The 144179-nt window shown below is 38.1% G+C and overlaps 1 protein-coding gene and 1 long non-coding RNA gene across 2 annotated transcripts; one reads left to right on the top strand and one right to left on the bottom strand.

The window, feature by feature from the left end:
- The first annotated feature begins 55783 nt into the window (after positions 1 to 55783).
- LOC124976581 (ribosomal protein 63, mitochondrial-like) lies at positions 55784 to 57815 on the top strand. The gene is made up of 2 exons (XM_047539388.1): positions 55784 to 55837; positions 57453 to 57815. The coding sequence occupies exons 1-2, from the start codon at positions 55784 to 55786 to the stop codon at positions 57813 to 57815; spliced, it is 417 nt and encodes a 138-aa protein (XP_047395344.1).
- Positions 57816 to 67587: 9772 nt separating this feature from the next.
- LOC124971811 (uncharacterized) lies at positions 67588 to 109175 on the bottom strand. The gene is made up of 3 exons (XR_007106372.1): positions 109090 to 109175; positions 80372 to 80450; positions 67588 to 68235 (listed from the first exon to the last, which is right to left on the bottom strand). It is a non-coding gene; the product is annotated as an uncharacterized LOC124971811 (long non-coding RNA).
- Positions 109176 to 144179: the final 35004 nt, after the last annotated feature.

Genomic DNA, 144179 nt, shown 5'->3' with positions numbered 1-144179 from the left:
CTTTGAGTCCAAACAACTCACCACTTGCCTCCTCCTCTGAGTTGCTGCCTGGAGCCCTGATGTAGTCAATCCGAGTCCAAGCGACCCACCACTCTCCTCCTCCTCCTCCGGGCAGCCCCCTGGTGTTCAGGAGTGGTCGCTCCGAGTCCAAACAACTTGCAGCACAGCTCCTCCTCTGGGCAGCCGCCCAGAACCCCAGTGGTTGCTCCGAGTCCAAGTGCTGTGCTGAGCGGCCTCCTCTACGATGCCCCCAGTTGTCCAAGTTCACTGCTCCAGTGGGGGGAGGGGTGTCTCATTGGGCAACTCTACTTCACAAAGTTCCCTACATTCCGGGACTATCGCCCCATCCGGGATGCCTCCCCAACGGGAGAGACTCACCCGGCGGCTTTGAGTTGGTCCCAAGTCTCTCAATATCTCTTCTTTTGAATCCTGAGTCCTGGAGCAACATGAAATGCAGCTACCCTCTAGTCCTCCATCTTGAAACCCCTGGGTTAACTTTTAACTGGCTTATGTCCACAGCCCCAAGATCAGAGGGCACAGGTATGAGCCTATTCACTATTGTGTCATCAGCACCCATGGCACTAGTCATTATACAGTAGGGAAAAACTTATCACTAATAAACTAATAAACACATACTGACTGCATGAATAGATAAAACTACCAAAATTTTGCTCCAAAAAAATAAAATCACTTTGTTAATATCTTTATAAACCCATAGGGACAAATTATAATATTTTTACCAAGTTTCTATGAAATTATTAGCCAAATCAAGTCCATTAGCTTGATGTGAAAAAATGCCATGCCCAGTCTCTCTAACAATAATATCGAAGTGAATATCCTTATATGTATCAAAATAACTTACCAGAGATCTGATACAGTCAAAAGAAACTGAAATTTTCATTCTTCTATTATTCATTCAACAATTAATGTTCTCCTAAGCCTGCTCTCATGAAGTCCCTTGAATCCTGGACAAAATCTGAGCCATCTCCAGCTTTCTAAATGTTATTATTTTAACTACCCAGGAGCAGTTGCTCTTATCCAGGCAAGAATATTGTGTAAATAGCATTTTCCTTGTATGTCAGAAAACCCCAGTTGAAAATAATATTATATTTCTTAAGACTTCTATGCTCCTGATCTTCTACTTTTCAGTTGTGCCAGAGGCATGAACTTTCATACCCCCAGTTCCAGTTAAGAAGATGATTTATTAAACAGACTTAAATGAAAGATAGCTTGATGTTGGATACACTTGGATTCATAGTCCTGCCATAGGGCAGCTTTAGTACTGACTTTCTAACTAATTCAGAATGGAAAAACTTCTCTCATTATTTCAAGATAAAGTCTTGGCCTACCAGCTCTTGCCTGCATGTGATAGAAGTATCAAAAACTAAAAATGAAGATTCTGCTGTTCACATTCCATCTAGTTCCTCAACCCTAAAATGTTTGAACAATAAACCAGTTACAAATTACCAACTCATAGTATCTTTTTGATATTTACAGGCAAAGCCTCCAGCATCTATTACATCAAACTTCTTCCTTTCTGTATGATGATCTTTATACAATATTATCACTCAAAAGTTATATTGGTCAAACTATTTTCAATTTTTCATTAATTTTATAAAAATCAAATCAAAACAAGCTAAAAAACCCATGAAACAATGTAAATATTTCTATTTGATTTATGTAAAATCCCAAACCTCTGTTATGCACAGAGAACAAAGAAATGTCCTGACTCATTTCTCAATGAGTCTCAATTTATTCTTGGAGGATGCATATCTGCATTCCATTTCTCTGATATGACCTTCATTTGAAAGGCCAGCCCAAAGAGTCAGCAATGCTAATATGCCAGATCTTAAAGGGAATGTATTCATATAACTGAAAAAAGAGGGATGTCATTTTCTATCATTGCTGTGACTATAAAAGCTATTTCTCAATGATAGGAGCCCTTATAATGGGGAAAATACTTAATTTGCACTGAACTTAGAATCTGTAGTATTCTGCTTGGCTTCATTGATTATAGAAAGGACTTCTTTTTCCTGAGCAGGTAGAGCGCAATGAATTGAAATAGTCCAGAAATACATGAATATCTTTCCTCTAGGAGAAAGTAAATTTAAATTTTAAGAAAATTACTTTCTTCCCTCAAATTCCCAAGATTTTTCCTACTGATCATGGTTCAAAATTCTGTGGAGGTTTGGCCTTGAGTTATTTCAGAGAAGCCAGGAAATGTACTCTTCTCCTTACTTAAGAATAAACCTCTCAAATATCAAAATATGTGTGTGATTAGGCCTGTGACAGTGTGTTGAGAGAAGTCAGGTAAACATTAATAATAGAACATAAGTAACAAGCTTTTTACCTACAGATATGCTGTAAATACTGGAAATGAGATCAAGACCTTGGCAGCTATACAGTTTTAATTAAGAAAAACCACCTGTATGCTTTAACATGAAAAGTTCCTCTCTCAAAAATATGTTGCTAGGATTAAATGCATAGTTAGTAAGTAATAGGAAGGAAAAAAAAGGGGGGGGGGCAACATAGTTTAAAACCTTTATTTTAAAACACATATGTTAAGCCTTTAGCACAACTATATAGATTCATACCAAACCTAAAATGATAAGGAAGTAGGTCTGAATCATTTGTTAAACCCATAGCAAATCAAAAAATGGTATAAAACAAACCCATTAGTAACTAGCGTTTTTTCTTATAGTGGTTTTGGTTTTTCTATTGCTCTTTATTTTCCAGTGGCATAAAACAGTTATACACTGAAAAAAGGAAGAAAACAGATCCAATATAAATAATTTAAATAAAAGGAGAAAGTGGCCAGTAATCTGTACCTATTTTTCCTAAATTACTTCGACATCAAATCAATTTAATGGTTTTAAATACACCTTAAATGAAAAAGGCAAAGGCACTTATATTTTATATATACTATTCAGAGTCAGCAGAAACTAGGCAGATGGAAAAGAATATGGAAGTAGCAAGAGTGGCCCAAGTAGAATGGGAGAGTCACCTGCTATTGAGTGTTTGCAAGAGAGATTGCAAACATCAACCACAGCGAGGTAGGTTTTAATGGTAAGCCAAACAATGGTCTCCGAAAGACATCTGCATCCTAACCCCCAGAACCTGTGAACACACTGCCCATTGTTTGACCAAGGATAATTAAAATTGTAGATGGAATTAAGGTAACCAATCAGATGATTTCAAAATAGGGAGATCAGCCAGGTGTGGTGGCACACATCTGTAATCTCAGCGGCTTTAGAGGCTGAGGCAGAGGGAGCATTGAATTCAAAGCCAGCATTAGCTACTTAGTGAGACTCTCAGCAACTTAGCGAAACTCTGTCTCTAAATAAAATATAAAAAGGGTTGAAGATGTGGCTCAGGGTTGCATGCTCCTGTTTTAATCCCCCGTACCCTCCCCTGCAATATAGGGATGTCATCTTGGAATTTCCAAGTGAGCTCAATGTTATCTCAAGACTTCTTAAATGTGCAGGAAGGAGGAATAAACTATTCAGTTTGGAGTGATATGAGAAAAACTCAACCCACAGTTGCTAGTTTTAAAAGGGGCCAGAGGCCAAAGAACATGGCAGGTCTATAGAAGCTAGAAAAGGCAAGAAAATGAGTCTTACTCAAACCCTTAGAAAGAAACACAGCCCTGACGACACTTTGATTTTAGTTCAGTGATACACACTGAGACTACTGACCTCCAAAACTGAAAGATAACACACTTGGGGGTTGCCACTACATTAAGGTAGTTTCTTACAGAAGCAACAGGAAATAGATAATCCACTACTTCACAGTAGAAACTGTGAATGAGAAGGGTCCCCAAGAAACAATAAGGTAAAAATTCAAAATGCCATGATAGGAAATAAGAAATAGATAAGAAGTTTAGGAAATTATGTGAAGAAGGCAAAAACAAAGGAATTTGTGAACAACAAATGAATCTCCATCTGCAAGAGAAATAATAACACTAAAAGGGAGTTCAGGCTACACACTGCTGTGGTTTGGATGAACATCTCCCAAAGGTCCATGTGGTTAAGGTTTGGCCCCCAAGATGGCAGTGTTGGAAGGTGGTAAGAACTTTAGAAGGTAGGACCTTGTAAAAGGCCCTTGGGTCCTTGGGGCATGCCTCCAAAACAGATTGTGGAACCTCTGCCTGTCCCTCTTCTCTGCTTCCTGGTTCATGAAGTAAGTGGTGTGCTCAGCTACCTGCTCCTGCCATGATGCGCCACCTACACCAGAGGCCCAAAGACATGGAGACACTCAGACTTAGACTGACGCCTTTAATACAGTGAACCAAAATAAGTACTCTCACTTTATAAGTTAATTGCCTCAGGTATTTTGTTATATTAACAGAGAGCTGACAAACACACGCACTATCGTCAAATTCTACAGTGTATGAAGTAAAGTGGGAGATAAGGTACAATATCCTCCGATGGAAAACATCAGCAAATGTTTCTTGGACTACTAGTAAAGCTAAGAGTAGGTAAAAAAAGCAAGAGTGGAATTGAATAACATTTTAAAAAATGGAAAGTGGAATAAAAAGAGATCATCTGGGACCGTGGTAAAAAAAAGAAAAAAAAATGGCCAGAATCAAAAACTGGCTGAAAAGTATGAATAAGTTACCCAATAAAAGCTAAATTAGCATGAAAGTCTGTGTTATTTAAAAGAAGATACATTAAATATTATATACTTTCTGAAAATGTCCTCAACAAGAAACCAGTTTTCAAATGTCAGATGATTAAATGTATGTTTTCTTGTACTTTGAAGAGTCACGTAAGACATAATGAAAAATTTTGTGAGTCATTATTGATGAGAAAATATAAACAATCTGGGAAGGTGACTTTTCTTCAGTTGAATATGGACTTCAAACTTTTCTTAATGCAGTGACCAATGAAAAATCCTTGCCTGGATGTTTTATGATCTCTGAAAGTTAGTCAATTAATGTTTGGAGAGTTTGGGGCATTATTTCTCTTTATATCTCACATCAAATGCATTAGTTGATAGCTGAAGAAAAATAAGAAATTCCAGAGGAAATATTAAGGCTATGATGGCAGTTTTATGTTGCTATTAAAAAATAAAGTTTAAAATGTAATATGTGAAGTTTTAGAACTGACCTCTCTAGTGCCAGTCATGAAGGTAACTTTAAGGACATGGAATAAATGAAGGTGTGCTCTTATCAACTCCATTTTGAATAAGTTTGTGATTTGTTTAAACACACACACACATTTGCTGAAAGATGGAGACATCAAAAAGATATTATCTATGCAATTCTTCTTTATTAATATTTTTTCCTCCTAAAATAGCATCTTTAGTTTCTGCATTATTACTGACAAATGGTTTTAAAAGGATATCCAATCAGGTGTGACTTAATGAACAATTCATAGAATGGCAATAAAAGATTAATGCTGGGAGATACAGATAAGAACTCTTTTTTTTTTTTTTTTTTTTTTTTTTTTTTAGAACTCTTTTTAAACCTTGAAATTTCAGCATCTCAAAGAGGGAAAGGGTCTTAGATGTTTCTGGACCAAGAGCCAATATAAATCAGAAAATCCCACTGCCATTTTCTGGCAGGTTGTCATCCAGATTCTAGTGGAACATCCTCACTGAGGCAGAGATCACCATCTCTCAAGCATCTACACTTCCATAGTTTTGTTCTAAATTTAATTTTCACCTAAACTCTCCCTGTTTTATAGATACCAAACCCATGACTCACATTATTTTCCACATTAATTCTCAAATACTCCAATTCTAATATCCGCCTATTTAGTCACCTCCTCCTCTATAAATGAAAGAAGTGCAGGGCAAGTATGTGTGCTTGCTATTATCCTAAACCCTCCTACATATGCTGACAATTATTTACTACAGTCATTTATTGATGTATTCATTAAATGTGTGCTGAGTGCCTACCAGCTTCCAGGGAAGGAAGACAGACCAGTTCCATCATCATGAAGCCTACATTCTAGTAGTCAGACAATAAATAAATGAACAAGTACATAAGTAAGATGAAAATCGTAAGCAGTGAGTAATGGTGGATTATGGGGCTTTTAATCTAATACCTGAAAAATACAAAGGAACTAGGTATGCAAAATGCGAGGGAGGAAAGTTCCAGAGTAGCAAGTGAAAGTCTCCTTTGTGGTGAAAAAAAAAAAAAAAAAAAAAAAAAAACTGAGCCTCTCCTAAATGCCCCAAGTCAATACTAGAAAGCATTAATGAGAAATTGAAGTGGCAAAAACATAAAAGAGAATCAGAAGGATCCAAGACCATGGTATGGAATTTGCATTTTATTCTGAATGCAATAATATCGCGTGTAAGAATTACAAGGAAAGATAATATAATCAATTTGATATTTAAAAACCACCCTGGTAGCCTGGGGATAAAGCTCAATGGTAGAGCACTTGCCAGGCACAGGTAAGGTCCTGGGTTCTATTCCCAGAACCACAAAACACACGTGCACACACACACACAGAGACACACACAGAGCCTGTGGAGAATGGATGAGGGTAAAACAAGAGTTGAAACAGAAAGATGATGTAGGAGGCTCTCAAAGGGAGAAATGATGGCGACCTCCCTTAACAAGGTCACAGTAGACAATGAGATGTGTGGAAGTATTTGAAGCATAACCTGGGAGAAAGTGCAGGCAGGAGTTTCTGATGGTAGATGTGGATGGTGAAGGTAAGGTGAAAAGTGAAGGATGACTCCTGGGTTTCTCATCAGAGCAACTCTCTGGATGGCAGTGCCAATCACAGAGAAGAAGAGCAGAGATCCAGGAGATGTCTCAAGAAGACAACGAAGCATGCAGATCTGGAACTTAAAAGAACAGGTCTGAAGATATAAATTATGGTAGTTATCACCTAGTGGGTGGTATTTAAAGTAGTGAAAAGAAACAAGACAACCTGAGGAGGAGAGAACTTAGAAGAACCGGAAAGCTTAAGTCCCGGAGAATTCCAACACTTAAAGAGGAAAGACAAGAAGAAGCCAGTGAGGAAAAGAGAGAACCAGGAGAATATTTTAAGAAGGAAGAGGGCGGCTTCATCAATGGTTTTTGAGAAGTAGAGAAAGATGAGAGTTAAGTGACCATCAGTTATACTACCAGTGACATGGTGCTATAACTTCACAAAAACAGTGTCCATGGAATAGTACAACTAGGAGCAAGGTAAATTGTTTGAGGAATGGATATCAAAAATGAGAAAGTGGAAACCAGGAACATAGAACATATGTCAAGAATTTGACACACTTCTTGGAGCAAAGAAAGGGGATTTTTGTTAGAATTTGGGGTCAACAGAGGGTTTCAGTATTTTATTTTTTTGTTTGTTTTTGTTTGTTTTTTTGATTTTTTGGGTTTTTTTGTTTTGTTTTGTTTTGTTTTGTTTTGTTTTTTGTATCAGGGATTGAACTCAGGGGCATTTGACCCACTGAGCCACATCCCAAGCTATATTCTGTGTTTTTATTTAGAGACAGGGTCTCTCTGAGTTGCTTTAGGGTCTCACTGAGTTGCTTTAGTGCCTCACTCTTGCTAAGGCTAACTTTGAACTTGTGATCCTCCTGCTTCTGCCTCCCAAGCTGCTGGGATTATAGGCCTACACCACCATGTCAGGTGGTTTTCAAAATATTTTTAATGAAAGACCAAGTTCCTGCAATGGTACCTTAGGCCTATGCAAAAAAGCAAAGTAGTTTCCCTCCTTTCAACAAAAATAACTAGAGTTTAATACATTTAATGTATGGAGATTTAAAATAAAATGTCACCAGGCATGGTGGTATAAACCTGTAATAACCAGCTACTTGGGGGGTTGAGACAGTAGGATTGTAAACCCGAGGCCCATCTCAGCAATTTAGTGAGAACTTGTCTCAAAATAAAAATTAAAAATGACTGGTAATGTAGTTCAGTGGTAAAACATCCCTGGGTTCAATTCCCAGTAATGCCAAAAAAATAATTATTAATTAAGGTATTGATTGAAAAATCACTGATCTAAAAAGAGCATAAGGTAGCCAAAACATCTCACTACAGCAGCTTATTAGATAACAGAAGACCTGATGAATCCATATATAGTGTGTATTCTTAATTATGTCACACGTAGATCTTCAGGCAGAACATGATGATAAATTGTACCTGTGGCACAGTTTCAGGATACTAAATAAGTTTGTCATTGTTTCACAGCTTCTTGGCAATGATAAATTAAGTGGCTTCTTTTACACTAAATTCTTCAGGAACTTCAATATACTCAAACCTTGATTTTCAATAATTTTAATTAATATATTCCATAGTCAATAGGATTGATAAACTTGAGACATCTCAAACCTGTTTTAATAAAATTGACTTACAAAATAGGAAAGAAAATTGCCTATAGATCTTGACAGCTGTGCAGACTAAATCTATGTACTCAGTAAACAGAGTTTTTTCATAAAGAGATTTCCTGGGTTTTTAGATATGCAAAATAAGTCTTGAAGAATGTTCTTAATTAAGAAAATAAAACTCAAGGATACAACTTATTTTTTAACCGCTTGAGAAAAATGAGTAGAGCCATAGGAAAGGAATCATTGTATAACATATTAAAGGATGTTTAGGACCTTCAGGAACCCACCCTTATATGAGTTCATTTTATTGATTATTAAAGCTTCACACTGATTTTAATATTCTATCACTATGTCTCTGTTCCATTGTGACAGGATTTTTCACCCTCAGCACTATTAACATTTTGGCTGGATCCTCCTTATTGTGGGGGATTTTCCTCTGCACAGCAGGCCTTTCACAGCATCCTGGCTTCTACCTACTAGGTGCTGGTCATTGCACTTCTCTGCCCCTAGTTTCAACATCAAAAATGTCTCCAGACATTGCAGAATATTCTCAGTCAGAGAATATTGCTCTGTGCTCTTGGTCAAGATTTTGCTATAAAAGATAGTGTGGTTTCTTGTTCTGGGGTTAAGCTACTAATTTCATAATTCTCAGGAAGGCACTTGGACTCTCACTGAACAGAATGAGGATATGTGACATTCGGACCCAGCTGTTCATGTAACTATAATAGAGAGAAGGAAGTAAACACATCTCAGATGAGACTAAATAGCATGACAATTGCCTCAAAACATGCAGAAAGAGTACAAATACTAGAACAGTGTTGGTGCCTTGTAGCTGAAGCTTAATCACAAAAGAGAGAAACATTGACCTTCACACGTTGAGAAGGGTGCATACGAGCACTTTTTGGAGTGCTGCTATGTGGAAGTCCCTCCATTAAAATCAGCAGCCTGGCAAAGCTACATGAAAAACCTTGTCAAGACATTAAAGACAAGCAGATCATGTTTGGCTGTATTCATTTTACATGTTGTTGTGCATTATGTTCCAGTTTTTAAATGAAATGCCACTGAGAAAAATGCCAAAAAAAGGGGGGAGATTTTAAAGGTAGAGCTAAGCTGCCACCTAGAGAATAGAGAAATGACAGCATCTTAGCCATCTACATTTACTACATGAAAAATAGTATCCTATTAACTAAAAACAGATCAAATTTAAAATCTCAAAAGCAATACTTTTTTTGAGATTTAGCATATTTTTTTATATTAGCTAATCATTCATGAAGTTCTAATTTTCTTAGTTGCACTTTTAAAAATTTTGGAAAGAAGGACTGCCGTTGTACGTGGTTCAGTGATGGAGTGCTTGCCTAGCATTCATGAGGCACTGGGTTCAATCCTCAGTATCACATGAAAATCAATAAGTAAAATAAAGGTAAAAATATACGATAACATTATTAAACTTTTTTTTTTTTGGAAAGAGTGAGCCAATAGGGTATCTATTAATAGTTCAAAACTATTCTGAAGTGGGTATCACTGAACAAAAAGAAGGTACCCATACAGAAAACACTGTACTATTAATACTGCAATTAAGTCATGGCTAAATTCTTAAAAATTTTTATATTTCCAAGTAGAAATTTTGTTATTAAAAATGTATTGGAAGAGTAATGAATGTGACTAAATGGCAGGATTTCAAATATTTATCATCTTTCCTAACAATCATTCTTTCAATGAAACTAAATTAAAAAAAATTTATAGTAACTGAGACCTAATAGAATAATTAACTGGAGGGAGGGGAATGCTTCTTAGGCAACCCAGTAAACACAAAATATAAGCTATAAGAAAAGAAAAAATCTGGTGGGACTAAAAAATAGCCAAACCTTGAGCTAAAGCATAGAGCAGACTCACATTTTCTGGAAAAATATAAGTCTCCTTTTCTAAATGTAATAGTATAATTGAACACTCATTAGGTTCTCCAGACCATAAACCATTGCCTGGTTAAGGTAGACACTTGGGAAACCGCATGAACTCTTTTGGGCCATGAGGGTCCCATTTAGTAAATTACTACTTCAATGCACTGAATGACACCCTTGTGGCCTGGTAGTGGATTCCAAAAGAGCTTAATTTACGCATTGGGAGAATCTGGTGCTCATTAAGAGAAAAGAAGTATGCCTGCTCACATATCCACATAGAATAGAAAGTACCACACTTATCCAAAAGGAAAGTATTAAAAGGTGGTCCAGCAATTCAAGTGTCAAATCATCTTGCAATAGTTAGACCCACATGACCTGGTCTATAGTTGCTCTAGACGTAATTTTGAGTTTTTCCTTCTTTATTCTTCTTTATCTTACATAAGCTTCCCATGTCATTGTTTTGGCAGTTTGCAAAAATCATAGGTCCTTGTATGCAGAGGTTTTAAAATGTGATAAGTAATTTTCAAAGATGCTTATATGACCATCCACTATGCCTTCATTCACTTATACTAGTCAGTTAAGAAAATTTAATTGTTTAGAGGGAACTTAACTCATTTTTGTCCCATAACAGAAACCAACAGAAACCAAGTTTTACTGATATTTTTGTTTTTAAACTTGCTGATTTATCACAGTCTAGAGAAAACCTCAAGGATTTTTTGTCCTGAGAATTCATGTAAGCACCTACGGAATTTATATCATGTAGGTGGATGACATTCCACTACTTTTCACCTAAAACTAAGCATTTACAAGCAAGTAATTTTTATGACTGAAGTCTTGCCTGTACCCATGTGAGACCAGTAATGTTTTACCTGTCTCTCTTAAAATGCAGACTTCTAATGATGATTCATACATGCATATAAATCTCAAATTATAGCTATTTATATCACACAATTTTATCTTCAGCCTTAAAGCTTTGCATTTGCCTAATTTTAGGAGATGTGAAACAGAACTATTTTTTATGTGTTGAGTTTCCCCCAAGTACCTTTTGACTGAGAAAATACAACATTTTAATGGCCCAAGGAAAGGCTTTACTCAGTGAGAATGGGTTTTCCATGCATTACAGAAATCTAGGTCAATAATGTACAAGAAATTCTTAGTTCAAAAAAATTCTGAGGATCATTCCAGAAATGACAACACTTTAAATTACCTTTATATTAATATCCTATTTTAAAAGTCACCATTACAACTACCATGTTTAAAAGCATCATGCAAGAACTCATGGAGAAATTAAAGGCTTTGAAGGACTCCCAAACTAAAGAAGAGGTTGACATCAAAAAGAAGTGTTGCAGAGGAGTTAGAGAAAATATCTTGTTTCTAGCAGGTGTTTTATGTGCCAGGCACTACACAGGATTTTTTAATACATTTTTATTCATTTAATACCCAAACAATCCCCTTGTCAGAGATAAATGATGTATTCCTATTTGATAAGTGAATCTCATAAACAGTAACTCCCAAAATCTTAGTGGTAACAAAGGTGGGTCTGGAGGAGAGAGGGCTGGAGGAGTCTTAAGTAAGAGAAATAGCATGTTACAGCAGAGAGGAGCAAGTTCAAAGGCCTAGAGCAGAAAGAGGGTATTTTGTGGGGTGAATGAAGCCCAATATTGTTGGAATAGAGAGAACAAAGGAAAAGACAGCATCTTTCTTTGCCAGAGAGCTAAGCAGATGTCAAAGGACTTGAAGGTCCTCTTAAAACCTCATGATAGTTTAAGGTCATCTTAAAGGCAAATGGAAGTTACTGAAGAGTTTTGATCATGAAAGGAAAGTGATCAAATGTGATGTCTAAAGGATCATTCTGGTTTTTCAGCGGGAATGAACTGGAGAGTAGTGAGAAATTGAGGCAGAGAATTGAGCCCTAAAGGTGATTTTAGAAGGTGATTGCTTTAAGCCAGGAAAAACAGTAATGATGGCCTAAATCAGGCTGGTAGCAGTGGCAATGAAGAGAAATGAAGACATTTAGGAGATATTTAGAAGTTATCATGCATGAAATTTTTGTTTTAGATTGGATATAGAAAATTAGGAAGAGAGAAGTGTGATAGATAACTCCCAACACTTTAACTTGAGAGACCAGATGTTCCTAATGACCCAGGGAAGAGAGCAGTGGGGGGAAATCTATAGGAAGTGGAAAAGATGGGAAAGATGATGAGTTCAGTTATGAACTTGCTAATGTTGAGGTTCCTGATAAAAGCATTCAAGTACAGATGTCAAGGAAGATTTGAATATATGGGTTTGAAGCTCAGGCAAGATATACACTTGAGGGTAAATCAGCATATAAATGGTTATCGAAGCAGTGAAAATAAATGAGATTTCCTAAAATCCTATGTAGTTGAAGAACACTGAAGAGCCTCAGAGACAGCCCAATGAAACACTGAAACTTTAGTGCCACAAAGTGAAGAAAGATCTGATTAAAAACAATGAAGGATGAGGAGGAAAATCAGTACATTGTTGTATCCGAAGCTAAAGGAATAGAATGCTTCAGCGATCCAAGATGGCGGCCTAGAGGGTGACTGCACCCCCAGTCGCTCCAGAACCCAGGAGTTAAGAAGGGGAGGCATTGAGAGACTCGGACTGAAATAGAGCCACAGGTGAGTCTGCCCACTGGGTAAAGCTCGGCCCGGGTGGCAGGCCCAGATAGAGGTGGCTTATCGGAGCCGGGCAGGGCAGCTAGAGACCTCCCCAAGTAGCCTGGACCCCTGCGGTGGGAGGTGCCTTTCAAGGCTAGCTTCTCAGACCAGACCGCCCAGTGAGAGGTTTTCTACATAGAACCAGCCACAAGCCCCCGAACCAACGGAGAGCTTCGATCCGCAAGCAGCCTCTGGGATCAGGGCAGGGCAGCCAGAGACCTCTTCAGGTGGCTCTGCCCACTCCGGCTGCAGGCTCTCTTCACGGGGCGATCCAAGATGGCGGCCTAGAGGGAGACTGCACCCCCAGTCGCTCCAGAACCCAGGAGTTAAGAAGGGGAGGCATTGAGAGACTCGAACTGAAATAGAGCCACAGGTGAGTCTGCCCACTGGGTAAAGCTCGGCCCGGGTGGCAGGCCCAGATAGAGGTGGCTTATCGGAGTCAGGCAGGGCAGCTAGAGTCTTCCACAGGCAGTCCTGCGCACTCCCGAGGTGGGCTCCGCCCACACAGCCAGCTTCTCCAGGTTCCCGGAACGGAACTGGCCCACTAGTGAGAGCCTTTCTGACCAGAACAAGCTCCAAGTCCTGGAGCCAGCGCAGCACAGCGTACTCTGGCATGCAAGCAGCTTCAGGGACCAGGATAGGGCAGCCAGAGACCTCCCCAAGTAGCCTGGACCACTGCGGTGGGAGGTGCCTTTCAAGGCTAGCTTCTCAGACCAGACCGCCCAGTGAGAGGTTTTCTACATAGAACCAGCCACAAGCCCCCGAACCAACGGAGAGCTTCGATCCGCAAGCAGCCTCTGGGATCAGGGCAGGGCAGCCAGAGACCTCTTCAGGCGGCTCTGCCCACTCCGGCCGCAGGCTCCCTTCACGGGGAGATCCAAGATGGCGGCCTAGAGGGTGACTGCACCCCAGTCACTCCAGAACCCAGGAGTTAAGAAGGGGAGGCATTGAGAGACTCGAACTGAAATAGAGCCACAGGTGAGTCTGCCCACTGGGTAAAGCTCGGCCCGGGTGGCAGGCCCAGATAGAGGTGGCTTATCGGAGTCAGGCAGGGCAGCTAGAGTCTTCCACAGGCAGTCCTGCGCACTCCCGAGGTGGGCTCCGCCCACACAGCCAGCTTCTCCAGGTTCCCGGAACGGAACTGGCCCACTAGTGAGAGCCTTTCTGACCAGAACAAGCTCCAAGTCCTGGAGCCAGCGCAGCACAGCGTACTCTGGCATGCAAGCAGCTTCAGGGACCAGGATAGGGCAGCCAGAGACCTCCCCAAGTAGCCTGGACCACTGCGGTGGGAGGTGCCTTTCAAGGCTAGCTTCTCAGACCAGACCGCCCAGTGAGAGGTTTTCTACATAGAACCAGCCACAAGCCCCCGAACCAACGGAGAGCTTCGATCCGCAAGCAGCCTCTGGGATCAGGGCAGGGCAGCCAGAGACCTCTTCAGGCGGCTCTGCCCACTCCGGCCGCAGGCTCCCTTCACGGGGAGATCCAAGATGGCGGCCTAGAGGGTGACTGCACCCCAGTCACTCCAGAACCCAGGAGTTAAGAAGGGGAGGCATTGAGAGACTCGGACTAAAATAGAGCCACAGGTGAGTCTGCCCACTGGGTAAAGCTCGGCCCGGGTGGCAGGCCCAGATAGAGGTGGCTTATCGGAGCCGGGCAGGGCAGCTAGAATCTTCCCAAGGTAGCCTTCCACACTCCGGCAGTGGGCTCCTCCCACACGGCCAGCTGCACGGTGCAGGCCCACAGTGAGAGCCTTTCCGCACAGAGCCAGTTCCAAACCGTGGAACCAGTAGGGGGCTAGGGGCAGTTTTCTTCGGATGAGCTGCTTTATCAGATTCCTCCAAGACATCAGGCTACTGAAGGCTGGGAGGTGATACACTGGAAATCTACCGGGACACTATAAGCCAATAGCGGAAAACTGCAATATCTCAGGGTCCCACTGACAGCTGACCAATATGAGAAAACAAGGGAAGAAAATGTCCCAAACAAACCTAGATACTACATCAATAAAACCCAATGACAGCACAGCAGAAGAAATGTCAGAAAGGGAGTTCAGAATGTACATAATTAAAACGATCAGGGAAGCTAATGAGGAGATGAAAGAGCAAATGCAGGCATTGAAGGAGGAGATGAAAGAGCAAATGCAGGCATTAAATGATCGCACCAATCAACAGTTAAAAGACCAAATACGGGAAGCAAGAGATCATTTCAATAAAGAGTTAGAGATACTGACAAAAAAACAAACTGAAATACTTGAAATGAAGGAAACAATAAACCAAGTTAAAAACTCCATAGAAAGCATAACCAATAGGATAGAACACCTGGAAGACAGAACCTCAGACATTGAAGACAAATTATTTAATCTTGAAAGCAAAGTTGGCCAAACAGAAAAGATGGTAAGAAATCATGAACAGAATCTACAAGAATTATGGGATATCATGAAAAGGCCAAATTTAAGAATTATTGGGATTGAGGAAGGCTTAGAGAAACAAACCAAAGGAATGAACAATCTATTCAATGAAATAATAACAGAAAATTTCCCAAATCTGAAGAATGAAATGGAAAATCAAGTTCAAGAGGCTTATAGAACTCGAAACATACAAAATTACAACAGACCCACGCCAAGGCACATTATTATGAAAATACCTAACATACAAAATAAAGACAGAATTTTAAAGGCCACGAGAGAAAAGAATCAAATTACATTCAGAGGGAAACCAATAAGAATATCAGCAGATTTTTCAATCCAGACCCTAAAAGCTAGAAGGGCCTGGAACAACATATACCAAGCCCTGAAAGAAAACGGATGCCAACCAAGAATCTTATACCCAGCAAAACTTACCTTCAAATTTGACGATGAAATAAGATCCTTCCATGATAAACAAAAGCTAAAGGAATTTACAAAAAGAAAGCCAGCATTACAGAACATTCTCAGCAAAATATTCCATGAGGAAGAGATGAAAAACAATGATGCAAATCAGCAACAGGAGATGCTAGCCTAAAGGAATAGCCAGATAAAGGAGAAACCAAATCATGTCAAAAACAAATATGAGTCAATTGACTGGGAATACAAATCATATCACAATAATAACCCTGAATGTTAATGGCCTGAATTCATCAATCAAAAGACACAGACTGGCAGATTGGATTAAAAAGAAAAATCCAACAATATGCTGCCTGCAAGAGACTCATCTCATAGAAAGAGACACCCATAGACTAAAGGTGAAAGGATGGGGAAAAACATACCATGCACACGGACACAGCAAAAAAGCTGGAGTATCCATCCTCATTTCAGATAATGTGGACTTCAAGCCAAAACTAGTCAGAAGGGATAAAGAAGGACATTACATGCTGCTTAAGGGAAGCATAAATCAGCAAGACATAACAATCATAAATATCTATGCCCCGAACATTGGCTCATCCACGTACATCAAACAAATCCTTCTCAATTCCAGAAATCAAATAGACCACAACACAATAATACTAGGCGATTTTAACACACCTCTCTCACCACTGGATAGATCGTCCAAACAAAAATTGAACAAAGAAACTATAGATCTCAACAACACAATCAACAATTTAGACTTAACTGACATATATAGAATATACCATCCAACAAAGAACGAATACACTTTCTTCTCAGCAGCACATGGATCCTTCTCTAAAATAGACCATATTTTATGCCACAAAGCTACTGTTAGCAAATACAAGAAGATAGAGATACTACCTTGTACTCTATCAGATCATAATGGATTGAAATTAGAAATAAATGACAGAATAAAAAACAGAAACTTCTCCAATACCTGGAGATTAAATAATACTCTATTATATGATGAATGGATAACAGAAGACATCAGGAGGGAAATAAAAAAATTCTTAAGAAGTAAACGAGAACAAAGACACATCATATCAAAATCTCTGGGACACTATGAAAGCAGTACTTAGAGGAAGATTTATTTCATGGGGCGCATTCAAAAAAAGAAGTAGAAATCAACAAATAAACGACTTAACACTACAGCTCAAAGTGCTAGAAAAAGAAGAGCAGACCAATACCAAAAGTAGTAGAAGACAGGAAATAGTTAAAATCAGAGCCGAAATCAACGAAATCGAAACAAAAGAAACAATTGGAAAAATTAACAAAATAAATAGTTGGTTCTTTGAAAAAATAAACAAAATTGATAAACCCTTAGCCACACTAACAAAGAGAAAGAGGGAGAAAACTCAAATTACTAAAATTCGGAATGAACAAGGAAACATCACAACAGACACCACTGAAATACAAAACATAATTAGAAGCTATTTCGAAAATCTATACTCCAACAAAACAGAAAACCTCGAAGACATCAACAAATTTCTAGTGACATATGAATTACCTAAACTGAACGAGGAGGACATATACAACTTAAATAAACCAATTTCAAGCAATGAAATAGAAGAGGTCATCAAAAGCCTACCAACAAAGAAAAGTCCAGGACCAGATGGGTTCTCAGCTGAGTTCTACAAAACCTTTAAAGAAGAGCTCATTCCAATACTCCTCAAACTATTCCATGAAATAGAAGAGGAGGGAACCCTCCCAAACTCGTTCTATGAAGCCAATATCACCCTCATACCTAAACCAGACAGAGACACATCGAGGAAAGAAAATTTCAGACCAATATCCTTAATGAACATCGACGCAAAAATTCTCAACAAAATTTTAGCAAATCGCATACAAAAATTTGTTAAAAAGATAGTGCACCACGATCAAGTGGGTTTTATCCCAGGGATGCAAGGTTGGTTCAACATTCGGAAATCAATAAATGTCATTCACCATATCAACAGACTTAAAGTTAAGAATCACATGATTATTTCAATAGATGCAGAAAAAGCATTCGATAAAATATAGCATCCCTTCATGCTCAAAACACTAGAAAAAATTGGGGTAGTGGGAACATTCCTTAACATTATAAAGGCAATCTACACTAAGCCCATGGCTAATATCATTCTAAATGGTGAAAAACTGAAAGCGTTCCCCCTAAAAACTGGAACAAGGCAGGGATGCCCTCTTTCACCACTTCTATTCAACATCGTCCATGAGACTCTAGCCAGAGCAATCAGACAAACCAAAGAAATTAAAGGGATACGAATAGGAAAAGAAGAACTCAAACTATCCCTGTTCGCTGATGACATGATTATATATTTAGAGGAACCTGGAAATTCCACCAGAAAACTTTTAGAACTCATAAGTGAATTCAGTAAAGTAGCAGGTTACAAGATCAATGCTCATAAATCCAATGCATTTTTATACATAAGTGATGAATCTTCAGAAAGAGAAATTAGGAAAACTACCCCATTCACAATAGCCTCGAAAAAAATAAAATACGTGGGAATCAATCTCACAAAAGAGGTGAAAGACCTCTACAATGAGAACTACAGAACACTAAAGAAAGAAATTAAAGAAAACCTTAGAAGATGGAAAGATCTCCTCATGTTCCTGGATAGGCAGAATTAATATTGTCAAAATGGCTATACTACCTAAAGTGCTATACAGATTCAATGCAATTCCAATTAAAATCCCAATGATGTACCTTGCAGAAATAGAGCAAGCAATTATGAAATTCATCTGGAAGAATAAAAAACCTAGAATAGCTAAAGCAATCCTCAGTAGCAAGAGCGAAGCAGGGGGTATTGCAATACCAGATCTTCAACTCTACTACAAAGCAATAGTAACAAAAACCGCATGGTATTGGTTCCAAAATAGACAGGTAGATCAATGGTACAGAATCGAGGACATGGACACAAACCCAAATAAATACAATTTTCTCATACTAGACAAAGGTTCCAACAATATGCAATGGAGAAAAGATAGCCTCTTCAACAAATGGTGCTGGGAAAACTGGAAAACCATATGCAATAGAATGAAATTAAACCCATATCTCTCACCCTACACAAAACTCAACTCAAAATGGATCAAGGACCTCGGAATCAGACCAGAGACCCTGCATCTTATAGAAGAAAAAGTAGGTCCAAATCTTCAACTTGTTGGCTTAGGATCAGACTTCCTTAACAGGACTCCCATAGCACAAGAAATAAAAGCAAGAATCAACAACTGGGATAGATTCAAACTAAAAAGCTTTCTCTCAGCAAAGAAAACTATCAGAAATGTGAAGAGAGAGCCTACAGAGTGGGAGAATATCTTTGCCAACCATACCTCAGATAGAGCACTAATTTGCAGAATCTATAAAGAACTCAAAAAACTCTACACCAAGAATGCAAATAATCCAATCAACAAATGGGCTAAGGAAATGAACAGACACTTCACAGAAGAAGATGTACAAGTAATCAACAGATATATGAAAAAATGTTCAACATCCCTAGTAATAAGGGAAATGCAAATCAAAACCACCCTAAGATTTCATCTCACCCCAATTAGAATGGCGATTATCAAGAATATAAGCAACAATAGGTGTTGGCGAGGATGTGGTGAAAAAGGAACACTCATACATTGCTGGTGGGGCTGCAAATTAGTGCAGCCACTCTGGAAAGCAGTGTGGAGATTCCTCAGAAAGCTTGGAATGGAACCACCATTTGACCCAGCTATCCCACTCCTTGGTCTATATCCAAAGGACTTAAAATCAGCATACTATAGAGATACAGCCACATCAATGTTCATTGCTGCTCAATTCACCATAGCCAGATTGTGGAACCAACCTAGATGCCCTTCAGTTGATGAATGGATAAAGAAACTGTGGCATATATATACAATGGAATATTACTCTGCAATGAAGAATGATAAAATTATGGCATTTGTAGGCAAATGGACGAAATTGGAGAATATCATGCTAAGTGAGATAAGCCAATCTCAAAGAACTAAAGGACGAATGATCTCGCTGATAAGTGAATGAGGACATATAATGGGGGGTGGGAGGGGTTAGCATTAGGTTTAGGGTTAGGTTTAGGGTTAGGGATAAGGAGAGCGGTAAGAATGAAGGAAAGAAGGACTGTATAGAGGGAAAAGAGGGGTGGGAGGGGTGGGAGGGGTGTGAGGGGTGGGGGGGAGGGAAAAAATAAACATCATTGCCCTATGTAAACGTATGATTACACAAATGGTATGCCTTGACTCTATGTACAAATAGAGAAACAACATGTATCCCATTTGTATACAATAAAAAAAAAAAAGGAATAGAATGCTTCAAAAAAGAGGATTTAACCAACAAACTGTTATCCAAGATTAACAAAAAGCATTTGATAACATAAATACATGTTAAACCAGTTTGGGTATGGTTGGGGATCCAAATTGGAGTGCATTATTGTGAATTTAGCAATGAAAAGAGGAAAGAAATTGGGAACCACAACTATAGATAAACTCTTCCAAGGATTTTTGGTATGAAGGGAAGAAGAGATGTATAATAATAACTAAAAGGTAACAGAGGTTTAACGTAAGGAGTTTGGACTTGGTTGGTAGTGTTTTAAATGGTAAGGGGGAAAGTTTGAGCATCTTTATTGAATGCAAATATCTGATAAAAAAAAAAAAGGACAAACAATATAGTAGAAGAGGGGATTATCTATTGTGCAATATAATAGTTTTACGTGCCATTTTTACTGGGCCACAGACGCCCAGGTTTGTTTGTTTGTTTGTTTGGCAGTTCTGGGGATTGAACTCAAGTTCTCACACATGCTAGCCAAGTGGCCGATCACTTAGAATATCTTCTCCCTGACTGCCTTCCAGACTGATACATCAGTTTTTTTCTTGCCTATGGACTCAAACTCAAACTTTGGCTCTTCTTATTCCTCAGGCCTGCCAGCCTTCCAACTGGAACTATGCCATTGACTCTCCTGGAATCCAGCTTGCAAACTCACACAGAAGATCTTGGGACTAGGTCGCCTGCATAATCCCATAAGCCAATTCCTTATCTATCTTTCTATCTAGCTATCATCTGTCTATCTATAATGTACATATGTACATTCATGCTATTGGTCCTGTTTCTCTATACAACCCTAATACAAGCAATAAATCTCAAAGTTTGGTCACTAAACCAAAAGCATCAGCATCACCTGAGAACTTGCTAGAAATGCAAATTCTCTGACTCACCAGGTCTGGACCCACTGAATCAAACTCTAGGAATGGGTTCAGCTATCTGAGTTTTAGCAAGCCACCTGCCTCTGTCATGTACACTTAAACCTGAGAACCACTAGGCAAGGTCCTCTGCAGGAAGGAGGAGGTAAAGATAGGTGCAGGATGAGTAGGAAAGTATAGGTCAAAGGCTGGCCCACAAGAGGAAGTATATTTTTCACTCTAAAGGAAGGAATGGGGCCAGTAGATGAAGGTCAGTTTGAGACTTGATAAAATTTTGAGGCAGTTTTTGCCCTGGCTTCCATTTTTACTTAGGACAGAAAAACAACATGATTTTTCAAAGAGAAAGTAGGGAGGTAATGGGGAGAAAGACTTGAGAAAAAGTAGGAAAGTGCAAGGGCTCATTCAGTTTGGGGGTAGCCATACACACCAGCCAGTTTTAAGATTTCCCCAGGTGCAGTCAATTGTACACATGTAAGGATGATAGATTCATCCAGAATTGTGATTTTGCCAAACAAATAGAAAAGCAATAGAAAAGAAGAATGGATGTGTTCAGGAGAATAGAATCATTGTCCGTTGAATCCAAAGAGGATAGGGAGAAGGGTGAAGAACAGAGGGAGTGGGGAAAACAGACAGGAAAGTCAAGGGTTTCAAATGAACTTTTTGCCAGTCCTCCACTGTTCAGGGACACTATTGCTGTCCCCCAGTGCAAAGGATTCTAATAGATTTACCAAGGACAGAGAGAGACTACTTCTGGTTAGAGGAAATCCAGGAAAGCTTAGACGAGGAGGTAGAATGTAAGCAAATTTAAAGAATGTCTTCATGCAAGCTTGAAATAGATTTAATGGCACAGAGTCTTTATGGAGCAAGTTGAAGAGTAGAAAATGTTCTTTCCAGTAAGAAAAGGGTTCAATGCAGGTAGGGGAGTCCAGGAAGGAGTGAAGGATACTGACAGACAGGAAAATAGTGAATTAAGAGAAAAGATGAAAATACATTCTAAATTTATATTTTGGAGAACTTTGGATTTTACTGTGTGTGATAGAGAGTTATTAAAATTTTTGACAAGCAGGATAACAAAATCGTTGCAACCTTTACTTTTCAGTCATAATATTTATAAATATGGTAAAAGTGTCGAATCTATATAATTGGCCTACAGACTAGATGTATTCCTGGAAGTTGTTCTCTAAAACTAAATTTAGTACAACAGTTAGTACTTTATCCTTAAAAATTAATATTCCTAATATGAAAAACATTGAAGTTTTTATATGAAAATGGACCCCAAAAGAGGAACAGAAGTAAACAATTTGGGAGACAAATGTAAACAGTTGATAAACAGAAAAAAAATTAAAACACAATACTTTTCAGCTAATTGGTGATGGCTTTTGGCAATGATGTGATGAGATGAATCTCATTAATATTGGCTAATGCAAACTGATATAATCTTCACAGGAAGTAATTTGACAACATAGCAAAAACAATGTTGGAAGTGGTTACTCCTTTTAACTAGTATTTCCATTTCTAAAAGTAAATTCTAAGAAAATTATCAAAATGTATATAAATATTTATGCACAGAATTATTATAACTTCTTTTAAAAATTTAATATAATACCCAGTAATAAGATAGTACTGTTTTAAAAATCATATGATGAAATATCATTCAGCCTTTATAAATGGTACTTACAGCAAGTATAAATATGTCAATATAAAGTGGGTGGAGTTTCAAGATGGCGGCCTAGAGGGCGGCTGCATTTCACGTTGCTCCAGGACACAAGATTCAAAAGAGGAGATAGTGAGAGACTTGGGACCAACTCAAAGCCGTCGGGTGAGTCTCTCCCGTTGGGGAGGCGTCCCGGATGGGGCGGTAGCCCCGGAATGCAGGGAATTTGTGAAGTGGAGTTGCTTGGGGAGACAACACCCCCCCGCCCCGCTGGAGCGGTAAACTCGGACAACTGGGATCATCGTAGAGGAGGTGGCTCAGCACAGCGCTTGGACTTGGAGCAACCACTGGGGCTCCGGGTGGCTGCCTGAGGAGGAGCTGCGTGGTGAGCTGTTTAGACTCAGAGTAATCGCTTCTGAACACCGGGGGGTTGCCCGGAGGAAGAGGAGGAGCACGGCGGGTCGCTTGGTCTAGGAGTGACTGCATCAGAGCCACAGGCGGTTGCCAGAGGAGGAGGCGAGTGGTGAGTTGATTGCACTCAAAGCGACCGCTCCTGAACACTGGTGGCCTGCCTGGAGGAGGAGCGCGGTGGGTCAATTGGTCTCGGAGCCACCGCCCCTGAACACCCGGGGGGCTACCCCGAGGGGGAGGAGGAGGAACAGGGCGGGTCACTTGGGCTTGGAGTGACTGCCTAGGGCTACGGGAGGTTGGCGGGAGGAGGAGACGCGAAGTGAGTTGCTTGGACTCCTAGTGACTGTGTCGGAAACCGGGTTGCTGTCTGGTGGAGGAGGTGTGTGGTGGGTCTCTGGGTATCGGAGCTATTGTACAGGGCTCCAGGTGGCGGTTCAGAGGAGGGGCCGCATAGCCAGGCGATTAGGTGCAGAGTAGGGTCCCAGGAGCTAGGTGGTTTCTTGCTGGAAGAGCCGCACAGAGACACGCCTAGGGGCGGAGCAAAGTTTCCAGGACTGCGGGCAGATTATCTGGGAGAGGCAGCCTAAGGAGACTCGCCTGCGAAGGGTGAGGCTCCCAGGCCCAGGACGTAGGTCCGGGCCCCTGGGAACGTTGCAGAGGAAGACAGCCCAGCCCAGGTGGTAGTTGTAGATTGAGGGGAACCTCTAGGAGGGGAACTGACCAGCGAGACGTTCCCACCGAGTGAGTCTTCCCTACTGGGAGAGGTTTTCCCACAGGGATGGTTAAACCAGAGACACAGGCACAAATAGGCCTTGCCTCAGCCCGCAGTCTAGTTCCCTGTGAGATGACCATTGGTCAACAAGTGGAGACACCTCTGACCACTAGCAGGGAATATACGCCACCTGAGGGTCACCACCCTAGAGAGGCAGCTTCTTCGTGGAGCTCCGCATTATCAACTTCCTCCAAGACTTCAGGCCACTGAAGGATAAGAGGGGATATACTAGCAATCTTCAGGGACATTATAAGTCGATAGAGGAAATCTGCAATGTCTTAATGACACACTGATTCCTGAACAATATGAGAAAACAAGGGAAGAAAATGCCCCAAACAAATCTAGATGTTACATCAATAGAATCCAACGACAGTATGGCAGAAGAAATGACAGAAAGGGAGTTCAGAATGTACATAATTAAAATGATTAGGGAAGCAAACGATGAGATGAAAGAGCAAATGCAGGCATTGAATGATGAGATGAAAGAGCAAATGCAGGCATTGAATGATCGCACCAATTGAGAGTTAACAGAGCAAATTCAGAAAGCAAAAGATCATTTCAATAAAGAGTTAGAGATATTGAAAAAAAAAACCAAACAGAAATCCTTGAAATGAAGGAAACAATAAACCAAATTAAGAAATCCATAGAAAGCATAACCAATAGGATAGAACACCTGGAAGACAGAACCTCAGATATTGAAGACAAAATATTTAACCTTGAAAACAAAGTTGAACAAACAGAGAAGATGGTAAGAAATCATGAACAGAATCTCCAAGAACTATGGGATATCATGAAAAGGCCAAATTTGAGAATTATTGGGATTGAGGAAGGCTTAGAGAAGCAAACCAAAGGAATGAACAATCTATTCAATGAAATAATATCAGAAAATTTCCCAAATCTGAAGAATGAAATGGAAAATCAAGTTCAAGAGGCTTATAGGACTCCAAACACAAAATTACAACAGACCCACACCAAGGCACATTATAATGAAAATACCTAACATACAAAATAAAGACAGAATTTTAAAGGCTGTGAGAGAAAAAAACCAAATTACATTCAGGGGATATCAGCAGATTTTTCAATCCAGACCCTAAAAGCTAGAAGGGCCTGGAACAACATTTTTCAAGCTCTGAAAGAAAATGGATGCCAACCAAGAATCTTATACCCAGCAAAGCTTACCTTCGAATTTGACGATGAAATAAAATCTTTCCATGATAAACAAAAGCTAAAAGAATTTACAAAAAGAAAGCCAGCATTACAGAACATTCTCGGCAAAATATTTCATGAGGAAGAAATAAAAAATAAAGAAGCAAATCAGCAAAGGGAGGAATTATCCTAAAGGAACTGTCAAATAAAGGAGGAACCAAGATGTGTCAAAAAATAAATAAATAAATAAATAAAATTTTAAATATGAACCAAATGACCGGGAATACAAATCATATCTCAATAATAACCCTGAATGTTAATGGCCTGAATTCATCAATCAAAAGACATAGACTGGCGGATTGGATTAAAAAGAAAGATCCAACAATATGTTGCCTGCAAGAGACTCACCTCATAGAAAGAGATACCCATAGACTAAAGGTGAAAGGATGGGGAAAAACATACCATGCACATGGACTCAGCAAAAAAGATGGAGTATCCATCCTCATTTCAGATAATGTGGACTTCAAGCCAAAGTTAGTCAGAAGGGATAAGGAAGGATATTTCATACTGCTTAAGGGAAGCATAAATCAGCAAGATATAACAATCATAAACATCTATGCCCCGAACAGTGGCTCATCCATGTATGTTAAACAAATCCTTCTCAATTTTAGAAACCAAATAGACCATAACACAATAATACTTGGTGATTTTAACACGCCTCTCTCACCACTGGACAGATCTTCCAAACAAAAATTGAACAAAGAAACCATAGATCTCAATAACACAATCAATAATTTAGACTTAACAGACATTTATAGAATATACCATCCAACCAAGAGCGAATACACTTTCTTCTCAGCAGCACATGGATCCTTCTCTAAAATAGACCATATATTATGCCACAAAGCTAATGTCAGCAAATACAAGAAGATAGAGACACTACCTTGTATTCTATCAGATCATAATGGATTGAAGTTACAAATAAATGAAAGAGTAAAAAACAGAAACTACTCCAACACCTGGAGATTAAACAATATGCTATTATATGATGAATGGATAACAGAAGATATTAGGAAGGAAATTAAAAAATTCTTAGAGGTAAACGAGAACAAAGAAACATCATATCAAAATCTCTGGGACACTATGAAAGCAGTACTTAGAGGAAGATTTATTTCATGGAGCGCATTTAATAAAAGAAGTAAAACTCAAAAAATAAACGACCTAACACTACAGCTCAAAGTCCTAGAAAAAGAAGAACAGACCAACACCAAAAGTAGTAGAAGACAGGAAATAGTCAAACTCAGAGCTGAAATCAACGAAATTGAAACAAAAGAAACAATACAAAAAATTGACAAAATAAATAGTTGGTTCTTCGAAAAAATAAACAAAATTGATAAACCTTTAGCCACACTAACAAAGAGAAGACGAGAGAAAACCCAAATCACTAAAATTCGGAATGAACAAGGAAATATCACAACAGACACGACTGAAATACAAAACATAATTAGAAGCTATTTTGAAAATCTATACTCCAACAAAATAGAAAATTTCGAAGACATCAACAGGTTTCTAGAGACATATGAATTGCCTAAACTAAACGAGGAGGACATACACAATTTAAATAGACCAATTTCAAGTAATGAAATAGATGAAGTCATCAAAAGCCTACCAACAAAGAAAAGTCCAGGACCAGATGGGTTCTCAGCCGAGTTCTACAAAACTTTTAAAGAAGAGCTCATTCCAATACTTCTCAAAGTATTCCATGAAATAGAAGAGGAGGGAACCCTCCCAAACTCATTCTATGAAGCCAATATTACCCTGATACCTAAACCAGACAGAGACACATCGAGGAAAGAAAATTTCAGACCAATATCCTTAATGAACATCGACGCAAAAATTCTCAACAAAATTTTAGCAAATCGCATACAAAAACATATTAAAAAGATAGTGCACCATGATCAAGTGGGTTTCATCCCAGGGATGCAAGGTTGGTTCAACATCAGGAAATCAATAAATGTCATTCACCATATCAATAGACTTAAAGTCAAGAATCACATGATTATTTCGATAGATGTAGAAAAAGCATTTGATAAAATACAGCATCCCTTCATGTTCAAAACACTAGAAAAAATAGGGATAGTGGGAACATTCCTTAACATTGTAAAGGCCATCTACACTAAGCCCATGGCTAATATTATTCTAAATGGTGAAAAACTGAAAGCATTCCCCCTAAAAACTGGAACAAGGCAGGGATGCCCTCTTTCACCACTTCTATTCAATATCGTCCTTGAAACTCTAGCCAGAGCAATTAGACAGACCAAAGAAATTAAAGGGATACGAATAGGAAAAGAAGAGCTCAAACTATCCCTATTTGCTGATGATATGATTGTATACTTAGAGGAACCAGGAAATTCCATCAGAAAACTGTTAGATCTCATAAGTGAATTCAGTAAAATAGCGGGATATAAGATCAATGCACATAAATCTAAGGCATTTCTATACATAAGCGATGAATCTTCAGAAAGAGAAATTAGGAAAACTACCCCATTCACAATAGCTTCGAAAAAAATAAAATACTTGGGAATCAGTCTCACAAAAGAGGTGAAAGACCTCCACAATGAGAACTACAGAACACTAAAGAAAGAAATTAAAGAAAACCTTAGAAGATGGAAAGATCTCCCATGTTCTTGGATAGGAAGAATTAATATTGTCAAAATGGCCATACTACCAAAGTGCTATACAGATTTAATGCAATTCCAATTAAAATCCCAATGATGTACCTTACAGAAATAGAGCAAGAAATTGTGAAATTCATCTGGAAGAATAAAAAACCCAGAATAGCTAAAGCAATCCTTGGCAGAAAGAGTGAAGCAGGGGGTATCACAATACCAGATCTTCAACTCTACTACAAAGCAATAGCAACAAAAACGGCATGGTATTGGTACCAAAATAGAAAGGTGGATCAATGGTACAGAATAGAGGACATGGACACAAACCCAAATAAATACAATTTTCTCATACTAGACAAAGGGGCCAAAAATATGCAATGGAGAAAAGATAGCCTCTTCAACAAGTGGTGCTGGGAGAATTGGAAATCCATATGCAACAGAATGAAACTAAACCCATATCTCTCACCATGCACGAAACTAAACTCAAAATGGATTAAGGATCTCGGAATCAGACCAGAGACCTTGCATCTTATAGAAGAAAAAATAGGTCCAGAACTTCAACATGTCGGCTTAGGACCAGACTTCCTCAACAGGATTCCAATAGCACAAGAAATAAAAGCAAGAATTAATAACTGGGATAGATTCAAACTAAAAAGCTTTCTCTCAGCAAAGGAAACTATCAGCAATGCGAAGAAAGAGCCTACAGAGTGGGAGAAAATCTTTGCCAATCATACTTCAGATAGAGCGCTAATCTCCAGAATCTATAAAGAACTCAAAAAACTCTACACCAAGAATGCAAGTAATCCAGTCGACAAATGGGCTAAGGAAATGAATAGACACTTCACAGAAGAAGATCTACAAGCAATCAACAAACATATGGAAAAATGTTCAACATCTCTAGTAATAAGAGAAATGCAAATCAAAACCACCCTAAGATTCCATCTCACCCCAATTAGAATGGCGATTATCAAGAATACAAGCAACAACAGGTGTTGGCGAGGATGTGGGGAGAAAGGTACACTCATACATTGCTGGTGGGGCTGCAAATTAGTGCAGCCACTCTGAAAGCAGTATGGAGACTCCTTAGAAAACTTGAAATGGAACCACCATTTGACCCAGCTATCCCACTCCTTGGCCTATACCCAAAGGATTTAAAATCAGCCTACTACAGAGATACAGCCACATCAATGTTCATAGCTGCTTGGTTCACAATAGCCAGATTGTGGAACCAACCTAGATGTCCTTCAATTGATGAATGGATAAAGAAACTGTGGTATATATATACAATGGAATATTACTCTGCCATAAAGAATGATAAAATTATGGCATTTGTAGGCAAATGGATGAAACTGGAGAATATCATGCTAAGTGAGATAAGCCAATCTCAAAAAACCAAAGGAAGAATGATATCGCTAATAAGTGGATGAGGACACATAATGTGGGGTGGGAAGAGTTAGTATTAGGTTTAGAGTTAGGTTTAGGGAGGGGGGCAAGAATTGAGGAAGGAAGGACTGCATAGAGGGAAAAGAGGGGTGGGAGGGGTGGGGGTAAGGGAAAAAAATAACAGAATGAATCAAACATTACCCTATGTAAATTTATGATTACACAAATGGTATGCCTTTACGCAATGTACAAATAGAGAAACAACATGTATCCCATTTGTGTACAATAATAAAAAAATAAATAAATAAATAAATAAAAAAAATAAAGTGGGTAAAAACAATGCAAGATGTAGAATTATGTGTAGAATTAGCTCAGCTATGCAAAATATTTATATGTATTTGAAGTATTCAAAATTATTGAAAGAAAATAGACTAAAATCTCAACAACCATTATCTCTAGATTTAAGGTTTTTTTACTATATATATATATATAAAATGTATGAAAATTGTAAATATATATATATATATTTTAGTTTTGATGGACCTTTTAATTTTATTTATTTATGTGTGGTGCTGAGAATCAAACCCAGTGCCTCACACATGCTAGGCAAGTGCTCTACCACTGAACCACAACCCTAGCCCTAGATTTAAGGTTTAAAGGTGATTTCCTTCTTTAGGTTTTCCATGTTTTTCAAAGTGTTAATGATAAGAATTCAGTCTATTCATAATTAATCTTTAATCATAATAATTCATAATAAATCTTTATGTTAAATTAACATTTCTATGACAAGATTGAATCAGTCCTACAATGAATAAAGCTTCATTCTTTGTTGCCAACAAATGATTCACTTCTACAAAATCCATTTCAGACTATTTTTCTCTGAAAAATGGTATAGTCCATCCCTGGTTATTTTCCAGTTTGTGGGGCTGGGGGGAGTAGCTCTTCATAGTGCCTCAAGCATGCTATATACATACGTGCTTGACGATCACAAATGACTGTAGAAAATGATGCCATTCTCTTCCAAATTCCCCCATGCCTGCTGAGACCATTTCCTCACAACAAGCTCCCTTTTCTCCTCATTTTCCTGTATCTGGGATCACTCTGTCATAACCAAAACATACTCAAATTGTAACTATGCCCAGAGAGGACCTAGATCTGAGCCTCAAATTTTAGCAAATTTTTGAGTTGTGTCTAGGCTAAAAAAAAAAAAAAACAAACACAGCCAGCATAACACAGGGCCTTTCACCACTGAAAAATAAGAGAAGAAGTACTCGTTCTAAAGACTGGAAAGCCCTTAAAATTACATAAACTTGCACTTGTGGTAAAGTAAATTAAATGTCTTCCTTGTTTTATTATTCCCATTTTGATCACTCCCCTCTTGGGCATGTTAGTTTTCAACACACAGAGTGTAAGAGAGTTAAAAATAAACCCAGCCTTCTTGTTGCATGCTTGGATGCCTTAAATCACCAGTTGGTGATGAGAAGGAACAACGTTTGCAATTGCCCTGATGAAGGCTATGTTGTGATTCCTCTTGCTTCAACTTGTGAGCAAGATTTTCCATTATTCTTCCATAAATAAATTGGCAGAGGTATGAACTTATTTAGCAAGGAAATTGTGATTAAATACTATAATCTACTGGATTGCCCACTTATGCTAATTTTATTTCAGAAAAGCAATCTCTTTATGATCATATTGTCTCCACCTCCTATGGAAGCTCATCGATGCTCTTGGTTTATACATTTTTATCTCTAACAGAAAGGAATGATAATATTATGGTTTGATTTTTAATAATTCATAAGGTCTCATGATATGTTTTAGGATACTTCCAACTTTCTCAGCATGTACTTTGAATATACTATTTAAATATTTCTCTTTAAATGTTTCACCTTCCTCCTTATATTTATTTAAAGTTCACCCAGGAAATCCTGCCAGCAATTATCCCAGGGCTGTGGTATTTCACTTGCTTAAACAGAAACCATATAAGCAAATAATAGCTATTTTCTTTCCACATAACCAATCGTGCAGCAGTCACTGGCTTCATCTGCAATTTTCAGCTACAGACACTAGATGAAGCCATCCATTAATGTGATTTTCATACATTGTACTGATGTCTTTCATTTACAACATGAGGTATAACTGTTAAAAATAAATCAGGCTGATTTGTATGTGTGGTTTCTGGAATCATGGCTTTATGATATGAACATATCATATGGCTGATTCTACCTCTAACAATATCATATAAGAGCAAGAAGTAATTTCCTCCCGTAAAGATTTTATCAGGAAGTTTTAGGACAAATAAAATCAGGATTAAAACGGTCATATACTATCAAATCAGCTATCACTGGAGAGTTGATACTTAGAGGTAAAAACTGTGAGTTCCAAATAGAAAATTTGGTAAATTGGAGGAAAGACATGAAAAGTGGGGGGATGGCAGGGGGCAGAGTCTGAGGAAATTACACCAAAATTGAGTAAAGAGAGAAAATCACAGATCATTAAAATAGTTTCATATCAGTCATTAGTTTTCTAACACCCTAAAAACACTTTCAAAAGTAAAATACCTCTTTCATAGGTATTAAATCCCAGAGTTCTTCAGAAGCCCAGAGTGTGGGATATTTTCATACTTCATTATAAGGTTAAAGTAATATGTTTTTTACTCCTATTTCTTTCTGTATCTTAAATATATATGTGTGTATGTAATATATGTACATATATGTATTTCATCAATACATAACAGAAAAATATACTGTATACCAACTCTATAGGAAGATCAGTCTTTGTAGTGGGCATCCAGGAATACATAAAGACAGAGAACAGGCAGTGTGAGAGGGCCCAGGGCCACGTAGCCAAGTTGCCACCAAATTCTACATTATCATTCTGTATTGAAAGACTCAGATTAGGTGAAGAATCCAGTGATGCCAAAGTTAACTTCCAAAGACACAAACAAAGCAAGTGAGTTCAGACATGATGGAAGCCAAACACATAAACATATGTTACCACTGTGCTTTCAAATCAGCCACAAGGGGCCTTTTAGATGATAAACACGCAAGTGGAGAGAGAAGCATCCCAGAAGCTAGTGGCTAAAAATTCATTCCAAACATCCCAGAAGCTAGTGGCTAAAAATTCATTCCAAACATGTGAGCACCTATTTTGTGGCTGACAGTATTCTGTAGTATACAGTATTAAATAAAAGGGAGCAAAGTCCCTGATTTTACATTACAGAGTGTACATGCAGTGTGAGAGACAAATAGTAATTAGGGCTTAGGAGAAAATACACAAGGAATAAGGGATGTTGTAGATAGTCCACCAATATTCCACCTCTCCCTTCACACACCTCTTGCTCCTCCCTTAAAAAGAAGCAGTTTATTTCTCTCTCCTTAGCCCAGTCTGCTCTTCTGATTTGCTTTGACTAATAGTATAGGTGGAATCATCAGCTCCAGGTCTGGTCCTCCCTCATGAGAACTGGTCACTTCTGCTTTGACCCCTGGGAACCCAGATGTCCATGCCCTAAAGGAGCCCAGATCATCATTCTGTAGAGAATGACCACTAGGAAAAGCTCTGGGTCATGAGACCAAGGTAGAAAGGAGAGCAAGATGGGGGGCCACTGGTCACTCTCAAGGCTTCCACTGGCATGCAGACACATGAGAGAGTCCACCACTTGGACAAAATAAAAACCCAGTTAACCCAAAAAATATTGAGAAATAAGATGTCACTGTCATTTTCAACCATTAAATTTGAGGGTTTTAAAAATAATGTAATAATAAAAATAGATAAATAAACTAAAAATTTTTTAAAGAAAAAATAATAGTATTACAGATAACTGAAATATTAAGAGAAAAAAGTAGGGAACATTAGAAATGATAAAAGTAAAGAACTACAGCATAGAAATGAGATATTCTATGCAATTATTGAGGACAGAAAAAGAATATGTTTAAATAGCATAAGGACAGAAATATTTGCATTAAGAGAGAAACAATTAAATAAACAGAATAAATCCTTTGGTCACTCAAAAGGAATATGCTACATTTCTAAGCAAGACATCAAGAGACAATTATCCTGCTATTCAGTTATAGGCTCCTAAACCTGAAGAACCACATCTAAGGAGCTGCACATAAGTAATTGCCCCTCTCACCTCAGCCACACATGGACCTGAACTAAATGGTTAGAACATGGACATGAAGCCTAAACTGGAGAACTTAATAGAATGAGATGTTGAGGGTATTGGCAAGGGGTGGTAAGTATGTTATGCAGGAGAAATATATGAATGACTTGGGGCCAGAGGGCAAACTGGGGTAGGCTATTATATTTGTAGACTACAGTTAACCATATATCCAGGTGTTGATATCCTTGCGTAATCTCTCCCATGTTAATGCTGGTGTTGGTTGTGTAATTGGCTTTCTTCAGTGGGACTTTAGCAAGTGAATGTAAGAGGAGTCTTGGTAAGTCCAACACCTTGGGGTGGTCATTTTGAAACACTCTCACTTGGAAGCCAGCCTCTCTGATTTAAGCAGTCTATCTATTCCACTAGAGAGAAAGCCATGTGGAGAGGCCCTGGAGGATGAGCCACCAGGTAGGGAGGGAGAGACCATGTGGAGGAAAATCCAAGATGTACCAGCACAGCACCCAGCTGAATGTCATCACCCTCAGGTGAGGAAGAAACACCCATTCCACCTACCAAATTGTCATAAATAGCAAGGCATTGTTACTTAAACCACTAACTTTTAGGGTGGTGTGTCATGAAACAAGAGACATCAGAATCAGGATGAGTAGGAAGACTTCACTGAGGAGACTTCAGGAGGTCGAGAAAGAATCCCTGTGGATAGGTATCTAGAGAAAGAGCATTGCAGGCAGAGAGAAGAGCAAGTTCAAAGACCCCGAGGTGGGACAAGCTCTGGCTATTTTAAGAACTTCAAGGAGGTCAGTGTAGCTGGAGCAGAATGACTGAAGGAGAGGCGATGTCAGAGCAGTGACCCTGATGCCTGGGTTTGCAAATCCTTGTAAAGACTGGAATTTTTATCCAGAGGCTGATGGAAAGACAGCATAGATTTTTAAGCATCCATCAAGACATTTGATAAATATCTATTCATCCTGCGTGTGTGCCAGATGCATGATGTTGGGCTTTCAGTAATGACCAAGACTTCATGTGTGAGAGGGAAGGACAGAGGTAGGGAGTAGGGGAGTGAGATCACCAGAGAAGTGGTCCAAGGGATAATGCAAGAAGACTGATTTCAGTTATCTCAGGCCCACTAGAAGGACGAAGACCCCCTCAGTCAGGACATTTCTTTGCTTAAAGCCTCTCTTCTAGACCATTGGCTATGCCTTTACATTAGGGTACCTTATATCTGCCAAAAAAGGCTCACTTACCTTCATGCAGTTTAATTTCCAAAAAGCATTTTCCATATAAATCAGGGCATTTCATCAGCTATGAACACATATTCTCAAAAGATTTTGCCAGGATTCAGCATTCTGTGCTCTAAGCGTGTGTCAATATATTTACAGCAAAACACTGCTAAATTTTAAAAGAATCTCTTTGAAAAGACACTATGTACTTCCCAAAGGGTACTTTACGAATATAGTGCTTTACAGATTGCAGTGAGGTTTCAGAGCAATTGACTCACCACCTGCATCATATTCTTACAACCAGACTAAATGACAAAGTAGCAAGCAAAGAAGGCATAGAGCTAACATTATTATCACTTTAAATAAACGTTCATGAAGCAATCTTCCTTAAGTGTGGTGCCACACACATCAAAGTATTTTCAGTGCATGAATGATGACAAAGTATCAAGAGGACTCTGTCAGGTCTCCACAAGAGTAGTTCCTGAAGGAAAATGTGGAGATCTGGTGAGGAGGGAGGGATAAATTGTATTCCTGCAGCTGGTCAACCTATTCAGTCATACTGAATCAGGAAGGTCTCCAGTTCAGGTATGACTATAAATAAAATAATGGTTTCACATAACTTCCTGTCAAACATACTGTCTTAGTAGGAGGGAAACAAATGCTCCCTTCCATCAAAATAAATCCCTCTACATGTGTGATTCTTCCATAGGTTTGTAAAAACAGAAAATTCAAAATGTGCTCAGAGCAGTGGTACATACCTGCAATCCCAGCAACTGAGAAGGCTGAGGTAGGAGGATCACAAGTTCAAGACTTAGCCTCATCAATTTAGCAACATCCTCAGCAACTTAACGAGACCCTGTCTCAAAACAAAAAAATAAAATAAAAATAAAAAGCATTAGGGGTGTAGGTCAGAGGTAAAGCACCCCTAGGTTCAATCCTTCATAACACACAACAACAACAACAACCAGGACACAAACAACAACAACCAGGAACTAGCTGCAAAAGATCATGATGCACTGTAATGTTCTGGTCAAAGGAAAAGAGAGAGAGAGGGAGAGAGGGAGACTTCCTGGATATCAAAGTCCCACTCAGCACATAACCTTCCAGCTCTGCTCCTCCTTTCCCTCCCAGTAAAAGCCCTTTGCATTCCTGATAACCAACTTTATGAAGCTGAGATTGAGCCCTTCCATCTTCCAAGATGCCAGTCCTTGAATAAACCTGTGTTTTCCTACTAATTCCTATCTTCTAAGTATTGGTCTTCAAGTGGTGAGAAGCCAGCACTTATTCCAGTAACAAATACTTTGCTACTTTGAACACAAACCTGGGTTCAGCTAATTCATTTCTCCCAACAATGAACCTTATATTATCTTCATATTATTTCCTAAATTCTAAGTAATCACAGGATTTTAATTTCTAGCTACCTGATATTTAATGGCTTGACTAACCCTTTGTTACCTACCAGCAGCTCCTGTTTTTCTGCTATATGGACCATATGAAACAGATTTTGTAAAGTCTAAAAATAGTATTTACTGTATCTACTAATGCCTGCCCTGTGCCTTTTAAATCATTCTTGTATTAGATGTTTTATTTTCCATTTCAAATCATTCGCTCTAAAGACCTATAACCTAGCATCTCTTGAAATATTATTCTGGTTTAAGACACATAAAAGTCTCTCACATTCTATGCCACTATTACAGTCTCTGCACCTTCTCTCTGGCTCGGCACTTCAGCTTCTCTTCCCCAACCTGAAATGATAATTTATAAAGATTCCAGTCAGTCACTTCTTTATGTGTTCTTCCTCCTCAAGGTGCTAAAGCCAATGGTTCTCTAACTCTGTCTCTTGGTTCACCAGAATCAGAATCACTTGGTGTCAAAATTCAGATCCAGAGGGCCTGCCCCAAATTTATTAACCTCAAATTTTCAAATGTATGTCCAGGAATTTTTTATAAACATCCCAATTTGATTTGTTTTATTTTGTTTTTGCAATACTCTGTCACTCAGTTACACCCCCAGTTCTTTTTACTTTCTGAGACAAGATCTCCCTAAATTACCCAGATTGGCCTCAAACTTGGCAATCCTCTGCCTCAGTCTTCAGAGTCATTGGAATTAAAGGTGTGCACCAACGTGCAGAGCCACCCCAATTTGATGAGGATATACAGGAGGTTTAAGGAGCACTGATCCAGGGAGTGGTTCTTATGACCTGTGAGAATCTGATACACACTAGAAACCTCAGTCCAGGAAAATGTACAGGAAGACCATGTTTTGTACATTTCTTCTCAGGGAGTTCACAGAAGCTCTAAAGCCTATCAGTGAATACTTGCCCCAGGGTGTCTGGACCCATCTCAGATCCCCCTTTTTAATAATCTTCCCTTTGAAGCTTCCAAGGGAATTCGTATATGAAAACTCTGAGCACTCGCCACGCTCTGCTCTGCTCTGTTCTATTGAGGAGAGTCAATGACAATTTATGTCTTTTATCTCAGCCTCAAAATGAAGTATGTTTCTTCTTATCCAATTCACACAAGTACTATGAAGCTGAAATTGCTTTAAGAGACTTAGAAGAAAGGCACCATATAAATGCAAATAACCAGAGATTTAATAAAAAGAATAGCCATATCCAGGTACGCAATGGCGGCCCTATCCAAATGAACCGCGTGAGGTCTCCCTGCTATTGTCATTCACTATACATCAGAGAATACAGACTACAGAGTGAATCTTCTGGAATTCTTTCTACTTGAATTGCAGGCACATTTTTCTCATACTGTCATGTAATATACCGCCTGGAGAACTGAAAGAAGATACTGGAGATTATAAGCCCCACAGGCTTGCTACTGCTATGCCAAAAAGATACAGGGATGATTATCACTGATGGGGAAATGTTCTCCAACTTTCCATTCAACCCTAGCAAGGATTCTCAGGAAACTCTTGAATATTCATGTTGCCTTTTTCTCCCTTTAGCAAGATGCCTTTTTTTACACTTAGTACAATTACCAATTCATACCTTATAAAGTCTGACATTTATCATTTTAATTGCTCAGGGTAGCATACCTACCATGCCCCCTACCCCAAGTACTTGTTTTTAGTGAACAGGGCAACTGTACTGGTCAGCTTAAGAAGACATTGGAGAGCTAATTCTATATAAAATAATAATAATAATAATAATAATAATAAATAATTAACAGCATATATAATAAATAATTAATAGCTTTTTTTTTTTTTTTTGTACTCAAGAGACATTCTACCACCCAACCCTGTTTATTTTTTGTTTTGAGACAGGGTCCCACTAGGTCACTGAAGCTGGTCTGGAACTTGCAGTCCTCCTGGATCAGACTCCTAAGTAGCTAGCTGGGATTATAGGCATGTACCATCACACCCAGCTATTCTTTCTAATTCTTTATAAGACAAAAGCAAAGCCTGGGTAGAATAATAAAGGACAGGAAAGTCACTTCTTCTTTAGAACAGCAACCTTTTCATAACTTTTTGCCTGACCAGAGTCCATATTTTAGATACTCAACAACTGTGCAAGTTAGAAAAAGAGAAACTGACAAATCTATCACACCTGGGGCAGCTGAGAACTTATCTTGCTTGATATGCATATTATTATTCTTTTTGTAATTAATGTCTTTTTTAGGCCATAGTATTAATTTTCCTTGTGTTTGAAGAGACAGGCAGTTGGGATTGCTCATTTTACTTTCAGCAAATCCATAAAGAGAAACAATCAATCCTCATGAACTTAAATAGGGGAAATTGATCAAATACAAAAGTCACAACTTAATCCCAAAACTACCCAAGGGGAGATGGGAGAGAAAGCCCATGCTTGAACAGAGACTTTGGATACCATAAAACCAAAATAAACAGAACAGCAAAAAGGGTCCAACACCAAGCCCCATTTTACATACTTCTGTGCATAGTTAGTGGGCCTTTGACCTTTTCTGCCATCTCTTCTATCATTTTGGGAAAACCTTCCAAATATTCTAGCATTTATCAAAACAAAAAAATCTCATAACCACAGCAGGACAAGCTGTCAAAAATAGAAAGCTAAAGATTCCTACTTGAATAACTTTTCTTACACTTTAAATCACAAAACTTTGAACCCATAGACCTTTCATGATATATCACTAAGTGGAAGGATTCACAGAGCTAAAGTTCCAATTTTTTTAGTCATAGAATATAGTTAATATAGATAAGAACAGAAACTGTATAAAAAATCTACATTCTATTGGTTATATCAATAGAATTTTTCATCAAAATACCAATAAAAGTAATACATCTGCATAGACATTTGAAATGAATGTTAAAAACTTTTTCTGAAATTGCTTATTATCTTACTTTTTAAAACTTAACACAGTCTTTCAAGGTCAGCCTCAACAACTTAGGAAGACCAGTCTCAAAATAAAAAATAAAAAGGGCTGGGGGTATAGCTCAGTGATAAAGCAACCCTGGGTTCAATCCCTAATACATTAAAAAAAAAAAAAAAGAAAGAAAAGAAAAGAAAAACCCTAACCTATTTTTGTCTCTAGCACCAAGCAGCATACTATTTCATGATGAGGTCAGAAAAGTCTTACTCAAGCTAAAACTATTGTATCTCTCTCTTTCACGTTCAGAAATGTTTCTAGTGTTGTCCATGCATGAAAATGAGGCTAAAAAATTGAGCAGCAGTTCCTTCTCCACTTGATACATGTAAAGTCCATTTTTCATCAACAGCTCTTCAAAGAACCTGCCACTGATTGCAGCTCTACTTTTCTCATCACAGTCTGATGGATGTTTTTGCTCAAAATAAGCCGCCCTTTGCTGATTGCTACAGGCTGCTTGGTCTGTCAATTGTGAAAATACAGCATTCCCCAGCTAGGCCACATTGCTTATTGTAATCAGAATCAGATGCAAACATTCATCCCAGTGATACCCTAGCTCTGATCTCTATTTGCTGTACTGCAGTGTTCATTTTGGTTGTGAGGTGTCCTCAGAACAAAAACGCCATGGGTTAGAGATCAAATCACTCACCCTAGCTGAGTTAAAATCTTTCTCTCAGGAATAAGCCTCTCAATTTTCCTGAAAGATGTGCAAAGGAAGGGTGAGTTTCCTTTTAAAACACTACTGGGTGGAATCTGCCATTTTCTCTAAGTGCAGGAAACCCGAGACTAAATATTTAATCCCTGGCAGTAACTCTGAATGTCATGGGTTTAATATTTGTCAATCCAAGGATGTCAGTTAAAAGCATGCTTATGTATGCCATGCAATACTGGGAATGAAGAGGTTAAACAAAGGCTCTGCGCTATTTTCTAAGTATAGCTGTTAGAAGGAGGATGTGGAGTTTAATGATGTTATTAAAAAGTAACTTACATTATATTCATATGTATGTGCAAGGGAGATCCATTTTAAACTCCTGTTCCAAGCATGAAATGATCTTTTCTGACAAAAGGGGTTAGCATTTATATCAGTTAGGACTAGGTTCAGCTGCATATAAAAGAAAAAATCCAACAAGGGAATAGCTTAAATTCTTGGAAAGGAGAAAGAATTTATGTCTCTTACACATAAGAAACGTGTAGTAAAGCAATTCAGGGCTAGAGTGATGGATCACAGCATCATCTCATAACCAAGCTCTCGTCTTTCTTCCTCATTCTATTCTATGAGCTCATTCTCAAAAATCACCTTATGGTCTCCATGGCTGCTGGAGTGCCAACAATTACATCCACATTCCAGACAACAAGACAGAAGAAACAAGCAAGAAAACCTCATAACCTTTTTAAAGAGACCTCCATGCGATCCCACACACCACTTCCCTTATGTCCTATGTGTGAGAACTTTCATATGGTTATACCTGTTGCACTGGAAACAAAAAACATCTGAAGCCACAACTTGAGTTTCCCTTAATAAGAAAGAAGGAAGAATGTGTATTTATTTTAAAAACTATCACTAGTTTGTTACTTCTATAGCACTAATTTCCTACCACCATCTCTGCCTAGAAATATTCTCAAATGACCTTGGACAAGTCACTTAAATCTCTCCAGGTTTCCTCAACTCATGTAATGCGTATAATAATTAGCTTGATTTATTCATTCTACAATGTACATGTGTTTGGAAACATTGTGTATATGTTAAATACATTCAATTTTGCAAATTTAAGTAAAATAAAAATGTTTTTAAATTCCTCACCTCTAAAATATCTACTTTGTGTGATTGAAACTTAAATAAGATGGCACAAGTATAGGGCCTACATCATATAATTTCTCAGTGAAAAACACCTCCTTCTATGTATTCACAGGAGCCAGACTGCACTCTTTGGAGCTTGTAGTTGGGACCATTTTCCCCCTCCCTCAGTGAACTGTCCTGGAATCCAATCCAAATGCTGACTTCCCTTCTTTCCCTTGCCATACCCATATTCCTGAACCCCAAAAGTCTCTTTAGGCCTGGTAACTGGGCCCAGTAAGGATGTAGCTGATTGTACAGGAAGAATTGGAGAAAAGTGAAAGAAGCTGAACATAAAGAAGCACTCAGAAAAAAAAAAAAATGGGACAATTAAAAATTTCCTTTAGTTTGTTCCAAAAGGATTAAATAACATTCGTATTTTTTTTTAAGACAGCAAACATTTCAGGTTTCTAGAAGTCTCTACTGTCTGCATATCAGCAGGTCTTTTTAGACTACACACTTGTTTTATTCCTCAAGCCATTCCTCTTGGAGGACCCAGTGAGAGAGTGTGAATAACTCAGGATTACCAGTCACCACTATGGACCAAACACCGCAAAGCTCAAGTCCTCCTGGTAGCTTCATCTCATGGGTTTGCTGACTGATTATCTGCTGCCACAGCTCAGGTTCTCTGGAATTAGATGCTGAAGTGGAGTTTTGGATGCAAGACATTTGTGGGGGATAAATGCCTATGAACAGAAGGAGCAAAGGAAGGTTGGGCTACGAAGTTAAATTGCAATTCAGGCTTCACAGAGCCAGCAGAGTGTTCCAAAGCTTGTGTCTCCTAACAGAATATCCCTCTTGGGGCTAAAATGGCCCATCTTTATAGCTTCTCATCTCATAACCAGCAGCTGGGAGCTGATGACCCAGCAGAGGCCGACCCTGAAGGAGCTGACAGCCTCGGGCTGTGTGCTCACTGCACTCCCACAGCCAGGCCGCAAGAGCCCTGCAGGGAGATCAAGCTGCTCAGGCCCACACCCCTGCCATGGAAAGTAACATCAAACCATGATAGGATTTCAGTGTTTTCGGGGCTTTTTCTGTTCATACATTGATTTCTTATCACAAATGGAGTTGACACAAAAATCACTGTACTTCACTCCTCAACTCACACATCACAGAATTGCTGCTTAATTGATAGCAGACTTGAAATGTTATATAAGCAACTCAATTAAGATCAGGACGATTGGAAAGTCAGGCTTACTCTATCAGTCCTCTTGGTGAAAAGATCGATGTATATAAATAAGGATTTTTCAATTTAAAAAAAGATTTGAATGTACTTCATAATCAATAGCTAGAACGCCAAAGATAAGGACAGTAGAGGAAAATGATGCTTTAGCAGAGTTCCAATATTTTCTAAATCTGGCTTTACCAGAGCTGCTTTAGTTCTTATTTTCCAGTTTTCAGTTCTACTGAGATGCAATGGATGCTTTCATTTTCTACTTAAAATGTTCAGTGATACGCTGAATTTCCCCAATTCTCAGGGTAATCTTGCAGTCACCATGTATGTCCTTCCATGGGGATCCCATCTAAGAAACACCAGGCACCCTTCTATATTTCTCAAGAATTGCCAAATTCCCCAAGAAGCAAAACATACCAAAAGAGTTTTTCTGCATAGGAATCAAAATTCCTTATCTCATAAACAAAATCTAATTTGTCATATTATTAAGTGCAACTCCACCACAATCTGAAAGCACATATCAAGCTCACTTTATAATAAATTAGTCTGAATTTTTTGAGGGAGAAGAATTTAAGAAGCTAGAATAGGTCATATCATCAAATACTATGGGTTATAGTGACATATAATACTATATATAATACACAAATACTATAGTGACGTATTTCAGTCAAGTGTCAGCTTCCATTTCAGTCTGCCTATGGAGCTGCTCTTAAAATAACTATTTTAAAGTTTCCTTAAACAAAGAATTTTACTGGGGAATGCGCCAAAGAACATGCCAGAAGGAAAAGAATAAAGAGGGAATAAGGAAGATGTATAAGACTATTCAACTATCACGAGCTATGTTTAATGAAGAAAGGATCAGGGCAGAGAAAAATTTTTAGAAGGACACCAAATGAAGAGGCATGATCAACAAATCACAGCCCATGAGCCAAAAGCAACCCATTGGCAAATGCAAACTCGGCTTTTCTTGAGTGGGTTTTTGATTGCTGCTTCCATCATCTGAGGATATCAGGCTCTCGCTTCTTCACTCTTCCAAAGCAGACTCTGCCAATGATTCTCCAGGTAGTTTCCAGAATCCTTGGTTGTGGACTAGGGTAGTACTGTTGATCTTTCTTGTTCTAGGGCTTCTGCGTCTTGTACTGCACAGCTGCCAGTTCTTCCAGTTCTGTGGACTATCCAGCATCTGGTTATGTCACACTGTCAACACAGCAGGCACCAGGAGAAGTCTCTGTGGACATGCCAGGCAATGGTCACTCCCTAAAAACAAAGACTTTAAGGTGAAACCCCCCGGACCCCTCCCCAAACCTCCATGGACATCAAACCACCTGAATGTACAAAGTCCACAGCATCCTGCAAGCAAAGGAATTTAGGAAGGCTATGCCTTGGAATCCTCAGCCTTCCTCCATTGTCTCATTGTGTCAGTGAGGAAACTGAGGTCCCAACTGAACAGATTCTGAGGTTACATTTCAGACCAGGCAAGTCCAAGGTCCTTGCTTCCCTGCTGGGCCCCTAGCAACATCTAACAGGATTTCCAGAGCAAATACTCCTCTAGGGGCTCCCTTCACCTCCTGTGGAGAAACTCGCCAAGGCCTCCACTCACCCACTGTGCTCCTGATTCCTTCACTCAGCTCACCTGAGGAGCCCTGGCTGGGGCACGCCTCCCATGTACTTCCACTAGCCCCGCCAACCCACTGCTCCTACTCATTGGGATCCTTGGGTCAGCTCGTCTCTGCCTCACCAGCTTTGCCCATTCGCCTGACTCCACTGGCAACAGTTGGGCTCCACTCCATGAATCAGTAGCACAATGCCCACACCACATGCCCACTCCACAATATAGCTCCCCTGCATTCTGCCCCCTTGGCTCTTCCTTCCACTTCTGGCCTATTTTAACATACTGGGATCACACGTTTTCTCCTCTAGTCTGGCAGCCTTCTGTGGTCTGATCTGGCCCAATTCCAGCAACATTCAGTAGCATCCAAAATGGTTCATCTCTTCTTGATCAGCCTGGTTCCTCAGTCAAGCTCACTCATACACCTGCCACTCCTTCCCCAACTGGCTGCTCCACTGCTCTTTGAGATCTCCATTCAAAATGAATGGAAAGGATCTTGTAGAGAAGCCCATGGTTGAGGACATTGCTCAGGCTGAGGAACAACTGGACTTGGGGTCTGGTCACATTGGGAACTCACATGTCCAAAAGGATGACCTTGGACCATTCTGCTCACCGCTGAGTCAGTCTCTCCTTTACACAGTGCAGCTGATGATAATACTTGATTACCAAGTGGGCGAGCACATTTTGGGTGCCATCTGTGTGTCAGGCAGAGTATGGAAGCAAAGAGACACTGGTAAGCAAGACGGCAGTGTCCCTGCCCTGCGTGCAAGGAGCCCAGCCAGGATTAAAATAGTGCGTATTTGCACAGGAACTGTCCCTCTGCTTTTCTCTAGTTCTGTGGCCTTCAGCACCTTTTCTAAGCCTTTGAGCACAGGTTGGGTACAGCTCCTTGGAAAACAATTGCCACCTATTTTCTCCCTGCCAGCCAGACCCAGGCATATCAGGATGAGGTAGCACAGGTATCTGACTATGGCCATCTTTCTCAAGGTTGGGTCTCAGGAGGAGAGCCTCTATATAACAACCCCTGTGTAACTATCATTCATTCTGATGGCCTGATTCAATTCTGGGGAGACAGGGCAGCAGTTTGGGACATGGGCTGCAAGCTGCATGAACTGATCTGGGTGCTTTACATAAAAACAGTGTGTTACAGGATGGTAGAGGGAGTCAAGGCAATCTGATAGCAAAAGTTCAAAAAAGTAGGAACTGTTCTGTGCCAGGTGCTCTCAGTGCTCAAAGACCTCTGCATAGTCCTCCCTCACTGCTTTCGCTATGTGAGGACACTCTAAGCCTTTCTGCTCTTCCTTTAGCACTGCTCAGATCCTAACTCTCCAGAGAAAGAGTCTTATTGGATGGGCAGGTATCAATAAATTCTTCACATTCAACTAAATATTAAAAGATGAGTAGAAGTTTGCTGAAGGGCAAAGAGAAAGACATTTCAGAGGCCCTGAAGGACAGCACAAAAGTAGAAGTTGTGGATGAGAAAATGAGGGAAAACACAGAACCAGAAAAGTGGTCAATCCCAGGTCTTCCTGCCACAGACAGACTTCTCCCGGCTGATGGATGGTCCTGAGTTTGTGTCAGGTCAAGACTTTTGCTCACATACAGTCAGGGTGATGATCTCCTGAGCCCTGGAGGTCATCTGATGGGAATGTGCAGTGCAACAGGTGACTCACTGAGATGCACTGTGCACACTGGAACAAACTGTGCTGCAGAGAGGGACACTGCCAGACTACCCTCTGTGTGAGAGTGTCTATTGCCCACCCCTGGGCAGCACAGCAGTGGAGGCAGTCACCTCAGCAATGACGCGAGAGAGAGCCAGGGACTGCTGCTGGCCTTCCAGGAGCTGCCCACCCTTTTCTGTGTGACTGGACTTTGGCTGCCCGGTTACTTTTATTTGCAGGGGAAGCTAATTCTTATCATTATGGATGCAGTGCAGGTTCTGTCTTCTGTTTCCAGGCGTAAGTACTTGTGTCCAGGTCAATAAAGCAGAGAAAAAGAGGACTGTGTGGCACTTCCCAGCTTGCCAGGCCCTTGGCTCTTGATCTGCCCTTTGCCATGGTGAACATTGCATAACTCACATGTTACGGTGTTTCACATGGACTGTAAGATTCCTTAATGTGGACATTTAAGGGGTAAGAAATAAACAAGGATATTTTTTTTTCATTATTCTTCAAAATGTATTCTTGATACATCAGTGTAAGTTCTGCCCATCAGAAAAGCATTAATGATGGACAGTTTCACAGAAATTTTTATCTCATTTCTTTGTCAGCCCTGTGCTTCTACTCCCATCAAGCAGCTTGGGAAACTGCTTTAAAAGCTGAAGAAATGTGACATTGTTTGTTTGCTTGCTTTTTAAAGATATAATGGCTGATTATAAAAGTTAGATTTATTTATTGTGTAAACTTGGGTCCAAGATGACATTTTTAACCAGCTTATGAACAATCATTGGTAAGTTGGGTAATATAGAAAATAGTTTTTCCCCAGGATAGTTAATTTAGGTCACTCAAGTTGGTGATGCCTATCCATTAACCATTTGTGCATTATTAATAAAATTACAAGAATACAATTTTAAGAAAAGAAAAGAAAATGTTCCTGGGTAAGAAATACATGAGGGTCTAAGTAAGTGCTAAGAAAGTCTGTGTGTAAGTAAAGGACACATTTTCAACAAATGTGTAGATAACTAAGTTGGTTATATGTTTGTGAGACAATCAGTTAAAGCTACTTGAGGTTTTTCCCTAAGGTCAAGTACTAATGTACTGATATAAAACAAAATTTAATCTATATATTAAATTGACAAGGCTTTCTTAAAAATACTAATTTACTCTTAAAAAAAAAAAGCCACCGTCACTTGTTTTTGTAAACAAAGCTATGTCCATTTGTTTGTATTTTGTTTATAGCTGCTTTCCCAGTATAATAGACAATAGAATTGAGGAGTTACAACAGAGGTTTATGATCTACAAAGCTAAAAATATTTGTTATCTATGTTTTTTTTTGTTGTTGTTATAACATAATACCTGAGACTGGATAATTTATAATGAACAGATATGGTTTGGAGGCTGGAAAATCCAAGAGCCCATGCATCTGGAGGTCTTTGTGCTCTGTCAATCCATGGCAAAGGTGGAAGGGCAACAGCAAGAGAGCAAGAGAGGCTGAACTCAATTTTATAACAACGTGCTCTTGAGATAAATAAGCCTCTCCCTCATCCATTCATAAGGGCTGAGATTTGATGAACTAACCACCTCCCATTAGTCCTCACCTCCCCACACTTTTGCATTGAGGATTAAGATTCCAACACATGAACTTTGGGGAATATATTTACACCAGAGCATTGGCTCTCTACAGAAAAAGTTTGCTAACCCCTACTCTAGGTAGTGACAGAAGCTGAGTCACAAAGGGCACCAAGTTAGTAGCTGTGATATAGATTTGACTGAAGGAGTAAGTCTCTTTAGGCAAAGAGAGAGCTAAGTCAGGACAATCACTGTCTCTTTAAACTCCCATGTGCTAAACTACGCCAGCTGTGTGGATAGTGTATCTTCAAAGCATGTTCCTCTCTGGTAATCTCTTGACATATTTTTGGTGACTCTTCCACCTCTACTTTCCCCTTACAAGTGGGAGCATCCAAATTCCTCTCCTTGGATTTCCTCTACATTTTTCCCAGGGACATTTTCATGGGTGTTCCAGTAACTTCTACAGGCTGCTGACTCACGACCCTACATCTCCTGCACCTGAGATCTGCACATCCCCTGCTTTTGGAATAACTCTATTCCTCAAATACAACACATATAAAACTCAAATCCTAAATAAAGGTTAAAAACCTTGCTCCATCTTACTAAACTATGTAACTTTGGGCAGGTCACTTAAGCTCTCTAAGCCTTAGTTTTCTCCTGTGTAAAGTGGGTATAATTATAGTGCCTCCTACAAATTGTCGGATTGAGGATTAAATGAGATAGTGTACATGAAGGACCTAAAACTAACCCTCTCCCTCAATAATCACAGTAATCCATTCATGAGGGCTGTGTCTGACACAGAGGAATAGCCCAATAACCGTGAGTAGTCAAACTACCACTAGAATGTTTTATTTTTATTTCCAGTATTAATAAAGAGTACTTCCACTAAATGTCACCTCTTATTTTGGAGCTCCCTTGAAATTCTGATCCTAGAATCAAATGAAGGATTAACCTGTTACTTTGCAATTGCTTATTTACCTGTTGTCTCTCATACAAGTCCACAAGCTCCGTGGTGACAAGCTGTGTCTAATTTAGCTCTAAATACTACAAGAATGTTCTAACATGGACAAGGAGAGCAAGCAGGTGAAGACTGGTAAGAATATACTAACTGAGGTCTGTGAGGAACTTTTAACTAAATCAGTGGGAGTTAGAATAAAAGACAAGGATTTCAGAAAAGTTTAGAAGAAAGAGTCAATTGCAAGTTTCAGCATTTGGATGTCAGTGATGAGAGAAAGTCTTTCATTTTACCTCCAACCAGCCACGAGTTTAACCACTGGTCAAATAATTTTTGCAACAAGCTGTTGGAAAAGCTGTTTTGAGCTAGCACTGGTAACGAGAGTGAGAATTAGATGCTACTTCAGATTCCTCTGTGCCCAGCATTAATGCCTTTGTCTTCACCTTCCTCCTTCACCATTTTTCTCATTCATCAAGTAGTGTCATACGGTGGATGACAGTCCAACCTTTGAACTCAGGCACATCTGAATTTGTGTTTCAATTCTTTCTTGGTAACAGTGGGCACAGGCAAGTTACCTAAACCTTCTAAAATCTGTTTCCTTACTTTAAAATGCAAGTGATGACTTTACCCAGCTTGTTGGTTGTATGGAAATTAAATAGAAAATGCACATAACACTTTTCTCCCGCTTTGGTACCAGGGATTAAACTGAAGGACACTTAACACTGAGTCACATTTCCAGTCCTTTTTTTGTATTTTATTTAGAGAAAGGAACTCACTAAGTTGCTTAGGGCCTTGCTAAGTCGTTGAGATTGATTTGTTTTGAACTTGCAATCCTCCTGCCTCAGCCTGTGCCCAGCCACATAACACTTCTGGCAAAGCACTTGACAAACAGTACAGGCTGCACAGAAGCTGCTTTTGTTTTATAAGAAAACACACATAATGAAGTTGTCAGTGTTTAACATTGAGGTGCACAATTACAAGAAAGTTGTGTGACAGAGTATCACCTTTGTATCACATATCTTGAAATATAATCATATTGAAATCTTGTATTAAAGTGGATATTGAACACTACATTAAGCCAAAAGATAAAATCTCAGGTCACAGCAACTAGTGAGAGACATCTTCGGGAACTGGACTAAAAAAATAAATAAAAGAAAAAAATTTTTTTAAAGTCTATCAACTGAAGTTTTTGGACCTCACTATTTGGCTTTCAAATTAATCATAAATAATCATAAATTAATAATAAGAATCTATACTTTTATGGACAGTAAGTGGTGAATGAGCAACTAAGCTCTATTGTAAAATTATTTGCACAGATTCCTTTGTCAGCTATCAATTGGTCACAAAGCCTTTTAATCTCAAGATTCTTATTCAGTATGAAAAAGCAAAAGCAGTACATATATTTAGTAATCTCATCCTTCTAGAAAATAGAAAGTGATTTTTCTAAATAGCATAGTATATTACTACAACTAATTTAGAAATGATTAGTTTACAGTATTTAGTGTTTATTTTGTTTTAGCAAGCTATAAAATCCAAATGGCCTTTCAAGCTCCTCATTGAAAAGCTTTTCTTATTTACAAAAGTAACTAATTTGACACTGACAGTAGTTGGTTCTTAATTTTCTTTTCAATCACATCATTGCTAGTATAATGCCAAGAGAGAGAGAAGAGTGACTTCTAAAATAAAAGCAACTAAAACCAAAGAGCAAATTCTTCCTAACTCTGCTCATCCTCCAGGCCAATTTCTGCTACTTCCAGAGTTCAGACATCCATAGAATTCTAATTTAACAGAGAAAACTCAGAGCTGTGCTCTATAAACAAAACGAAGGAGGCTTGCAGCTGAAATTTTCTTGTCTTCATATAAGAGGATCTTACGGACATTACAAACATTCAGAAGGAAGATAGGTGAAAGGAAACCCACTCCACTTGGTTTTTGGCCCTCTGTATAGCTTCAATCAAATTATTTCTTTTCATGCCCCCTCTTCACCCTTTCTGAAGCAACAGTTACCATTTCACTATCTTGAAAGTGTGATTTAAGCACTAAATTCTAGGAGTTTCTCTTGGCCTCCTTTTTGCTGTTGAAAAAATGAAATTGTACCAGAAACTCTTCTAAGTTTGCTTTTAACTTTAAAATGCTGTGACTCCAATAAGTCATAAGTTATTTCCATGAAATTTAAAGATATTGTGTCCAGAAGACCTCTGGCCAAATACATCTACCTTATACACATGGAATAAACACTTAACCATGAACACAAGCAGAATATTAGAATGGTTTTCTTCAGTGCCCTAAGGAGACACAACATCTTTCCAACAAATTTTGATAGCAGGTCAGGGAAAGGAAAGACCAAGATTACACAGGCTCTTCAGAGGAAGAGAGGCATGTGGAATGGAAGCCAAATGGTCAAAGACAAGAGTGCTTTTCCTATGGTAAGATGCTCCGCAGAGATGGCTGACTTTCTTGGAAGGTAGGAGTGGAGATCTCCAGTAAAAGCAGAAGGGAGACACATCAAAAGGGAAATTTGTGTATCGTTATCTTAAGATACCAGTGTATGGAGTTTTATAAGAGTAGCCCCTTAAAATGAACCTTGAAATAAGTTTCTTTTACCATGTGATCAAATACAAAACTTAAAGTTGCTATTAAAAATATTATCATAGTCAAGATTTTTCCCAGGCAAAATTATGGCACAAGAAAAAAATTTCTCATGGTGTTCTGATCTTAACCACCACCCCCATCCTACCACACTTACCCTGTACACTTCCCGTCTTCCACTTGGTTCTTCTCTGCTGTGCCCCAAACTCTCAGAGAGCTCATTGCACAAGCCCTAGCTTGTGAGACACAGTTTCCTTTAGAATACCCAAAGCCTGGTGGGGAGGAGAAAGGAACACAGGCATCGAAGTCAGACTACTGCAGGTGTGAATCCTGGCACTCTGAGCACATGCAAGAATAAGACAATTGCCCACTATAGTTCCTGCCTCACGGCAGATGCACAAGGACTGCTTTTCCACCTCATTTCCAGAATGGGGATTTCCTCAATATGGTAGCAGCATGAGTGAAAATCATCTGATCAGCTAATTCCCTGTGGGTCTTAATAACTAGTGGCAGCTTAATCTATTACCACTTCTCTAATGGCATAAGGAAAGACAGTGCTTAGAACCATCATACTTTAAACACAAAAGGAAGAAAATAGAACTTCTAGTGGGGCCACAGGTAAATAGAAAGGTTGATTGTTTGGGAGTCCTGTTGCACACATAGAGGCTTTCTAGAAAACTTTGCATGGTAACTATTTTGCTAGTATTTGGGAGACCAATTTTACACCAACCATTGGAAACTTGAAAATTTTTCATCTAACAAATAAAGGTTTCTGATCTGACAGGTCAAAAATTAGAGGAAACCAAAGAAAATTGTTGCAGAAGCAATTCTGAGGCACCCGATTTGCTTGACAACCTAGCAATGTCTTTTTATTCTTATGTAGAAGAGAGATGTTATATGGAAAAAAAAACTGTTCTTTGGTCTTTTTGGGAAATGATAAGTGAAACGGAAGTCCACAAAACAGCCTGATTGCAGGGTACCGAGACCAAGAGTGGATGGCACTGATGATTTTGTGATACCTTCCTTGCTGTGAGTATATATATGATGACTCATAACAGAAAAATGACGCTCACGGTTAGGGGAAGGTAGAAAAGGTGAATCATGACCCAAAGGAAACTTCATTTGTTCTATAACCTCATGTATATGGATGGATTCATTCATCTAAAACTTTTAAGTTAGTCATAGTTAATCTATGACTATAGGTTATTCAATAAGTTCCACTGAAATGGGAGTTGGAATAATTATCCGTGAAATTCAAGCAGATTTTTAAAACCCACAAGTTTTTCCTAAATTACTCCGATAAGCACTCTGACTGCTCAGCTCATTCTGAGGGGGAAGTGTATTAACACTTCACTATGGAGTAGAAGCCAGCATTATCCCTGGGGCTTCTTTAAGTGTTTCGGAACATCTGATTACTCATCGCCTACGACTCACAAATTATATAAATCTTTTGAGAATTAAGAGTTAATGCTTTAGTTCAGTCCCATTATTTTACAAAGTAATAGCTCTACCTCTGAAAGAAATTAGGGTCCCACAGCTAATATTTACTATGGACAGTCTTAGAATAATCCTCAGTAAATGTCGATTGTATGCACGTGTTCTAATAAGAGGCAATGAAAGCCCTGGAAGGGAGCTAAGAGTCCTGCTGAAACTCAATCTATGTGCCTTTTCTTTTCTTTTTCTTTCTTTTTTTTTTTTAAGCTATGAAGTAGGTTTTATTTAAAGGTAGTAACACAGACTTCTCCCAAGAGGGAGAAGGGGACCATGGCTGATGTTCTGGTATCCCAACAAGTGAGAGCACCTTTTCTAGGATAAAAGGTTTGGTGATTCCTCCTCTAAAACCAGAACCTAGATTTCCTGATTTTCAGGCAGGGATCTTGATATTGCATCATTCTTCCACCAGAGGAGACAGGGTGCAGTGTAAATTGCTGGTTCTTCAATGCATCCCGCAACAACTGATGTACTTTCATTTCTGACCACATTCCAATCACAAAGCAAGTTACGTGGCCAGGCCCAAGATCAAAACAGGAAAACGTGCCACCCACCAGATACTAATTATAGGTAAACCCCTACTAGACTAAATTAATCATTGTTAATGAGAAACCAATCACAACTGCACATAAAAAATCAAATATAATCATGCTTTCTAATTGTTGATTCTACCCCTAAACCTCTCCAAGTCTGTGTTCCCAGTTTTGCCAATTGCAGGTGTTCACTAACTGTTGATTTGTTAAATGGTTGGGTAATAATTCGCATCATGAAAGGAGTGGAAACAATAACACAGGTTTTAGTCTGAAATTCATAAGCACTTTTCTTTTGGACACTTGAGTCACACCTGGATTTTAAATTGTATGTATTTTTAAGTTTCATGATTTCTAGGTCTGTAAGTACTGTGTGCAGTTCAATGTAGACTCTGGATATATAAGCATTAGTAAGAAAGGTGAAAGTTTTAACATTTTTCTTCAGCAATGGCATCTTCATTATATGAAGATGCACTTTAACAACAAAGTAAAAAATTTTAAAAAATAATCCTCATAATTTGGATAAGTGCAGTAAAATTGCATAATAGCAACCTACATGCATAGATAATGTAGATCAAAGTAACTTTAGGGATAGTTTTGCAGTGGTCACAATCATAAAAATCTCAAAAAAAAATAGAAAAGGGAAATGACACCTTCTAAGAATATATTTATTATCACCCAATATTAATTTTTACCACCAGCATCTTATGTCAGAACTCCTAGGATTATCAGGAAAAATGAAGAAGCTATGATTAGGAAATAGGCGTTCCAACTTTCATCAAAAATTGCCATTTGCACGAAGGTGACTTTGTATAAATTATATTCATCTTTGTTCTGAATCCTTGACTGTAAATCAAAATGAAATATTAAGTTGTGTATTCACAGAATGCCTACTTAAGAAGGATATTCTCTTGGGTTGAATTCAGTGATGAATTTAGAGTTACTGCTCCTTTCTCTGTGAGAGTCTCTATTGTATAGGACAGCTTCATTTATAAAATGCCTCAGTATTAAAGTGACCCTGAAACAAAAAAGGATGGACATGTAGTGCATGAAAAGGTCTGTTTGGAATGCACTTATTTATGTGCCATTCATCAAAAGGGGTTAGTTATTCTCTAGATTAGTGTTACACCATCATTACTACCCTGTATGAATAAGACTTTCACAGTGATTTTCCATTTTCATCCATCTTTTGAATTAAATTGAGTTTTAGTCTTCAAGAGGAGAAAACAATTTCCTAAAGGAATCCTGTTCACCCTGAACATTGTTCTTCAAAGCCACACCCTCAGATCCCAGGGCTTTATGTATTCACTCTCCTTTGATACCAGGAGCACACAGATTTAAAGTTTGAGAAACATTGCATGGGAGAATCTTTCAGCATGGTACATTAAAGAATTTATTTAGAGAAACAGAATACGCAGGGGAAATTGCAAGATTTAGTAGACTTAAATACAAGAAAATAGGCAGCTGAAATATTTGCATATTTTCATATTTAGGCAAACCAATAAACCCCCTGCCTGGTCCTCCAAAATCTCTCTCATCTGGTTGTTGAAGGTTAAAATTCCTCCCACACAAGAGAACAATGCCTTTCAACCCACAGTTAGCAATAATGCTAAAAGTATACAAAAACTTGAGAATGATAGTCCATTATCAACAAAAATATGAGTAATTGAAACCAATCTTTTAGTAAAACATTTTAATTAAAGAAAAAAGCAAAAAATTCTGGGTACATAAAGTCAGGGGGAAAACAGGCAGGGAATCCACCCAGTAGGAACAGGAGTCCAGAGCACAATATGGTATCAAAAGAAGCTACACCCACTTCGAAACTGTCTTTAGAGTTGCAATGAGAACTTGACCTTCATTTCTGGATCCAACCTCAGAATCCTTTCCCTCCTACCTCTTCAGTTTGCTGTCATGCAAGGATACTAAAGTATTTCTGTTCTTCACATGGATGCTGGTGTTTCTAACTGCAATACAAACCAAATGCTATTTTGGTGGAAAAGGGAATTTATGTTGTAAGAGTTTTGCTATAGTCCATTACTAAGCAGAGTCTCATTCTATATTTTAGCTTAAAAAGGGCACATAGAATATTAGATATAGAAGATAAAATTCTAATGTCAGAACATTAAAGTGTCAGACAATATCATATGTACAGCTGTTCTTAAAAAGAGGAGAAAGAGGAAGGACATGACAAGAACTTGTACAAGGCTGATATAAGGCCCCAATGGTAGTGTTTTAGTCAGTTATTTCACTTCTGTGAGTGAAAGATCCAACCAGAACAATTGTAGCAGAGGAAAAGTGTATTTGAGGGCTCACGGTTTCAGAGGTCTTAGTCCATAGAAGGCCAACTCCATTCCTCGGGTTTTGAGGTAAAGCTGAACATCACAGTGGAAGAGTGTGGCAGAGGGAAACAGCTCACATTGAGATCAGGAAGCAGAAAGAGAGAGAGTCTCCAGATACAAAATATAAACCCCAAAGTCACGCCTCAATTCCCACCTCCAGCCACAGCCTACCACTTCAGTTACTGCTCAGTTAATCCCTATCAGGGGATTAAATCACTGATTGGTTGAGACTTTTACAACCCAATCATTTCTCCTCTGCCTTCTTGCTTTGTCTCACTTGTGAGCTTTTTGTGGATACCTCATATCCAAACCACAACAGGTAGTGAGGCATATTTGGCTTCAATATAAAGAATTTCCTAAAATTTGGAGCTATCCAAAGTGAAAAGAGTCCTGCACAGTGATGAACTTTCTAGTACTCAAAATTTTTCAGTTAAGGTAATATAGAAAGGATGTCTTACTAGGGAACAGAAAGTAATTATAACTATGTTTAATACTAAGCATCTCTAATTTTTTATATTTTTACTTTTTTCAAAGTTGGAGATTGAACCCAGAGCCCCAAACATGCTGTGCAAGAACTGTGCCCCTGGGCTACATCCCAAGCCCTTTCTTATTTTGAGACAGGGTCTCCCTAAGTTGGTCAGTCTGGTCTCTAGCTTGCAGTCATCCTTTCTCAGCCTCCTGAGTAGCTTGAATCACAGATGTGTGTCACCAGGTCCAGTTTCTAATTTTTTATTGATAACAACTCTCTGAGATGAGAAATCAAAATAGGGAGAAATCAGCCTCAAATGGAATTTCCCAAATGGGGAAGGGATAATTTAATCCCTTTCATGAGGAGGAAAAAGAGTTCTTTCGTCAAATATGTTTGGAAACACTGAATAAACACCATTGAACAGATTTCCTTAAACAGGGTTGAACAAGGTTCCAAGAGAAGGGACAGTACACAGCATCCTCATTAAATCAATTTTATTACAAAAACTTTTTCACAATGGTGAAAAAGAAATACAGGATTTAAGTGTCTGGACTTAGTATCTGATGACTAGTGACTGATTAGACCTGTAATAAGGCTTTGTAGTTAAAACCCAGTCATAAGTAAACCAACTGATTCAAATATTAGAAACAGAAGCTCTCAAGCCAATTTGAGAAGAAAGGAGGGCAAAGCTAACTTCAAAAACTTTCCTTATGCCCTGTTTTAGCATGTGACTCAACTGATGAAGTGTTCCACCCTGTAGAGAGAGCTCTACACTGTCTACACTGCAGCAGATTTTGTTTTTGAAATTACTGGTCATGAAAATGGAATTCACAAAGTTCACTTTTGAAGTAAGATAAGGAACAAGAGCAAGACATACCTCGCAAGGCCCAGTTTCATTGTTTAAGGAAAATAATCATCACAGCTACCATGGAATACCAGGAGTTACGCAATCTAATCCTTACCACAATTCCCACTTCGAAGGTAAGGAACCTGGAGATCAGGCAGAATGAATAACACTTCCAAGACCTCTTTGCCTGTAAGCAGTGCAGCCAGCATCAGACAGGCCTGGCAAACGACAGAGCCTGAGATCGTCATAACTGGTAGGGGGGTGCTGCGGTTCAGTGATGCAGGAAGCATTGGAGAACCAGCAACGTGGGGTGGGAGACAGCGATGGGGTTCACATACGGACTTGTTGCATCCTTAGAACTGAACCCCACTGAAAACTCTCTTTCTTCCCATTGTAGTCAAACCCCATTCCATAGGTTAGGAAGCCCCAGGTCACCAGGGTCTGAGTGGTTGAGCTCTGCCCACCTCATCAGTCTTACCTCTTAACATTGTCTCTCATACTCAGTTGCAGCAGTCACATGATTCTGGCACTTTCTAGATCTCCCCATGCTCTTCCTTGCCTCGGGGCCTTTGTGCTTGCTGCATTCAGGACCTAGAATAGTTTCATTTTCCACCTTTTATGTCTCATCTCTCAGGTCTCAGTTTAAATGTCACTTTTTCAAAGCATACTTCCACTCCATCGAAAGTACCTTCCCCTCTCCTGTCATGGACTCCCACCATTATCACAGCCATTCAGTTCTTTGAACTTATATCTAGTTTCAAGTATTTTATTTATTTTTTCTTCTCGATTTGCTAGATTGTAATCTCCATTAGGAGAGAACTGTGCCCTTTATCTAGACTGATTTAAGACCTGGTTCCTAGTGGCTACTCAGTAAATATCAGTTGGGTAAAAGGATAAATTGAATGTCCAATGGGCATTATGCATTGGGGGCTAAAGAACAGAAGAGAAATGTGAATTTATATATTTTGGATAATTAGGCACGAAGGTGGTATGCAAATCTATGGGTATGAATGGATTTGCCATGGAGAATGTGCAGAGTGGTAAGAGAAAAGAACCTAAACCAGATCCCTGATTTGCTAGTAACTAAGAGTGTTCACAATGATTTCACTTCCCAGTGTCTGAGCCAGAGTGGCCCCCTCTCAAACTGATCAGAGCTGATCTATGTCATCAGTAAGGTATTGTAGAAATGGCAGAGTTTTACTTAAAAGATTAGGTCATGAAAAAACATTTAGCTTCCTCCTTGCCCTCTCTTGGATCACTCATTCTAGAGTAAATTCAATGCCATGTCGTGAGGACACTGAAGCATCCCTATGGCAAGATCCAATTGGCCAAGATTGACACCTCCTGACAGCTGCCAGTGTCAACTTGCCAGCATGTGAATCAACCAAAGGAAGCAAATTCCCCAGCCCCCAGTCCAACCTTCAGATGAGTGCAACCCCAGCCAAAAATCCTATCAAAAATCTCCTCAGAGACCCAACTAAGCCTTTCCAAACTTTATGACCCACAGGAAATATTTATTGTAGTTTTAAGCACTAAACTTGGGCATAATTTGTTAAAGCAGCAATAGATAACTAATGTACTCAAGGAACAATAATATATTCACACTAAAAAGTTGATTCAATAAAATAATATTGCAAATTTATTTTATGAATCTTATAAAATGTCATGCCACAATTCATCTCTTCAGGCATTTTTTTTTCAATATCTTTTCTAATTGTAAGTGGACAAAATGTCTTTTTATGACCACAGTTGCATCAGCCACTGCGAGAGGGGCGCAAAGTTCTTGGGAGTGTTGCAGGAACCGTGTTCCTCACTGCTCTTCTCTGCCGCAATCGCATTCCTGGAAGTCAGTGGATCGGGAAGCACCTGCGACCGCGGAGGGTGTCTTTGTTGTCGAAGCAGAACATGATCCGTCGCCTGGAGATGGAGGCGGAGAACCACTACTGGTTGAGCATGCCTTACATGACCGCGGAGCGGGAGTACGGCCACGCCCGTGTGCTCAGGGCACAGGCTTTCAAGGCCATCAAGTCGGCCAGCACTTCCAAGTTTCCCCCACATAGATTTGTTGCTGACCAGCTCAACCACCTTAATGTCACCAAGAGATGGTCCTAACCCTGAGCCATCACATTAAGATTTTACAGATAACTGGGCTGCCCTGTCTTTTCCTGGTCCTGGAACCAAAAACAAACAGCAGCAACAACAACAAACAACCTGTAGTTCCTATTAAAATGTGAGCCTTTGGGCCAGAATCTTATTAAAACAAACATGAGCTTAGTGGTCTTAGCTTATAAAATATCTGGGGCTCAAAACGCCTTGATATCTAAAAGCATAATCACTGACCTAATGTGTTTTGTTTCTTTAACCTAATAGGGAGATATCAGGGATTTCCTGAGTCATTAATGATATAAACTATTTTACCTGAAAGCTGTGATAAAATTACAAACTATGAAAAAAAAATGTATTTTTATGTATTTGTTTTTATGTGGTGCTTAAGATCGAACCCTGTGCCTTACACATGTGAGATAAGCACTCTACCACTGAGCCCTTTTTAGGCATTTTCTTAGAATAAATTGTCCATTACATATACATAACTTGTATTCTTGGAAATAACAATTATTTAAACAAAGGAAAAGTCAAATTTAACAAAATTATTCAATATTCAAAAGAGGTATAATATGGTAACAAGCAACCTTTTAATATAAGACATTCAAGACTACAGAAACTGATATAGAAATAGGAAAGTGCCATATGCAATTCCATGACCAAACTTTCACATTTCAACAATTTGCTGGGATTATTCTCAAGAAATAACCTTAACTAAGCAACTCCTTAGTTGAAAGTCCACTGTGTATCAGACTGAATATAATATCTCTTTGAACAGCTCTGTGAAGTAAATAATGTCCATCCTTTTTGACTTGCCCAACAAAGCTTCCTCATCTCAGCTCCTAGGTCATTTTCTTATTTGTATCTCTTCTTTTTATTTTATTTTCTTTTTGCAGGGAGTCAGGGGGGTTGGTACCAGGGATTGAACCCAAAGGAGTTTAACCACTGAGCCATATCCCAGCCTGCAAAGACTCCATGTTGTTAAGTCTTTTTTATATATGTATATTTTTTTTTCTTTTTTCTTTTTTTTTTTTTTTTGACACAGGGTCTCACTAAGTTTCTTAGGGCCTCACTCTCTTATTTGCATTTCTAAATTTAAGCTGAACAGATCCTGGGAGGAGTGTGGAGTGGAAGAATAGAGAAGGTCATGGGTATGGGGTATGTTGATTAGGAGGAATAACTTCTAATGTTAGCACCGTAGGATAACTATGGTTGACAAGGGTTAATTGTATATTTCAAAATAGTAGAGATGATTTCGAATGTTCCCAGCACAAAGAAATGAGAAACATCTGAGGTGACAGGCCAATTACCCTGACCTAATCATCATACACTATACATACCTATGGGACATGTCACACTATACCCTATAAATGTGTACAATGGTTATGTGTCAATTAGAAGTAAAAACGTATTTCAGAACAAGTAATCTTAAACTCTGCCCGCCATGGGACATAGTTCAGTAGATAGAGTGCTTGCCTCACATGTACAAGGCCCTGGGTTCAATCCCCAGCACCCCTGCCAAAAAATCAAGCCTCCATACAATAATGGTAGCCACTAGAATGTTTGAAAATTACTAAATCATCATGATGAATATGCATTTTAATTCAAGAATAAGTAAATTTTAATTTTAAGATTAAAAATTTATTTCTTTTTCACATTTGACAGAAATAAAAGAATGCTATGATCATTAACATTTAGCTACTCTTCTGACGTTTTGTAAGGAATTGACACATTAGAAAATCAAGTGCTGATGATGTGTCACACAAGCTGTTTCTCTTGGACTGTGACTTCCAAATATGTAGGGATATTGGGGGGAAAAAATAAAGAATTGTCATTTGGAGAGAATTGGGTTCAGGCCAGACAAATTGTACTTTCAGCCCTTCCCAGGAATGCAACACTCTACAAAGAAAAGAACATCAGGTAGCAAAGCAGAGAGTCCTTTGGAGGGGCCAGCAAAGATTTAGATTTCCAAATCAAGCAGCTAGTTTCAGAGTCTTTGTATTTAGATTATACATGGTAAAAATAATACTGGGTTCGAACTGGGAGGACCTGAGAGAACATTTATCCATGCACTCTTATTTTACAGGTGAGGAAATAGGGTTCATTAGAGCAAATGATCTGTCTGTCATGACCTCATAGTGAGTTTGAGCTAAAGCAAAACTGGAAAGGACAAAGCTGCCTTCATTGGCTGCAGCAGGGCCACACCTAGTAGAAGCTCAGTGCATTTGGTGGGTAGTGATGCAGCGTCCTAGAATAAGAACATGCCACCAATATTTAGAAAGGGCATGGAGCCTCCCTACAAACCTGGGGCACTCACTCTTCCTTTGTAAGCCACTAGCAGTGAGAGTTGAGCTTCAGAGTAGCACCTAGCTTTTGCTGCACTGAAGAGAAGGAAGCTGGGAACCTTGCCATTTCCTCAGAGCATGTTCTGGTTATCTATTGTTGTGTAAAAAAATCATCTCAAAACCTCGAGCTTTATGGAGCTGCAATCTGGGCAGGGACCAACAGAGCTAGCTCATCTGCTCTACACACAGTCATCAAGGGCAGCTCAGCTGAGGACAGGAGGACCTATCTTTAGGCTGACTCACTCACATGATTGGCAAGTTAGAGTTGGCTGTTCCCTGCAGGTGCAGTTAGAACTGTCTGCTCTCACAAGGGCTGCAAGCTAGTTGCTTAGGCTTCCTCTGACATGGTGCTAGGTCCCAAGGGCAGGCATCCTAAGAGAAAGGAGGTGGATGCCAGAGAGCCATACGGTGTGACTTTCACGGTATTCTATTGGTCAAGTGGTCATGAAGCCCTGATTCAAGAAAATGGGACAAAGATCTCACCTCTTAATGAAAGATGGTTAAAAAATTGGTTGGTCATGTTTTAAAGTCATTAGATAATTTTTTTTCTTACTAAAAATAAAATTCCATTTTGCTGATATGGTAAAGAATTGAGCATTATTAGAGATAAGTCATAGTTATCAGGAATTTTTCACTATATACTAATCAGCTGACAGACAACACAATGCTCAGTCTTTCCCTCCATTTACTTGTCCACATACAGGGGATAATAATAAGCTCTCTTGTAAGGAATGAGGTGGCTTATTTATAACTATAAAAGCAGAATATACTAATAATTGCCTTAATAAATGCTTCTTAGTCAGGAATGACCTGTAAAAATGTCCTGTACAAGTGAAAGGTAATCATTATATGTTTAAATAACTTTACAACATGGAGTCTTTCTGATTACCTAGATACTATCCATGCCTGAATTGCAGAAGCCATTAATTAATTTTGCTGTACAGCTAAATATTAATCCTATTTGTGTGTGTGTGTGTGTGTGTGGTGCTGGGGATTGAATCCAGGTCTTGTGCATGCAAGGCAAGCACTCTATCAACTGAGCTATATCCCTAGCACTTAATCTTAAATTAAATTATAATTATTGTATTATCTTAAGTATTGGATTACATTGAAAAGAAGAAAATATTAGCACTTTTTAACTTTTACAAAAGAAACATTACCTGATGGATACCACAAAATTTCAGAAGCTCATTGCAAATGATTCACATTTGCAGTATACTTTTAGGTCAATAAGTAACACAGTCAGACTTCCCAGAAACAATCCTATTCTGGAATTAATTTGTATCTGAAGGTGGACTCTTTGTAATAAAATATTTAGAAAGAGCAGAATTGGGTTGCCTTTCTTGCTATAACAAATAGAAAATTTTCTAATTTAACTAAGGTGATGTGAGTGAAGATCTTAAAACTAGTTCTGCTTGTGAGGAGGAGCCAGGCAGCACCTTATTTAGTTCACAGACACAGTGACCAATTGGGATTTTCCCACAGGGATCTTAGGAGTTTAGGTAAAATGACTTTCGGCTAGGCAATTTAGACTACAGAAAGCAATAACTTCCTCAACTCGGCCACTTACGAAAAGATTGGTTAAATGAGGTGAGATTTGCTCTAGCTAAAAATGGGACCTGCAGCTGGGAGGTTGGTTCTCAGGGACCACAGGAGAGAGAGAGCTCTATTACCCAGTGAAGCATTCTTACTGCAGGAAAACAAAATGAATATAAAACATGAGTCACCCCCATCCGGGCAGTGGGCTGTATTTGTATATCTGTATTTTATGTTCATGCAGTGATTTATAAGGTGATGTTAGTTTCAATGACATTTGCTTCACTCATTTATGTTTGTTGCACACATTGCCTACAGAATTTTAAGTTTCTGGTCCAGAGAATTATCTGGATAAACTTATTTTCAAGGATTTCTCAAAGAGTAGATTTACTGTAAACTTTTTTTTTTTAAGACAGCTAAATCAAACTCTGTGTGAGAAAGAATCTAAACAGGTGAGGAATAGTCACCAGAAATGTGCCCTCTACTGAAGCTTAAAACATTTAATTTTAAGCTCCCAAATGTGTGAAGTTCCAGAAAACCCACAGTCCTGTCAAATACTTGTATTTCCCCATTATGAAATATGTATTTAAAATATTTATATTTCTGTTACTTCATGTCTTAAAAGCTGCTAATTATTCCTCCTTTCTGTCCTGCATGCTTTAAATAGTGAATTTTCATTAAGGTGGGTCAGCATAGTGAAATCCCTGCCCCACACTAAGGAGACTGGCCTCCTCAGAGACAGGGATACACTTCCTGGATACACTACAGGAAGCAAAAATTCTGTTGTGATTGTGCTTGTTACATATATGGCTTTCTTGTTTCCCTGTTCAGGTCTTTGAATAGATCTCCATGTAAAACCAGAAGCCAAGTGGACTCAGTAGTGCCAACAGTCTGTTTTTCTAGCTATTCCTAGGGGACTTGTTGGCATGGGAGTGTGTTTCTAGCTGAAAGAAAGTGCACTTAGCTCTCTGCGTAGATGTGATGTGTGACAACATGGTATTGATGGTTTAAAGTGTTCTAACATGTTATGTTGACTTTATATCCTATGTTGCAAGAATGGCTTTTATTTGGATTGTAATCATAACTAAAACTGTATGCTTTCTTTACACAATATTAAAATCAATTTTTAATGTTGCATTGGGTGTTAATTTTGAACCTGGAGTTATTGGATATCAGGAATTCCTGGAACTAGAGACTATTGAGTTATGCCACTGAAACACTCTTGAAGCAAAGCATGTCGTGTGACTCTTGGCTGCCTTGACTAAAGAGGGTGAGTGTGGACTAAAGTTTTGGCACCCATGTGGCTCCCTCTCCCCAATCCCTGCCTCTGAGGAGGCCAATCTCCTTAGCCATATTTGAGCCTAGTAATTCCCTGTCACTAATGACTTGATTCTGATATGAAATGCATACTGGGTGTAAAAATGGGTTCAGATCTTTTATTTTGTTGGCTCCAATTCCTGTGGATGCCACCCTTTTGAAACCATATCCTTTATGTACAACGATAACACTAAGTCAAGAAGTTGGAAATAACTTCTTGTTCAGGTTTAAGTAAGCATTTTACTCCATGAGTACTTCTATTTATGTTTGATTTTTTGAGATGGGGGTCTCAGTGTTGCTCAGACTGAACTTGAACTTATAATCCTGCCTTTGCCTCACAAGTAGCTATGATTATAGGTATGTGCCACACCTTGCTCCATGTGTGCTTTTAAATAATGATCTAAGCCTGAAAGAAGTTGGCTACTGATACTGTACATTGCTGATCTGACTGTTCTGTTAGCTGTCTTCTTTTAATTCCTTGAGTTAACTTTGGGCCTTGGATCAGAAAGAGAAAGGAAGACCTATGGTTAGCATCTCAGGTCATCATTCATGAAAAAGGCCAGATTTTGTCTATGATAGGCTATTCATGACCCAGGGTAGCCATCTGGATTTTGAGAAGCACCTGCAATTGAGACAAAATGATCCCAATTTATTTTCTACTTTAGTTTTTGGTCATGTATAATCTTCCTTTTTCCTTTCCTTTGTATGTAACAGAAGGCACAGAATGCAGTTCTGTTTTTCTCCCTGATTGTTCCTTTTTTGAGATAGCTTCCATGTCTCTAGTGTTCTGTTGTGTCTATAGAAACTTTTTCCCCTATATATGCAAATTTCATGTTTATTAAATGAAAGTGTTAAAATATTAAGTGATCATTAACCTTAAAAAAAAAAAAAAAAAGAAAAAGAAAAAGAAATGTGCCCTCTACCAAAACAGAGGACAAAAGCCCTATGACTGGGCCGTTCTGCCCACTAGCACCTTCTCTGACAAACTTTTTGCCATCCTTTACTCACTACAGTTTAGGAGCCGGTGTTGGTCCATGTTTCATTACTGTAATGAAATACCTGAAGTTGAGTTACTTTATGAAAAAAAGAGGTTTATTTAGGTCACAGTTGTGGAGGTTCGAGGGCCTGGCACCAGCATTGGCTCTGCTGTGCTGAGGACCTCATGATGGATGCACACAAAGGCAAAGCACATGTGAGAGCAAGTGATCACATGGCAGGAAGCCACAGAGCAACTTAGGAGTCAGGCTCACTCTTATAACAACTAAGGGTCTTATAATTAACTCAGGATCCCTTAAAAACTCCCTTAATCTCTTCTGTGGGCAATACCCCTGCCAGTTATGTAAGATCCTCCCCATGAGGCTTCCACTCTTAAAGGTCCCACCCCCACCCAACATTCCTGATTCCTGACTGAGGACCAAACCTCCAACACAGGAACCTGTAGGGGACAATGCACATCCAGTCCATAGCACAATGTTGATGAGATGCTGAGTGACCCTTTAAAAATGGAAAGCAAGAAGTTAAAACCCAGAGATCAATACAGATTTCATATTGAACATACAAATACCAAAAAAGTTTATAGAGACAGAAGAAAAGAAAAAGAGAAGGGAGATGAAGCAGGCATCCTTTTTTTTTTATCGCGGGGATGGGTACTGCGGATTGAATTCAGGGGCATTTCACAACTGAGCCACATCCCCAGCTCTTTTTTTTTTTTTTTAATTTTTATTATTTTGAGAGAGGGTCTCACTAAGTTGCTTAGGGTTTCACTAAATTGCTGAGGCTGGCTTTGAATTTATGATCCTTCTGCCTCAGCCTCCCAGGTCACTGGGATTACAGGCATGAGCCACTGCACCTAGCCAGAAGCAGGCATTCTTAATGACAACCACGGAAATCTATATATAAGGCAGAGCCCAAATGATCTCATTTACCCAGAAAGTTTCAACACAATTGGCCTCGACTTCTCACAGTGCTGTTATTTGACTGTGACAATCTGCTCAGCATAACTGACAAAAAGGAAAAGCCATGTTCATGATTTGAGTCACCAGTGATATATAAAACAATTCCCTTAGTTTGCTAATGTCGAAATATTCTGTCACTTGTTAAATTATAAATTAGGAACCAATTTTTTTAGTATGCCTTCACCAAGATTGAGAGAATTAGAGCTGTTGTGAAGGAATTGAGAAACATGAGTTGACTATAGATTTCTCTGAAATCCATCCATAGAACAGTGAAGGGTTTTCTTTTTAATAGATTCCCTGCAAACCACATGCTGTGCTCACTGAAGCAAGAAGTAAAAAGAAATGATTGAGCAATATTAAAAGGTGGAGAGCCAGACTCTTTTCTTGGGAGTGTTTTAATGTTGAAATGAAAGGTACCAGGTGACCCCTGGCACCTTTAGTGAGACACAGTGCCCTGCCCTTCCTCAGGCCGCCAGGACTGAGGCTCGCTGGAGCACTCTTTCTCTCCCACATTAAGAAAAAATGTACAGCTAGAGCTCCTGACTAGGCTTCCCAATGCACTTAAGAATGTAGTTTGTCTACTAGAAAGGTGAGTGAAGCAGATCGTGCTTCAGTTTTGGATTAAAGTTAATACTACCTCCATCCATTTCAGGTTGGATGGGAGAGGGTTGTCTCATCAACAAAATGTTATTTTGTTCCAATTCGATATACTCAAATGTTCTCAAAGTCTAGCCTACATTTTGAAATAAGGGTTGCTGGTGAAAAATATCCCAGAGTCCCTGTAATTGCTGACTTCACACACACACTCACATCATGCTGACTTCACACTAAGATTTGTACACATACACACACACACACACACACACACACACATCACTGAGTGTACCCTAATGTGTATAGAATCAAAACTATAGGAGGTATTTTCAAATAATTAATTGACAATCACAATGTCCATATGAAGCATAACTGGTAACAAGAAGTATTTTCTTGGGTTTTTAGTTTAAAATTCCTCTAGTGGGCAAACTATTTCTCCTACCCTCTCTTTCCCTACCCTTCTACCACCACCACTAACAGGTCATGAAACAAGACCTAAAACCTAAATGTTATGTATTTTATATCTAATGACTTGTTAGCAACAGATATATTTAAATACATTCCTGTATGCCTTCCATTAACATGTAACTTCTTTTGTCTACACTTTGTGTCTATACAGAACAAATTGTTTCCCTCCCCAAAGCACAGCTGAGCACTGTTGCCTCTCACATATGATACCTGTGCCTAAAACCAGTGAGTGCTCTCTTTCAGGTGTCTGTACACAAAGACTTCCCTAATCACAACACAGGTTATTTTTACACTGTCTTATTCCTCAGGCAAAGAGAATGATTCTTTCATAATGTAATGCACATAACATCTACAAACAGTGGGAAGATATAATTTAAAATGAAAAGTATCTTTTCAAGATTCAAATGGCTTCAGTGAAATTTTTGGAGTTGAAGAGCTAGAGATGCCAGTGACTAATAGAGACGAGTCTAAGGGTATATATAAGAAAAGTAAGATAAGATGGACAGTTTTATTCCTGTCGACCTTAAATACAGTTTCATGCAGCCCTTAGAAGTGTCTGCCTGGGTCAGGAGAGGGTGCTGTAAAATCCTCACAGGTTTTCTTCCCTTTCTTCCTTTCATCAGTATGAGAATATTTCTCCTTTCAAATACTATTATAGGATCTTCTGCTATTGAACTATTTCTTACAACATGTCCTTTCTTTGTTCAACTGGATTCTTTTTAATATCTGAAAAAGTGATAGCCTCGTTTTATTTATATAAAGAAGACAGGCTGTGGAGTCAGATCAGTTTTATTGGCATCTCAGCTCCAACACTCATTAGTTGTATAACTGTGGGCAAGTCACTCAAATTCTTTGCACCTCAGTTTCCTCATAATGGGAAAAAAAAGAGAACCTATACAAAACAAATTGCTGAAAGGATTTGATTTTTAAAGCATGGCAAAACCCTTAATAAGATATGCTGCCATTAGTAAATACTCAATAAACACAAATAATGAAAAATCACTGTTAGAAAATAAGTGGGGTTTTGTCAACATTTTCTTAATCATATTGCTCACATATCTCTTCTGAACACATATCTTTTCAATTTCTGCCAGGTTTTCTTTAGTCTTTGCCTTCATTATTTTACGTGAATCACTTTAGTAATTAAATTAGTTAAAATCATCACAATGTGGTTTCAGCTCAGAGCTGCAACTCTCATATTTACAAGAAAAAAGCTGGGAAGATAGCACATTGATGACTTTGGGGGAACTCCTCAGAAAACAGAAGCCATGGAATGCTGTGGTTCAAATGTGTTTTCCAAAGGTCATATGTCAGAAACTTAATCCCTGTCACAACAGTGTCGACATGTGGGACATTTAAGAAGTGATTGGGTCAGAAGGGCCGTGGCACTGAGGCTGAGGCTCTGACCCTGGGAAACAGATTCAGGATCTTGGCAGGTAGAATAAGATGCAAGATGCAGTGAAGATGGTAGTCATTCTTTATTCAGAGCACCCCTATTCAGGTCCTCAAGGTTCCATTTAGTCCCTGGCCAGCCCCCTCAAGCTATTTCCATGGACCTTTTTTATATGCAGGTCAGACAAAGAGGGCACACTGCTAACATGTTACATCAGTTGGTGCATGCTCACAAGCAAATGTTTACGACCTTGAGTACATTCACTGAATCAGAGTGTTCATGACCTTGGTTACACACTGAAACCATCCCCACAGGAAGGTTCACTGAGGGAGCCTAATTATAGCCATTTGGGGCCTTATCCAACAAGGGTTCTACCCTCATGACTGGATTCATGCAGCTGTCACAGGCAAGACTCATCACAAGAGTGGGCTTATTATAAAATCAGGTTGGACCCCCTCTCACCTCTTGCCTTCTGCCATGGGATGACATAGCAAGAAGACCCCTTACCAGATGCTGGCACCTTGATCTTGGACTTTCCAACCTCTAGAACTATAAGAAACTTCTTTTCTTTATAAATTTCCCAGTCTCTGGCATTCTGTTATGGCAACACAAAAGAGATTAAGGTACAGGACAGTTATCCTGAAATCTGAAGAGATGCAGGGTGCCCCTGTAAAAATAAGAGAGATGCAGTGGACACAGGGATAACACAAACAGTCCGTCCACTTGCTGAATGACTTCCAACAATAAGTGATTCAAAACTAGAGTAGTCTTGGTTCTTTTCTTCTTTAGCCTGCATACTCCGTCTCCTCTGCTCCATAGCACTGGAAAAAGAATAGAAAGGAGAGAAACAGTAAGGATATGTTGGGCTAGATTAAACGAAGCTGGACAAGGCACAGAGGAACCACTGATAACACCAGTTTGTCACCTCCATAGCAGACCACATACTCTAACTCAGTCATTCTTAATTCAGGGATTTTAAATGATTTTCATGGAAAAACAACAAATATAAGAACTAAAGTCAAATATGTAAAAATAATCCAAAAACTTCTGCCACCAGCTTTATGCTATCCCCAGGGCACCTGGAGTCCTCAAGTGACACCATAGTAATCCCAAGCCACCACCCCGCCTCCACCCATTTTCTCAGGTGTGCTCTGTCATCCTTCACCTTCCCAAAGGTGAAGCTACCAAAATTTCCTTTTCCTTGCTGACCTCAAGGAGGGGAATGATTATGGTCTGTTCTTCAAATATATTCTTCGTTGTTAATATAGAGAATCAAAGCCTCTCACTAAGGGGAACATCTAGCTCTCTGACCACTCCAATGAAGCAGTGATCTTCTCCCAAGATTTTGACCAAAAATGATATTCACAGACCAAGCGCTTCCTACAGTGGAGCAGATCAGTACTATTCCTGAACCACCTCTGACCTTGAAAAGCATAAAAAATTAAAAATTACCCACAATACCATAGTTTATAATTATATAAGAAATAAAAGTCTCCTCTAATCCAATTCCTAAATTTAACTCCTGATGCTGCTTTAGAGTGTAGTGGTCCTGACTCTATCCACATACATATGTCTCTATCGATATGCCTGGATCTATATATCTACTCAAAGATTTATATAGAAATAAAAATGTCTGGATTTTTACAATGGTACATTTATACTTGCACTTATTTAATCACATTTATTTTCAAATTGGTCTGAAACCTTTTTTCACTAACTACATTGTGTATATTTTCTTGTTCTTATTTATAAATGTACTTTTATAAGAGCGCTCACAAATGTGCCTGGAACGTAGTGCATACTCAATAAATCTTAGCTTTTTATTTTTTCTTCATTCTTCTAAAATATACATATTATTTCATTTTATGGACATATTTCTTACTTAACAAAAGACATTCAACTTCCTTCCAAGCTTTTTAAAAATTTTTACTAATAGTGTTACAATGAACATTCTTCTCCTTTCCAGGGATAAATTTCAAGAACTGAAAGGACTGGATTAAAATATATAAATTTTAAATTTTTTTTAAAGACATGCCCAAGAATTGAGCTCCAAAGGGCTATACCATTCTACACTTCACCAGTAGCATCTGGGGATGTCCACATATCTCACCTTCATCAGGTGAGAAGTAGCATCTTTTCTTGTGTTCACTGGTTGCTTGTGTTTCTGTGGGTGCACATGCACATGACTGTGAACTGCCTGTTCACATCCCTACCCATTTTTCTAATGGACTATATCTTTTCTTCTGTTTATTGCATCTCTCTATATAATAATCATATAAATCCTTTCTCTCTGTAATGCAAATATTCTTCTCAGAATGTCATTTGCTTTGAATATCATGTTTTTGTCATAACTTTAAGCATATACATATTCAAATATGATTTTTTCACCATGGATTTCTGTTTTAAAATTATATTTACTTTTACTTGACAAAATAATCATATGAATTTATGGGGGAAATATGATGTTTCAAGCAAATCAATGTACCCATCACCTCATATACCAATTTTTTGTTTTAAAAGATTTAAAATCTAACCTGCCAGCAACTTTGAATCTACATCGTGCACAACCATAGAAACAAAAAGTTGTACCCCCTTGTGTACAATGAATCAAAATGCAGTCTGTAAAAATTTTTAAAAAAAGAAATATACAATACATGGTCATTAATTATAGTAACCATTTCATGCAACAGATCACCAGGGCATTTTCCTCCTACCTAGCTAAAACTCCTTATCCTTTGACCAACATCTCCCTCCTTCCCCATTCCCTATCTCCCTCTCTGGTAACCACCATTCTTCTTTCTACCCCTGAGTTTGATTTTTTTAGATTTCACATTTAAGTGAGATCATGTGCTTAATTATCTTTCTGGTCTGGCTTATTTTGGTGGCATAATGTTCTCCAGGTTCATCCTTGTTGTCTCAAACATGATTTCCTTCTTTTTAAAGCTGAGTAGTATCCATGTGTGTATCATGTTTTCTATACCCATTCATCTATTGATAGATACCTAGATTACTTCCATATCTTGACTTTTGTGAATAATGTTGCAATGACATAACTGTGCAGTTATCACTTCAACATAAAGATTTCAAGTTCTCTGGGTATTTATTCAGAAGTGAGATTGCAGGATCACATTATAACTCTATATTTAATTTTTTTTAAAAGGAACCTCCATACAGTTTTCCATAATGGCTGTACTAATTTACACACCCACCAATAGTATGCAAGTGCTCCTTTTCCTCTTCATCCTTACCAACTTATTTTTCATTTTTTTATAATAATCATTCTGACATATGTTAGATAATATCTCATTGTAGTTTTAATTTGCATGTCCCTGATGATTAATAATGTTGAAAATTTTCTTATATATCTCTTGGCCATTTGTTTGTTTTCTTTTGAGAAATATCTATTCACATCCTTTGTTCATTTTTAATTGGGTTATTTTGTTTTCTTGCTTTTGAGTTGTATGAATTCCTTATATGTTTTAGATATTAGCCCCTTACCTGAGATATGATTTATAAATATTTTCTCCCAATTCATGAATTATCTCCTCATTTTATTGGGTATGTACTGTTTTTTCTTCATTCTATTGTTTCTTTTGCTATACAGTTTTTTAGTTTGATACAAATCCCTTATTTTTACTTTTGTTGGTTGAACTTTGGAGATCATAAAAACTTTGTCCAGACCAATGTCATTGACCTGTTCTCCTATGTTTTCTTCTGGTAATTTTACAGTTTCAGGTTTTGAGCTTAAATCATTAGTATATCTGGAGTTGAATTTTATAGATGGTATGAGTCCAACTTTATTTTTCTGCATGTAATCATCCAATTTTTCTTAATACTATGGAAGAGCTTGTCCCTTCTCTATTGTGTTCTTGGCACCATTGCTGAAAATCAATTGACTATAAATACGTACATTTATTCTAGGTTCTCTATTCAGTTCTATTGGTTGATATGCCTGTTTCAATGCTATTTTGATTCCTATGGCTTTGTGATAAATTTTAAAGTCAGCTAATGTGGTGCCTCTAGTTTTGTTACTTTTGCTCAAGATTGCTTTTGACATATTGTGGTCTTTTGTGATTCTGTGTGAGTTTTAGGATAGTTATTTCTATTTCTGTGAAAAATAACATTGTAATTTTGAAAGGAATGTCATCAAATTTGTAGATCATTTTGGGTACTTTCGACATTTTAATAATCCTTCCAATAGATGAAGGTGGGATATAGTTCCTTTGATTTGTATCATCAACTTCTCTCAATAATGTTTTATAATTTTCAGTATAGTAATCTTTCATTGCCTTGGTTAACTTTACTCCTAGGTATGTCTTCATGCCATTATGTTCATGGGATTGGTTTTCTTATTTTCTTTTTCACATAGCTTGTTGTCAGTGTTTTTAAAGCACTACTGATTTTTGTGTTTTGATTTTGTGTCCTACAGCTTTACCAAATTTGTTTATTGGTTCTAACACATATTTTAGTGGAGTATTTAGAGTTTTCTATATATAAGGTCATGCCATCAGCAAACAGAGGCAATTTTAATTCTTCCTTTCCTCTTTGAATACCTTTTCTTGTTCTTGCCTCATTGCTCTGGCTAAAACTTGCTGTACTGTGTTGAACAAAAGTGGCAAGTGTGGGTATCCCTGTCTTATTCCTGATATTAAAGCAAAAGCTTCCAGCTTTTCACTATTTAGTATGATGTTAGCTATAGGCCTTTTACATATGGCCTTCATTGTGTTGAGGTACATTCCTTCTATGACTAATTTCTTGAAAGATTTATCATAAAAAATATTGGATTTCATCAAATACTGCTTCTGCATCTATTAAAATGAATGTATGCCATCTGTCCTTCATCCTGTTAATATGGTGTATCACAATTATTGATTTGCATATGTTGAACCATCCCTTGCATCCCAAGGGTAAGTCCCACTTCATCATAGTGAGTGGTTCACTGTGGATTCTTATTGTACTGGCATGCTTCAAAAAGCCAGGATATTTTCAGAATAATGAACATTAAGAGAAGCTATGATTTGATAAGAAATAACATTCTTATTGGCATTCTGATCTTCTGAGTTCCAACCAAAATTTTCCATTAAAATCCACTTAGAGCACTTCTAAACCTTCTCCAGCCTGCATCTCCAAAGTTTTCCAAACTCCTCCTACAAATCAGTTCCAAAGGCTTCAGAACCAAATGGTCAGGTTACTCATAGCAATGATCCCACTTCTCAAAATTAATTTCTGTGTTGTTCAGCTTTGCATTTCTGTGACCAAAATACTTGACAAGAACAACTTAGAGGAGGGAAAGTTTATTTTGGTTCAAGTGTTCAGAGATACAGTTCGTGGTTGGCTGACTCCATTGCTCTGGACCCAAGATGAAGAAAAACATCCTGGTAGAGAGAATCTGCTTTGCTCATGGCAGCCAGGAAAGCAAGAAAGTAAGGGGAAGGGACTGCAGGGAAGATGAACCCACCTAGGACATACTCCCAGTGACTTACTTCCTCTAATCATGCCTGACCTACTCACAGCTACCACCTAGTTAGTCCATTCAAACTAGGATGAACTGATTAGATTACAGCTTGCATCACTCAAACATTTACCTTCTGAATATTCCTGCATTAACACAGGAACACCTCACATCCAAACCATGACAAGCCCTCAAGAAGATAAGGTCCAAAATATAAAAGAAAAGCTGAAACAGTTTCTTGTGGATCATGAGATCCATGTTGAATATAGAAAAAATAATTTTGAAGTTAATAATTTAGCAAAACTCATGGCCACAAAAGAAAAAATAGTAGAAACCTATTAAAGTTAAAAGAGCAAATCATATATGAAACAATGTGCCATGCACGGTTTTGGATAGTCCCTAGTGCTATTCATAATACGTTTTTTTCTTCTTCTGCCACATGATATGATTGCAATTTCCTCCCTCCATTGACATCATACATGGCCAGGTGACTTGTTCTGATAAATGAAATGTGATCTGAAGTTCTATCTGTGCAGATTTATGAATCACTATAGGATTCACCATGCTCTCCTTTTCCCTTTGCCACTGATAACAAAAATCCAAATGGTGGGCTACTCCATTAACCTGGACGTAAGAGAGACTGTCACAGAGCACAGCCCCCAGCAGGCCCACAATGACTATATATAATAAGCAAAGAAGAAATTTGTTGTTTTATGATTTGGTATTGAGAACTGTTTGTTACAGAAGCAAAATGCAGTATCTTGACTGATACTAATAGAAAGGAATTTTTCACATATTTATTGAGCACATTCCTTGTGCAGGTACTATGCTACGTAGTGGGAATATGATGTTCAAGAATCAATCCTGGACCTTAGGCACTTACAATCTAGTGAGTGGGAAAGAAAAGTAGTAAAACATATGATTGTAACTAGAGTGATAAAGTGTGGTAAATGAGGCAAGTGCTAAGTACAAAGGAGCCTAAAAAATGAGTATGTGAATGTGCTTCCTGGAAGAGGCTACTTCTAGGTTGAGAACTATAGGGCAATAGAAAAAAAATTTTTTTAAATAATCAGTATCTCCCCAAATTAGGCCAAGCATGGAAAATGTAATCCTGTCTTAGAGACTCTGTGTAAATAAAATGACAAGAAAACCAAAATTTAGTTTTCAGTGATCAAAATTCACCATGAAGAGAACTGCCAAGTATACTAGTTTGCTACAGGCAGTATAAACACAGTACCACAAACTGGAAAGCTTAAGCAGTAGAAATTTGTTTCTTCCAGTTCTGGAGATTAAAAGTCAAGGATCGAAATGTCATCTGGGTTAGTTTCCTCATCTGAGATCCTTTCTCCTTGGCCATCTTTCCCTGTCTTCACATGGTCTTCTTGGTATCTATGCCTGCATTCTAATTTCCTCTTCCTATAAGGACAGCAGTCATATTGGATTAGGGCCCACCTAATGACTTCATTCATCCTTAACTGCCTCTTTAAAGTATCTATTTCCAAAGATGGTCACAATCTGAAGTTGAGGTACTGGGAGTTAGGATCTCAACACATAAGAGGGATTCAATTCACCCAATAGCACCAAAGTTGGTAACTGCCATGGATTACATGTATTTTGTCTCCTGAAGGTTCATGTGGTAGAAGCTTGGTTCCCAGTGTGGCAATGTTAAGGTGGTGAAGCTTTACAAGTGGGGCCCAGTGGAAGGTAGATCATAACCATCCAACCCCAGGAGCAGATGAGTGCTGCCTAGCAACAGTGGGCCAGGTCTCTCATAAGTGGATTCATTTTCTCAAGAGCAGGCTGTTATGAAGTAAGACCATCTCAAGCACTTGGTTTTCTACATGTGACTGGTTCTCTTTCTCCTCTGTCATATTGTGACAAAAACAGGGGACCTGCACCAGAAGGCCAGCACCATGTTGTTCAAGCTCTCCAGTCACCAGAATCATGAATCAAATAAGTCTCTTTGCGATGTAACTTACCCATGCTTGGATATCTCTTTATACAACACAAAATAGACTATGATAGTAACTAATTGAATGCAGAAGGCAAACAGGGCAAGATGCATATGTGATACCCACATGGAAGCTCTGAGATTCTAAGACAGTCGCTCTGGGCAGTTAAACGAAGGACCTTTGGGGCGAGAAAGAAGCTGAACCTGATTTTCAATCCAGAAAACCTCAGGACATTTAACTAGAGATAACCCGAAGGCAAACAGAGAGGCGAGCAAAGTCATATTCTAAATTTACAGGTCATTTATTTTGAAATTATTCAAAATTATATATTCATTAAATTAACTTACGAATGAACTGAAAATAGTATTAAAACCCTTTGAAGACAGCCTATATAGATTCTTGAACTATACAGATTATCATCGTTGAACAGAAATCAATTATAATAAACAGTCAGATATCAAATAGTTTAAAATTATTTGCAATAAAAAGAAACAAAATGAGCAATACTAGAAAACCAAGTGTCAATTCTGAAACCATCAAGTAAAATAATATCTAAATGTAGTTCTCCCTCAAAATAAACTCAACAAAGAAACAAATGAGTATCTCCCTAAATAAGAATCCTACCACATTTCAGAAGCAACATAAAAATAGAAACCCATAAAGTGTTGGTGAATAATAACTCTAAGGAAAAAGCATTTGATGGTTTGACATAACTTATTAATAAAGCCCCTCAAGTGCTACAAATAGCCATTATTTATTATCTATTTTCTTGAATTTCCCTGTAACTAGAAGGAAACTTGTTATTTACTATGGTAATAAATTTGAAATGAGTATTACCTCATTCTTCAAGTAGAAATTCATTTTAAAAAATCTTAAGGAAAGGGTTGCATATTCTGCTTGTTTTGGAATCCTAGAATTATTCAATTGAAGGGCAGATTATAATTGAATTGAGAAAACTTTAAATTTAGTAAAGTTTCTCCTTGGCTAGGGTTAAGGCAGAATATAGATATAGTTTATTTTAAAAGATCAATTTCTTTGAGTAATTTGCTCTGACTCCTATATACAGGTTAACATGGTATTTAAGGAAATTCTGAGATGAACACAATCCGCTAGAAGGGAAGAAATATTGTGTGGTAGAGAAAGCATTAAATTAGAAGTCAGGCAACCTGGATTCAAGCCCCTGATCTCAACCATTTACTCTCTGTGCTCAGTGTAATTAATCATCCTCAGACAGATTCTTTGCTTCTATAATAAGGATAATAAAAACTATCACCAGAGTTACAGTGAAGACTAAATAAGATAATGCATGTTAAACTCTTTTGAAAACTCTGTTTTAATGATGTCAGATCCAAGTGATTAATCATTCAAAACTCTAACAATCTGAACACCATGGAAGATATCTCATAGTTAATCCAACAGGCAAGAATATTTTAAAAATATTTTTAGTTGTAGATGGACATAATATCTTTATTTATTTATTATATGGTGCTGAGAACTGAACCCAGTGTCTCACATGTGTGAGGCAAATACTCTACCACTGAGCTACAACTCAAGCCCCCCAACAGGAAAGAATATTGCCTGACATTCCAATTCCTGATATTCCCAGTACCACACACAATTCAGAACAAGGCACACTAAACCTAATCAAAATTCTGAAATCTCCAATAGCCAAATTCTATAATAAATTGTGTTCTTGTCTTCAGAAAAGGAAATATTCTATAAATATCATCCTCCAAAAGCAACTGGAAAAAAAAGCAGCTTAAAAATGATGGAATATTGCTCAGCTTTAAAGAAGAATGAAATTCTGGCATTTGCTCGTAAATGGATAGAGTTAGAGAGTATTATGCCAAGTGAAATAAGCAAAACCCAAAAGGCTGAATGTTTTCTCAGATATGGGATGCTAATACACAATAGGTGGTGGGGGGTATAGGGAAGAATAGAGGGGAGTGAAGGAGGGGAAGGAGTATGGGGGAAGGAATGATAGTAGAGTGAAACAGACATTATTACCTCATGTACATGTATGAATGCATGACCAATGGGATCCTGCACCATGTATAAGCAGAAAAATGAGACATTATACTCCATTTGTGTATGATCTATCAAAATGTATAAATGCATTCTACTGTCATGTACAACTAATTAGAACAAATAAAATTTAAAAATTTAAAAAAACTAAGGTTTTCAAACCACTTTTTGAAAATCATGAGTTATAAAACAAAAAAAGCTGTAAATTTTTAAAATGTTTCCTTTGCTGATAAAAAGCTTTTTAGTTTAAATCTATCCCAATTATTGATTCCTGCTTTTATTTCTTATGCTTTGGGAGTCATGTGAAGGAAGTCTGCACCTAAGCAGACATGACGAAGATTTGGACCTACTTTTTCAACTATTAGGTGCAGGGTCTCTGGTCTGATTCCAAGGTCCTTGATCCATTTTGAGTTGAGTTTTGTGCAGGGTGAGAGATAGGGGTTTAGTTTCATTTTGCTTCATATAGATTTCCAGTTTTCCCAGCACCATTTGTTGAACAGGCTGTCTTTTCTCCTTTGTATGTTTTTGGCACCTTTGTCAGAGCACTTATCTCCAGAATCTATAAAGAACTCAAAAAACTTTACACCAAGAATACAAATAACCCAATCAACAAATGGGCTAAGGAAATGAGCAGACACTTCATGGAAAAATATTTACAAGCAATCAACAGATACATGAAAAAATGTTCAACATCTCTAGTAATAAGAGAAATGCAAATCAAAACCACCCTAAGATTCCATCTCACCCCAATTAGAATGGCGATTATCAAGAATACAAGCAACAATAGGTATTGGTGAGGATGTAGGGGGAAAGGCACACTCATACATTGCTGGTGGGGTTGCAAATTAGTGCAGCCACTCTGGAAAGGAGTATGGAGATTCCTTAGAAAATTTGGAATGGAACCATCATTTGACCCAGCTATCCCACTCTTTGGCCTATACCCAAAGGACTTAAAATCAGCATACTACAGTGATGCAGCCATGTCAATGTTCGTAGCTACTCAATTCACAATAGCTAGATTGTGGAATCAACCTAGATGCCCTTCCACAGATGAATGGATAAAGAAACTGTGGTATATATACACAATGGAATATTACTCAGCCATAAAAAAAGAATAAAATTATGGCATTTTCAGGAAAATGGATGGAGTTGGAGAATATCATGCTAAGTGAGATAAGCCAATCCCAAAAAACCAAAGGTTGAATGAGTTATCTGATAAGTGGATGATGATAAATAACAGGGGGTGGGGAGGAGGTAAGGGAAGAATGGAGGAAGGATGGATTGTGTAGAGGGAAATGAAGAGTGGGGAGGGGGCAGGATGAAGGAATAGAATGAGACAAACATCATTACCCTATGTACATGTGTGACTACACAAATAGTATGACTATGACTCTACTACTCTACTTCATATACAACCAGAGAAATGATAGTTGTACCCCATTTATGTACAATGAATCAAAATTTTTAAAAAAAATTTTTTAAAGCATTCTTTAAAAAAATTGTCACTTTCTAAGCTTTGTCATGTTGGCTTGTAGTTAATGAAGCTATTGGAGTAGATCTGGCATGTGGGTGTCAAAAGTACAAATGTCAAAATTTAGTATTTTCTGCATTTTTAAAAGTCATTTCATATTCAAGTCACAAGAACATAGATCCTTCTAAGACCTTGTGAAAATCCATTAGTTCCTAAGAAATTAGAACCTAGATAATAATTAAAATTGAAGGGAAAAAAAGAAAATTGAAATAAAATTTATAAGAAAATTAGGACCTGAATAAAAAATAAAAATGGATAGCCAGATACAGTGGCATACCTCTAATCCTAGCTACTTGGAAAGCTGTGGCAGGAGGACGGCTGATCCTGAGCCAGCCTCAGCAACAAAATAAGACCCTGTCTCAAAATTGGAAATAAAAAGGGCTAGGGATGTAGCTCAGTGGTAAAGTGCCCTGGGTTTAACTCCCAGTACTTCAAAATTAAATAAACAATAAGGAAAAACAAAAGTAGAACTAAAAACAAATTGTGAGAACCAGACTTAGCAACATTGTAAGCACTAAATGATACTTGTGAAAACCTAGGAAAATTCAAGTTGTTCCCTTATAATAATCACAATTATTCGTTCTGGAGTATTGATGCTATTACACAAGTGGCTCGTGGTATTAGGCCAATAATGACAGGAAAATATTTAAATATTCATAATAAAGCCAATCTCTGAATTGGATCATCTAGGGGAACAATATTTTTGAAATTTTTACTCAACCAATTAATTCAGTGAATGGCCTTGGAGTTTCCTTTGCTACTAGCATTCAATGTAATTGTTCTCAGAATTTAATATGCTTATGAATTACTCAAGGATTTGTGTGTGTGTGTGTGTGTGTGTGTGTGTGTATGCTGGGGATTTAACCCAGGACTTCACACATGATAGTCAAACACTCTGGCTCTGACCTACATCCCCAGCCCTTTCAAGAACCTCTATAAAGTACATATTCAGATTCAATAGGTCTGGGGCAATGACTAATGTTCTGCATTTCTCAGAGGTCATGGTAAAACTGCTAGTCCCTGTGGACACACCTCTGGAAGAAAGAACATCAGCATACAATGCCAACCACAAAATGATATTTATTGATCAATGTTAAGATCTTACAATAATAAACATGTTAATTTAACTATATGTGCCCTTGGAATTATTCAAGCAAGGACATTCTCACATTTCTAAGGCACAGAACTCTCAACTTTGGACCCTGCTTAGCACTTGAATAGATCCAAGGCTAATCCGAATAATGTTCTGCCCTAAATCTTGTGCCCCAGTGCATGCAAAGTTGGGTGGCCCTCAACTAACCCTCAAATACGAATTAAACTCTGACTAGCATTGGCACTGCCTGTGTTCTGGGTGTAGAGAACATATTGATCTTCTTTCAGTCAACAGCAGAGTGCCTTCCATCAGACACCAGCTATCCATCTCAATGGGAAATTATTTGTCTGATGATTCCTGTCCAAAGCCCAGTGGAGACAATTGACATTCTACGGGGAAAATCTAAGGAAGTGACTTCCAATATTTTTTTTAGTGATGAAATCCTCTTGTTGAATAATATTCTGCACTCAACTCCAATATATAAAGGGGAATTTTGTTTGTAAAAAAATTATTTTAATTCACATTTGTAGAAAATGAAATTATTCAGAAGAATTCTCCAAAACTTTTAACTGGTGATTATAATTGTCAACTGTAGCCACATGAGCCTTAGCATCTCATTTGTTTTTGTATTTGTGTTTTAGTTGCACAATACTAAGACAATCTTAAATCGCACAGGAAATCAATCTCAAATACTAGCAGTTTTTTAACAGCTCATCCTGCGCATGTCCTTGGAATTCTACAACAGAAGTCAATGAAATACTTTATAACAGCTGTCTTTTCAAGAGTGGCTTAAAATATTTTTTTAAATATTTTAACCAAATTTAAATCAAACATTTGTAAAGTCCCGCACCTATCTTCCCATCCACAGATTCTAGTTTGTAACATAACCTAGAGAAACAATTACCTCCTCTTTGTGGTGACCTTTGCTTGTGTTTCTCTGTATCGTCCCTTCCTCAGAAAGCAATAGCTTGGAACACATCATTCTGTAAAATAACATTTGTAAAAGTAAACTTTTTAACCAAACCATTTTAACCAAAAGATGATATTAAAAATGCTACATGTAGTCCAAACATAGTGACCTATGCCTGCAATCCCAGGAGGCTAAGACAGGAGGATTCCAAGTTTGAGGCCACTTCTGCAATTCAGTGAGACTCTGTATCAAAATAAAAACCAAAAAAGAACTGGGGAAGTAGTCCTGAATCCTGTGGAAAAGTGCCTTTGGACTCAATTCCCAGCACCAAAAATAAATAAATAAATAAATAAATAAATCCTATGTGTAAAATGTACTTTTATAAATTTTAATTAAAATGCAATTTTAATGTAGATACTTCAACAAGTAAAAAACTGCTTATAATAAATTCAATTCCAAGGTTGGAACCATAATCTTGTATATGTCTTTCAACTGCTATGAAAATTATTTTAACGCTTCCTTTAGCTTTTTAAAATCTCAAATGATTTAAATAAAAATTTTAAATGCTCCTTTGCTTAGAATGGGGCTATAACCTGATAAATCCATCATAAATTGAAAATATCTTAAAGTCAAAAGATTCATTTAATACACTTAACCTACCAAAAATCACAGCTTAGCCACACAGTATGCTGGTAGAGAATCACATGTTTACCTTCATGATTGTGTGGCTGACTGGGAGCTGCACTCGCTGCCTCTGTACAACATCACAAGAGAGCATCATATCAACTATCACTATTCAGGTTAAAGATCAAAATTTAAAATTCTAAGTATGATTTCTACTAAAAGCATACCACTCTTACAGTCTCATTTGGGTATACATATGTGTGACGTGCTTCAATAGCATAGATGTCAAACAAAGTTATCATTTGTTATGATGCCAACTAAGCCCACACAAACCCCAGAAGCATATACAAACAAGATAGAAATCTCTCTTACATACTTGTCAGGCCTTAACTTGGGGTTCACCCACATATCATTGGCCAGGACTTGGTGGTGACATGGTCATTCTAAGATGCAAGACTAGAAAATTGTACTAATTGGTAGATAAATGCAGATAAAACTTAGGACCTCTATTTCTAAATGCAGAAAAGGGAAAGTAATCACTGAAAAACAATTAGCAATTTCTACAATAAGGTTTCATCTCTTTTCCACCAAATTCCCCATTTGTGCCCTGAAATAAATTTACAGATTGTTTGACTAAGTAAAGATCTATTATAGGACCCAGAAGTGCTTTGTGGCCTTTAAACTTGAATGCTTGTGTTGGTTTAATAATCATCTCAATGGGTAATTTTTTTTCCTTGTTTTAGTTTATTTCTAATATCATTATCAACTCAAATTTTCAAATAGTTGATGTGTTTTAACATGCTATAATTATTTTCTTTCTTTTCTTTTTTGCACAGTACCAGGGATTAAAGTTAGGGGTGCTTTACCCATAAGCTACATCCCCAGCCCCCCACCCTTTTATTTCAGTTTTGAGCTGGGTCTCACTAAGTTGCAGAGGCTGGCCTCCAACTTGCAATTCTCTGCCTCAGCATTCCAAGACCCTGGAATTAAGGTGTGTGGTACCACACATGACTCATTATTACTTTTGAAACTCAAAAAATGATTGCATTGATGAAACTCTGACCAGTGGAAAACTCTACAGCCTGGCTCCTGTGTCCTTTTTTTGAACTGTAGTAATAATATTTGTAACATAAAGTTTATCAGGGAGCACAGTTGGAACATGCCTGTAATCCTAGTGACTAGGGAGGCTGAGGAGAGAAGATGGCAAATTCAAGGCCAACCTTAGCAATTTAGTGAGACTCTTGGTTTAATCCCCAAAAATAAGACTAAATAAAATAAAATTTATCATTTAACTATTTTTAAGAATACTATTCCCATTAAAGTACAGCTATCAACTCCTTTCATCTACTGTCTGGAACTTCTGTGTCCTTTTATAACAACCTCATTATTCCTTGAAAGAGTCCTTGCATATCAGATGTCTGAGGTTCACCACTTACTTCTTTCCCATAGGCCAAATCATCCATTTCCCTGAGAAACCCCAATTAAAAAAAAGAAAATGATTATATTGTCCCCATAATGCTGTAAAACAAATTACAAAACTCCAGGAACTTAAAATGATCAGCATTTATTCCTGACACATTTAGTCACCAAGAGGTAACAAGGGGGTTGTGCTGATTGTGGGCAAGCACTCATATGTTTTGGGGTTGGATGGCTCTCTGGTGACTCAGGATAGCTTTGGCTGGGAACTGGAGTAACTCAGTTCTGCTCCACTTTTCTTAACATCCCACTGACTAACCTGAGTATTTTCTTATGACTGAGGCATAAGATCAAGTAAGCTCACTTGTGCAATTATGTTATTATGTTATGGTAAAATACATGTAACATCAAAGTCACCTTTTCAACTGAAAAAAGTATAGAACTCACTAGCATTTAGAAATATCAGTGTTGATAACCACCACTATTATCTAATTACAAAACATTTCCATGAACCCAAAAGAAAACTGCATAACCATTACCCAGCCACTCCACATGTTCCTCTCTTCCTCAGCCCCTGATTATCATCAACCTGCTTTTGTCTCTATGCTGCCTGTTATGGGTATTTCATGTAAATGAAATTATGCAATATGTGGGCCTTTGTGTCTGACTTGTCTTGGCATAATGTCTTCAAGGTCCATCCATGTTGTAGCATATGTCAGTATGTCATTCCTTCTTCTTGTTGTTCCTGGGGACTGAACCCAAGGGCACTTTACCATTGAGCTACATTTCCAGTCCTTTTTATTTTTATTTTGAAATAGGGTCTCATTAAGTTGCTAAAGCTGGCATCCAACTTGCCATCCTCCTACCTTGGCCTCCCAAGTCACTGAAATTACAGGCATGTGTCACCATGCCCAGCTACTCTTCCATTCCTTTGAATAATTTTCTAGTGTATGGATACACATTTTGTGTTACCTACTCATCAATTAATAGACTTATGGGTTTTTCCATCTTCTGGTTATTGTAAATAATATTGCTACCAACATTTACATACAAATTTTTGTTCAATACCTGTTTTCAACTATTTTGGGTCCATATACCTAGATGTGTAATCACTAAGTCATAAGATCATTTTGTGTTTAATATTTTTAGGAACAAATTGTTTTCCACAGCAGTTGCACTATTTTACATTCTTATCATCAATGAGGATTCCAATTTCTCTACCTCCTTACCAACACAACATACATGTGAAGTGATACCTTTTTGTGCTTTTGATTGGCATTTCACCAGTGACTCATGTTGAGCATCTTTTCATGTGTTCATAGGCCATTGGTATAATTTTTTGTGGGTAAATATCTATTCAAGTCTTTGTGCACTTTTTAACTTGGGTTCTTTGCCTTTTTGTTGTTAAGTTGCAAAAATTCTTTATATATTCTAGATAAATCAGAGATACAACTTAGAAAAAATATTTATGAAATCTGAGTTATATACTTTGCTGTTTATGCTTCTGCTATCATATCTATAATGGTAAGCTGCAAATTTGAGGAGGGATGTGTACCTAAAATATACCAGAAGTTGATATAGCATGTACCTATAATTCCAGCTACTTGGAAAGTTGAAGCAAGAGGTTCACTTGAGTCCATGAGTTTGAGACAAGTTCTGGCAACATAACATAATATATAGTAACAGTAAAATACACTAGGACTGTACTTGCTTTTCCACTCATGGGACACTTATGGAGTCTATTTCCAGGTAATTTGCTTTGACCAATGTGTTAGAAGTGATGCCATGCAATTTTATATTTTAGCTCTCAAGAGACACTACTAGAAGAGAGAGGCCATATGAAAGAAGACAGTCACCCCAATCAGCAGTCAACACTGAATCCCCTGAAATGTAACAGATTTTTTTTTTTTTTCTGGACCTCGCAAGCTAGAACATCTTCAAAGTAGACAACTTACCTGAGGAAGGTTAGTCAACACCAGGTGGAGCAGAAAATCATATACACACTCCAGAAAATCACATGAAATTGTTTCTAAGAAGTGGAAATCAATATTAGCAAGGCCTGCCACTGAGAGAGTAACAATAAATGACTGTAGCACCCACCTGTGTGTTGACAGACATTTTAGAAAGGGAAAGTCATATGAGATTCTTAAATAAATGACCAACATTCCTGGATCTTTTGACTTTCTAGAGTCCTACTTGCAAAAGGGAGGAAAGATAGAGGAAAAAAGTTCTCCCAGTAATTTGTTTAGTTTAACTTTTTAAAAGTAATTCTGACAACTTGAAACTACCTTTAAAAATTAACTTATCACAGAGTGTGGTGGTATACACCTGTAGCTCCAGCAACTTGGGAGACTGAGGCATACCCTCACAAATTCTAGGTTGGCCTCAGCAACTTAGTTGAAAACCTATCTCAAAATAAAAAATAAAAAGAACTAGGGATGTAGTTTAGTGGTAAAGTGCCCCTGGGTTAAATCCCCAGTACCACAAAAAAAAAAAAAGTTAACATATAAACAGCAAATTTCTCTCAAATGAAAAAGAGTTTTAAATGCACCTTTAAATTGAATCAAAAGTGCAGTCAAATACGTAATTCACAGGTGCTCGAGATTAAAATGAATTAGTAAAATTGAAACTTTATGAAAGTCTTTTTATGAGACATCTCCAAGGCATACAATGATAAAAGTAATAGAAATGTCCAACATGGTTTTCAGGAAGTGCTATTTAAAACTGTTAGTATTAAACTTTCAGGTTCTAAAATACCAAGTTATTTTGGCTTATATGGAGCAATCTAAAAGCATGAATGTGCCTAAAGAATATAAAAAGTTATCGTTTGGAAGTCACCCACACTAAAAAAAAGAGAAAAAAATGAACCATTGCAAGTTTCCCCAACAGAATTTTATTTGAAAGTTAATGTCACTTCAAAATCATTTCTCTGCATGACTGAAAAAGCTGCTCTTCATGTTAATACCCTTCAAAGCATTGTTTTAAGTGCTATTTTCCTGTGCTAAGACAGACAATTAATATTAAGCCACAGTAAAGTGTTCTGTTCCAGTTGTATAGATCAGTTACTTACAGCGTCAGACAGAAAGAGAAAAGGGGTTATTGAAATCTAATGAAAAACTTCAGTGCTTAATAACAATAAGGTTATTCAAAATGTTACTGGTAAGCCAACAAACTGAAAGGTCCCTGTAGGGACTTTTATTTAGTTTCTAAATTACTTTCCAACTCTAGGCTTAAGAAAAAATAGAATCAAACCCCAAAGTTTCAAACTTTTCATAAAATATCAGTGAATATTTTCATTCAGCATCCCTGAAGGATTCCTCATTCCATAAATTGCATTTTCAAAAAATCAAGGAAACAAGAAGTAAATTCTTTAAAATAGCTTAGAAGAAGGCTGGTATGCACAATTGTTTCCTGGCACAGAGTTCACTGCTAATTTCCTGTGCCAAATACCTCAAAGATCTCCCGAAAAGAAACCCAAGAGGTTATTATATGCCTTGATATCAACCCATTAGTGTTAGATCTCTTTGGTAACAACTCTCTTCAAATCAAAAGAAAAATACAAAGGCAAAGAAATAATAAAACTGTTTGATATGATGTCAGTTTCTTCAACAGCTTTGGCAGCAAATAAGCATAACTTGAATTACTTTTATTACAAAAAATTAGGAAGTATTACGAAATGCCAAACCTGTTCAAGAATTGCATTGATTTTAACAAATTTATCCAGCAATTATTATCAATTGATAATAAGAATGAAATCCAACGTTTTAGTATTTAAATAACAATTTATCTATAAATAGATTTGCCTCCTCAAAAGCTATAAAGTGGGTTGGGCAGAGTGGTGCACACCTATAATCCCAGTGGCTCAGGAGGTTGAGGCAGGAGGATCTCAAGTTCAAAACCAGCCTCAGCAACTTAGTGAAGCCCTAAGCAACTTAGCAAGACCCTGTCTCTAAATGAACAGTTAAATTAAAAAGGGCTGGAGATGTGGTCAGTGGTTAAGTGCCCCTGGGTTCAATCCCTGCTACCAAAAAACAGCTATAATGTACCTCAATGTTATTGATCTGAGAAATTAATTTGTGAATGTTTTTATAAATGTTTCTGAGAAAAATAAGAAAATAAGGGTGCATATGTTACCATTTTTAAATGAAAGATATTCAAGTACATCAAAATATTTTCCCAGAAATTCCAAATAGACTGAAGTTGCATGCCATCTTCAAAATACACAAACTTTGTTCTTATTGCTATTGACTATGCCAACACCAATTCTTCCATCAAATATTATATATAAAAGATATCATAAATCTACTTGTTCAAAGCATTTTTCTAAATATAAAAGGAAAAGTTCTCATTTCCAAATAAAAGAGGACATTTATTTGTAAATACCAAAGGATTTTCTTTCTACTTTAGTCAATCTAAAAAGGAATGTGAAACCTATGGATGAATGCCAGAGACTTCATATTATCTAATATTCATTCCTTGAACAGTAGTTACTTAATGATCATGTGACTTGAGACAAGGATGATTAACCTCTCTGTGTTCAGTTTTTTATCTTTAAAATGAGGTAACACTACTACCAGTTTCACAGGATTCTTATTTGGACTAGGTGAAATCATGAAAGCAAAGCACTTTACATAGTAACTTCCACTCAATAAATGGTAATTATTCCTTGTTCAATTTCTCTTTAACTCAAGACTGCTGACAGCTGTTTCTTTCCTGCTTAGAGTATTAACAACTATTGTTACACCTCTGCCCAAATCTAAAGTCTATGTACACTCCAGATGTTAGCACACTTTCACTTTTCACCCTGCATTTTACCCAACTCAACAGTCACAAAGACATCACAAAAATGCACTCATACATACTCAAAGCTTAAAAGGTAAGAGTTCAGAAATTAGGAGCTGAGCTCTGTAAGAATGACTGCCACATACAGTAGTTGTCACACACACAAAAAAATCAAGAAACATTATATAATTTTTTCTTAGTGTTCATCTAAAGATAAAATACATAAGCTCAACATGCAAACTTTAAAAACTGCACAAACATCCATAATTTAGATTTCTCGTGTGAAGAAAAATTTATTAAAAGTTTTAAAAGTATTGAGAACTTGCCATCAACCTCCATTCGAAACTCAATGACTGAATCAAATGCAATCTGTAAAAATAAAAAACTAATAATAAAAAAAACCTCAATGACTACAAAAACAATATATTTCCTTTAGCATCTGGATGGTCATAATACTCTGAAAGACCTTCTTCACACACACACATACACATACATATGCACACACACACACACACACACAGCTAGTTCTCAGAAAAGGAAACTTAAAGGTATTTGGGGGCTCCAAGTAAGCAAAGGAATTCTCTGAGGAGCACTTTCTTTAATTAAAAAATACTAAGCAGAAACTAAAGCACTGAGTCAAAAGTAGGAAGCAAACACCGGATGATAAATGCCAATATTAGCACTATAGCATGACAATAAACTTCATACCAGTGGCAGCATTGGGAAACAAAAGTCCTCTATTTAAGAAAAAAGGGGGGAAGAAGGAGAAGAAGAAGAAGAAGAAGAAGAAGAAGAAGAAGAAGAAGAAGAAGAAGAAGAGGAGGAGGAGGAGGAGGAGGAGGAGGAGGAGGAGGAGGAGGAGGAGGAGGAGGAGGAGGAGGAGGAGGAGGAGGAGGAGGAGGAGGAGGAGGGGGAGGGGGAGGAGGGGGAGGGGGAGGAGGGGGAGAAGAATCTAGAAGTTGGTTACCATGGTCCTGGTCAGCAGTGCCCCTGGCTCCCAAATATAAATTCTCTCTGGAAGAAAGCATTCCTGATATGTCCCCTGCATTCTCAATGTTTGAAATGATATAAGAATACATTAATATGATTACAAAATACAGAGACAAAGAAGCTACCATAATTGAAATCCAGCAAAAGCCACAGATAACAGATTTAAACCACCAAGAACTCTAAATCCTGGGATAAGCAGGTAACATAATAGAAGACAACTATGCATGTATTGTTACAGTTAATAACAGGATGATCAATAAAAATAAGCAAATAACAAAGAGTATCCAAACTGCCCAAGTTGAAGTCAGGTGAATGCCACACAACCTGTAATCCTAGCAACTGATATTGAAGGAGGAGGATCACCAATTCAAAGCCAACCTTAGCAACTTCATGAGACCCTATCTCAAAATAAAAAGGGTTAGAGATATGGCTCATTGGTAAAGTACCTCTGGGTTCAATCCCCAGTGCCCAAAAAAAAAAAAAAAAGCAGATTTACAAAAGAGCCAAATAGAGCATCTAAATATGAAAAACATAATATGTCAAATCACAGATTTGATATAACTGAAATGATAATTAGTAAACTAGAATACAGAGATGAAGAAAATAACCAGAGATGACAAATCAGGACTATGATCAACCTACATGTATGTCTCAGAGTCCCAGAGAAATAGAACAGAGGGGCAATATTCAAAAATATAATGGGTGTGAATTTTCAAAAATTGATTAAAAAACATGAATGCATGGATAACAGGGATCACAAAGAGATCTTAAAAAAGAAAAAACAGACCACTACAGAGGAACAACGAACAGAATGGCAACAGACTTCCCAAAAGCAACAAAGAAAGTCAGAGGACGGTAGAATAATGTCTTCAAAGTTGTCTGAGAAAATAATAAAACCCAGGAAAACTACTTTCTAAGAATAAGATCTCAAAAAAATCTACATTTTCAGGTAGACCAAAATCAAGATAGTTTAGCCTCAATAGATCTTCACCAAAAGAACTCCTGCAAGAAGTTCAGGAAGAGTAATAATCCTTAGATGAGGACCGGAAACATAAGAAGGGCAAAACAGATCATTTGGGAAATACATAGAAATTCTAAGCACACAGTGTCTATATAAAATAATTTTTGAAGGCACAGATTTCAGTATCAGACAAGTTAACATAATTTTGGAGGGCTGATCTAAAAATCATTGTAATAATTTTTACTATAAAAAGACCTAAATAAAAAACAACCATAACTTACTATTTGGAAAGTGATCAGAGTGAAAGTTTTCTAAAGACTTTGCATCATTTGGGGAAAATGGTTAGGATTTTAACTTTGTACTTTGTGTTTTGGTTTTTTGTTTGTATGGGCTTCGGTTTTTTTTTTTTGTTTTTTTTTTTTTACAGCCATGGAAAGAGGATTTATTAGGACGCATGCTGCAGCATAAGGGAAAGCAGGACAAGGACTGCTCCTTGACTCCAGACTTGTTAAATACGAATGGCAAGATTCCAAGGGTGACCTTAAAGTGACAGTAATAAAATACACAAGTTTGATACTGATCGAAGAAAGAAAATAAAAAATTTTTTAAATTTTTGGAAAAAAAAAAAAAAGCTTGTTCAATCAAAAAAAAAAAAAAAAAAAGGAAGAAAAATTCTCCATCCTATATTTGTACTAGGAATGGACACCCAGGACGTTCAACCCCAGAGCAACAGCCAATGATACATACTGTGGAGAAGGTCACACACTTGCCTGGCACAGGTGAGGCACTGGGTTCAATCCCCAGGATCACATAAAATAAATAAAATAAAAGGTATTGTGTCCATCTACAGCTAAAAAAAATTTCTAAAAAAATTCAGCTTGTGCCTTTACCGAAAGAAAATTGTGTGGTCAAAGACTTTAAGACAAAAAGTATTATTGTGGAGAAAGCCATTGCAAAATGGTAAGTTTTCAATAACTTAAAAGCTTTAAGAATTCCAAACTTAACATGGAATTCATCTAATTGCCTCCAAAATATGAAGCAAAAATGACAAGAGTTACAAAGAAAAATTAACAAATCTCACATCAGGATGGAAGATTTCAAAATATCTCTCTAAATTATTCATAAACAGAAAAATATACTTCTAATTAGCAGCTTACTTTAAAATATTAATTCAATATAAGGTACTAATTTCTCTACTTCTTCAAGGAAAAGTCAACTCTTGTACCCTCAGGGTTATCACCTTCAGAAAAGGATAAATCTTGGGACTTTACTACGTGGAAACATATTTAAGATCTCTTTGACTAATTGTGAGATTAAAAAGTAAATTAACATATTTCCTTATTTTAGAACATTTTATCAATTGCATTTTAACTCATTTATTTTAAATAAAATAAGTATATGGTTATTAAAAAATACACTTATTGAGTACTTCAAATGAAGTAGTTAAACACAATTAGGGGGCTAGATATAAACTGATAATATATATAATTTATATGGGAGTTGATCTATTAAGGAGAACTTAATGCATTATAATATAATGTGAAAAGTACAGGAATAAAATATGCTCAAATTATGGTAGGATTAAGAAATGAATTTATTTTGTTTAAATGAGAGATTACCAATGATAATCTTCTCAAGATAAAACATTTCATAATCAACCTCCCCCTCTTAAATTTCTGCATTATTTCATGTAATTCTTTTTATCAACTTAAATGACTAAGCTTCAAGGAAGAGCAAAGGAAATTTTTATATGGGTCAGAAGTTCTCAAATTAGCATGCAGATATTCTAGATATTTCTATAAAATTTTTATATGTTTTATGTATATTTGGATGAACAACTGTAAAAATTAATATAAGCAAATTTTTTTTCTATGTATAGTTTTTCTCCCTTTTTTTCTTTCTTTTTTCTTTTCTTATTGTAAACAAGTGGGGTACAACTTGTTTCTCTGGTTGTACATGAAGTAGAGGCATACCATTTGTGTAATCATACATTTACATAGGGCAATGATGTTTGACTCATTCTGTTATATTTCCTTCCTCCCACACCTCCCACCCCTCTTTTTCCTCCATATAGTCCATCCTTCCTCCATTCTTGCCTCCCTCCCACCCCCCATCATGTATCATCATCCACTTATCAGCGAGATCATTCATCCTGTGGTTTCTTGGGAATGGCTTATTTCACTTAGCATGATTTTCTCCAACCTCATCCATTTACCTGCAAATGCCATAATTTTATTATTCTCTATGGCTGAATAATATTCCATTGTGTATATATACCACAGTTTCTTTTTCCATTCATCTATTGAAGGGCATCTAGGTTGGTTGAACAATCTAGCTATTGTGAATTGAGCAGCTATGAACATTGATGTGGCTGCATCACTGTAGTATGCTGATTTTAAGTCCTTTGGGTATAGGCCAAGGAGTGGGATAGCTGGGTCAAATGGTGGTTCCATTCCATGTTTCTAAGGAATCTCCATACTGCTTTCCAGAGTGGCTATACTAATTTGCAACCCCACCAGCAATGTATGAGTGTAACTTTTTCCCCCAAATCCTCACCAACACCTATTGTTGCTTGTATTCTTGATAACTGCCATTCTAATTGGGGTGAGATGGAATCTTAGGGTGGTTTTGATTTACATTTCTCTTATTACTAGAGATGTTGAACATTTTTTCATGTATCTGTTGATTGCTTGTAAATCTTCTTCTGTGAAGTGTCTGCTCATTTCCCTAGCCCATTTGTTGATTGGGTTATTTGTATTCTTGGTGTAAAGTTTTTTGAGTTCTTTATAGATTCTGGATATTAGTGTTCTATATGAAGTATATGTGACAATGATTTTCTCCACTCTGTAGGCTCTCTCTTCACATTGCTGATAGTTTCCTTTGCTGAGAAAAAGCTTTTTAGTTTGAATCTGTCCAGTTATTGATTCCTGCTTTTATTCCTTGCACTTTGGGAGTCATGTTAAGGAAGTCTGATCCTAAGCCGACATGATGAAGATTTGGACCTACTTTTCTTCTATAAGATGCAGGGTCTCTGGTCTGATTCCAAGGTCCTTAATCCATTTTGAGTTGAGCTTTGTGCAGGATGAGAGATATGGGTTTAGTTTCATTCTGTTGCATATGGATTTCCAGTTTTCCCAGCACCATTTGTTGAACAGACTATCTTTTCTTCATTGTATGTTTTTGGTGCCTTTGTCTAGTATGAGAAAACTGTATTTATTTGGGGTTGTCTCTGTGTCCTCTATTCTGTACCATTGATCGACCTGTCTATTTTGGTGCCAATACCATGCCGTTTTTGTTACTATTGCTCTATAGTATAGTTGAAGTTCTGGTATTGCGATACCTCCTGCTTCACGCTTCCTACTAAGGATTGCTTTAGCTATTCTGGGTCTCTTATTTTTCCAAATGAATTTCATGGTTGCTTGCTCTATTTCTGTGAGGTACATCATTGGGATTTTAATGGGAATTGCATTGAATCTGTACAGCACTTTTGGTAGTATAGCCATTTTGATAATATTAATTCTGCCTATCCAAGAACATGGGAGATCTTTCCATCTTCTAAGGTTTTCATTAATATCTTTCTTTAATGTTCTGTAGTTCTCATTGTAGAGGTCTTTCACCTCTTTTGTTAGACTGATTCCCCAGTTTTTTTTTGTTTTTGTTTTTGTTTTGTTTTGTTTTGTTTTGAGGCTATTGCGAATGGGGTAGTTTTACATTTGGTGTCCTATAGGCCTCTTGTACTTGATTTTCCATTTCATTCTTCAGATCTGGGAAATTTTCTGATATTATTTCATTGAATAGATTGTTCATTCCTTTGGTTTGTTTCTGTAAGCCCTCCTCAATCCCAATAATTCTCAAATTTGGCCTTTTCATGATATCCCATAATTCTTGTAGATTCTGTTCATGATTTCTTACCATCTTCTCTGTTTGATCAACTTTGTTTTCAAGATTAGTTTGTCTTCGATGTCTGAGGTTCTGTCTTCCAGGTGTTCTATCCTATTGGTTATGCTTTCTATGGAGTTTTTAATTTGGTTTATTGTTTCCTTCATTTCAAGGATTTCTGTTTGGTTTTTTTTTCAGAATCTCTATCTATTGAAATGATCTTTTGCTTCCTGCATTTGCTCTTTTAACTGTTGATTGGTGGGATCATTCAATGCATGCATTTGCTCTCTCATCTCATTATTTACTTCTCTGATCATTTTAATTATATACACTCTGAACTCTTTTTCTGACATTTCTTCTGCCATCCTGTCATTGGATTTTATTGATGTAGCATCTAGATTTGTTTGGGACATTTTCTTCCCTTGTTTTCTCATATTGCTCAGGTATCTTCCTCTCTAGTTGTGAAAACCTGAGATATTGCAGTTTTCCCCCTATCGACTTAACATGTCCCTCTAGGTTTCCAATAACTCACCTCCTAGCCTTCAATAGCCTGAAGTCTAGAAGGAACTTGATAATGCAGTGATCCACAAAGGAAGCTGCCCCTCTAGGGGTGGTGGCCTCCAGGTGGTGCATATTCCCTGCTAGTGGGCAGAGGCGCCTCCACATGTTGACCGATGGTCAGTCAAAGGGGCACTAGACTGCAGACTGGGTCTCTGGTTCTACCTCTCCAGCAGGGAAGTCTTGCCTGGCAGCTCAGCTCCACAAAGTTCCCTGCTGTCCGCACCTACTGCCCTGGCGGGGAAGCCTCGCCAGGCAGCCCAACCCCAGGAAGTTCCTGGCTGTCGGGATCCACCACCCCAGTGGGGAGGTCTTGCCAGGCAAGCTCGGCTCTGTGAAGTTACATGCAGTCCAGATCTATAGCCCCAGCGGGGAGGCCTTGCCTGGCGGGGAAGTCTCACTGGTGGCTCTGAGCTGGTCCCAAGTCTCTCAATACCTCCTATTCTTGAATCCTGAGTCCTGGAACGACATGGAATGCAGTCACCCTCTAGTCCGCCATCTTGGATCCCTCCAAGCAAACTTTAATCACCCATAATCATCTTTTCATTTAGTATCAGTGGGTAAATTGTTCCCACAAAGTGAGGAAACAATTTTAATGAGATTCACAATAGTTTAAATAAAGGAAGAAAATCTGTAAAAATAACAATATTCACACTTCACAAGGTACAATAATAATGCAGGACTCAAAATGCATCTAATAATTAACATTAATAAACTAACACCAAGTCAATATTTTAAGAAATAGTTGGTTTTATCAAAGCAACATCACCAATCATTAATAAGAATGGTATTAATTTTGCAGAGTTATTTTGTATTTTAATTATTCATTTATTCTAGTTTTATAGTTGCCTGGACCCTACAAAGAATACAAGCAAAGTTTTATATTAGTATATATTTTAGTTACATTTGAAATAAAAATGTTATTTCAACACTGAAGATGTTCAAACAATTTGAAAATTGTTCAGACATTGTTTTAGTTTGAAAGCAGGGAATATACATCAGGTGGAATATTATACAATTTTCTAAAAGACAAATTTGTGATTTATGTCAGTTCACAGAAGTATATATATGAAATAACATTAAAACAACAGGACACAAAATATGATAAAGACCTTATCACTTCTTTCAAATGAGGATAGATGGCAAAGAGTTAGTATCATACATAAAATAAGAACTCTAAGAAATCAGTAAGAAAAAGGTAATGTCAAAATAGGAAAAATTGACAGATGACAAGAATAGATAACACACAAAAGAAGATCTACGTAGGACATTCAATAAAACTTGATCTCCTTACTAATAAAGGGAATAAAAATTCAAACAACATTAGTATAACCATTTTTCATTACAAACTATTCTGTGACTTTTTAATGACAATTTCCTATATTGTCATGGTTTCATAACAGTGGATATTTTACTTTGGGGAAAAGGAAATAGTGGAATATAAACTATAACAAGCTTTATGTAGGGTATTTTAGCAAAATGTGTGAAAAATCTTAAAGACTTTGACCCAAGTCGTCTATGTGTAGAGTATGTCCTGAGGACAGAGCATAAACAAAAGAATCACCATTGTGTTAGCACACACAGGTGTACAAGAACACCTATCCATACAAACAGACAATGGACAGAACGAACAGTGAGTCTCTCTGGTTTTGAAGTTATTAAGTGATTTGTATCCTCTCTTTCTATGAAGTATGTTCTAAAATATGGGTAATAAAAAATGAGGTTACTTTTTAATTTAATAAAAATATATCTGTACCTTAACGGTGACCTAAAATAAAATCCCAAGAGCTGGAAAAGGTTTTTCAGTTTCTACCAGATTTCATTTTTAAAGTAGGTTAAGCTCATAATAAAAATCACACTAAAAGACTCTTTTCAAGCTATTTCAGGACTCACTCTCTCTATGCTGAAATTTGCATTTATTTGTGTTAATATGTAAATGTGCCACTCAGTTGTTTCAAAGCACCATCTAGATCTAAAATTTCTCAAAGTCACTGGATAGGTTGCATGTCTTCAATTTTTCCTCCACAGCATTTTGAACATTGCACACATTCAGTGAATACATACCACATATACTGTATTAGTAGTTCACCCCCAAATCCGCATTTTCCTTTAGTTCATTAAAAGAATTCCTATTCCTCAAATGCACTCTTTTCCATAAGTCCTTTAAGCACCTTCTGTTAGAGACAGTGAAACTCATGGATTAGCGTCTGATTGTATGTTCTTAGAAAAACTGTCACATTAGCTAAGAACGGTAGAGCATAAATATTGTCCTAAGGTGTTTTTGGTAGAGACAGAAGCTTACTCATCTGTCTTTAATGCATTTCTGAAGAATAAAACTTAAAAGTCACCAACCTAAAGTGTCATATCATCTTAGTTTGAGCATTAAAATGTTAAGAACGAAGAGCTCTTAGATGTTTTCTGCTCTTTAATATGTAAATTTCAGCTAACAGCCATCGTTTACAAGCAGCTGTTGCTGTTAATATTTCAGCTTCTGCATGCTGAGATCTTTGAAATCTATCTACTTTTCAGAACTGCTTTCTCATTATCAACCTTGCTAATTACTAAGTAATAATTTTTCTACCTGGGAATTGTACAGGAAGGGAGGAAACAATAGAGTTTTGAAAACAAACTATTAAAATATTTTCTTACTATGAAGCCTGTTTTTAAAAGGATACAGGAGAGGTAAAATCAATGTTCTGTTTTCTGTTACATAGCACATATCATCTGGGTGTGGTTTCTCATCTTGCTCCACAACCCACAATGCCCATGTCTAGTCAGTGGAAGCTCCGTGGTTAGGTCAGCTCCACAGAAGACAAAAAAGTCATGATCTTTTGATGAATTAAAGATAAAATATTTTACAACCCAAAAAACAGTATAAGAGAAATGGGATATTGTAAGTAATAAGATACCCTTCTTTGCTATGCCACCTTCTCACAGCTGAATTAGGGGATAATGATGTTTTGTAACCTTAAGTAGTAAATAATCCATATACATCCCTCTTGTTTATTTCTTCTTGCCTTGTTGAAGCAACAGTAGCTTTAGTTCCATCCTGTGTGACTTCTGTTAGCCTTTCCTGGATTTTCACTCTATAAACAAAAAGAATACACAACCAGTTTGGCCTCTATAACTTCCTGGTCCCCAAGATAACTTCTTTCATCCATCAGAGTCCTCCATTCACTGGTGAAAAAATTAATTAGCATGTTCATGTCATAACTTTTCTTACTTATAAACTTGTCACACACACACACACTGCCTGGCATGATAACCCTTCAATAGAATTTATGGCATGAATGAATGATATCTAATACATTAATGTCAGTAGCAGCCCAGAACACATCATTTCACTGAGTGCAGAAGGTACAAAGGACACTATTCCTGTTTTCCACAGACTAGGCGAGTAGTACATGGAGCACAATGGCTAAGGCAACAGAGGTTTACACAACTCTGTTGAAGCTTTCACAGAGGTGAAGCTTGAGCTATGACTTGAAAGATGAGAAAGTTCTCTAAGCAGAAGAAATCAGGACATCCCAGGCAGAGAGAAGAGTATGTGCAAAAATAATGGAGCTAGGGTACAACCACCTGGGGACAGTTTGCAGCTTCATATATAATTAAGCACACATTCCGTCTACAACCTAGCAATTCTACCTCTAGTACTCACCGAAAAGAAATGAAAAGATAGGCACACGAAAATGACAAATAAGAAATTTTATGGCTGCTTCATTCACAAGCACTGAAAACAACCCATAAGAATAAGATGAATGTATTGAGCAATATTCATACAAGGGAAACTACTTCATAGTAAAGAGGAATCATCTTCTGGTTCACTCAGTAACATGGGTATATTTCAAAAAATATGTTAAGCCAAAGAAGCTGAAGATATGAGTACATATTGTATGAGTCCATTTACAAGAAGCTCAAGAAGAGGCTAACTTAACAGATGCTGATAGGACAATAGTATTATGGGGGACAAGGGAGACAGTGTGAGGAGGGCACAGAGGAACCTTCTGGTTGAAAAGGGAGCTGAACCACGGCCATGACAGGCTGCGTTTAGGGCATGAAAGATTTCAGGCCTAGATTTCTATTTCCTGGAGCTCAGATAGCCAATTCCAGGAAGGCCACTAGATTAGACTGGCCTTTGGCAAACAACCAATCAGGAGCTAACAAGCCAATGCCTAGCATTCCATTCCATATATGTCAAAATGTTAAGACCTGGGTACCCTAAGCCAATGGAAACATGCCAAACCACACATGTTGAAAGATCAGCCAACCGTGTACTTTGCTTTGTTCAAATTTCCCGCTCTACTGTGGAGCTCATAAAAATCCCACTGACATAAAGAATAATAAAATTATGGCATTTGCAGGCAAAAGGATGAAATTGGAGGATATCATGCTAAGAGAGATAAGCCAATCTCAAAAAACCAAAGGACGAATGATCTCGCTGAAAAGCGGATGATGACACATAATGGGGGGTGGGAGGGGGGCAAGAATGGAGGAAGGAAGGACTGTATAGAGGGAAAAGAGGGGTGGGAGGGGTGGGGGGAAGGAAAAAGTAACAGAGTGAATCAAACACCATTACCCTATGTAAATGTGTGATTACACAAATGGTATGCCTCCACTTCATGTACAAACAGAGAAACAAGATGTATCCCATTTGTTTACAATAAAAATAAATTTTTTAAAAAAATCTCGCTGAATCAAGACTCGGGGCTGTCAGCCAGTACCTGCTGCATCAGTGAACGCTGTTGAATCCAAGCTCGAGTTTGCAATAAAGACCCTTTTGCTTTTGCATCAAAGACGGCTCCCTGGTGGTCTTTGGGGATTCTCCCTGGTGGTCTTTGGGGATTCATGATCTGGGCACAACATGGTGTGACAGAAATGGTCTAAGGCTTGATTAGGTCAATATTACAGAGGCGCATACATTTATGAAATCTTACCACATTGTAAACTTAAGATCTGTGCTTTCCACTGTCTGCAAATTTTTCCCCAATAGAAATTACAAGCTAAAAATATTCCTGGGCAATACTGAAACAGACGACAAAGAAAGGCCGGAGGGATGAAACAGTGAGGTAGTGGAGGAGACCAAGCGCCACCCTAAAACACGCCTCTTTGGCATAAGGATTGTTCCAAGCTCATTATTTTGATAAATAATAGGTACTCAGAAAACAGAGAAGTTATAGTTTTGCAAGAAAAATTTACATCTATAAAGGAAATCTCATTTGTAAGTGTGTCTCCCTCTGAACCAAGAAGAGAAAAATGACTCTGAATTACCAGAGACTCTTCTCAGTGGAGAAGGCCCTATGGCACTAAATCCGCATAACAAAACCTGATGTTTAAGGGGCTTTCCCTGGTCACCTCTCCAACACCATCTCCACCAACACTCTGTCATTATAGCCAAAGGTGGTCTTTCAGCCTGAATTCTCTACTCCTCCAAGAATTGCTTATTTTTCCATGGGTCTCTCCACATATCCATGAGGTGTGCATGTTAATGAACTTCCATTTTTTGTTTTTTGTTTTTTGCTTTTCTCTTGTTAATCTGTCTTTTGTCACAGGACCAGTTCGTCAACCTTAGACCGTTAAAGGGAATGGGAATGGGAGATGTTTTTCCTCCTCTGCAAGTACTTTAGCAGAGGTAGAAGGTGGAACAGTGTTTGAGCAAGGGGAGCCAGTAGGGGTGAGCCTGGGAAGACAGCAGTGTGAAATTGAAAATATTTAAACTTTGTGGATAAAGAAAATTGGAACCTGCGTTAAAGGCAAGCGTTAGGAGTTAAAGGGTATGTGAATAGCCAGAGATGCGCAGAGAGGTTTGGAGACCCATCTCCTTAGTGTTCACATGTCAGAGACAGATGCAACCCCAAGTCTTGGAACCAGACAGTAAAGGTTTTTCTCCCTGTCTTAAGAGGGGAAAGGACAATTTGTAGCCCATATAAACTCCCAGATCTATAGTTTCAGGGTTCCTTTCCTACAGTGTGGACTCCCCTGATCTGGCCCAGCCCCAGCAACATGCAGGATAACATCTGACTCTCACTACAACAACTTTGATTTTTTTGAGTGTGGAGAAGCAGTGCAATTATTGCTACAAGTAATAACTGTTATCTCTGCCCCAGAGTTCTCATGTTTCCTTTCAAGATAAATACAAATAAAACATGAAAATATTGTCAAAACAGGAGCCAGATCGTAGGAATTTCTATAAGTATTTAGATTTATCCCATTGCCAGTAGGAATGCATTGATGGTTATTACATACAAAGATTTTGTTTGGGCGTAGAAAGAGTACTTGGGAGCACCGTGCAGAACAGATCCAAGACAGGCAACACTGAGGCAGCAGGATGATCTAGAAGGCAACTGCAATGGTCCAGGTCGGAGGTGAGGAGATAAACACTAGCAAAGGAGAAAAGGCAGAGGTGATGGGCAGGAGCCATGTTATGAAGGTAGGACTGAAAGGATTTAAGCTCCTACTGGTTGTGGGAACAGAGAAGGATTGTGATATCCCCAGTGCCTGATTGGATGACATTAGATAGATCTGACAAAAGCACCTGACATGGGCGCCTTGCATTTCCCTGAACAACACTCTGCCCCGGCACTTGTTGGTTGTGATGTCCTCCCATTCATCCTACTGGAAAACTTGTATTCATCTTCCACTGGGAATACTCAAGACATGTCTTGATCCAGAAGTAAAGTAGGATCGATCCTGATATTTTTATCACTGCCACAGCAAAGATACTACAATCCTTGGAGGGTCCCACTCCCGCACTTACATCTTTGGATTGTGATTGTTTCCTATCTGACTTCCCCACCAGACTAATTCCATGGGTAGACCATACCTTGCTCTCCATCGCATCTCCAGTATGGAAACTGGAGGGGTCTGGCACAGGGGCAGAACTGAATAAATGTTTGTTATTCAATTAGTAAACATTGCTGTATGTGACAGTTATAAGAAATCAAGAACCATAACATGTTGGACACGTTAGCTCATTTCCCAGCTTCCTAGAGCACTCCAAGGACATTCTGTCCTCGATAAATTTAAACAAATCATTTGAGCCTCTCTCCTTTATTCCTCATTTTTAATGTAATAAAATATAAACCTTATAATGCTTTAATAAAAATGAAATAAAAAATGAACCTGAAACACATGAGTTTCTTTTAGGACATGGAATTCATCTGTTGCTCTCTGTAAGAACTTATATTTGGTGCCTGAAAACCCTTAAGATACCTGATAAAGAGATACCATCGCCTTGATGCCACCACATGGATTTCTGACTTTCATGGTGCCTTTACTCTGGCATGGTGATATTAAGACAAAAGAGAAAAGCACATACAGCATACCATAAGTATGACTTTTGCTTTTTTCTCTTCATCCACAGTTTTATACTTTATTACTCTACACTAATTTTTATTTACAGGTATGTCTAAGCAAACTGATGAACTTTCCACAGCCTCGTGAAAGTCACAAACATGGTCGATTTCCTCAAATTAATGGGCATGAAATTCATGACACAATTAAAAACTGTGCTTATACTGCATAGAAAATAAAACTATGGCAGGGGGAAAAAATGTTTCATCCTCTTCTCAGGTAAGTAGTCACATATAAAATATACACTTGGTCCACATCTTGTCACCCTGCATAATGATTTCAGTAAATAAGGGAAAAGATAAAAACTATGAAGGAATATATAAAATGAAGAGGCCGTTATTCTAAGTACAGAAATGATATAGAAACCAGGATCGCAGAAGTGAAGAGCATTATATTTGCTTCCCATTGAGCATCTGCCATTAGCTCTTAATAAAGATAGAAATATGAACCTTGATTCAGCACTGAAGAGCACAGCCCAGCATAGGAGTTAATCAGAGTGGCACTGCATTCCAATGGCGTCAAGAATCGTAACTTGAAACAAGCTTCATGTCTGGAGCATAAATACGAAAGAGACCATGGATCTACGTTGCTGCTTTCTTCAGGTGCACTGAGAGTTTTATCAAAGCTCATATTCAACTAACAATAGGAAAACCAGGGCTGCCAACGTGAGACTAGGCCACATATCGGAATACTAGTTTTACTTCATTCAGGAAGAAGAATGGCTTGGAAAGCTTGTCCCTAGAATAGAAAAATGCCTAAGGAAAGGGACAGTGGAAACAGAGACAGGAGAATGTGCACATGTCAAAGGTGGTACAGGTCAGCTGTGATGTCCCATGAGTTCATAAGCCCAAAGTCATAGACACACCCAGCTCTCAGGGCCCCACATTTACCGAATACTCTCTCCCAGGACCTGTATTAGAAGGTTCCACTTGTTTTAGCTCACTTAAACTTCCTGCCAGACAGAAATTCCTTATTATTTCCATTTACAGATAAGGCAAATGAGACCAGAGAGTTAAAGGGACCCAATGTCACATGGTAAGGAAATATTGGAGCTGAGCTTTAACTGATCTTTTTCTTCAGTGAGCCGTATAACTCACAGGACCACAGCAGCAGCTTTCCAACACATCTTGAAATTCAAAAGGTTTTGCCCAGGAGGTAGATGGGGGTGGCATGGAGAGGGAGCAGCACTGAAGGGGAGACTTAGGGCCAGGGGGAGGGGGTGGCGTCTGTCACACTGGTGATGTTTTCAACCTGCACCTGTGTGCTGGTTACATGGTTGTGTTCACTTTGCTAAAATTCAACAAGCTGGTTATGCATGGCAGGCACACTTTTCTGTATGCATGTTCCACTCAAATACAAAGTATAAAAATAGGTAACAGGCGACTTTGCCAAGGGCAAAAGATTTGCTCCTTATCCCAGACCAGCTCCCAATTCCCCCTTTCCTCTTTCTCATAGGAGGTAAGCCTGCATTCCTTTCACAAAGGAGACAGAGACAGAGAGAGAGACAACATTTAGCCAGATCTTACCAATCATTATAAAACTAAACTAACTTTATTTTTGAAAATAAGCTTCAACATACTCATAAAGAGATGACACAAATTGACAGAAAACATGCTGGATGAGAACTAGGAGACCTCACCTCCATCCTGACTACCAGCAGCCTGCAAGTTCTGAACCTCAACTTATTCATCTATAAATGAAATAGAGTTTGGGTCTGATAACCTCTAATGTCCATTTCCCATGCATAATCTTCAGGATATGTGTACGAGAAAATTCATAGTGACAGTTTTAGTCAGCTCTCTCACTGCCATGACCAAAAGACATGACAAGAACAATTTTAGAGGAGGAAAAGTTTATTCGGTGCTCACGGTTTCAGAGGTCTCAGTTCACAGACAGCTGTCCTTATTCCTCAGGGCCTGATATGAGGCAGAATATCACGGCAGAGGAAAGCAGTGGGAACATGACTCCAGGAAGCAAAGAGAGAGAGAGCTCTGCTCAACAAGGAAAAAAAAAAAGACCAAAGGCATGCTCCCAGGGTCCCAACTCCTCCAGCCCCAACCTACCTGCCCTCGGTTACCATCTTCTTAATCCCTATTAGGGGATTAATAATGTAATGATTAGGTTAAGGCTCACAGCCCAACCATTTACCTCTAAACCTTCTTATGTTGTCTCACACGTAAGCTTTTGGGGGACACCTGATATCTAAATCATAACAGTGATATTGTTTATAACAGAAAAAAAATTGTGGGTGATGGTCACTGACAGTAGGAGAACTGATACTACACTGTTGTACAAACCATTCAATGAAAGATTTTTCACAAAGTAAATGAATTATGGTTAATTATTTCCTGTCTTCTACTACTTCATCTCACTGCAATTAGAATGTCTATTATCAAGAATACAAGAAACAATAGGTGTTGGTAAGGATGTGGGAAAAAGGTACACTCATAAATTGCTGGTGGGATTGCAAGTTGGTGTAGCCACTCTGGAAAGCAGTATGGAAATTCCTTAGAAAACTTGGAACAGAACCACCATTTGACCCAGTTATCCCACTCCTTGGCCTGCACCCAAAGGACTTAAAATCAGCATACTTCAGTGATCATCAATATTTATAGCAGCTCAATTCACAATAGCTAGATGATAGAACCAACTGATGCCCTTCAGCAGATGAATGGATAAAGAAACTGTGGTATATATACAAAATGGAATATTATTCAGCCATAAAGAAGAATAAAATTATGGCATTTGCAGGTAAATGGATGAAGTTGGAGAATACAATGCTAAGCAAAGTAAGTCAATCCCAAAAAACCAAAGGCCAAATGATTTCTCTGAAAAGTGGATAATGATATATAACTGGGGTGGGGCAAGAATGGAATGGAGGAAGGATGGATTGTATAGAGGAAAATGAGGAATGGGAAGGAGGTAGGGGGTGGGGAAGGAAAGATAATAGAATGAGACAAACATTACCCTATGTACACGTATGATTACACAAATGGTGTGACTCTACTTTGTGTATAACCAGAGAAATGAAAAGTTGTACCACATTTGTGTACAATGAATCAAAATTTTAAAGATGAATTATGATTATAGATAGCCACTGGATACATGTCAGAAGCATAGCACTAAACAAGAAATATCAGTGACCAAAATAAATATTGTGATACTGCTTATATAAAGTTAAAAGGAAGCAAAAGTGAAATAACATTGTTTTGGGTACATGCATGCCTGGTAGACCTACAAAGAACACCAAGCAAAGGATAAATACAAAATTCAGAACACTGGTGATTTTTCAAGGGAGGTGGGGTGATGGGGAAAAAGATGATGAGAACAGCATTTTCAGCAGTATATTAGTATGTTGATCAGTGGATTTATGAGTGTATTGTTATTATAATTCATAACTTACATATTATTACATAGTCTTTTATGTATTAAATAACTCACAAATTTTGAAAGATTATTTATCTTTTACTAGGAAGATGTGGGGATAAAGGGACGAATACAAATATCCTAAAAACACCAATAAATTGTTGCTCTGATCTTTAGCTGCTCTAGTAACAGGGCTATTCCCTGTGAGAAAAGGATAGAATCCAAATTATCTCTAGGGGAATGTATTATCCTCAGCTTTGAGCTAGCAGCAAGAAACCAGAGCCAAAAAATGAGCCAATAAATATAATAGAAAACTGTTCATTCAGACAAGGAAATAAAATTCAACCCTTCTATGGAAGAAATTATTGACTTATCCTACTAGTCCCTGTTTTATACCAAGCACTGTTCAAGGTGTGCGGGAGTGAGGAATGAGCGCAGCAGAGCCCCACCCTCATGCAGCTTATCCTCCAGTGGGAGAGACAGACTCTTAATCAATCAAGTATTAAAAACTGCATAATTTTTGATTGTAGACAGAATATTTAATAGGTATTTTATGGAGGGTCTTCACATTTGGCCTATGCTAATGAAACTATACAATTTTCCTTATTTGCTGCAGTTTGGCGGGGGCAGGATTTAGGCTTATATTTTACTGTATTAAAAGTATGTTCTTGGCTGCTGGGGATGTACCTCAGTGGTAGAGTGTTTGCCTAACACTCAAAGCCCTGGGTTTGATCCCCAGTACTGAACAGGTCAAATGTATGATGCAATGATCTTCTTGCTGTGTAGCTTTACTACACTATAATCCTCAGTTATTAAGTCAAACACTAATCTAGGTGTTTCTAGAAAGGTATTTTATACCTTGATGCAGTTGATATCCACAAGCAGTTGACTTTAAGGGAGATGATCCTAGATAATGTGGGCATGATGCAGTCAGATAAAAGGCCTTAAAAGCAGAACCAAGGCTCCCATAAAGAAGAAATTCCACTTGTCAACAGCACTGCGTTCCCTGCCCTTCCTGTCAACCCTGTGGATTTCAGACTCGACCAGTCAATCTCCACATTGCAAAAGCCAATTTCTCATGACAAATCGCCTACTGATTCTGTTTCTCTGAATATGGTCAAACCCTGTTTAATACAGATGGATTTAAGATGCATTATCTTTGATTTCTATCCTAACAGATCCTGAGTCTAGATGTATCCTTGGTTCTGTTTCTTCAACAAATGAAACATGATTTGGGGGTTGAGAGGACATGTGGTACAGCGCATCTGAGTGCCTCCTGAGTAACCAGTACATCCACCTGCATTACCTTCTCTTACCTTACCAAATCCCATGCAAGGTCACCATCAGTATCCCCACTGTCCTCCAAGAGACTGACAACTACAACTACAGAATCACGTGATGCACACAAGATCACCCTGCTGATATGCAGCCAGTTGGGGTTGGACTGTAGATCCATACGAGCCCAAAGGTAAATAGAGCTTCACATGCTGCTTTTCCAGGAAGATAAACATTTATATTCTTGTCAGTTTGTACTGTAAAGTCTGAACTGAAAAACTGTTGTGGCAATGGAAAGTAAAGGGTAAATCAGCAAACAATCCAATTTAGTTAAAGGATTGGGAAAAATGAGAAGGATAATCAAATTTTTCCTTAGGCATTGACAGAAACATAAAATTCAATTTTTATAACAGACTGTTGAATTTCTCAAAGGGATGCTGAGATAGATACCTAAGTGACCCAGAGGGTTCATTTAAGTATCTCCATTATAGGATTTGGGCTTCGATTGAAAGGGGAAAAAAAGGTGATTCACATTAAATCAAACAAATCAGAGTCTGAAATGTAACCGAGTGCCAATCTGCCACTTAATGGCTTATCCAGAAATACCTCACAGTTACCTTTCTATCCTCACAGCCTCTTCCTTTAAGAAATTCACCTTGATTATTCTGTGTCTTTAAAGTGCTGAAATTGAACAGTCAAAAATCCCAGTTCCATTTAAGCTTGCTTCCCTTGGAGCCCAGGGCAACCTGTTACTTAAATATAACAGATGAAATTTCACTGTATTTCAATGATTTGGGTGACATTTCCTTGACATTCACAATATGTCTATAAATTAGAAGTGCTATAGTTTTAACACAAAATGAATAAAATGATCAAAAGAATCCTCCAGTTACTGCCTACCCCTAGAGGAGGGAAGCCAACCTGATTGCTATTCTCTGCATACATCAAGCTACACACAGAAGCATGAGGAAAGTGCTAATAAATCACCTTTTCTCATTATATTTTGGTTTACTTTTATGTTTTGTAATTCATGTAATTACTCACTGTCTTCGATAGTAGCTTATTACAGAAAACGTTGATTAATCCATTGAAACTCTCAATTTACCATAATTTAGAAACCAGAAATTGTTTTCTAGATGTTAAGACTATAGAGAGGCAAACAAAAACATAACAACCTAGTTCAGGGTTCCTTTGTGTTTTTATCTTCTTCTTCTTCCTCTTTTTTAAAATTTTAAAACATTTTTCAATATATTGTCTCCCTTTAAAGGACATATAAACCCAATCTAAGAATAGTCATACATAAAAGGCCAGACAGTACAGACTCAGGAGAAAGACTCTTTTTCAGCTCTGGGAAAAGGTCTATGCTCTCAGAGGGAAATGCCTTTCCCTTCCAGGGCACACACAGGCAGGTGCACCCTCTGGTCTAACTAGGATTAGGGATCTAGGGTGATAGAAATCACAGCTAACACCTGCCTGGAACATACTGTGTACTAGAACCTGATCTAAACACTTTAGGAATACTACAAGCAGCTCTACAAGGCAGATGTTAATATTATCTCCATTTTACCAGGAGAAAATTGAGACAAAATACATTTAGTTCTTATGATCATATAGCTATCAAGTAATTGAGCCAGGATTCAATCCCAGGAAGTTTTGCTTTTCAGTAGAACATGTCTCTTTTCCTATTACATTATAAATTATTTTGCAAATTCTTTATCATTTTATTTGTATTTTTAATTTTATTTTTTGCAGAACTGGGGACCAAGGGCACTTTATCCTCTAGCCCTTTTTCATTTTTTATTTTGAGATAGGGTCTTGCTAAGTTGCCCAGATGATCTCAAACTTGTGATCCCCCTGCCTCAACCTCCAGAGTTGCAGGACTTACAAGTGTATACCACCACAACTAATTAAATTCTGTATCATTTTAGCAGTTGAAGTACCCCACCCATGTCAAATACTTGAAGATTGAATATTATACTGAGAATAAAATAAAATACTATAAAAACTTGACAAGGCAATGGAGGGAAGGTGCTTGAAAACAGATTACACAGACCAATCACAAGATCCAGAACACGAAATAGCTAATAACCACCAACAATGGATCCACTGGAGAATACAGAGAAAACAACTGCTCTGACCTTCAACAGGCATAGAGTTCACAGTCAAGCTCAGTTTTTACAACAACAGGAAAAACACTACGTTAATAAATTGGGTGACACATTTCTAAAACTTTTGTGAAAACAAAAATTCAAATAAAAGGGGTATTCGACTTAGCCATCTAATAACTGTAAAACTTATTCCCAGAACACTCAATTCCAAAAGCATTGCAGTGAATCACAGTTGGTACTAAACCTACTTAGCTTTTGCATGTTGAATATGACAGTTGCAGTGTTTGCTTTGAATGCTGACGTGTAGAGGCATCTGTAGATTCCTTATGCCTTATTCCTTAGCACTGTGAGTCAATGTCAACGCTATCTTGTCACTTACACTTTGGAATTCTTATCTGCTACTTCACGTTAAGGAGGAAAGGCCTGAAATGCGTGTTTTTAAAATACATCCAGGACAACACTTCTATTTTGGAACTCTTCACTGGTTAAATAAAAAACCTTCCAACAGCTGCTAGATAGGAGAGGAATACCAATCATTTCAGAAGCCGAGAGACTTCAGCTCTTGAAAAATAAGCCCATTCAAAGCCAGCTAGGGCTGTGATACTCCAAATGAAATGCTAAAACTAGGCTGCATTTCTTGTCATTGCTAAGACTGAATGTGGAGAGCACCTGGAAGGTATGTAATTTTCCTTGAATGTTATTATGGAGTGCCTTCATTTTTTGAGGAAAAGGTTTCTTCTTGCTTATATAGTATCTGTCGTCTCATTTTTGTGCAATGCCCTCTCAAGTTCCCTTATAAAGTTGTACCTCCACGAGTTCTTTTATACAATGTACATGCCAGAGAAATCAGACTTAGTGCTGAAAATCATCGCGCACAATCTATGAAATAGGGGCTGTGTGGCCATAGCAGCACATGTTGTGAGATACATTTCCATTTTTTTGTGTGTCCCTCTGAATTTATTTGACAGAATTTCAGAAGGGAAATGCATTTTGCCGGAGGGCAGGTTGTTTCTGCTTCTTGGAGTCAGCAAAGATGCTGAAAGCTTTTCGCCTTTTTTGCCATTATCTAAACCTCATCGTGCCAGGCACTGAGCCACCCTGGGTATGCAGCAGCAGTGGGGATTCTTCGCTAAATTGTCCTTTGTCTCAAGTATTTCTGGAGGGCACTTCAAGGCAGGTTTACACCTTTCAAAGTCACAGCCAGTTTTAAAACCCTCCTATAGCAACACCCAAAAAGGAAGGCAAAAAAAGTCTTTTTTTTTTTAATCTAGCTCAATAATCACCAGACCAGCCTCTTGAATTCTCCTAAATTTCAAATTTCAAGTTTCTACCATTATGATATCTCAAAAGCATAATTCCTAGACTTTTCAGTACCTTCAAGGTACAAATCTCTTTTTTCTTACCTTCGAGGGAAAGTTCTTGAAATGATAATGAACACTGGATGACTTTACTTCTTCACCTCCCATGCAGACCGAAACATACTATTTTATTTAGTTTTTACCAATTAAAAAAAATAAAATTTTTTTAAAAATCTGTTTTCATGTTCTCCTCTTGACTCATGATGGCCAAATTCAGAGTCATTTTCAAGTCACTCAGATATTCGATACTGCTAACCTCCTCGGAGTTATTAACTCCTTTCCCTCCATGACATACTTCCTCCTTTCTCTTGTCCTGTCATTCTTTTTCAACTCCATTCTCTGACTTCTTTCCTTGCCACCTTAATTGAGATTCCTCAGTTTGGCCTTTGCTCCTGTCCTCTGATTTGACACTCTGGTCCTGAGCAATCTCATTCACAGTCATGGCTCTGAAAACATCTGCACGCAGATGACTCTAAAATCTACTATCTCCAAACCAAACCTCTCTCCTGAGCCTCAAGCTTATTTGACCAACTGTAATCTCCAACCAGATGTTCCACGAAACCCCAGACTGAAGCAGACTTAAACTGAACCCATCACTCCCTCCTCTTCTGTTTGTACTCATGAAGCAAGGATCCACAAAGTCAGAAAGCTGAGACTCTTCCTTTGCCTCAGTCCCAGGTCCCCATTATTTCATTTCAAAAAATGATATTTCCAGTTGATCATCAAGACTGGCATCGTCCACCTCCTCCATGTTGTAAGAGAGCCCCCTTGAAATTAAAAGTCCCAAATTAGCCTCCCCAACTGCTTCCTGGTGAAGTTATTTCTGTCTGAAATTCCTTATGCTGTGAATCAAAACTGAGGAGCTACCTCCTGGCCCAGGCAAATAGGAATCGTGACATATTCTTTGGCCAACACAGCCCAACTAAATCTACATATGTATATTTCCTGGGTTTTGTTGCTATAAATCATAACCACTTCTAGAGGATAGTGGAGATAAATTAGCTGCTTCCTCAATTTTGACCAAAATACATTAAATTCACTTTTCCTTTTTACATCATTTGCTTATTTCTTAGGAGGGGAGGTGAATCCAGCCCATGCCTGGACACACTAGGCATGTAGTCTAGTTTGACCACCAGGAACAGAATGGGGACTTTGGTGGGACTATAATGCCACCCATGGCTACCTGAACCAAGGTTAGGGGACAGATGAGAATGGCGGGGACACGAGATTAAGAGAATAATTCTATAAAATGGGCCCTCTGTGCTCACCCCCACATGCTTTCTCTGCCAAAAAAGCAATCTTCCAGAGTCCTGCCTGGCCTAAGTGGACAGGGTGCATCACTTTCCTCCACAAACTGAGGCAGGGAAAAGGTCAGGCAGTATAGATAATGAATGATGGGGGTCAAGAGAGGATGAAGACTGGTTATCAAAGAGAACAACGGCTTGTTAACCTCCGAGCGCCTGCTCCTAGTCATGTATAAAGTGAAGAAAGAGAAGACGACAATTAAGAGGGTCTATAAAAAAAACAGGTTGCACCCCCTCCCACGGGCTTTGGGCTCTGAAACCCCCTTCTCTTCAGAGAAGTCTGTCTCTATCACTTTCTTCAATAAAACTTTCTCTCTGTGTTTGCCTCAGCGTTTCTCGGGTGTTTAATTGTCAACACTAGAGAACGAGGACCCGTTCCTGATCTCCAAAGGACTGGTATCACCAGGAGGAAGAAAACTGGCAAAAACGTTCTTGCAGCTACAAACTGAGTTTTTCTTTCAGGGTTCTCCTTTCTTTCACTTCAACCCTTTGCCATCTTTGATACAATAGAAATGAATTTTTAGAACTCTGTAGGGCCTAACCTATGGAGCAGTGCACATCAAACCTCATTCCTGTTATCTGGGGCATTTTAGCCAATCTTCACTTCTTTCTAGATCTGCTTGTTTGGCAGAAAAACTTGGCCTTGTCTTTGTCAGGGGTTGTTGGTTGGGTGGTGCCAGTGTGTTGGTTTGGTATTTTGTGTGGTGCTGGGGATTGAACCCAGGGCCTTGTGCTTGCACTCTACCAACTGAGTTATATCCCCAGCTCCACTGTGTTGGTTTGGAAGAGCCAGTAAGAGGTATTAGAGAAAGGAGGTCTTTTGGGAGACTCCTGTGAAAATGAAAAGCACTAATTCGATCTTGGAGCTTCTCAGAGAAGTTTCGATTACAACATGACCTACAAATCTGAAAATACACTCTGATGTATTTATGTTTGTTCACTTGACACTTGGTTTAACAGAGGCTAACAATTAGATGGCTGCAGCAACAGAGATTTATCCACAAGAGAGTTCTCTGGATTCTGCACAGGGAATTTCATTTCAGAAGCACATACCCCATTCCTGGGTTGGAAGAAACTCTGGCAGCTTGTCTGAAAGGTACATACTAAGGGGTGGTAACACTCACACCTAGAGCTACATATGCCCCTTGGTGTTAAGAACACTTTCTAAGACACCTAAGAAGGAATCTCCAATCCACTGGTGACACGTTGGGAAGGAATTCCTTAAAGCAGTACATCTTACTGAACCCAAAACACCTCCCTAGCATTGACTCTTGCTTCAGTCAGCAGATGAGACCCTAAAAAAACGGGCAAAATTTGTAAGAATGGGCAAAATTTAATTAAATCTCACCTCAGCAGACTGCCCAGGATTCCTAGAAACTCTAGCCAGGATATCCATAATTGCTTTTTTTTGAGCTCATAGGGTACCCGCCCCCCACCACTGCTGCCTCTGGTAAATTAGCTCTTTTATTCTGTGTGCTTAAATTATATAGTCTGTTTTGTTTGATTGAAATCTTTCGATTTTTCCTCTATTTGGGGTTCCTTTCTATCTCCCCCACCCCCACTCCCTACCCTCACCACCACCCCTTAAGAAAACTCTGTTATCTGGGCTCGATGGGCCTTAGGTGCAGTCCTTGAGATCTAAACTTTCTACCTGGCCACAAGTGAGAGTCTTACCTTTGAAAATGCAAATTTAAAACTTAAGAACTGCTTAGGACTATATAAGATCAACAATCTAGCTTTTAAAACTGGCAAATGGTAAATCTAAGCTTTGGAATTTTCTTGTGTGCACTTATGTGGTTATGTTTGTATATTGTTTGTTTGCAGGGTACCAAACTGGTTTATAGCTAAGTAAGCACCCATGTAACTTAAAAACCATTGAATTTACCCAAATGTCTTTTGATTCATGTATCTGAATCTGTAACAAATCAACTTGTTGGTAATAAGGATGTCTTTAAAATTTTGTAAATTTTTCTCTGGCCTGATAACCATTTGGGATATTTGTCTCTAGATACTTAAGATATAACACTCAATACTTTCTATATAGCAACTCTTAGGATTTTTACAAAGAAATAATGCTCACTACACTTGATTTCCATGAATAATCTAAAAATAGCTATTAAATGAGTAAATAAGGTAAATATTTAAGGCAGCTATTTATAGATTATTAATTACCTTTTAGAAAAACATTTTTTGTTTTGAGGGGGGATTTGGTACCAGGGATTGAACCCAGGGGACTTTACCCACTAAGCCACATCCATCTGTCTCACTAAGTTACTCAGGACCTCACTAAGTTGCTGAGACTGGCTTTGAATTCTCTATCCTCCTGCCTCAGTCTCCCAAACCATTGAGATTACAGGGGTGCACCACCATGTCCAATTTTTTTTGTTTTATTATTATAGCCCATTGATGAAAACGATTATAAATAGAGTTGATGATTACCAGTTACCCAGCCTGTTGATAAATATGTTTATGTGGCTGAATGCCAACAGTCTATAATAAAAGTTAAAGGGATTAACCACTTATTTATAATAGATAAGTTGCTTCCATTTTCCAACCTATTATTTAGAATGTCTTTTAGATCATTTTGTTTTGTTTGTATGGGAAACCTTGATTCAGAGGCAGAAATCTCAGGCTTTTCACAGCTCAAATATGTTGTTGTTTTGTGTGTGTGTGTGTGTGTGTGTATGTGTGTGTAATGCTTATATCTACATATGATATGCATCATTCATAGTTTGTCTGGAATATTAATTGTTCAACAGTATTTGGAAAGTAAGACTACATGCTAAATGTAGGCATGAACTGAGTTCTAAATGGTTTAAATCAAATTTTATTTAAAACATATTGCCAGAATTCTTAAACTCAAAAAATTTAATTTTATTTGGTATCTCTTTCCTTATGCCAATCCTGAGATAAGTCAAAGAAAATAACATTATTTTAAAATGCTAGTAACACCTGTGTGTTTTCTGTTTCTCATTTCTGCAATAGCATCATTTTATAATGAACTAGAAATTGTGGGGTTTTTTTAATAAATTTATCAAATTTTGGCAGTACTTTCTGAAATTAAGTATCATTTTATCTATACCTTCTTTCAATAAACTAAATGTTAAATATTTCCAGAATTTTGATTGTCTTACTCTTTATATCTGGTAAAAGAAATCTGATATTTGGGCTGGGGTTGTGGCTCAGTGGTGAGCACTTGCCTAGCAGGTAAGAAATCAGGATTAGTTCAATCCTCAGCACCACATAAAAGTAAATAAATAAAATAAAGGTATTGTGTCCATTTACAACTAAAACTTTTTTTTTTAAGAAATCTGATGTTTGATAATGTTTTCAACATTAGCTTTTGTAATTACTTTGCCTCTTCATTTTCACAAACCTCTTGTTAGAAAAGGTTCATGTTGACCAATCAGACCAAAATTTCTGATTAAGATAAAATTGATGTTTATTACCCTTCAGTAAAAAACAGATTAAAAGCCTGTTTTCATTTTATTCCAATGTTTCTCCTAAAGAATTCTCTGTAAACAAGCATTATTTCTGCTAACCTCAAGTTAAAAATGAGTTTATATAGTGTTGCTTATAGAATAGCTCAAGCTCTAGCCATTTGTGGTTTTATATTTTCTGTATGAACTACCTGGATTTTATTTTTCTAATCAACAAGGTGCTTTGCTGCCTACTTAAAATGGCCTTTGAAGGTTGTCAAATGGATTTTGTTCTACGTCTGATGTCAACAGTCTCGTTTGCTTCAATTAAATGTTGGAGAACTTTCTTCACTAGAAAAAGGATTTTTTTATAAGATTTATTTCTTTTGGCAGGAAATGTAAATCTCTTTCTAACATGGCATCAGATCTACTTTTTCTTTAGAATTTGTATTATTTCAAATGTTTTTTGCCTTCTCCATTTTAAATACCTAAAGACATAAAATAATAGTAAGCTTTGATTCATTGAGTTAAAATTTTACCTTAAAAGGTTTTTAAGGTTTGATGCATGTCTCTCCTATCAATAATGAGGCTTTTAAAACAAAGAGTATTGGATTTAAATGGCTGCTATTTTTTTTTTTTGTCTTCAAAGTAAGTAACCTTAATGCTACCTTTAGGCAGCACCTAAGGTCAGAACACACCTATTTTCTTACAAATGAGCATCTTTGGTATGAAGTTTCTGAGAAAAAGAAATTGAGGATATTATATATATATGTACATATGTATTATATTATATGTATATGTATGTGTATATATATATGTATTTATTGAACTAAATGAAATGTAGAAAATATTTTTTACCTTTCTGCTTTTCTTCATGAGTACTTAAATTCCAGAGAAACTTAAAATGAATTTTAAAATGAATTTATTGACAGAATCTAGCAGTTTGGCAATGACCACAGTTATGATAGATACAAGAACTGATATTGCTGTAAAATGGACTCTAAACTATTACAAAAATGTAATATTCACATATGTATCTTTCATGTAAGATATATAAATACATTCTGGTTGGAGAAACTCTAAGAAAAATGTTTTAGCTAGGCATGGTGGTGGCATCCCATAATCCCAGCCACTTGGGAGGCTAGGGCAGGAGGATCCCAGGTTCCAAAGCTAGCCTCAGCAACTTATTGAGACCTTGTCTCAAAACTAAAAATTAAAAAGGACTAAGGATCTAACTCAGTGGTAGAATGCCCTGGGGTTTAATCACTGGTACCATGAAAATGAAAAGGAAAATGTTTCAGATAAAAAGGATTCCATATGCTATTTATAGGTAATTAAGTCGACATGTAAATAGAAATTTATTTATGGGGCTTTCTAAATTCAAAATGTAATACACAGATAGAAAACCAAAATCTATTTCTTTATATTTAAAACACAGTTCTTAAAGTATTGATCTGCTCTTAGCAATGTTTATGAAAAACTGGCATAAAGAACCAAGATTTTGTATTTTGCCAAGAAAATTTCATGTTTTCTGCTAATTTTGTTAAGTTTTTCAATTGCTTAAAAAAATTAAGACCTGCAAGAATTAGGGTTTACTCAACTCTATTTGTTCTAAAATTTCATTTTCATTTATGTCTCTGGTTAAGTGAACTACTACTTTTATAATGATGATGTATGTTGTGTTGAAACAGATATTCAAAAATTTTGTAAAGTTTCAAAGATTCAATAATTCTAATATAATACTATAAATCATGACTGTGGTCTTTAATGTATTATAAAAGCAAATTGTTTTGCTAAATTACTAAATTCCATATCATTATAATACCTTATTGTTTGTAGTCATGAGTCATGTCTCTATAGTTAATAAAAGCCAATCTTGCTTTGTTCATCTTTCATCTCAAAACAAATTTAAAGATTTTAATATAAAATATGTATAAGACTAGCTACTTTTTAAATGTTTTCTTGGTTATAGTGTTCACATTATGACTTAGTTTGCAAAATACATTTGAGTTATATATATGTATATATGTAGACATTCATGATATATATAATACACAGTCTTATATAATATACACATAAGTACACATATACATTTTTAACTGTTAAAGTAACATTCTTATAGTTGACTCAAACTGTCACTTCCCTTCCAAGTTAAAACCACTGATCAGAGTAAAAAAACAGAACAATGCTCCTGCTATGTGGAACCAAAATACTTGATAGATAATCAGTAGTGTCTCCAGAGAAAATCATTCAGAGCCTGGAGGTTGCATGAAGAGCTCTTACACATGATTACTAAAGTCATTCCTTAGGCGGAGATATTTTGAACTTGACCTTCTTGTGAGAAAGCATATGGTTCCAATGCTTAAGAATTCCTTGATAGGATCTATACACCAACCCTACAATAAACTCCCAGTCAGATGCTGCAGTGCCCCAATTCCTCAAGATTAAGGGACATGGTAAAGGGGGAAACTATAAAAGAATCCCTTTGAAGTTAAAAGTCTTCAATTTTTTTTTTTTTTTTTTTTTTTTTTTTGGTACCAAGGATTGAACCTAGGGGTGCTCAACCACCACTGATCAACCACTAAGCCACATCCACAGCCCTTTTTATATTTTATTTAGAAACTGGGTCTTGCTAAATTGCTAAGTCTGGTCTTAAACTCATGATCTGCCTGCCTCAGCCTCCCAAACCGCTGAGATTACAGACATGGACCACCACCCCAAATTATTTTTTGTCCTGACTTCCTGGTAAAAGTTATTTCTATCTCTTTGAACTTCCTTATGCTGAGAATGGAAACTGAGATTATCTCCTGGACCAGGCAGACAGGAATTGTGACATATTCTCTGGATAGCACAGCCTAGGTCTGCATATATATAAATATATATATCTCCTGGCTTTAGTTTTTATAAATTGTAACCACTTCCCTAGAACTGGCAGAGACAAATTAGCTGCTTCTCCCCAGTTTTGGCAAAACTGCATTAAATTCACTTTTACTTTTTGCATCATTTGCTATTTATTATGCAGGCTGGTGACCAAATCCAGCCAGCTGGGATTCTGGCAGTTTCACTGGCTTGGCTGCTGGTAAAACTTCCATTCTCAAAATCCTCCCATAAGCAAACTTCAAAGTAGAACATACACATCTTTCTGGTATTCCTGCTTCTGCTTGCCTTTCAAAATTATGTCTGCACGAAACCTATCTCCCGGCTGCTCCACACCTTCTACCCTTTCTCATGTGCTATTTCTTCAGCCTGGAATGCTCCCTCTTATTACTTTAAGAATCTACTCCAAAGCACTCTCCTGGAGAAGCCTTTCTACCTCTTCAGGAAGAGCTAAGTGCGTCCTCTTGTGCCTTCTCAGCCTTTTGTTTATTCCCCCTTTCTGAAATTAATCACTTTGTTCTAAGTGCTCTTACAACAGACAGCAGGAATGATGGTTTGTTCATCTTTGCATCCCAGACACTTATAGCATGCTTCACCTGTAATAGGAACTTGATAAATGCTTTGAGGGTAGAATGTTGCAAGAGATGGACAGTGTAATTTTCTACCACTCAGAAAATACACTTATTTATATAATTATGAGTTGTTCCCACTTGGAATCCCCATTTTAATCCTAGATGTGGGTAAAGCCTAATTCTTCTCTCTTTAGCTATTTTCCTGTTCAAAGGAGGATTCTGTATGAATGTTTTAGGCACATTTTGAAAAAAATGAGAACTTCTAGACAGTCCCTTGTCACCTTCATTCAACTAATCTGAAGTCACATGCTAGAGGACACTCTCAAAGCTGAATCTCACTACAGCAGGGGAAATCTGAAGTTGACAGCCTTTTCCTTCCCTGCCTGATGAACAGATAACCTCACAATGTGAATCTATCTCATTCTGCTGCCATCAGAGCATCTTGACATGGAATTTCTCTGACATAAGTCCAATCACATGGAAAGTTTCCCAGATTGTGGCATTTGCCTTTCAATGTTATAAAACCCACACGGGGCTGACCTCCAAAAAAACCTCTGAGTCTTTCAATATGTCAGATAAGTTTTTCGTACCCTCTTCACCTAATCAATTAAGAGATTCTGTAATTCTCTCAATGGTATGATCATACTCCAAAATGCCCAGCCTACCACAGTGAATCAAACTTATACTACGAGAACAAAGTTCCTTACTGAATCAGAGGTTTCACCCATCGGCTTTAATCCCATAAAAGTAATACTTTTCACATATTTGCTTTGCCTTTTTGGAGTAGCAAAGTATCTGGCACAAAGTAGCTGCTCAGTATTCATGTGCTTTCAGTTAAAAGAATTTTGAAGTTCCACAATATAATACCATAAGCACATTTATAACCCATTCCCACCTACTCCTACCCCTAACAATGTCCCAAATCTATAAATTCATTTTCTTTCCCACACATACCCTGTTATAAGGTTAGAGCATTTTTTTTTTTTTTTTGTCTTTGTTTGTGCTGGGGATTAGACCCAGGGCTTCATACATGCTAGGCAAGAGCTTTACTTCTGAGCTACACCTGTGGTCCACTTTTAGAGACGTTTACCACCTACTGTGTTTAAGTAAGGAGAAAGGTTAACCTATGTGCTTCACAGAAGAGAGTTTAAATCATGTGGTTTACACTGGGTATGACCCAAGATTAAATCTGGATTAAATTCTGTATTAGGTATACAGAATCTCACTAGGTGTGGTGGCACACACCTGTAATCCCTGTGACTCAGGAGGCTGAGGTGGAAGGATCACAAGTTGAAGGCAAACTCAGCAATTTAGTGAGCTCTTCAGCAGTAACTTAGCAAGATCCAGTCTTAAAAGAAATAAAAAGAACTGGGGATATAGCTTAGTGGTGAAGCTCCCCTAGGTTCAACCTCTAGCACACACACACACACACAAAAATGATACACAGAATCTTTGTCAAAATTCTGTGACCTTCAAGTAAGTTAAGTTGCCAGAAATGTCTCCCAAACATCAAACTTAGTAATTTTGCTGACATTCTAAATTTCTGCCTTTTGAATGTTTACTAACAGAATATAATACTTGTCAATCATTGTAAACATATTTTACATATCCCTTTATGTAAAATGTCTTATGTTTGGCTGAATGATTTCCTGATTTCTATGTACACTATACTTTCTGAGAACTTGTCATACATTAGGAGTATATTACTTAAGAAATAATTTATATTCTGCCTTGAGGTTTATTCTGGTGAACTTGGGCTGCTATCACAAACTACCATGGGGTAGAAGACTTAAACAACAAAAATGCATTTTCATAATTCAACAGGTTGGTAAGTCTGAGGTCAGGGTACCTGTTCAGTCGGATCTGGTGAGCACCCTCTTCCTGGTTTGCAAACAGAAACCTTATTGTGTCCTCACCAGGTGGAGAACAATGAGAAAGACAGCAGAGAGAGAGAGAGCACATTCTTTCATGTCCTTTCTTGCAAAGGCGCACTAATCCAACTCAGAAGGGTTGCACTCTCATGACCTAGTTACCTCCAAAACCATCACTTGCAAATTAGGATTTCAACATAGGAATGGAGGGGAGGGGACACAAGCTTTCAGTCCACAGCAAGGTTACAGTGATTCAGTGAAAAACCGAAAAGAAAAAAGACCAAAGTCAGAATATGAAAATCCCAGGAAAGAATTTTCAGTGCAAAACCCAGAATTCATTCTAATTAAACACAGAAACTTAATGCCCATTACAGACAGAAAGCAGGAAACCATCTAATGGATGCGTTTGTGCTTACTTACAACAGATTTCACACTCCCTAATGAACAATTATCTCTTCTAGCTCATGCTAGACAAGAGCTGCCTTTGCCTTTCAGTTTAACTCCTCCAGAAAAGAGTACATTTGTTTTTCTGCCCTTAACCTTTCAAGCCAATTGGATATTAAAGCATTTTAATGCTTGCTCTGAAATCAGGCACATTAATGTTGCAACAAAGCATCTGGGCATTAGCCATTATTGTCAAAGGTGGTTGCAATTCTCTCCTTTCTTCATATCTATTACTTGCTAATGAGGGTTAAAGAATTCCCTTCCTTCAAAATGACATTCTAAGATTACACCTAGTGACCCAATTACACAGATATGATAATAACTTCAAACCTCTAATCTTCATTAAGGGAGGAAAAGAAAGGCAAGAAGTAAAATGAGACATGTGGTTTTCACTATATTTTAAAAAGAGAAGACTATTTGAAGGATATAGGTGAAATTTTAACATCTATCACATACAATTGGGAATAGGTGGTTACCTATTACATTTTCTGTTCTTTTTTTGATGTGCAGAATAGCTTATAACTTGATTGGGAAAAAATTAACTACTTTCCATTCCAGAAGCCAAATTGGAAGACTAGTAAGATTTGTAATATCTCATCCTCTAAAATTCCACCTTTTTTCGCCTTGGCACCCCTCATTCCCAAGTAAACTACTTTGTTATTGTCCTCCTTGAATATCACCAAGCATTGCTACACAAAGCTATGAAACCATTAGGTTGTTCCAATACAAATTCATCCCAACCAGTTATAAAATTATTGGTTATTTAGCAATTTGGTTTTATTTTTCCCTCCACTTTGATCAACTCGGATCATGTACCCACGTTGGCTATCCTAAACACTTTCTGCTTTGCTCAGACCTCAACTTCCATACCCCATTTCCTGAAAGATCTTTGAAAAACTTATTACTCTTCCTAAGCTTCTTAGTTTCAGGGGGCCTTTTTGAGGTAAATGCCTTTAGCTCATACTTTGTATTACAGTCAATTTTTCCTAAGCATCCCAGACATGGTACCATATTTTGATCTCTTGCACATTGGGATTAACAAGATTAAGGTCATGGAAGAGTTTGTTATATGTTTTGATTTTACACCAAGCATTTGGGCATGGCAAACTGTCCCTAGGCTGACCCCAAAGACCGCCCCCTTCTCAGTGCTCACACCTTTCTATAAAATCCTCCCCTTCAGTGCGGGAGAGGTGACCTGTTCTAGCAAGAAGAGCATGTCAAAGGCCATGGGATGTCACGCACACCTTTATAAGACCCCACCATGCAGGCTGGAGTGAGAGGTCCTCCTTCCTTTGACTAAACGAGAAGCCATGTTCCAAGGAAGCCCTGTGGCAAGGAACTAGGGACCTTCCAGCCAACAGCCCAAAAGAAGCCTGGGCCCTTAGTCACACAGGCTTGAAAAAAGAGCTCTGCCAACAACCTGAATGAACTTGGAAGCAATTTTTTCCCCAACCAAGTCTCCAAACGAGAATGTAGCCACATCGACACCATGAATGCAGCCTCACAAGACCCTGGGCAGAATACCCAGCTAAACCATGCCCAGCTCCTGAGTCAAGGAAACAGACAATGAAGGTACATTGTTTCATGAGGAGCTTGCAATAATTTAATTATGTAGCAATAGAAAATGAATACACTTATCTAAATTTTTTAAAGGAGGGAAATGGAAATAAGGGGAAGAAGGAAAGAAGAAAGCAAGAAAGTAAAAGATGTATAATTACACCTTACAGGATAGGCAAAAGCAGGAGAAATGTAGGATCATCAAACAAAGAAGCAACAACTGACGCATGAATATGAATGTTTGTAAAGGAAGCCCCCCTGAGCTGCTGCTCTAGGAAAAACAGAGATTCAATGGTGTTACACAGGGAGCATCATGGAATTTTGCCTTTACTTAATAAATAAGAATACAGAGTCAGTTTAGGACTTGAGCAGTGAACCTGATGAAGCACATGCTACCTGCCACTGCTGCACTGAGCACTTTGCATGTGTCATGGTTAATTTGAATTGTCAACGTGTTGGATTAAGAGATGCTAATGATTAAGAGGCTTCTGGGTGTGTCTAGGCATGACTGGAATGTGGGATAGGAACTGAAGTGGAGACCCTCCCTAAGCATGGGCAGCCACCCAATAGGATGGAATCAAAGCTGGAAGAACAAGGAAGCAGATGCAGGTACAAGCTCGGCTCTTCTTGAATGGGTTCTTGATCACTGCTTCAATCACCTGAGGATATCATCAAACTCTCACTTCTTCATTCTTCCAAAGCAGACTCTGCTGATGATTCTCCAGGTAGTTTACAGAAGTCTTGGTCTTGGATAAGGGTGGCACTGTTGATCTTTCTTGGTCTAGGGTTTCTGTGTCTTGGACGGAGCAGCTGCTGGTTCTTCCAGCTCTCCAGCTGCACATGGCCATTGTGGACTTCTGGTTGTGTAAGCCAATCTAATGAATCCCCTTTTATTATCATGCTTCTTGTTGATTCGGTTCCTCTAGAGAACCCTGACTAATACAGCATGTATTGCCCTATTGAATCCTCACAACCTACACAGTGGGCCTTATTGGGATCCACTTCAGAGATGAGAAAATCGAAGCATATGAATGTCAAGTGATTTGCTCAAGACCCTGAAGCAAGTAACAGAGCGCTAGTACTAAACTCTACCCAGTCTCATTCCAAAGCCGAAGCTCTTAACCAGCACCACAGTGAGGAGAATGCAGGTCAGGACAGAGTGCTGCCTGGGAAAGGGGAGCAAGGAGCACAAGGACAGAGATGGCTGGTACCATGGAGGAGCAACAGCATCCACCCTCTGCAGGGGCTAAGAAGAGAGCAGGTACCGATGTATTGTAGAAAAAAATGAATTAAGCCTCTTCATAGCCTCAAAGATAAATATCAAAGATCTTTAAGAGAAGAAATTAAATCCTTGAAGATAGTGGCAAAAAAAGTAGAAGAGAATCAAAAGATGGACGGCTAAACTTGACCAATAAGGGAAAATACAAATCAGACCAGAACAAGAACTTCTCTAAAGGTTTTCATCAAGAGAGTAGAAATGGATATCAAAATCCACTGTCCAGTTAATACTTTCTGGTATTGAACTTTGTGAACCCAAGTAGTTCTCCTTCCAAAACTGAGGATTTGGGCATTTTCTACAAGTTCTTTTGTTGCTTAATGAAATTGTGAATTAAAGAACTTCTCAAACTATTATTAACAGACAAGTGGATTAAATGAAGTCCCATGATTCTTACAGTGAACATTCTGGTAATCAGGGCAGGCAAAATCATTTAACAAATCTGTCTTCATGAGGCATACTTCTAACCAAGTACATATACTTTATGCTAGAGTTTGGATTGTAAATGTGCCCCCAAAGGCTCAGCTTGGTGCTGTTGGGAAGTGGTAACAACTTGAATAGGTAGAGTCTTGTCTGGAGGTCTCCCAGTTGCTAGGGATATGCCCTTGAAGAGGATAGTGGGACTCATTCCCTTCCTCTTTCCTCTTTTTCACATTCCAGTCATGAGGTGAGCCACTTTGCTCTGCCATGTATTTCCTGCCATGTTATGCTACCTCAGCAGAGGCCCAAAAACAATGGGGCCAACTGATCATGGACAGAAACCTCCAAACTGAGTCAAAATAAACCTTTTCTCTACATAAGCTGATTTGTATTGTCTATTTGTTACAGTGACGCAAACCTAACTGACACACTTCATAAAACAGGATATGATTCAAGGAGGGAGGCTGGAATCAGCTATCCATAATTCACTGGAAAACACAATAAGCATGGGTGACAGGGATCTAGAGACATAGCCACAAGTAGAGATGAGGATCAGTAATCAGGGAAGGTAGGTCATTAAAGAGAGCAGGTGGGTAGGAAGTAGACTTGAACGTAAACCAGAGCTGCTTTGCTGGGTTAAGCAAGTCCTTTTAGAAACTAGCCTGTGTGACTGGACATCTACACATAGTAGCCTTATCTCCTGTCCTTTCCTCAACACATTAGAATTCCAGGAATATCATCCTCGGCTACCTCACCATGCTGCTGGACTTGTATCCCTCAAAATGTGGTGCATGTTACTCTTAGAGTGCCCACCTGAAAAACAAAGTACAGGCTTCCGGCCTTCTCAGGACATTCAGCTTACAACCATTTTTTTCTTCCACAAAAGGCAAACATTGCTGAGGCATTTAAGTACCTCCAGTGACATTGGATCCATCATCAAAAGGATGTTTAACAGGCTGTCAAGCACTTATTGATTTCTGGGCCTGTGTGGGATGATGAAGAACTGTGCTTCCCACAGACACTTTACCTGACGGTTGGAGCAGTTCTCACCTACTTAATGCATGGAACTGGTTGGGATCTCTGATTCGCCCCCCTGGATGTAAAATGATTGGTCAGTAGAAAACATTTTTCAGAAGTGTGGCTTCAGAAGTCACCCAGTATATCCTAACTAGAGTCACACAGGTGAAATCATATCATATTCCAATATGATCTTTATGAATCTCCAGTTTGTTAGCTGTCTACTTCTATCTCAGATCACTTGCTACTCATATTGAACCCCAACCTACTTATGATCCCAAGATTTTTTATCTGTTCTCACCCTATTTCATTTTTAGTTCCTAACTCAGCTGTTCCCTTTATAATCTACACACAATATAGTCAAAAACTCAGGCCTGCAAAACTTCTCAATGATTTTATCTTTATGCCAATATATTTTAAAAGCTTCTGTTGTTCTTAGCACTCCTGTAGGCAGGTTTGACCCTCGTGACATTTCCTCCTTCTTTGAACTACTTCCATTACATTGTTCTTCTCAGGTTTTCTCTGACCTCTTACTATTCCCATTTATTTGTCTCTTCCATATGTTCCTCTGATTACCAACTAAATGTACTCCAAGAACTCTAGCCTCAGTTCTCTGCTCTTCCACATTACTCACATCTGGGGTTTGGTATCCATGCCTCTGGTTTCAGCTCAAACACTAATTCCTTAATCTATATGCCTTGCTAACAACACTCAGATGGGTTGCCTAATGAACATTTCTACTTGGATTATCAATGAGAATCTCAACATCAACATGCCAAATCACTTGTTTCTATCTTTTTTCCCAACAGCAGAACTCACTGTGTATCCCCAGTGAATGATCCAACTGAAGACTCAAACATCCTAACCAAGTGTTTGAGAGTTTTCCCTCTCTGTCCCTCATTCCATTGAGTCAGGCTATGAATCCCAAAGTTTTCACCTTCTCGATGATTTTCAGTCCATTCCATTTTAATATTTTTTAAAAGAAAGATAAAGAGGAGGGAAAGGTAGACAAAACAGGTAGTTTGTAAAACATCTTAGAAACTGAATTTCAGTTTGATTAATGGAAGACAAATATAGCTAGAAAGTTAATGGTCTAAAAACTGCCCACCTAAATTAAACAAATTCTGGACTGCTGGACATCAATCAATAAAATGAAACCTCACTTCAAGAAGATCAATCTGCCCTCTTTGAGCATTAGTTGATAAAATTGCCCCAAGATAGCAAAAATCCTGTTCTGTCCACATCTTATAAGAAGACTATAAGGATAAGAAAGGCAATCGAAGGGACTTGAGGAAGAGTTTAGGACTTAAGCACTAAATGGAACTTCTTAGAATCATTTTAATCCAAATCAATTCTTAAGTTAAAAGTATTTCATTCTGGGCTAGGGTGTGGCTCAATGGTACAGCACTTGTCTAGTATGCACAAGGCCCTAGGTTCAATGCCCAGCACCACATACACACACACATATACACACACGAAGTGTTTCATTCTTTACTAGTTTTCCTAGTAACCAGAAATGGCCACCCTTTATTTATTACGGTAACTATTATGAATTTGCTTTGTATCAATGTGCATGCTTCTGTCTATAGATGTCTGGTTATTATTAGAGTTCATCTACTTATTAAACAGAGTCATTCAGGATCTTTGATTAATGAATATATTCAAAATGAGATAGTGTTCCCTGTTTTAGTCAACTTTTTCACTGCTATGACTAAAGGACCCAACCAGAACAATTGTAAAGGCAGAAAAGTTTATCTGAGGGCTAGCAGCTTCAGTGGTCTCAGTCCATAGACAGCTGGCTCCATTCAATGGGCTCAAGATGAAGCTGAACATTATGGCAGGAAAGTGTAGCAGAGGGAAGCAGCTTACAGCATGATCAGAAGCAGAGAGAGAGACTTCAACTCCAGACATGAATATATATCCCAAAACCACGCCCCCAATTCCCACCTCCTCCAACCACACCTTACCACTTCAGTTATCAGTTAATCCCATCAGGGATTAATTCACTGATTAGTTTAAGGCTATGACCCAATCATTTTTCCTCCAAACCTTGCATTGTCTCACACATGAGCTTTTGGGGGACACCATATCTAATCAATAACATCCCATAATAGCAGTTTTATGTTTTGTTTCAATTTCTAAATTAACAGATACCCTAAATTTCTTGTCATTAGCTCAAAACAACCAAAATGAACTTAACTTTCCCCTGTTCTTCAAATAGGTTTCCCCAACTGATCCCTCCAGTTCTATTATGTTATCAACCTCACAATCCTCCAGTCTCCAAACTCAAAATAACTTTGAAGTCTCCTTCCCCAACCTTGCCCCCAACACACACACATAATCAATTGTCCAGCCTTATAGAATATAATTCTAAAATTAGTCTTAAATTCATCCGTCTTTATTCCCATGTATGCCATTAGAGTTCACACCTTAGTTTCTAATCTATACTATTTTTTTCTAATCTAAATGATACTGATTTCTAATTTATACTTTTTTAAAAATCTACACTATTTTCTTATCTATACTATTGCAACAACTTCCTAACTTCTTACTTTGTCCCTTTCTACTTCATTTAATGTTACAACATGCTGCCAAAATAATCTTCTGAAATCTGTTTACAAAGCACAGTTCTGATTGTGTCACTCCACAGCACTTGTAAAAATATCAGATGAAGATAAAATGTCACAAGCGAAAATATTTTTGAGATTCACAATTGCTTACTTAAATAAAACCTAAATGCCTCATCATGGCATTCCGAGAATCAGAGCGTCATAAAATGGTTGAAAAGGAACTTAAATATCATCTTGTTCTAGGTTCCCCCAAGCTCTATCGCAAAGTATTCTTTCCTGCCTTATCTTTCTACCTGTAGCAATCCTGTACTCCAGTCAGATTATATCAATTATCATATCTTTGACATTTCTGCCTGCATGACTCTTCTCAAATTCTTTCCTCTGCCTGGAGTTCCTTCCCTTGAAAGCCATCTGTCAAAACGTACTCATCTTTCTAAGTTTCAGGTCAAATGTCCCCTGTCATGAATGCTTCCCTGATCCTTCCAATTCAAAAATCATCTCTCCTCCAACTTTAACAATTCTTCTTTAATCCTTTCTTAAACATCTATCATGTATTACAAAAACCATGAATCTCTCCCATAGCTGTCACTTGCTGAGAACTCCCCAAGGATGGGAACCTTGGTTGATTTATTTTTATTCCCTCTGCATGTTTTATCCCACTCTTTAAGAAAAAAGAAGTTATTTCTAAGCTACAATTTTTTTTGTTGTTTTTGTTTGCTTGTTTGTTTTTGGTACTGGGGATTTAACCCAGGGGCACTTTACCACTGAGTTACATCTCCAGTCCTTTTTGTTTTTTTGAGACAGGGTCTTACTAAGTTATTGAGGGTCTCGCTAATTTGCTGAGACTGACCTCAAGTTTGCAATCCTCCTGTCTCAGCCTCCCAAGTCACTGGGATTACTGGTTCAGTGGGTTTTTTTTAAAGAAATCATTAATAGAAATGAAAATTATAAAATTTCAACTGAAATTTCATATTTTAACTACCCAAAATAAGACTTATTTTAGGGAAGAAGAGTACTGACCCTAGATTTATATCAAGCATGAACTAATGTCAGATTGTGAAACAATTTTATTTTATAAATATTTATAAAACATCCACTATGTACAAGAGATACTATACCACACACTTTAGAAATACAAAGACACAAATCTGTTCTTGAAGAAGAATATAATCTAACAGGATAAAATGAAATTTCACCTAACTGCCAGACCAGGGTAAGTACCATATGAGGAAAACTCTGCTGAGGAGACAAGTGAAAAGCCAGAGAGAAATGTCTATGGAAGAAGCAGAAGCATATGTACCTTGAAGTAGTTTGGGCTGGTTTAGATCCTGGCTGAGTTCTCACAAGTGGAAGAGCTGTGGGAGAAATATTTAACTGCTCTAGGTCTTGAACTTCTCACCTATAAAAGAGGACCAATACCTACAAAGCTAACATTCCTAAAACATAGCAAGTACCCAAAAAATAATTCCTTCTTTCCTGCATTACCTACAAGTCTACAAAGATGCCAGAGATTAACCATAAAACTGGGTTAACTTTAGTTTCAAGTTTCAAACATGAAATCATTTGAATCATCTCACCACACTTCAAAATGGCAACCCTAAGAGAAGGTGAAATGAAATCAATGGTAATTAAAAGCCCCAGTTCTGGGCCTCTAACATAGCCAGGGATGAATCACTGAAGAGACTGTAAATCTCTTTTTGTAGATGATGATTTCAGTTTGGGGTAGTAAAATCAACTGCCATTAATCTGGTGTATCAGAGTCATTTCTCAGTTTCTTATGATGATTAATAATTGAGGCCATATCTCACAGTTACAAATATGCTTCAGCCCTGAAAAGTTCCCAATAAATTTACACAGCCTTCTCAAATGGATGTTTTACTGTCAGAACTCAGTTTCTTATTACTATTACATTGGCATTGAGCAGTAAGGGTTTACACAGTCCAGGAAAAGCACCAAAATGGGTGTTTTGTAACCAGTATGCCATCCTCAGGAAATCGGCTTCTAATAAGAAGAATGAGTCTTCCTGCTCCGCGATTCCTAGCTCCTCTGTACCATTTTCATGGCACAAGCTTCCCTAAGTAAAAGAAAACCAAACATCCCCCGGGCTGCAAACATTACCAACCCAAGCTGACATCAAACTTAACTACAAACATAACTGCCTTTATAATTCTCTTTTTTAAAATCGGTGCCATGGCTTGGAGCTCTATGGCACCCCTAAACCACTAGCTTCTGGGTAAGAGTTAAAGAGCCACTGGAGGCTGGGGATGCAGCTCAGTTGGCAGAACTCTTGCAATCCCCAGCATTGCCCACCCCCGCCACACACACACACACACACAAACACACACACACACAAACACACACACACACACACACACACACAGCCCTTGGACTCTACTGTTCCTCTAAACAGAGACAGGAAATCTATATTCTAGATTTTAATCTGTTTTCAACTGCCTGATTACCCACCACCAAAGGTACCAACTCAATATGATTCAATGAGCATTATCAAACTTCTATAAGACAAAAATTCTTCTGGGTATTGAATATAAAAACTCGAATGAGACAAGATATATTTTAAGTGCTTACATTATTATGTTTTGAAAAATGGAAATAGAAAAATTATGTTACAGTCTTGTGTTTTTAAAAGTAAAATAAAATAAATTTCATAATAAGGTGAAGAGTACCTTATAGGGGCTGTCAAGGAAAAAACCCTGAGAAAGATGGCATGTGCTCTCCAGCCCATGGCGTCCAGACGGAGGAGCTGGGTCACCCACTTGAGCTCATCAACATCCTTTATTACCCGGGCAGCTCTCTCCTGTGCCCTGCTCTGAACATAACATAACAATGTGGTCCCTGCCCTGAAGGCTAACAATTCAGGCTGCAGAGACAGCTTGTTCTGACATGCTCCTAAATAAGCTCCAAATGTACAAGAGAGAAACCAGATCAAATCTAAGGGAACAGCATCCGCAACACAGTAAATCTATGATGACTCACTGACCTAACTTACAACCTATAAAAATCATTTTTCTTCCAAAGACAACTAATGTACTCATAGCCACCACGGTGCCAAACATACAGCTCGATGAACCAGCTGTTACATGGTCTAACATAATGTGGTTTTAAATAACTTTGAAAAATATTTCTAGTCTCTGAAAGAATTTGCATATTTTTTAGGTGAGGTCTGCACAGCATCTTAAAAATACTTCATTAATTCAACAAATAACTACTGAATTTTTGCTGCGTACACAACCCGGTGCAAGCTATTAGCCCACATAAATAAAAAAAAGGTCTGCCCCAAAGGCATTTACTGTCAAAAACAAAATTTACAAAGTTAGAACCTAATATTTATTACTTGCTTCTGATTGCATATATTTATCCTAATTACATAATTAGATGCAATCATGCTGAAAACAAAAGGGAGACCAAATTTTATTTCCAGAATACTGTCATCGGAAGATGAAAAAGAAATCAGTATGTAAGCCAGATGCCAAAAGCCAAAAATTCAATCTCAGCTATCAATACTAAAAAAGACCACAAAAGGCCAACCATAAAAGCTTATGACTGAGGGTAAAAAGAAGTGGCCAACACAGACCAAATAGAAAGAAACTGTAGTATCTAAAGCATCATAATTTTTTTCTGGTACCAGGGATTGAACCAGGGGTGCTTAATCACTAAGCCACATCCTAAGCCCTTTTTTTTAAATTATTTTTTAATTTGAGACAGGGTCTCAATAAGTTGCTTAAGGCCATGCGAGCATGAGGATTGTCCTCAAACTTGCAATCCTCCTGCCTCAGCCTCCTGTGCCACTGGAAAGGTAATATAAAACTTTACATATGGAGGGAACCAGAGGAATTGTCTATTGCAATTCCATTGTTTTTTGAAATTTCTTTTTTATAATTTATTTTTTAACTAATGCATAAAAACAATAATTATATGGGGCATCATGTGATGTTTTGATACATGTATACATGTGTAATATCTAAATAAAGATCATGGTATCTGCCTCTTCAAACTTTATCACTTCTTTATGGTAAAAATATTCACAATCTTTTCTTCTAACTTTTTACAACATATTATACATAAGCATTACCTCTAGTCACCCTACTATGCAACAGCACACCAGAACTACTTACTCCTAACTATAACTTAGTGTGCATTGATAACCCTTTCCCCATCCTTCCCTGAATTTAAATAAATTTTAAAACACTGGACACTGCAAAGGTGTCAAAGGAGACTCTGATCCTTTGTTGTACAACTAAGTATTTGCTTTCTCCACTGTATATACCAACATTTTAAAAGGTCTGACATCATATCTTCTGTTTATACTCTTTGAACCCCATTAACCCTAAATACAGAGAACACAATGGAAGAGAAAGCTACTCAAAAAAGGCAGGTGCACTGCACGAGGAGATGGCCCTTCCTTGCCATTGGGGTGAGATGTGTTTAATTCTGCATCAACCCCATTAGGAGGCAGGCAGAGCTCAGCCTGGCAGACTGGGCGGCGTCCTTACATGCCCATCCAATTCCCTCCAGCAGATAGAAATAATGTGTCTTGGCAGATCTCACAAGCTTTGCCTCAAGCACTGGAACTGGGCCCCCTACCAAAGCCAACCAACTCCAGCCTGGGCTGCTCCATCAATGCCACTACTTCTGCGCCATCTCCAAAGCCCTTCATCCCTTCATCCCAGCACCTGCACTGCTGCCTCCATGTCAGTGAACTCTTCTGTGAGGCAGACCCCCTTTCTGGCACATGGCCGAAGTCCTGATTGTCCCAAGTTGCTAGACCAGAGGACATCCTATTACTGCCTTGAGACACTGGGCTGGTCACAGATTCTGAGGAGGGAGACTTTTCTGTCTTTCTTCCCCTCCTCTCCCTTTCCCGTCTCCTCTCTGGGTACTGCCCCTCAACCATATGTCCATCAGCCCAGATTCTTGTCCCTGGAAAGAGTCTTTCTCCTCAACCGGCTTGTTCAACTGCTTTCTGTGTTTCCCTTCAATTTTTGTCAAATAATTATTCACACTTGGCATAATGAAAGACAGGCACAAGCAAAGTCAATAAAAGTATTCTTCCCACTTTTACATAGTTATTAACACTCTTTGCAGAGTTATATCACACATATAACCCTAATTCCCATCCACCAAAAGTCGCCATATCATAGCTATTGCATACAATAGTAAGAACTTTTAATCTTATCATTTCGTGACATTCAATGAGATTATCAGTCACCCCAAATTGTTGGAGAACAGAATTGCTAAAGGACTTCAGTTAAAGGCAGAAAACAGAATGTCTTACTTCTGATGTTTATTTGGTGAATTATGTGAGCAGGAAATTTGAGCCAAAGAGAGAATTCCAGGTCTGACCTCTAGATTCCTAGTTTCCAGTATTGAGGTAATAATGTTTGGTAGTGTCAATCTATTTTCTAACCTGAGGTTCCATTGCAAGAAAAGCATTAATCCAAAACATGGAATTTCACTGGGGTTGGTGTATCATCATTATAAGTTTTTCCAAGGTGTTGGTAATTCACAAGCCCCTCCCCCAGTCATGCAGGGGGAGAATTCTCTGACTCGGAGGGCCTGGACCAAGGCTGTGGAGGTCATGATCTCCATCCTGCAGTCCTCTAGGGCAGGGTGTAGTTCCACCTCTGCCCCTTCCTAACTGTGAGACATCAGGACACAGGGAGAACTAGCTACAGGACTGTGAGTGCTTCAGTTTTCTTATCCCTAAAATAAAGATGATAATAATAGTCCCCACCTAGATTGATGCAAAATATGCATACACTGTTGTTTGTGAACCACTTAAATCAGTATTAAGCACACTGAAAATACCCAGTAAAATTCTTGGAGACATATATATTGGGGGGCAGTGATTTGAGGGAACATTCCCACACTTTAATGGTCTTCCACTCACACACATAAAACACTTGATAGTTACTTCACCTGCAGCTGAAGACTGCAACAAAAATATTAAGAATATGAATTATTGTTGATTTATTCAGGAAGCTATTCATATTAGCAAGAATGCATTATAGAAACAATGTACACACATATAGACATAAGGGTTCATTTTACTTCTGCTTTTTAAGATGTGAGTCAACAGAATACCAGCTAAAATTGTGAAGGAGCTGGGAGGCAGTGACCAAAGGTGATTTATCTCTAGTTCTGTGGAGCATTGTTTCAAGGCATGGGGCTGAGAGAAGGTGGAACACCACAGACCAGCAAGCAGCCTACTCACCCTGTCTCACAGGTCTGATGGTTGCAGTCCAGTTTCTAAACTTAGAACTACTGGTTTTCATGTCAAAATTTGCCTTTTCTCATGGAGAAAGCTGTCAGCAAGCCATGCCCGGACACACCAGTTCACCTTCCACCTTGGTGTTTCATGAGGATTACTTCCTTCAACTGACCGGGCTGTTTCAAACCCCAACCAGAAAACCAGGGGAGAGCAGGTTAATTCTAAAACCACATCTTCTCCTCTAGTTTCTTAATGTCTACGTCTAAGAATGAAAAGTGAGTGGAGCATTAAAACTGGTGCTTCAACTTTGCTAGCCTGGTTGGTAAAAGGGTGAGGACAGTCAGGGAATTACTACAAGGAAAGGTTATTAAGACTTTGAAATTCAAATCCAACGCAAATTTTATAACAAGTTTTAAAGATTACAGGTAAAGAACTACTGTTTCAATCAGTAAGCACATTGCTTTTCTATTACTTCTGAGTGTGGAGACCACAAACTATAGTTTTATAACCCCATAACTAACAGATCACCTTGTAGTAAATGGGCCACTGAGAGCCAGGTACAGTGGTACGTGCCTGCAATCCCAGAGATTCAGGAGGCTGAGGCAGGAGGATCACAAGTTAGAGGCCAGACTCAGCGATTTAGCAAGGCCTTCAGCAACTTAGCAAGACCCTGTTTCAAAACAAAAAATAAAGAGGGATGGGAATGTTGTTCAGTGGTTAGTCACCTCCAGGTTCAACATCCAGTACATGAAAATGAAAAAAAATAGGCCATTGAGAAAAAAATTGCTGATAGTAATTATGACCCTCAATATATACGAGTGTGTGTGAGTGTGTGTATGAATTTAGGTACGCCTTACACATATATTGATGTTGAGAACTTTAAATGCATGGAACTTAATCTTAACCTTAAAAATTCTCCCTTTATAATCAGTTATGAGAAACTAAATTTCTTAACCAAGGTGACACAGGTTAAAATCAACAAAATCAGGTTTCAAACCAATATCTAGACTAAAGATGCAATGTTTTAAAAATACTATCCTGGATGTTATGGTTTGAATCTAGAATGTCCCCCAGAAAGTTCATGTGTTGAACGCATGATCCTCAATGCAGCAAGGTTCAGAGGTGGCACTTGTAAGCAATAATTAGGGATCAATCCTCATCAAAGCCAGATCCAGAAAATGGATTAATCCACCGATATCTGAATGGACTACTAGGTGGTAACTATAGGTAGGTGGGGCTGGAGGAAGTAGATCATTGGGGATGTGGCCTTGGACCATATATCTGTGTGTATGTGTGTGTGTATGTCTGCTTCCTTCCCAGCTAGCCTGGAGGTTGTCTTCCCAGCTATCATGAGCTAAACGTCTTCCCTCCACCGTACCCTTCCACCAGTGTTCTGCCTCACCTCAGGCCCAGAACACTGGCATCAGTCAACCATGGATTGAGATATCTAAAACCACGAAACCATGAGCCAAAATAAACTTTTCCTCTTCTCAGTTGTTCTTGTCATGTACTTTGGTCACAGCAATGAAAAGTTGACTAACACCCTGGGATAAGGTACAGAAATAATGTGTCTCTGAGCACCAAAGCTTTCACTGGGGAATAAAGTCCTATTTCCAAATTCCTCTTCATAGCACTTGCTGAGTTATGTGGTATGTGAACTGAACTCAGACAACCATATTCCAGTTCATTAATGATGAAAATTGTTTATTCCAGCAATTCTGAATATACTCTTTGGAGTCGGTTGAATTTGACTCCAATCTGCAGCACTGACACATGCCAGCTCAGAATAGCTTTCCAACAGCCTACCTCTTTCCTCTTCCTGACCCCTGTGTTGATAATACCATTAGTAATGTTTTCAATGAAGAATCAAAATGACAAAGTCCAAAATATAAACTGCCTTTTCATTTATTTTTAATAGTTCAAATATATACACATGCACAGGCTTATCTTCAAGTTTATGGATAATCATTTAATTTCTTGGATTATTAAGCAGCTATAACAGATTCTAAATAATTTTCATGACTGTCCTATGATTATAGAAATCTTAATTTGTTAGAAAATATTCAACTATATTTTCATTTTAGTTCTAGAAAACAACAATCTGTTGTACATTTTCATAAAAGCATGGAATACACAGGGGGGAGGTCTTTGTAAGACAAAGAAGCAATACCCTCAAAGAACTCTTTCCAGTACTTCCCACCGAATCACAGAATTTTACCAATTGCAAGTACTTTAGGACTGTTTTATCCAAGTTCTTTATTTTATAGATTGAAATTTCAAAATAAGTTCAACATATCCAAGGATATAATAGTAAAGCTATAGTCTTCTGAATAAAGTATGACAATAAAATTAAATTTTATAAGAAGGAAACATCTTTCTCTTCTAATTGTACTATTACCAGTTCTTGTCACATTTCCCCCACATTAAAACCAAGATGCTTTACTTATTTCCCTAGAAATAATGGAACCCCACCAAAACAGAAAAATCACCTAAGTCCTTCTTACAGAAATGTGTATGTGGGGTGGGAGGGAGGCGCAAGAATGGAGGAAGGATGGATTGTATAGAGGAAAAAGAGGGGTGAGGAGGGAGTGGGGGGAAGGAAAAATAACAGACTGAGACCAACATTATTCCCTTTGTACATGTATGTCTACACAAATGGTGTGACTCTACTTTGTGTACAACCAGAGAAACAACGGTTATACCCCATTTGTGTACAATGAATCGAAACAAATAAATGTTTAAAAAAAGAAAAAAGAAATTCAAAAGATAAAAAAAGCTCCTGCCCTTAAGCTTCTTTTAGCTGGGGAAATAATTTTGTAAATAAATAATTACAAAATTGAAAAAAAAAAAAAAAACAAGAAGAAATGTGTTTGTATGTTGTCATATACTTCAGTTTTGTACTATGGAGTCTAAAGTCTGTGATGAGAAGAAAGATGTTGATTTTAGAAAGACACAGGTAGAATCAATAATATCTGGTAACTTATTAGATAAGGAGATGAGAATTTGAAGTTTGTGCATCCTAGATAGTAACTTGAAGAGGAAACACTAATAGAAAAATAGAATTAAATTGATTGAGGAGAGAAAATGATATGGGGAAAATTTTTTAGTAATTTGAAAATTTATGTGGAGTGCATTTCCATTGTCTACATTAAACTGGCTGACTGTATTGACATGGCAAAATCTCTCCCAAATCATAACTACAGACAAGATTTGGTCCTATGTGCTGCACTATTTAATAGTGTGGAGGAAAAAGTGACATGATTGGTCATTTAAATGAAGTTCAGGACGAGCTGATCTTCATGGTGATTTATACCTCACTTTAATAGGAATCCATTCTGGATCAGATGATGGTTATTACAAAATTATTTAAGCAACTTATAAAATTAATGGACTTCAACATATAAAACATACAAAATATCTTTCTTATAATTACATATGCAAGGTTTACAGTTACAACATTAATAAATAAAAGATTAAAATCTGAAGTTTAGCATATGTGAACTTGTTTAACCTAGAATTCTCAAATAAAATGAAAAATGTCATTAGCTATGAATAAAAACCCCTCCCTGAAAAACTGAGGTTAAGAATAATGAAAAAGCAACAGTGACATCTGCTGTCTGTTTTTATAGTTTCCTTCAAATTTTCTTAACTCTTCATCTCTTTTCCTTCTATTTTCTTCCATATTTACCACTGTGGCATCTAGAATGTGAGAAAAGCTTTGGTGACAAAGCACATTGTATCTATCTTATTTATTCGTTCTCACAGAATAATCTGAAGCATCTCACAGAATAATCTGAAGCAAACTGTTTTTTAATTTGTGGTCTGTGTCACAGATCTTTAAACATACACACCTTTAAATATGCTGATCAGAGACTTCATCAAAATTAAGACTTTATAAAAATGGTATCCATAAGCCATTGAGAAGTTAATAGCCTTATTGCTGCTATTTTTATCATCATTGATGCAATTAATTCAACCAGTAATGTTTTTTAAAACAAAATGATTCGATCTTTAATTTCCATAATATGAAGCACCATACAGATACTATGACATAACTGCATTTAGATTCCTCCATGAAAGAACAGAAATGTGCAATTTGGGGACTAAAAACCCTTACCTTGCTTTCACTACCACTGGTACTGATCTTATAAATGAAAGGGAGAGGCAGCAGTTTACAAGTTCCTTCAAAACTATTCCGGAATTTCATTCATGATGTCTAAAATACCACACTCCTAGAGTCACATCCTTGGTTCATGAATTTGTCATATGAAGTCCTTACCTGCGTCATAATGTTAATTTTCCTACTACAAGAATAAGACATTGGGGACTGGAGTTGTAGTTCAGTGGTAGAGCACTTGCCTAGCACAGGTGAGGCACTGGGTTCAATCCTCAGCACCATATAAAAAACAAACAAATAAAATATAAAGGTTAAATTCTTTTTTTTTTAAAAAAAGGGAAAGAAATAGAAGATATTGGGCCATTAATTATCAATAGCTCCTTGAAGAGAAAGGGTTAATCAGATCTGTTTTCTGCCTTATGGTCAAGCAGTGAGCTTTTTAGTTGGAGGAGAAAGGAAAATGGTCTTGTCACTGAGACACTGACCAAGAGTCATGGGGAGAATGGGATGAGATGACACTAAGATCCAGAAGGAAAGTAACACTGAAAACTCCACAGTCAACCCTGACTGCTTTACCATTTTCCTTAATTCCCAAAGTGCCTATTAAACCATCTTTACAAGGGTATTGAGTAAAGAGTGGCAGATAGCAGTGAAACAAAGAAAAGTGAAGGACCAGGAAGATACTTAACCCTTTGGCCAGTGAGGCAAGTCCAGAAAATCACAGGAAAAAAGGTGTTCCAAGAACATTTGCCATGTTTGGGCAGAGGAGCTTGCTTTCCTTACACAGTATAAGAAGGGAAGAGCACTACCAGGTCTCTAAGGTGTGACAGATGACACCTTTCCTATACTGACAGCATTCGCCAGAAAACAGAAACCGTGAATCTGATCTCAAAGCTCCACATCAGAGGAAACAATGTGTATGTAAAGGTTATTGGTTTGATAAAAGGAAATCCATTTTTAAAATGACAGCATAAAAAATCCCCTATTGGCAAAAAGCAGTTTTCATTCTAGGGAAAAGTGAAATTCAAGAGCTCATGTGGGAGAAAGAGATCATTTGCTCTGTTTATTCTTGCCTGAGCAGACACATTCTAAATTGATCATCAGTGAAGAATAGGATAAACATTCAGGAGCAAATGTGCCTATGCTCTTGATCCTGACATTTAGAGAAAATATATAAGGAACCTTTATATGAAAACAAATCTCCTTAGATCTTCAGTAAAGACAGCGTAGCTCAGCAATCTAAGGTCATGATGAGTCCCAAAACAATGAGGTGAAGTTTTTCAATGAAATCGTTATTTTATCATTTAACCTCTACAAATAGCATCACTGAAAAGATGAATGAAATTGGCACTGGAGAGAACACTGACATATGACAAAGAGTGAGCCATGGATTCTGAGCCAGAGTTTTCAGCCCAACATACAAATAAAACATAAACATGCTAGAGAAAAATAAATTCTCCTTTCCTGTGCTTTTGTGGTCCTCCATCACTGACCTAAAAGTTAAAGGGTTTCTGGGTTCTCATTGTTTCACTCTTGGTCACAATTTACTCAGTGTCCATGTCAAGGTTGTTTTATGGAGATTTGGGTTACAAGGTCAGCACCAAGGAGGGAGCAGATGGTTCTATGCAGGCAAATAAGAAAAGGTCAGATCCAGAAGGGGAATGGGGATACAACTTGGAAAATGAGAATGCATTCAAAATACGAATTCAGAAGAAACTGGCATTTTACACAAAGAAAGAGGGATAGAGGCTGGGCGTATGGCTCAGTTGGTAGAGTACTTGCCTAGCACGTTCAAGGCCCTAGGATCAATTCCCAGCCACACACACACACACACACACACACACACACACACACATCAAAGAGGACATTCCTGTAGTTCCGTCTAGTCAACCTCAGGAAAGGAATTCTCTTCTAGGAAACCAAGCCGTACACTGTGGTCTCCTGGAGTCCCCTGACTACCAAGAGAGAGGGAAAAAGAAGAAACTACAAAACAATAGGCATGTTAAGGAAATCTTGTTCAGTATGACTGAGCGTGGGACATGACAGAGAGCTGAGGGGGAGGCAGGAGTCAGATCCTAGAAGTGTCAGTGTGACATGGTTGAATTAAGTTCAACATCAACTTTATAGCTATTCTGGTTTTTAAATATGCACATGGAGAAACATTATGAATCCTGTTTGCTCATAAGGAAAGGGTCTTAGATTTTCATCCCCATTGATTTGGGGAAAGAGGGCCATAAAAAATAAATTTTAAAAATGAATATTAAATTATTTCAAAAAATTTAACAGTATAATAAAAGAAAATAAATAACACTGTCCTAATAAATAGTGACGGTTTATCATTTTAAATGATTTCTTTGCATACTTGGCACCTCAGATATATTTATTCAGGTTTCAGTCTTAAGAACAGCTAAGAAAATAAGCCATTCAGAGACACCAGTTGTCTTCATTAGACATTCTTTCTGGGCACACAGCTGGAAGTTTTCTATTCATTCAGCACTTGCTCACGGGCAAGACCAGCTCAGTCCTTCCCTTAGAGCATGCATGCCAAGACTTAATGGGTCTGGACAGACAATTTGTAAGGGCTAATAGTGCCACCTGGACTGCAGAAAAAAGTTTTTTGATTCCAGCAGGAAAACCTTATGAGTTCTTTTCTCTTGACTTCATCTGTGACGGGCAGGTGCCTCCTGAAATGTGAATTTAAGTGATCTTTGTAAGGAAAATTCATACCCAGAGTCTTGAAAAAGTTGACACAAAGAAGTCAAGACATTGGTCCAAGTCCATGGTATCTATGATGTGAATTAACTCTGGGTATGATGTGTCTTACGGACTGTGTAACACTACTTGGAATAGCAAAACTTGGAAGAATAAAGGAAGTACTACAGGGATTAACAATGAGGAGATCTGGGCTCATAACTAGGTCCTGCCATGCTTTAGTAACTTTTAATGTCTTTCATTTAAATAGGTATATAAACGTGACACTTAGTACTGTAATTTTATGGAGAGTAAAGGAGGAAAATATATTAGAAAAAAATAAACTGTATAACTGGTCATCAGGGCACTCTTGCCTAGACATATGAATATTTCCATTAAAACACAAAAAAACTTCTTTTATACAACATTTGCTATTCCTATTTCTTTCATAAATGAAATCATTTCTAACAAGTTTTCAGTGATGCCAATGCTGCTGGTCCATGGACTATGGTTGGAGTAGCAAGGTTTTCAAGCATAAGAGTAGAACACACCTGTCACAGAAAGATTTTATCTAATTCCTACACAGGAGAGAGCCACCCATATGTTAGGCAGCTTTCCATTGCTGTGACAAAATACTTGAGAAAGGTCAACTTACAGGAGAAAAGGTTTATTTTGGTTCACAGTTTGAGAGGTTTCAGTCCATGATAGCTTGACCCTGCTGCCTTTGGGTCTACGGCAAGGCAGCACATCACAGCAGAAGCATGTGGCAGAGGAAACTTGATCTCATGACAGCCAGGAAGCAAAGAAAGAGAGGAAGGAGCCAGGGTCCCAATAGCCCCTTCCAGGGCAAATTCCCGATGACCTACATTCTCTAACTAAGTCCCACCTCCTAAAGTTTCCACCCCCTCCCACCATCTCCCAAAAGCATCACCAGCTGGGGACCAAGAACATGGCCTTTGAGAGACATTTAAGATACAAACCATAACAACCCAGGAGACTCTTTAGTTTCTGGTCCCCAATGGAGCTCTCATGTTGTTTCTTTGCCAAATATATACCCTCCATCTTAACTTCATCATCAAATTCTATGCAATCCTGAAAACAATTAAATCTATATTCAATATAAGCCAGTGCTGCTTAAGCAGAAAGAGGAATCTAGAATCAGACAGATATAACTCCAAATCTCTCCGCCTGCCTAGTTGAATGCCCACAGGGAAGGATTTTAACTGTTCTAAACCTTAAATTTCCTCATCTGTAAAACAGAAGTGCCACTAGTAAATAGCACCACTGTTCTTTCTGAGGATGACACAAAATAATCCACGTAGCACTGTCTGGTGACCTCTTGATAAACGCTAGTTACTGATCTTATTGCAATACTGCAGCATTCACCGTGCATCCCATCTTTATGCACACCCCTTTCAGAAAGAGCGTTGGACACTTGAAATTCACAAGTTGTCTAGTCTGGTAGAATATTTTCCTGTTACAACTACTGCATCTTCTAGGTATGTTAATCAATTTTTTTCTTACAAATACTGAGTAAAAATTCCAATCTCTACATGTAGATTGTAGCAAAGGGGGTATTTGTGATTCTCTTGAGATACTTACTGTCTGAAACTCTCTATTAGAGTTTTTACTGGCAAACAACAGAATTGAATGGAGCTAGTTTTAACAGAAAATGATTTCTAGAAAGAGATGAGTTAGCTCATAGAATCCCTGAGAGAGCCAAAGAACAAGACTTGAGGTTGAATGGACAGGATCAATGAGTCAAGAACTATGCAGTAAGAAAAAAGGCACAGCACACTGTGGATCTGTTCCAGAAACTCCATTGACAATCCTCCTCACCAGGTAGTACACTTGGTTCTGTTTTCTGTTTATCAAATCTAATGAAATGTCAGTCATTAGCTTTAATGCTCTTTTCTAGCTTTTGAAAAAAGCTTTTTTATTTGAGCTATTTTAGGTTAATAGAAAAGTGAATAGAAAGTATGAGAAGTTCTCTTGCTCCCTCACCCGCTACTTCTAGTTTCCCCTGTTTTTTAATTGACATATCATAATTACACATATTCATAAGGTACGGGGACACTTGATTCTGAATCCCATAAATACTCCAGAGTCACTCTGGAAAAAGCTTCACAGCTATGCTCACAGAAGATCCAGTCTCTTTGCATGCAGGTTCCACCTCAGAGGACTCAGATACAGATATCAATCTTGTACAGCTCTGCAGTAGCAATGGAGCCTGGGAGTGTAATTCATCACTTCCCTGGTGAAGACTAATCCAAAAGAAGGTTGGAACGGGTGTGGAGTGAGCTAACTATACTATCTGTCACAACCTACTTTCTAATTTTGAGAATTCTTCACCTTATGAGGTAAGGTATGAGGTAGGTGGCAGAGTCTGTCACACATTAGAAAACACCAGATCCTCATCTCATTAGGGTCTTTTCAACTGAGGCATGGGCCCATGACTTGACTCCATCAATCACATACATCCTGAATCCTGAATTCTAAGCCAGTGTTGCAAGGAAGAGCAGAATGTGAGCAATCTACTCTGGCAATGATAGTAGTTAGAGCATGATAACATTTCTGGGGTGGCAATGACAGCAGTGCTAGTGGCCCCACTTCAGAGTTCATTACTACTGCTGTCAACAATGCAAAGTACAGCTCAAGGCTCAGCAGCAGGGATACTGCCTTATAGGGCATGAGTTGGGGTACCGTTCCAGCTCCATAGCCTTGGAAATTCTGTGCAAATAAGTGTCCTTGTTATGAACTCAGAGTTGCTGACATCACACAGAGTTGCTTTAACTAAGAACACTGACTAATATGTAAGTTGGTACCAGTTGAAGCTGCAAGCAATGGACCTTTTGAAAAACAGAATTGGATAAAAAAAAATAAAAATAATGAAAATCCAGCCAGTATTAAAGGATGGGAATCTGTAAGTTCATACATGAATTATCACCTTAAAGAAGTCCTCGATGAAGACAAGGCTAACAAGGATGCAGCTCACTGCCTCGGATGTATATGAAAGGCATGAGGAATTGAAGAACCGTGGAGCATGGAGGTTGTGCCTCACAGTGCTACACTGCTTAAAGGAAAAGAATGACAAGCTGAAATCACAAATTCTTCGCTCGAGGCATGAAGTGAAATCCCGTGTTTCTCTGACTGCTAAAAGAATCTCTCATCGCTTCCAGCCGCAGGGCTGAGATAACTGAAAATCAAACTCAAACTTTGATCCTGCAGGTTTCTAAATTATAATGTCAGTTGAATTCACAGCCCACTGAGATCACTTATGGGAAAGTAAAAGCATTGATCAGGTGAGAACAAAACTGAGATACAGAATGGGGGGAAATGGATGGATGTGAATGTCGTTAAGTACCCCAAACCCACCAAATCCCATGGTGATCCCTTGCTGGCCAAGGCAATCCTGCTCCCCTTGCCTCATGAGACACAGAAGGAATAAATTATCTATGGTAATGGAGGTGGCTGTCACAAAAATCAAGTGCTTAAGTGGCAGGGACAGCAGAGCTGTTGGCAGCTTCTGGAGTCCATTGCTAGTGATGTCAGCAGTGCAAGCTGTAGTTCTTAGCAGCAATGACAGCAATGTCCCCACTGAGCTAGTTCTGCAGCATGATTTAGACTGTTGTTTCCAGCTTCACAATCCCAAGACTGATTCTCTAGCCCAATGCCCTTTGAATAAATAATTTCTTCTCAGATCAGCCAAATGTGGTTCCATTGCTTTATAACTATGCTGAGAAATTTCATTAATGGTCTTGTAGTTTTTCCTTGATACTGCTCCCTCTCCCCAAATGTGGCCAAGGTGTAAAACATTTCAAACTCTGTTTGGTTGCTTTGGAACAGTAATTCCATAACAGGTCTAAATTTTCCTTACAATAAGAAGTCATGCTCAGAATTGCAGGCTCCCTGCCTGTAAAATTTAATAAGAGATTCATGGTTGTTTGCTCCTTACAGAGAAAATTTATTCCCTTCTACCTTTATCCATCCTTGTCTCTTTTATATGCAATATTATTATTCAGAGTTTTCCAGTGAATTATCAGAAAAAAAGGGCAAACACAAGCTGCTCCTGATGTAGCAGCAGTCATCTAATTTATCAAATCATAACCTACAAATTCCAACATGAGCAATTGCCTGGTCAATCCAAAACTATGACAAAATAAATGCCTGATAAACTGTTGCAATCCCTTAGAAAATTTATGGCAAAAGCTTTCAAAACTGCCAGCAAAGGGCATTATTGGTATAATGGCAAAATCCATAGATCAAGCATAACCCATACCCTGTTGATAAGGCTATTAAAGTCCTTGAAAATCTGATGATATAGAAATAGATATCTATATAGAGATGAACAGATGGATTTTTTAAAAAGATTTTCTATTAAGAAAGAGTTGTTTTACTTCATAGACCCATAATAGTTCACTCTCCTCATGGTGATTCCATTGGCCTCAGTTCATGCACCTCTCCAGATTTGGTCCACCCCACCATCTCCTGGACCTTGGATGCGTGATCAAGGAGAACCCACAACGGCCCATCTCCTCATCTGCTAACACCGTGGAGCAGGCAAGCTTCCACATGGCCTTCCTCAGGGCTACAGAGGCTCCTTCCACCACTTCAGCAGTTTTCATGTCACAGGGTGTGGAATCTGACTTCCCCAGAGACTACCCAGTGGGAGCAGACAACACAACCCAGAGGTTCAGAGTAACTTTTGAACAAAGAGGCAAATTTTGATTGACAGGTAAGAGAAGATGGGAAGAAGCTGACAAGAAAGTTC

The sequence above is a fragment of the Sciurus carolinensis genome, chromosome 2 (genome assembly GCF_902686445.1).
Source record: "Sciurus carolinensis chromosome 2, mSciCar1.2, whole genome shotgun sequence".
NCBI lineage: Eukaryota > Metazoa > Chordata > Mammalia > Rodentia > Sciuridae > Sciurus > Sciurus carolinensis.
This window is presented reverse-complemented; position numbering and strand designations above follow the sequence as displayed.

Bases quoted from the DNA above. Each gene is read 5' to 3' on its own strand.
- LOC124976581 (XM_047539388.1), top strand. From the start codon at position 55,784: ATGGAATACCAGGAGTTACGCAATCTAATCCTTACCACAATTCCCACT. The intron at 55,838-57,452 runs GTAAGGAACCTG...TTATGACCACAG, and splicing joins CCACAATTCCCACTTCGAAG to TTGCATCAGCCACTGCGAGA.